Source organism: Dermochelys coriacea, chromosome 8, assembly GCF_009764565.3.
Source record: "Dermochelys coriacea isolate rDerCor1 chromosome 8, rDerCor1.pri.v4, whole genome shotgun sequence".
Classification (NCBI taxonomy): Eukaryota; Metazoa; Chordata; order Testudines; family Dermochelyidae; genus Dermochelys; species Dermochelys coriacea.
The window spans coordinates 76,144,324-76,262,321 of NC_050075.1; the positions used below are offsets into that span (position 1 = coordinate 76,144,324).

Below are 117,998 nucleotides of genomic sequence, written 5' to 3' on the forward strand. Positions count from 1 at the left end.
GGGTTGCCAACCCTCCAGGATTAATTAAAGATCATGTCATGTGATGAAACCTCCAGGAATTTGTCCAGCCAAAATTGGTAACCCCCGCCCCGACTGCAAGCCTGGGGGAGTGTGGAATTGTGCGTCCCACTGACACCTCAGCCAAACAGGGGCGCCCTTCGCCCGATGCCTCTGGGACTCTACGATGTGCTGAAGCGGGAAAGTTACGCGCATGCGTGTTTCTTCACCACAAGACGGGAGAGGGCGGTGTGGGTTACGCGATGACGTCATGACGCTGAGCGTGGGACGTAACCGCGGTGTGACGCACACCCTGGCGAGCCCGTGAGTTTCTCGATATGGATATTTTTCCCCGGCGCTGACAGTGGGGGGAGGGGAGGGTGGTTCTCTGCAGGAGGGGGCGCGCGGGGAAAGGGTGGACCGCGCGTGCGGGGAGGAGGGGGGGGGGACGACCCGACTGGGGGGCCAACCGACTGCCCTAGCGGCTCGGGGGCGTCCCCTCCATCCTGCCGCATCAGGGAACATGGCCGCCGCCGTCGCCGAGCTGGTGCGGCAAAGGGACTCGGCCCCGGCTGCCCTCGCAGGGTAGGTGGAGAGGCGAAGCGGGGGAGGCGGCGCTGCGGCCGGGCTGAGCGGGCTCCCCCGGAGCCCCGCGCGGGCAAGCGGGTGGCTTCCCCGCTGCCCCGGCCGGGCCGGACACAAAGGGCTGCGCTGAGGAGGGTTTTGTTCGGTCACATGAAGCAGCGCAGCCAGTGAGCGAGGAGCTGGGAGGGGGAGTGGGGCCGCCGCCATTGCCAGGCGCTGAGGAGCTGGGGGAGCCCGGCGTCGCCTCAGGGGCGCGGGATTGCCGGCCGGCAGAGCCGAGAGGAGGCTGGGGCGCGGGGAGGAGAGGTAAAGCCCCCATACAGCGGTGCCCGGGCCCCCGCCGGCCTGCTGCTGCTGCTGCTGCCCGCTGGGGCGCCCACACGGAGACTGGGATAGGAGGATGCAGAAGCTGCAGGGCAGCCGGGGTCACTCTCGGGATGTCTGGCAGGCCCGAGGTCCCTGGGTGTGGAAATCCGTGGGGTGGGTTCTGCCGGGTATGGTGCCCACCTCTCGGCGGAGTAGTGGAGTGGGGCTTGCCACACACGGTGCCCAGCTGGGTGCATGGTCATGGTGACAGAGAATGGCGTCCCCACTTGGGTGTGGTGTTAGTCTGTTCCGACATTTGTCCCGTTCGCATGAAGCTGGGAGGTCAGCAAAACGTATGTCATTGTTACCGAAGCTGGCAAGTCTGTGGCCCATTGTGGAGTCTGAGAAGCCTGTGCTATGAATATGGTGGCGTCGTCACTGTCTTCTGGGCACATGCTTCACAATATGCCGCTGACTTACCACAAGTTAGTAGTTCAGGTGTTTAAAATTATATCTGTGGGCTCAGATTCTGTTTAAAGTTGAAACCCCTTTGCCATTGTGCCACTTGTTCAAAATCCCAAAATAAGTTTTCTTTTTTTGAATGCCTTATATGTATTTTACGTCTTTTGAAAAGGCATGCGTTGTGGCTCTGGACTGTAAGCTGACAAGACATGCCATTAATAAAAACGTGCCCAAATAGGTTCCCATTGGCATGGCACAAAAATAACACTTTCAGCAAAATCTCACTAGAAATATTGAAAAGTAATGCTCTGATTTTCTAGCAGTTAATTTAATTATGAAGGCTGCATCATGGAATTTAGTAGTTAGAAGCATATTAGAAACCATATGCACCCAACCAAGGCAACCATTTTATCTTGGGTAGCTTAATGAGGACCTAAGCTACAAGAGCAACACTTGAATAGTCGTGTTTATCAAACTCCATGATGGGATTATAACTGTATGTAGCTTTATATCAGGAATTCTTCATAATAATTTTTCCATTAAAAGTAGGTTCTAAATTAGTTGTTTTGTTCAAGAGGTGAAATAATTTTAAACAGAAGAATCTTACTACACTAAGATGAGTAAGATGCTTCCAGACTTCCACAATTTAATTTAACCCTTCTGCATAAAATTCTTCACTACCAGGATTACATGATGCAGCTGATTTTGAAGACTGCAGGAGTGGAGTGATTAGACAGAGAAAATAAATCTTGGAAAGCTGCTAACGGATCACTTAGATGCAGAGAGCATGCAGCAATTCCCTTACTGGAGAAGAGTTTAAGCAGAGTGCATGGAGGAGCAGTGCAGTGTGACAATCCTATTACATTGATTTATAATCAGAGCTGTTGTTGCAAACCTGTCAATAAGATAGCCAAGTGATGTGGTGTAGAAATATTCATGAATTATAACCAGAATTTGCAATCAGCTTCAGAATATTAATTTATGTATTATTTCCACAGCCATCCCAGTAAAGCTTTTAAAACTGGATGTTTGTCTTGCGTCAAAAAGTGACACTGTTTCTCAAATAAACATGTATGAGAGAAGGGATGGAAAAAAAAATTGGTCACTAATTTCACAAAAAAATTTTTCTTGTAATGGCAATAACTAAAGGAAAGCCAGAATACTGTGTCTGTGTACTCCTTTCATACATTTTAATATAAAAACTCTGCGTTTCAGTGCTTTTCCTCTGATTTCAGTGCAACACCTTCCCCTCTCCTCCTCCTCTCCGAATTCTCTCCAGAATATGCAAGATCTATAAATCTTTAGATTCTGTAGTGCTAGATGCTATGTACAAAACAATACAAAGTATTGGTACAGTTTTTGAGTTAGCAATGTTTTCTTGCAGTGTTATCTTGAAACCTGTCTCTGCTGTTTCTATTTAGCTGACCTGGGTAGTCAGAAGAGAAGATGATGATGACTTTGAGCATCCTACATGTCTTCTCTAGCAATGTAACAGTTGACTGGAACATGTGTCAGAGTGCTAGCATCAGCAGTTGAATAAACAGGATATTGAACAATGGTAGTAATATTTTCCATTTTGAAATAACTGCATTCTGAATTTATTTATGGATATTTCTTGAATTTAAGGGATGACTGCATTTTATCATCAAGAAGATTTGTGTATATAGCTGTATGTATAAACTGAATGTACTAATGCACATGCATTTTTGCTTCAAGTTCCTCAAAATCACCTCTAGAAAACACACACTTTGAAAAAATACTAAAGTGATGGACAGTATTAATTATACAGTTATTGACCCGTAGGTTTTTAATTTTGAGCACTGATAAACAGCTTTTGCAAGTCTATAAGTAAGCCTAAGTTTAAAATGGGAGGGGGGGGGGAGTATGGGGTGGTTACATAATTCCCATTGCAGTTTCATGAAGAAATCATTTTCACAATTAGTAGGACTCAATGAAAATACTTGGACCTCTGATTCAGTAGCCAGATGGCAGTTGCTATTGATTATAGCACAACAAGAGTATGTGGACTCTTTGGAACTCAAACCTTTCCCCCTCCCCATTGTTAGTTTTTAAAGAAGAAAAGAATTCCTGGTCTTCAACAATAAGCACAATGAGTAGTGCTCTTAGGAGAGGGCATCTTTCTAAGATTTTTGCTGCCTGGTATCTCAAGGTAGCGTATCCAGTATTAACTAACTTTAAAGAGCTAAATGAAATTGAATATAAGGCAGTTTGCTTTGTAGTCTGCGGTAGAAATACAGTACTATTTGTTCTTTTTCAAAGGCATGAAACTTTGAAAATGTTTAGGCTTTGTCTAAGGAAGTTTTGACTGGTTTAGCTTAAATTGATTTTTTTTTTAAAAAACTGATTTAAACTGACGCAAACCTCAGTGTGGATATTTACTTCAGTTTAAGAGCTGCTTATTTTGATTTAGCATAAATAGATTTATCAATTTAAAATCATAATAAGCTAGTTTTATACCAAAATAAGTGTTCCCATCATTTTCCACCTACGTTAACTATAAATTGGTTTTAAATCACATTTTTCATTAAGCCCGTACAATTTTCTCTTATAGGCATGTCCTAGTTATAGAAAAGTTCTTCAGGTTATTGGCCAAGTATGCAAAACTTTGGGTGGATAATTAAAATTGTACAGAAATATGTTTTGCATATAAACTGTTTCTCAGATGGATGCTACTAAGCTAGCTAGTCCCAAAAATGAACTTGAAAGGATGTCAAATCACATGAAGTATCCTTGGAGGAATGCCTTTTCCCTATTTAAAAAAAAAAAAAAAAAAAAAGGCGGGCTGGGGGGAGAGAGCTTCCTTTTTCATGCACTTCTTTGCTTGAACAGGCTGTTCCACTTAAAATTCAAAACTTCTGAATGTTTTCTGTTCCATGTGTGTGTGTACTACTTGTATTATTCATAGGCCATAGAAATATGCCTCCTGTCTTTGCTATGCAAGGACACTGACATAGTTAATATAGTTTTCTTCGCCTCTTTAAAATTCCATGAATTAGACTATAGCTATGGTAATACTTTCTGTGCAAGATTTGATTAGTTTCTGAGATGACAGCTGCCTGCCACTGGTGGACTTAGAATTAGTGGAGCCCTATGCACAGCTTCATTTTCAGAGCCCCCCCTTGTGACCTAGCCAAGAAAAAGAACATCCTCATCTCCCCTGCCCTGTTTTTGATTCTTTTTTTCTTCATCCTCCTCCTATATTATAAGTAATGGAAGTAAATGAAAATAAAGTGAAGTACCTTGATTGGGACAGGGTTGGGGTGCAGGAAGGGCTGCAGGGGACATCCTCTGGGAGGAAGTTTGGGTTCTGGGTGGGGGCTCTGGGCTGGGACAGGGCACACTCTGGAGTGTGGGGGGAGGGGTGCAATTCTGGGAGGAAGTTTGGGTGTGGGGGACAGGCTCTGGGCTGGGGGTTTGGGTGCAGGAGGGGTGCAGCGCTTACCTCTGGTGGCCTGGCTCCCAAAGCGACTGGCACACACACCCCTCTGGCAGCGGCTCTGAGGTGGGGGAAGCAACAGGATCTCTGCGCCATGCTGCCCACAGGTACCACCCCCACAGTTCCCATTGGCCGCAGTTCGTGGACAAAGGGAGCTGCAGATTAAGCACACAGGGCAGGGTCAGCACACAGAGACCTACACCTCCAAGGGGCTACAGGGATATGCCAGCCGCTTCCGGGAGCAAAGCAGTGCGGAGGGAGGGAGGCAGGGAGCCGCCTTAGCCCTGCTGCTGGCATGTCTCTGTGTGCCCCTTGTGGGAAAGGGGGCAGCGGTTCTCTGTGTGCTGCTGGGGGTGAGGGCACTGTGCGGAGTCGCCTCCCTGCTAGGGGCATGCAGAGATGTGCCAGCAGCTGGCCGCTTCTGGGAGGGCTGTGGGGCCACCAGCCACAGCATGCAGGCAGGCAGCCTGCCTGAGCCCTGCTGTGCCACCAGCCGTGACTCGGGAGCAGGTTGACAGATATTTGTCCTGCATTTTGGGGGCCCTCCTGTCGTTGGGGGCCATGTGCCTCTGCACGGTTTGTTTCATGGTAAATCCGCTCCTGCTGCATGCCAAGAAAAGGCATTGATCAATGACTTTGGATAGACTTTAATATAAGATTTCCAGATTGTTGACAGGAGTGTGTATTCTTTAGGAAGAGTAATGTTACTTGTTGTTCAGTTTGTAGCCGTCATCCTAGATCTTGGTATTAGTAGTGTTTTGCTCAGAATTGGACAATACTCAAATTTAAATAGTCGTTCTTTGAATATTTTGATTATTGATTATATTCTGATCCCTTGATTTGTATTATTTGAAGTGTAAGACAAATGAGTAGTTGTGTGCACTTTGACTGGTTAACAATATACAGCAGCTGTTGTGATCAATAAGCACAGTTTATTATTGCCACTTAGGCTCTAGGGGGAAGAAACTGGCTTAACAGTGAGTATGCATTTTTGTTTTCTTCTACACCCAATGTTAATTAGCTTATTTAATGTTTCTTAGTGAACTTGATAATATTTAAAACTCCCTTTTAAACAAACATAAGCATGATGCTAATATTTATGGAATGGGAGTTAGTACTTTAGAAATGACTAAATTCACCAGCTCCATCTGTAAATGGTAGCTCTAAGGATTATTTATACTTTTTGATTTTGAGCAGTTTTAGCAGTTACTTGTATGTAATTGACCAAATAAATGATGATACGATGTTTAGTCTTTCAGCATTTCTTGAAATTCGTCAAGGCAATGTTAATATTAGGTTTAAATCAGTATGAAGTTCAGATTGGTTGGAAAACTGTTCCCAGAGAAAGAAAAGGAGTACTTGTGGCATCTTAGAGACTAACAAATTTGAGCATAAGCTTTCGTGAGCTACAGCTCACTTCATCGGATGCATGCAGTGGAAAATACAGTGGGGAGATTTATATACACAGAGACCATGAAACAACGGGTGTTACCATACACACCGTAATGGTAACACCCATTGTTTCATCTTCTGTGTGTATATAAATCTCCCCACTGTATTTTCTACTGCATGCATCCGATGAAGTGAGCTGTAGCTCACGAAAGCTTATGTTCAAATAAATTTGTTAGTCTCTAAGATGCCACAAGTACTTCTTTTCTTTTTGCAGATACAGACTAACATGGCTGCTACTCTGAAACGTGTTTCCAGAGAGTAGTTATTAGTGGTTCACAGTCATGCTGGAAGGGAATAATGAGTGAGGTCCCGCAGGGATCAGTTCTGGGTCCAGTTCTGTTCAATATCTTCATCAGTGATTTAGATAATGGCATAGAGAGTACACTTAAGTTTGTGGATGATACCAAGCTGGGAGGGGTTGTCAATGCTTTGGAGGACAGGATTATAATTCAAAATGATCTGGGCAAACTGGAGAAATGGTCTGCAGTAAATAGGATGAAATTCAATAAGGACAAATGCAAAGTATCTGCTTAGGAAGGAACAAGCAGTTGCACACATACAAAATGGGAAATGACTCCCTCGGAAGGAGTACTGTGGAAAGGGATCTGGGGGTCATAGTGGACCACAAGCTAAATGTGAGTTAACAGTGTAACACTATTGCAAAAAAAGAAAATATCATTCTGGGATGTATTAACAGGAGTTTTATAAGCAAGACACGAGAATTAATTCTTCCGCTCTACTCTGATTAGGCCTCAACTGGAGTATTGTGTCCAGTTCTGGGCGCCACATTTCAGGAAAGATGTGGACAAATTGGAGAAAGTCCAAAGAAGAGCAACAAAAATGATTAAAGGTTTAGAAAATATGACCTATGAAGGAAGATTGAAAAAATTGGGTTTGTTTAGTCTGGAAAAGAGAAGACTAAGAAGGGCCATAACAGTTTTCAAGTATATAAAAGGTTGTCACAAGGAGGAGGGAGAAAAATTTTCTTTATAACCTCTGAGGAGAGGACAAGAAGTAATGGGCTTAAAATGCAGCAAGGGAGGTTTAGGTTGGACATTAGGAAAAACTTCCTAACTGTCAGGGTGGTTAAGCACTGAATTGCTTGTGGATGTTCTGGAATCTCCATCATTGGAAATTTTTAAGAGCAGGTTAGGCAAACACCTGTCAGGTATGGTCTGATAATACTTAGTCCTGCCATGAGTGCAGGTGACTAGACTAGATCCCTTCCAGTCCTATGATGCTAGAACTTCTAATATAGCGTCAGTGTATGGATGACTACTTCCAAGGTGCCTAAACTAACTAGCAACATGTCTATGACTTCGTAAAAGTTTAAATTTTCTAAAAGTGGAACTGCAATTCTTTAAATGTAGTCTTGCCATTCAAATTTGCATCCTTACTCAGTTTTAATAAGGGAAGTAAAATGATCTAAATTGACTTTATAAACTAATATGTGCTGTCAAATAATTTTGAGGGACACTTATTTTTATAAATCTTTTCAACTACCACTATTTAGTTCATTCATATGAAGCCACTATTGGATAATGTTACGGGACTTCCAAATGCAAAAGAAATCAAGCAAATAGGATATTAATCAGAAAGCCTTGTGGGAGGACAAGTTAGAATTGCTGCTTTTCAGCTGTCGTACAGTCACTGATGACAGTCAGGATTATCCCAGCTTTTCTGTAGGGGCACCCATTTTGTGGATCAGTAATTGGCAGTTCTACATGGCAATACCTCACTTTACAGATCTATGGCTCACTGAACACAAAGGGTAAAATGAGTGTAAATTCTGTAGCTTTCATTGGTTCTGTAGGTGTTTCTTAAGTAATGTTCTCTGCTGTACATGTGGATTATTAAACTTTTATATGTTAAAAATGGAAGAAAAATTAGGTATTCATTAACAAAGCCAATCTGTATAACATTAAAATAATTATTTGTGGTAAACTGAAGAGATGATCCTTATGTTATCCAGTGAAAAGTTGAGCTACTTTGTGTTATCCAGCTCCTGGTAAGGGAGGATGCTGGGATTTCTACCTAGGAACTGTCCAAAGCAGACTGCGCTCCTACCCCACAACTTGAGGTTCCAGGAATGCTGGGCTGACCCTTTTCGGGGCTCCATCTTTTGTGTTAGCTTCTGAATAGAGGGTGTCTCTTAAAATTTAAGTTCTGTCTTCTGTAGCTGTTGGAAGGGAATGGTAACTGACCAGTATTGTTAATTGTACTTTGTGGCATTTTAGAATGCCACAATGGACAGCAGATTTGGAGCTCTCTGCAGACTCAAAAATAAATTGGTGTACGTTCATTTCATATTTGAAAGTTTCTTTGCAAACCTTAAGGGTTAGAAACTTCTTAAAGCAAAATCTTAAAGCTGCAAGAGAGATGACTTGACTCATGTTCACTAGCAAAAGCTTCCTTCTCACCAGTTGCATGTAGTTAACCTTATTCAAACTTTTCAGGACAGTTCCTCACTTAGACTAATTCACTGCTTTTATGCTTTGTATACTTGTAGGAAATTTTACCAAAAATTGAATGTCCGGTGTTACCACTGGCATGAGTGGAACCCTTGTATAGACACAGTTCCTACGGCTGGACCTCTTTATACCACCATATCAATGAAACTTTGTCCTAATGTTACTAAGACCAGTTCTGAGCATAGTGGGAATTTTTAGAAAATTTTCCTAATGTAGATCAGGTTTGTGTCCTCACACAAAAATGCTTCAGGTATTGTATAAACATTGCCAGTACTGGTCTGAGTGCAAAAGCACAACAACAACAAAAGAAATATCATCTCCCCCTCTGTGCTTATGCAGTGCACCGGGGTGCATTCAATCTGTGGATGGCAGCAATGGTTATTGCAGTTTATTTCTTCCCAGTTCTATCCCACATTTGTGTACTTTGTCCTCCTGATCTTTTCTGTACTTGATTAGAGCTCTGAAAAATTGCGGAACCCAATAAGACAGATTTAGTACACTTTATAAGAACATTGCACTGAAGCTGACAAATTCTAAGCTTTGCTTTGAAAACTGTTTTCTGTGAAATGAAAAACAAGTCACCAGATAGATGGCATAGAAAGAGCAGTTGGCAAGAGATTGATATTGTACTCTCACCACTTTCCTGACGTAGAAGAAAGAAAGAAGGCATTGGTGAATTAGCCCAGGTTAGTTTTAAAGAACAGGTGGATTGGAGTTGGAGAATCATAGAAATATAGGGCCTGAGGGGGACCTGATGAAGTCATCTCTAGTCAATCCTGCCTCAGTGTAGGGGAGTATACTTAGGAAGTATACTTAGACCATCCCTGAAAGGTGTTCATCTAACCTGTTCTTACAACTAACCTGTTCCACAACCTCCCTAGGTAACCTGATGTAGTGCTTAACTATCCTTATAGTTAGTAAAAACTTTATGATAACTAATTTGAATCTTCTTGCTGCAAACTAAGCCAATTACTTCTTGTCCTACCCTTGGTGGACCTAGAGAACAGTTTATAACAACTGTTTATCTATTTGAAAGACTTATGTCTTCTCTTGAGTGTTCTCTAAAAATGCCCAGTTCTTTCAACCTTTTCTCATATGCCATATTTTCTAAACCTCTTACCATTTTTGTTGCTTTCCTCTGGATCTCCAAGTTGTTCACATCCTTCCTAAAGTGTGGTGCCCAAAAATAGGTCAGTACTGCAGCTGAGGCATCACCAATGCTGAACAGAACAGAACAGTTATTTCCCATGTCTTACATCTGATACTCCTGTTAATACATTCACCTTTTTTGTCACAGCATCTCAGTGTTGACTTGTTCAAATTGTGATGCACTATAACCTGGATCCTTTTCTGCAGTGCTGCTTCCCAGCTAGTTTACTACTTGTCTCAATTACTATAATTTCAGAGCAATTCTCCAAATTATCAAGATGATCCTGAATTTTAATCCCATTAACTCCAGAGTGCTTGCAACCCCTCCCAGCTAGGTGTCCTCTGAAAATTTTATAATCATATTCTCCATTCCATCATCCAAATCATTAATGAAAATATTGAATTGGTACCAGACCTAAGACAGACCCCTTAAGAAACCCCACTTGATATGTCCTTCTAGTTTGACTGAACTATTGAAAACTACTCAGCACGGTCTTTCAGCGAGTTATGCACCCACTTTACAGAGCTTCATCTAGACCATATTCCATAGGAATGGACATAACAGTAGTTGGGGATATTTTGTGTATTTAAAAATTAAATCAAACTTAAGAACTAACTGTGTCAAAGCAGCAAAATAGTTAGTGATCGTTCCATGTTTTTCTGTGTATAATCAAATAAGACAGTGCCAATCATCATCCTGACAGTTTTGACTGTAGTATCCTTTCCACAACTTTCGTCTGTCTGTTGGTTTTTTTAAATTTATTAGATAGTAAATGCTTTGAGACAGGATTGTCTTCCTATATGTCTGTACAAAGCCTAGGATGTATTGGACACTACAGCAGTGTGAATACTATGGGGTGGGATTGGCAGACTTCTCAGGGAGCTGCCTTAGCAGTAGTTCCTATGAGCCAGATCCCAGCTGGAGAAAAGAAGGAACATGATTTACATCCAAATTGCAACCACCATAAGCAGAGTTAGCCATCCCTTCCTCCATAAAGGCCTTACATCTAAACTTTCCAGGAGGTAATATTTACCAGTTGGTTTTCCTTTGATTGCCTGGTGAATTCACTGTGGGTTCCACTGCTACAGAGATGGCACAGGCAACTTGAGGAAACTTGATGGGCTAGAGAGAACCTTCTGGACTGTGTCCTGGACAAGTGCCAACGTGAATCCTAGGAAGAAAATGCAGTTAAAGAAATAGCGTTCACCTACAAAATAAAAATTTGCCTTTCTTAGCACAGCCACTCAGCTATAGTTTTCTGGAAGGTTATCACTGCTTTCCTCCATTGCACCAGTAACAGTGTGACTCAACATGCACACAGAGATCTGCACAAGGGACAGAATCAATAATGGAAACAACTTGGAAGACACCATCTGAGCTCTAGTAGAACTGAAGTGTCACAATATTTACAAAAATACCATACAGGTACTTAAGTACATTCATAAATTGTTAAGGCCAGAAGAGACCATTACAATCATATAATCTGGCCTCCTGTATAACGTAGGCCACCAAATTTCACCCAGTAATTCCTGCTTAAAGCCCAAATTTTTGGTTTATTTATTGTTATAGATCTGTCACCTGGGCATAGTATCAAGAAGAGGTTTGCAGTCCAAATTCTGCATGGTCAGTCTCTGGAGCTTGAGTAATGGGCCTGGAGGGAGCCTTACTCATCCCTCTGCAGCCAGAAGGAGGGGCCCTGCAGCTTGCTTTCTTTGTTGGCAGTGATCAAATTTAATTGGCCCCTAATGGACTAATAACCTACCAGTCAAAAGGGGTTGTTATCTCAGCCTGATCCTCCTAGAAGGAAAGTGGCTGCAACCTTCCATAATGGGTGTACTGTTGATTCTTTTTAGATCTGACTGATGTGGGGGAGATTGAGAAGGCTGATTCCACTTGTGTGCAGCCTTAGCTCTGCCCTAGAATCAGGAGGTTTTAAAAGTTTGAGGGCCCTGGGAGAAGCAGAGTTGAAGTTACCAACGAATCTTCTTTGAGATTAAGCCACAGTGAACTAATATGCTTTAATTTATGCGTATTAACTTCACACTGTTAGTTAATTTGTCTTAACTCTTGAATATAGATAAAACTGAAATGATTATTCTAGGTATAGTCTAATATGTTCATTTCTGAGCACTTCATATTAGAAAGAAACTAGAGAGAATTTGGACAAGTGCAACAAAGTTGACCAAGAGATTAGAAGGATTGATGTTTGAAGAAGTATTAAGACACTGTATAGCTCAACTGAAGAATTGATAAACTGTTTAAACATTGTTTCAGCTAAATTGGTTTTGACCTGGTTTAGTTGGTAAGTTCAGCTGTTAAAACCTTGTTTTAAAAATAGTTCTGGGCTCTAAAATGGTCTTTAACATTGGATGGCCAAACTGATGGAAAGTTGACCAAGTGGAACATTATTTATACATTGTAAGTTAATTTGGTTTTAAGCCCAGTGCAGATAGACCTGGAAGAATTTTAAAAGTAGTCTGCCAGTGTTGTGGGCACCTCAGGTTGAGCTTTTTCAAAATGACGGTGATGGAACAAGGTTCTAGGCTAATCTAGGAGAAAATTGAAATAGCTTTGAGAGGAGCCGTTTCAAAAATGTTTCCTTGTTGCCTCAGACCAGGCTGTGTTTGAAAATTTGAGCAAACTTTTCTTTATGGTGAGGGTCTTTGCTTCCAGTTTGTTTTTTAGTATTGTTCCAGGTCAGATTTTCAGAGCTGCTTCTTGCAACAAATTCAAGGAACCAGCAAATTAAATTGAAACAACATATGCTCATATCTTCGTTTTTCAATTCATACAGCTTCATTAGCCTTAATTCTTATTCTTAAAGTAGATTGTGTCATCCAAGGAATCTAGTAAAGAAAAATGCTTGATGTTAAGGAACAGCTTAATTGGGAGGGTATTGAGAAATCAAAGTGGTGCTATGAAACACAAGCATTTGTCAGTGACATTCTTTGCTCAAATTTAGCTTCCCTTGAATGTCATCTGGGGACAGCACTACCCATTCAAAGATACTTACCTTTCTTCTTTTTCTGTCTAGAGTCTTGTCCTTTATCCTCTGACACAGACACAAAACCTGGTGTTAAACTTAAGGATGCACACCTGGGAGCAATACTAACTAATAGAGTTGAGAAAGACACTTGGATGTCGGCTTCTTTTCTAAATATTGTCAATCTTCAAGAAATTTTCAGGTGGCATACTAGTACCCTGGCTGTACCTTTGTTTATAATATTCTTAAATCAGAAAAAGATTTAAAGAAGCTGGCCTGTCCTCTTAATGTCACTTCTTTGACTTATTCAAGGAGATTTGGTTTCAGTTGGTTTTATGAATTTAGTGAAGAAGCCAGACTTATCAAGTCCCTAAACATTCCTTAAGCTTTTCTGTATTCTTCCTTCACCAGACTTATAGATAGCAACTGTAGGATTTCATTGGCTCTGCAGAAGGTTTTGTGCTTAAATAAATGGGAAATGTAAAAGTATTCAGACCTATTTCTGGTTTCAGATTGACAAAGTAACCTGCTCTAAAATACATTCCAGATACTGTTGGAATGTTTTTTGGAGTCTTTACATCCCTGAAGTGTTTAAACAGGAAGGATTAATTTGCTGAAGCATTCTCTGAGCATTCTGTATCAGATATGATACTTCTGGGCCCTACCCAGAAACTAATACAGAAAATTCTTTCCTGGGTATCTGGCTGGTGAATCTTGCCCATATGCTCAGAGTTTAGCTGATCGCCATATCTGGGGTCGGGAAGGAATTTTCCTCCAGGGCAGATTGGAAGAGGCCCTGGAGGTTTTTCGCCTTCCTCTGTAGCATGGGGCATGGGTCACTTGCTGGAGGATTCTCTGCTCCTTGAAGTCTTTAAACCATGATTTGAGGACTTCAATAGCTCAGACATAAGTGAGAGGTTTTACGCAGGAATGGGTGGGTGAGGTTCTGTGGCCTGTGTTGTGCAGGAGGTCAGACTAGATGATCATAATGGTCCCTTCTGACCTTGGTGTCTATGAATCTATAATATGGAGTGCTACGTTTACCCTTGAAAATCTTAACTTGTAGTGCTATAACACTAACAAACTAACAGTCAAACTTAGGGCTACAAAATTCCCATGTGAAAATACTGAGGTGGCAACTTCAGGGCCAGCAGATGATCTAAACACATTTTCAGCCATCATGTTCAGCCGTTCTGAGGCTGTTTTCATCATCTTTGCCCTTCAGAACTTTTATTCTTTTGCCTTCTGATCCATCATTGGGCAGTTTGCCTCCTACCCTCTCCACCCTGTACTCCATTCCTCATCTGGATTCTGTCTGGACAAGGAGAGGTGTTTCCTCTCTTGTTGGAAAGGAGCTGTCTGCTGTTCCTATCCCGAAAGAGAAGCCATTCAGATTTTTTTACTAAAAAGATGGGCCCTTTCCCTTCTTTCTGCCAGTCAGTGTGTTTGCTACATTAGTGTTCCCATGAACTCCCCTGTTTTATGGGTCCTGGTATGTCCTGCAAGGATTGGGTTCACTTTAGGGGTACAGGCTGGAGATTTCAGATAATGTCTCTGCATAAATTACTTGGAACTGTCGTCTGATTTGCCTTTTTAGTCAATTTTTAAACCTTAGGTGGTCAAAAGCCTCACTGACAAAGTGAGTGTTGCCCTTTCTCTTAATCTGAGTGCTCATTTTGGTTTGTTTCAAAAGGATTCTTGATTCTGGTCCATTTGGCACAGGTTACATAAGCTATATACTGGTAGGACAAGGTACTCTCAACAGACACTGGAATATTTTCTACCTAAATAATTCTTCATCTGGAATCACTTTCCCTCCAGTTAAAAACCTGGCAATCTGAAGTTAATTGGGTTATTCTGGGAACAGCTAAAATGAAGTGCAAAATATATGATTTTCCCCATCTGTTCTGGATTTTCGTCAATCTTAGCTAAAGCAGATTTGAAACATTCTTCTAGCAGAGTTATTTTGGTGTCTGTTGCTATCTCCCCTTAATCCAATAGGTGACAAGCTTCTCTTCGCTTAGCCACTAATTTCCCCCCAGCCCCCCCCCCCCCCCCCGCGATTGCCTTCTGGTAATATACCTTAGCCAGAAAGATGTGGAAGTTTGTCTCTTGTCTGTCCCATCTCAATCATGTTTTTCTTTGAAACATCCTATGTAAATTTCACATAATGGGATATTATCATGCATAAATTGGAAGAGGGATATCAATTTCCTCACCAAAACCTAGCTAATATATAAATATCTGTAACTTGGAAAAATGCAGCTGTATACACAGGGAAGGAAAAATTATTAGAAACAAATACTTGATAGTGGGAAGAAACCTGGGAAGCAGTAATTCTGAAAGAGACCTATGGGTAGTGGAAAGCAAGCTGGACAGCCTGAGCTTGCAGTGTAAGCTGGCAGCTCGCACAGTCATACCTGGAATATTATGTTAATTTGACATCCAGAACTAAACATAATGATACTGGCAAGGTTGAGAGAGTTAATTTGTTGTTCATCTCTTATCATGTGGCTGGAGGGATTAATTTGAATAAAAATGAAAAGAGCTAAATATTAATAGCTTGTCTAAGTGATGACTAAGCAAAAGGGGATTTGAAGGGAACAGTGCCTACAAATACTTGAAAGGTGTAAACAGTAAAGAGGGAGAAGAATTAATTAGTCTGCGATCTTCCAATGAACTCTCCCCAGAAAGACCTCTTCACCACGTGGAGCACCACTGAAGTCAAAGAGACACTATGGGCAGAGGGATCTGCCTCCGTGAAGCTCATTGGAGGAGTGAGAAACTTTCACTATTATATAGTAGTGTGCAATATAACTATGAATTAGGAGGAAATTCAGAGAATGAGAAAATCTTCCTGATGGTGAAATGTATAGGCAGTAGAATAAATTTCCAAAGGAAGTGGTAAAAGCTCCTTTTTTCAGCACTTCTAAAACTATTCTGGACAAAACACTAGAAAATGTACTATATAAAACAATCCTGTATTTACAAGGAGATGGACAAAATGATCTAGTGTAAGGGTTCCCAAATGTTTACAGAAGGTCAACATTTTAATAGAACAGTTATCTCATGGATCATCTATTTGCAGTCTCACATAGTGAGTACAGCAATGACTTATATAGGAAAGTAGTAGTAGGAAGGTCTTAAATATGTCTTTAGTTTATCTTGATGCAAGTTAATGGATCCAGGATCTTGTGACCAATCACTTTTCTGTGGCTTTCTATGGTCTCTTGTATGTCTAAGTTCTATCATACTTCATCCTGTTTGTTATTCCTTGTTAATGACTAGATCAGAAGCTTGAATCTGAGTTCTTGTCTTTATTTGACATTTCTTTTTAGACGATGAGACAATATAGTCACGTAGGTAGTCTTTACATGGGAAAGTTTCATTGGTTTAACATAAATTGTTTTTTAAACCAATATAGTTAAACTAGTACAAATCTTGTTTAGATGATATTGTACTGGTTTAAATGCAGATTTTGTACAGGTATAATTATTTTGGTTAGGGATTTAATTTTATACCAGTAACAACCCCTAGTGTGGATGTAGTTATATTGATATAAAGTTATATTGGAAAAGCTTATTCCCCTTCCCATATGGAAATAAGCTATAACAACATAAACTTTTTTATTCCGCTGTAAATGCATCTATAATGGCGTGGGATTGTACTGTTTAACTGTATCAGTATACTTAGTGGTATCACTTCTGTGTGCAGACAAGACTTTATTTTAATTTGAGTGGCTTATTTCAGTTTAAGTTAAACTGAAACAAGTGTCCAAACAGGCTTATGGTTTAACTGTACCTTGGGATATACCGGTATAACTTCACTGAGTAGAGGAGGCTTTACAAGTAAATAACATAGTCTTCATTGAGTTGGATTGCTTGGCTGGTAGAATTATTTGCAAGTGAAACAGAGGACACAGTATTATATTGAAAAGTCAGAAAAGCACCTTGAGATGAGCAAGACTGACATGCACAGCACACACTGAAAAAGTGGTAAAGAAAGCTTGTCTTTGAAACTTCACTAGAAACCAAGTTGAACTTTGAAGGTAAGACTAGGGTAAAATATAGACCTTAAATCTAGAATGGTGTGTGTTTTACGTATCTTTGATGAAATAAGACCAACTGATCCTTTTGATTTACTGTTCACCTTTTTTTTTTTTTTAACCTTTGCTGGGGGCTAACATCTTTATTTTAAAAGTTACCTGCAAAAGGGGAAAAAATGGGCTTGTACCTTTTTTACCACTTTGTGATATATAAAAAAGATATGAATGTATTTTTATTCAATATTAACCTCAGGTTTAGAAATTGAGACACCTGGGGGACTTGTGAAATAATATTGCAAGAACCAATGGTGAAAGTTGAGCAGCTGAGAGGAGAGGAAGGGTTTTGACATGTTTAATAACTCAACACCTGTTTCACCTCAGTGACTAATCTTTTGGATAAAAGATGTCTGTTTAAACATTTAACACTTGCACTCTTTCTATTAAGATGATAGAGCTCTCAACATATTCTGACCGTCTCCTCCTGTAAAAACTAGGGAAGACTAGATATAAGTTATAAAGGAGCAGAATTTATACAAGACGAATTTAAAAAAAAAAATTTTTTTGCAGGCTATCTTTAAAACTGTTGCTAGATAGTGATTGAATCCTATACAGAGATCTTTGCAAAATAAGTTGTAATAATACTTCCTCAGTGAAGAATGATCTAATAGTTGATTCTTGAAATTATGCATTATCTGTTGGAATTCTGAAACATTCTTTACAGCAACAAGTAACTATGTAACTACTTTGTAGAGGTAGTAAAACTGAATTTGTACTGGTTTTTGCAGGAGGTAGTTTCTGTAAAGGAAACCAAGTTGAAGTCTTGTCTAGAAGGGGACATTCAGGAAAGTTAATCCAAATTGATTGACAGTGTGAATTATATTAATCTTGTATTCAAGTTTGTTAGGTCACATTTTTCTATTCAATTTGTAAAATATGTAGAATTTTAAAATAACATGGAAAACAACATTTTCACATGTACAGCTAATGCACTTTAAAAATCCTTAAAGGATAAGATGGTAAGAAACTGACAATAGACTTTATCTTTCTAAATCACCATATTGAGAAGTCAAGTCTGCATGAGTTAGATATGGAGTCTTAGGCTATGTCTACACTACAGCCTATGTTGGCAAAACTTAATGTTGCTCAGGGGTGTGAATATCCACCTCCATGAGCGACATACATTACATCAGCATAAGCGCTTGAGTGAGTTTCTCACATCGACAGAGCTTATACTGTTAGTGGAGGTGGTTTTTTTTATGCTGATGGAGAGCTCTCTCCCGTCAGCATAGAGTGTCTTCACCAGATGAGCTGTACCAGTACAGCTGTATCGCTGCAGTTCTGTACATATAGACATGGCCATAGTTGAAGATTTTAATTTCCTGCCCTTATTCAGAAATTTTCTATAAAAGGTAAAATGAGAGACAGAGATTACATGCATTTTTGTAATTAAAACACATTTATCTTGCTGAAGATGCCATTATGTTCTCTTAAGTGAATGGTTACTTAAGCCTTCCTATTTCTTCTTCTCCAGCCTCTGTCTGTTGTCTCCTTTAAAGTAGTGTACATATATACTGGATTACTAAACTGCAATAGCTTCAATTTCAGTCATTTGCAATCTACTATGCCCAGTTCTGTGGACACTACTTTGGATTAGTGTGGATGTATTTTATCTTATAACCACTTCTTACTATAGTGCTGCTGTGATGCACATATATAAATTGGTGGCTAAAAATCTTTCCTAATAAAAACAAGTGCAATAAACATTTAATTAAACATCCTTAGTAACTTTCTTTTCCCTGCCTTTGCTATCCTTCTGATACTCTGATGTTTGGGAAACAGTGGTGCAGTTATATAAGAACCTAAACAGGTGGAAAGATAACACACAGTTTATATTATAGTAGTACTCCGTTCTGTTTATGTTGTAGCAATGCCTTTGACTTGAAATTTCAGCTCTATCTAGTTCACATTTTCAATTGGCTTTTTTTTCCTGTATTTTTGTAGGCCATAGATTTAAAATAACCATCATTCTGCTCTAATTGTCTTGCAGTTTTGACTGGTATGATGCAAACTAGTCCACAAAATGTAGTAATTTTAGACATTTATTGACGCAAATAATTTTTACATGTGAAATACAGATATGCAATATGTGATTAGGAAATACATTAAGAATGTACATTAGGTTTAAGAAGGTAGTGTAGAAGAAGGAATCTGAGTATACATAGCTGAAGAGACCATGCATTAAAGCAATTGCCACCTTTGGGTTTATACAGAGATTGCAGCAAGTAGTGTTGGAATTGGCACATATTAGAACTGAAAAGAAAATGGCCACTAGAAATCGTTGCTGCTACAGCAACAACATGACTTGACTCCTAATGTACTGTTTTCATATATCATTTGAAATGTTTTGTAAGGCCTGCCTTACAATGAGATGCTTAATGGGAATGTACGTTCCCATATAGTTATTTATAAACTTTAATCTTTGTTAGTAGAATTTTATTTTATAATCACATTTCTGTAAGTGGATTGCTCTTTCAGAGTTTGAATTCTTAGAATCTTTTAATAATATTGGACTGTTCTAAATATAATTTTAGTAAATCAGTCATTCATTCTTTGTAGAAAAACAGTTATTTCTAGTTCCACATTGTAAAATGACAAATGAAAACAACATCCCAAAAGAAAAGTCTTCTCTCTCCAGTAGTATTGAAAAAAATCCAATATCCTTCCAGAATGTATTTGGTACCTAGAATATAATTCTACTTTTCAAAGAATGAGCCTTCAGAGGGCTTTAGTCCAACAAAGCCTTCATTGTTAATATTAAAATCTAAAAATGTCTAGTGGATTTTTTTTTAAGCCAGATCCTGTAACTGAAACATGAAGGGTTCTACCTGAATGTATCTTATTGCATAGTTGGGACAGAATGGATTGAAATGTATAGGGTAAGCACCTGGTGAAAGTATAGTCCCTGATGAAGAACTAACTGTTTTAAGATCTCAAACTATTATAAGTAAAATGCATTTTCCCCTTTTGGCGGGGGGGAGGAGTTTATATTTTTAAAGTTGAACTGTGAAGCCTGCAAGTCAGGAAATGGAAAAGTTAAGCTTGAATATATAAGCTTGACTTACGCACTTTTGTTTTTAAAAAACAAAGCGTGAAGTGCAATTTTTTAAATAAAAACTTTTTCACTGGAACACTGGGAAAGAGTGCATGAGAAAAGGCTAATATCCTGTTAAGTGACTGTCTGTAGCCTGTCACCTGCAGCCTGGGGATAATCAACAAGACTGTGCCCCGCCCTAGCCTCTCAGTTATATAAACCAGAGCAGGAAGAAGAACAAGAGTGAGGGGAGTGGAAGCTAGGTGGGCAGCAGTTTGTAGGTACCAGCTTGTCCCTTGGATAGTACTCGTTTCTCATGCACTGTTTTGCAAACATTCAAGCACTTAATTAAGAAAGTTTTTTCAGATTTTAAATATCTAAGATAAGTACTTGCAATGTAATTTTTCTGTAATGGGGAAAATGTCTGTTCCTCAAAAATGGCTGAACTATTCTTGCTAAAACCTTCAGAAATATTCACCTTGGGGCAGAGGTTGAGTCTAAAACTTCTCAGCCTATACGCAGCTGAAAATGGGGCTTTGGAATGGAAACACTTACGGTACCCTAATAATAGCTGTTGCTATGGAATGAAGTCCATGAAATAAAATAGGATCTCTATAGCCCAAGTATTTCTCTATGTTGAGTTTGTATGTTCATGCAGCTTTGTAAATGTGAGATGATGGACAGCTGTAGTTGGTGCATACTGGAGATTACAGAGCTTTGACTTGGAGATACTATAGAAAAAGGAATTTTCTATAATTCAAACAGGAGAGAAAATTTCAGCAGATGACATGTCACACCAGTATCATACTGCTAATGTGTTGGAGAGATTTTGCTGACATACAGACCTAAAAGAAGGTTAGGGCAAAGGATGTTGCCAAGCTTGTATATAGTGGAAGCAACTTGTGGATCGGAGTGAAATGGAGAGAGAGACTTGCCTTATGTTTGAGGTAGCTTTCCTTGTTCAAGAGAAGCTGTTAGTTTTGAGATATATAGATGAAGGAAATTGACAGGTAGTTTACTTGGTCAAGATAACTAAGGTAGAAGGTTTCAGAGTAGCAGCCGTGTTAGTCTGTATTCGCAAAAAGAAAAGGAGTACTTGTGGCACCTTAGAGACTAACAAATTTATTAGAGCATAAGCTTTCGTGAGTTACAGCTCACTAAAGACATACAACCGAGTATCAGCGTGATATCTCTCATTTGTAACTTAGGATGGCAGAGGTAAAGGTAAAGAATTGAATTGAATTGCATTGCTTCTTGTGTCTTTGATGTAATCCTACTACGTGGCAGTTCTTATTGTAAGAGACCCCAAACGCTGACATAGCAAGAGGTGGCAAACAGATTTTTATTTAATAAATACTGTATTAACTCTGTGGAGTTTTACCACCAATCATTGCAGTTTTTCTTTTGCAGAGTAAGTAAATTTTCAAGTAATAAATACACATATGTAATCTGTTAAGGGTTTGAGGCAATAAAATGTTTTCAAAACTTTGCCATTTTCATTTGTACACTTACAGTTGATCATTTACTTGTTCATTGCTTTGACTGTATACTGCCCAAACATTTTTTTAAAAAAATAGTATTTGAATTCTGTTCTCTTTCCTCCCCCACCGTCCCCAACAGAAACTTCTTAAAATTTGAATATTTTTGCTTGTTTAGGAATGTGGAAGGGAAAAAATAACCATTTCTATTTTTAATAGTAAATTCTGTTTGTCCATCCAAGAGTCTATAGCCTACTGGGGATTTCTTTCTTTCCGACATGAGGGAGGGCTCTTTTAGTCATTTTACTAGCATTGTATAAATTGGAAAAAATATCCATATCTGTAAGTATCTTAATTGATGAAGTGCATGTCCTTGTTCTGTATCTTTTCATTCATTCCTCATTTTAGCTCCTTTAATTACTTTTTTCCCCTCTCACTGAGAGACACAATTCTTCACTGCTTTGTTTTTCTTTTTTTGGCATGTGGGGACTTGTAATCTATTTGTCTGGACTGTATAGGCTGTGAAGTTGGGTGGTGGTGTACTTTGTTTTATTTTATTTTTTGTTACCATCAGTTCTATTTGTTTCCTGTGCTCATCAGGCATCTGTTTGAACTGTTTCATCATCTATGATTAGGACTATCAGTAAATAAAAACTTTCTCTAAGACCAGAAAATTGAGAGATTGCAGAGCTCCCCAAAACCGTGGTGAGGCTTGTATGTGTATTATCGGTTCTTCGATTAGGATGATTGGACAAAAGAATAAATGCAACTTCTCTGAGCATCCGATGAAGTGAGCTGTAGCTCACAAAAGCTTATGATCAAATAAATTTGTTAGTCTCTAAGTGCCACAAGTACTTCTTTTCTTTTTACAGATGCAGACTAACACAGCTGCTACTCTGAAACTTCTCTGAGATTAGTTTTTTTCTAGACTCCAAAGCTCATTTGACTGGCCAAATCTAGCAGCAGATTCAGGAAGCTAAGAGCAGATGTACACCTATCTGATGGGAGGGCTTCTCCCATTGACATAGCTGCCATTGTGCCCTCTACACAGGGGAATAGGTCTGGATAACTGTCACTCAGGGGTGTGAATTTTTCACATTCTGAGTGACATTGTTATACCGGTGTAAGATTATAGTGTAGACCTAGTCTAAGTCTGGTTTTCTTCTCCTTAGTATAAGGGAAGGTTTCTTGAGCAAATGTAGAGGCCAAAGGCTTCTAGGAGAAATGTTAAATAAAAATACAGTTTAGCTCCTGATACTGCAAACACTTTTGTGCACATGCTTAACTTTAAGCTCAAGTAGTCCAATTGAAGTCAATGGGTTAATTCATAAAGTTACTTACCCCCTGTAGTGCTTGCAGGATCAGTGTTTTAATTTTCAATATTTTGTTTTGCCTCTAGCAGTTTTGTAAAATTGAAATAAGACAGCTTACTCCTGGCATTTAAATAAAAAAGCTAGGGCGGTCAATTAATCGCAGTTAACTCACGTGATTAACTCAAAACAAACACGATTAAAAAAAATGAATCGTGATTAATTGCAGTTTTAATCGCACTGTTAAACAATAGAATACCAATTGAAATTTATTACATATTTTGGCTGTATTTCTACATTTTCATATATGTTGTATTCTGTGTTGTAATTGAAATCAGACCCCTGATCAATATATTCTTTTATTACAAATATTTGCACTGTAAAAATGATAAACAAAAGAAATAGTATTTTTCAGTTCACCTCATACAAGTATGATAATGCAATCTCTTTGTAGTGAAAGTGCAACTTACAAATGTAGATTTTTTTTTTTGTTACATAACTGCACTCAAAAACAAACCAATGGAAAACTTTAGAGCCTATTCTGTGTTGTAATTGAAATCATTATATTTGAAAATGTAGAAAACATCCAAAAATATTTAAATAAATGGTATTCTATTATTAACAGTGCGATTAAATTTTTTAATCGCTTGACAGCCCTAAAAAAGCATTTATAATTTAGCTCGTTATAACTTTTACATTTCAGTAGCACAGGTTATCACATTAGTTTTACAAAGCCTCAACCTGATTTAAATCAACTTTTAAAAAACCATGTGTTCAAATCATGATGTAAATCAATGATCTAAATTGCTCCACCCTGGGTGCTAGTTTTACTCTTAGGAATTGGATGTGGATAAAGTAATTTCAGACTCCTGAATGGAACCATAAAGATCATCCAGGGTCCCTCCCTATGCAAGCATTTAAAAGGAACAGGAAGCTATGTACCTCATATTGAGCTAGTTAGCCTTGCTGATTGCCTATGTGAGTGATTGCAATCTGATGAGTACACATACTCAGTCCAACTGCCGAGTCAGCTATAGTAATTGACTCAGAAATGACTGGCCTCAGATAAGTGCTATTTTTTTCAATCCATTTCAGAGGCAATTACATAAGTGGGAAGAGGAGTACCTCATGAGGTGGTTATATACTTCATACTTCCCTAGGTGCGGAAGCTGGGATTTAGCTAGTACTCTCCTAGTGTGTACATACTCTGTTCTTTCTCCCAATCCTTCTCACCTTAGTTCTTAAGGTCTTCAGATCTCTTTAAGATCATGATAAGACTCTAATACTTCAGGTCTGCAACAAGTGAAAGCCAGAAAGTGAACATGGTGAAATCTTTTCCTTCTGATAAGTTTTTTAACTTGCATTTCTCTGATTATAATTTTGGAATGGGAACATCCTACTGAGTGTAAATGTCATACCTAACAGATAATGAAATCTTGTAAACTCCAGAAAGTGTCTGAGATCAGGACTACACTTGGAAGGCTTTGCTGGTATAGCAACACTGGTATGCTATGCTGGCAAAGCTCTCCTAGCGTGGATGTAGTTTATACTGATAAAACTGTGCTTTTCCTATTATTACTTACTCTGGGCTACCCCCTCCTTCAAAGTGAAATAAATTATACTGGCAAAAGTGCAGTTTTGCTGGTATAGCTGTGTCTATGCTCAGGGTTTTTGCCAGCTCAGCTGTCAGTCAAAATCACACCTCATCACGCCCCTGATCAATATAATTCAGAAAAAGTTTGTAGTGTATGGCTAGGATCAGCAGTTGCAAATATCACAGGTGGATGCAGCAGTAGATTCCTTAGCAAATGACAAGAATTCATTTGGGAAAGGGCTCCTTCCTGATTGAATAAACAGAAATGAAGATAGATGATTCCCTCAGAAAAAATATAAAGTGTTGACCGGAGCACTGCAGGCTTCTATTTAATCAATGTAGATTCATCGTAGCCTTTACACAGGCCACAATAGCATAGTCCAGTGCTTCTCAAAAATTCATAGCATGAAACAGTTTTTAGTAGAGAGATTTGTGAATTACCATCCCTCCCATTCATGGTTGCAGGGATGACTTCTCTTTCCACTCTCAACTGCCAGCTTATCAAAGAGAAGGTTAAGAGGTGACTTGATCACAGCCTGTAAGTAAGTAGACAGGGAGATATCTGATATCTGATAATAGCAGACAAAGGCATAATAAGAGTCAGTGACTGGAAACTGAAAGAAGATAAATTCAGATTAGAAACAAAATGCACATTTTTTTAAGTTAGGGAAATTAACTTTTGGAACAATTTACCAAGATCTGTGGTGAATTCTCCATCATTTGAAATCTTTACATCAGGATTAGATATCTTTCTATAAAATGACCAGTCACTACTTTGTGGACTGCAGTTTGTGGACAAATAGCATAATGAATGATCTTTTAGCTTTTCTGGTGAGGTACTGATTCTATTTTTGTCTTAAAACATTTGTCTTTGTTGTGAATCCTGGATTTTTTTGTTTTCTCTAGCTTGTAGGTGTGTTTTTTCTGCTTTTATTAGCATTATTTCTCTGCAGACCCCTTGTTTCCTGGTTGAATATTCCTATTGTAGTATTATACCAATACATTACAGATTATAGTACTTCATTTTGTTCCTGAAAGACTTCTAATGTGCTTTTGATTTGGGGACTGCAAAAGCTCTTCTATCTTATAAGGGAAATCAAAATCCCCAAGAGAAATGTATGCATTTTAATTTTACATACCTTTTTTGCTATTTTATACAGGCTAATTTGAGAACTAAACTATATTCTCTTTCTTCAGAGGACTATGTTCTGTCCACATTTAGATCAGAATCCTGCTACTTACAGGTGCATTTTAAGTACAGTTATTGCTAATGTTTTCCTAAGTAGTGTAGTCAAAAGATTTGAAGATTGTGAGAAGGGTAAATCCATGCTGTTGACTACAAGGGGGCAGTATTCTATTGTATGGTTCTTAGCAATAAAAATTCCTGTTTGCACTGGTCAGAGAAACATGGTTGGAGCTACTGTGGTTCTTCGAGGACATGGCCAAAGTGCAAAGTTTTACTTTAGTGTCTACTTATTTTGATGCCAGCTGTTTGGCTTCTGAATGTGTAAGATACATTCATGTTATGAAAGCAAGAGACTTGGACTAAAGCATTTTAAAAATCTGATTATAACCTAGTTTCACTGTCTACACGAGTTTCAGAGTAGCAGCCGTGTTGGTCTTTATTCGCAAAAAGAAAAGGAGTACTTGTGGCACCTTGGAGGCTAACAAATTTATTTGAGCATAAGCTTTCGTGAGCTACAGCTCACTTCATCGGATGCATTCAGTGGAAAATACAGTGGGGAGATTTATATACACACACACACAGAGAACATGAAACAATGGCTTTTATCATACACACTGTAAGGAGAGCGATCACTTAAGATGAGCTATTACCAGCAGGAAGGGGGCGGGGAGGAAGAAAACTTTTTGTGGTGATGATCAAGGTGGACCATTTCCAGCAGTTGAAAAGAACGTCTGAGGAACAGTGGGGGGTGGGGAGGAAATAACATGGGGAAATAACAGGTTTCAGAGTAGCAGCCGTGTTAGTCTATGTTCGCAAAAAAGAAAGGAGTACTTGATGAAGTGAGCTGTAGCTCATGAAAGCTTATGCTCAAATAAATTTGTTAGTCTCTAGTCTTTTTTTCATGGGGAAATAGTTTTACTTTGTGTAATGACCCATCCACTCCCAGTCTCTATTCAAGCCTAAGTTAATTGTATCCACACAAGTGGATCATACTTGCTAATAACATTTTTGGGCCACAGTTGAGCATAAGAGTTATTATAAATAACCTGCAAGGCTAGTGCCCTTTCCTGCTGCTTTATGATGGATAATCAGAGCCTGAAAAGTTTTTAATTTAATAACAACAACAAAAACACCTCCCCATCTCCTCTCCTTTTTTATCATTAGGAATTAAATTCTGTCCAGCCTTGAGGAAAGTATGATGAGATAATTGGGAACTGAAACTGGTGACATCACAAGAACCAAGAGCATGAAGGATCTGAGGGGAAAGGGACTTTCAGTTAAGTTTTCCAAGAGTATGTCTACGCTGCAAGAGCCAACTCAGGCTCGCGGGGCTTGGGCAGTGGGGCTGCTTCATTGTTGTGTAGACATACGAGTTTGGTCTGGAGCCCGGGCTCTAAGACCCTGAGAGGAAAGGAGGGTGTTGGAGTACAGGAGCCTCCACAGCAATGAAACAATCCTGCAGCCTAAGCCCCGTGATCCCAAGTCAGCGAGCACAGGCCAGCCGTGGGTGTCTATTTGCTGTGTAGACATATCCTAAAGGGATGTCTTCACTGCAGTTAGCTGAAGTGATCAGCACCTGTGTATGAGGACCCAGGTAAGCATAGCCTGGTGTGAGGAGCCACACTGCAAAGCCATACCCAAGTTAATGTGTCCTCAATGGTGTGTGTTGCTAGGACTTCTGGGGGCACATCACATGTTTTTTTTATGGTACAATAAATTGAATCAGTCTTTTTGATTCTTTTCCCAGTGAATTGTGGGAGAACTTTTCTGTCCTTCTGGGCATACAGGGGGAACTGGGGTAAGACATTAGATGACTCTCAGCAATTGAGTGATTTAGCCTGTGTTCTCGCTGCAAAGTGACTGGGTTACCAGCCTGAGCGAAAGCAGCACCTGAGCTGTAGCTTATATCCTCACTAGTCAGGCCAGCTAGGCTGGGTTTAAAGCATCACTAAACTCGGGTGAGAGAGTTGTGTGGCTGGGAGGGAGGTTAGGGGCAACACCCAAGTAAGAGCCAAAGTTAACTGTGCTGTAAAGATATATCCTTAAAACTCTGGTTTTGTGTTTTTATTTAATTTCAGTGACTTACTTTATACTTTTGGGTAAGTCTTTGCTAAATATTCCACACCTTTGCTCTCCAGTTAAGATGTGAGAGTTCACACATATGTCCTTGAGTCTTCTCAAAGGCCCACTAGTGAAACCAGAGTATATTATCTAACAAGATATCAGCATTTCAAACAATATAAAGCAGGAAAAAAGGGAGAGAACAGCCTTCTGGACTTTCCATATAGCATAAAAGAAGAAAAAGTTATAAGCTCAATTTTTAAAAATATTGTTTGTCACCTTTAAACTCAGTTGTCTTCATAGTGAAGACAGGCTGTAACAGTGTCAAGCCATAGGATTTGAAGAGAGGGAATGTTTCATATTCATTACTGTCTTAATTTACTCTACGTCTAGGGTTACTATCTTTCAGGTTCCCAAAAAGAGGACGCTGTCGGGGGGCGAGGGGAGGGGGAAGGGAGAGCTGGAGAGGAAGGTACAGTTGGAGGGGTGTCTACTGGGAGCGGGTATTTGGACGATATGGGAAGGGTGTGTGTACTGGGAGGGGCATTTGGGGGGTGCTGGAGGGGTGTGTGTACTGGGAGGGGCATTTGGAGGTGCATGGGGTATTTGGGGGGTGCTGGAGGGGTCTGTATTGGAAGGGGTTTTGGAGGGTATAGGAGGGGGTATTTGGGGTGTGGGTACTGGGAGGGAGTATTGGGAGTGCAGGAGGGGTTGGGTACTGGGAGGGGTACCTGGGGGTGTTGGAGCGGGTACTTGCAGTCTCAGTCTCGAGATGGGGGGCATTGGCACTTCCTGTCGCACAGAGGCAGGGCCACTGGTGCAGGCCTGGGACACATCTCCAGTTGTCCATCAGTGCCTCTTTGGCTTTCCAGGGCTGGGAGCCAGGGCTTGGGTGGGTGGGAGTGGGTGGCTGCAGTGTCTGCTCCACAGAAATCCTGGACATTTCCTCTTATTCGAAAAATCTGCCCAGACAGAGAGCGGAGGATCAAAAAAGAGGAAATGTTCCGGAAAACCCAGATGTATGGTAACCCTGTCTAGAGCTCTTTTGGTAGAATTGTTTAATCTGTGCAGTCCAAAATGAGATTAAAGGGGATATGACCCAGTTTCAAATCACAAGGGTTCATAAAATTATACTTGGGGTTGGAGGGGATGAGCAGGGAAGAGAAGTGACTTATCTGACGCACTTTAATTAGATCAGCCAAGCCAAAGCCCTTTGAAACCACGTCTACTGAGGGGAAGGAGTATTTTTAATGTGTTAGGTAAAACATGTTAACCAACACGTGTTAAGACTACAATTTGCCTGGTCTATACTAGGATTTTAACAGGTTAACTGGTCAAGAATAAAACTCTAAGGGGTGTTAGCCAACACCTTAAAAACACACTTTTCCTAGTGAAGACAAGACTTTAGTGTGACCCAGCTCTGATGTCCTTCAGCACTTGGTCTCAAAAAAGGTTAGTGATTCTTCTAAATGATTTAGAAAAATTGTTCTCACTTTTCCCACTTGCTTCCTTGTCTTCTCTAATAGAGTCAGATTCATAGAGTCCCAGAAGGGACCACCAGATCATCTAGTCTGACCTTCTGTATATTACTAAACCCCACCCAGTTATGCCTATATTGACAACAATAACCTGGATTAGAATAAAATATTGTGTGCCACAGGCAGAGAACAGGAGGGACTGAGATGCACTAAAGCCCCTGCAATGACAGGGAGTTGATTTGTTGAGATATGCTGAGGTGATCCTAGCAAGTACCCAGCTCACCATGCTGCAGAGGAAAGTGAAAAATCCTCCAAGATCCCTGCCAACATGGCCTTATGAAAAATTTATTTCTGATCCCGAATATAGTAATCAGTTTGAGCATCTGAAAGAGAATTCTCTTTTCTGTCTAAGAGCAGAGGCTCACCCTGTCTGGTGTCCCATCTCCAGATGTGACCATCTCTGATGTTTTAAAGTAAAGGGGGGGGGGGAACAAACCGCCTAAGATGCATTTGCGTGGGAGTGGGGTGGGAGGGACAGATTCTTTTCTGACTCTCTTGCAAGTAACTGGCTAAAGCTCTAAACATGAGATTTAGGAATATAAGACCCAGGACTGGAACTCCCTTGACCACTGAGTCCGGTCCCCCACCAGCACAGGCAATCCCACAGATACTCTAGGCCAACCAAATTCTTCTTGTACAATATTGTGATCCTCCTGTATTGACAGTACCTTCTAACTTTGTGTCATCAGCAAGTTTCATTAACAGGCTCCCACTTTTTGTAATAACCTCATTAATAAAACTGTTAAATAAGATCAGTCCCGAAACTGGCCCTTGAGGAACTCCACTCGTAACCACCCTCCAGCCTAATAGTTCTCCTTTAGGCACAACTTGTCTTTTACAATTCTCGTACTAATCCTCATCTGCTCCAGTTTAACTAATTATATCCCATATCCCATATGGGACTGTATCAAAAGCTTTACTGAAGTCCAGATAGATTAGATCTACTGCATTTCTGTCTCAAAAAAGTCAGGTCTTTTCAAAGAAAGATATTAAGTTAGTTTGGCATGATCTACCTTTGGTAAACCCATGTTGCATTTCATCCCATTTTCCATTTACATCCAGGTATTGAATTTATTCTTTCAGTTACTTGCTTGCTGCAGTCAAGGGAAATAGCTTAGCAGATGTTGAAGATGTTGGCAGGGGGTTTTCCCTGACTTTTTTCTATGATTTTCCTGCTCTGCTCACACAGTTTATCCAAGAAATATCTTGTGTACATTTTTGTTACTGTATCAAGAGTGTCAGGTCTGTAGATACTCAGGGTCTCTCCCCACCTTTTTAGTAGTTATCCAGTCATCTTGATATCTGTACATGTGAGAGGGAAAATGACTTTGGATTTTGATCCTTACAACTTGGGGCAAGACAAAATACTTGGTGCTTTGCTGATATGTCGTCAAATGGTTAGGGTCCTAAGCAGGATGATGGCTCTAAGATTCTCATTTGTTTATTTATTTTGCAGGTTTGTTTTAAATCAGATCTCACAGCTTGATACAAATAAAACAGACAAAGGTAAGTAGAAAACCAGCTTATAAAAATGGTATGTAACAAATCTTTTATCTGTTAACACCTATTTTTAAATAACCAGAAACACTGGTTTACAGAATTTGGAATAAATTAATCAGTTAATGTTTACTTGTTTGTAATAGCTTATTTTTCCTCTTCTGAGATCTAAAAAAATGAAATTCTTGTGCTGTTTTGTGTTGACTGTGTATTTAACATTACGATGACAAATCTGTCAAATGATCCTTAGCCGAGAAAGTAACCTGCACTTGTGCTGGCTGTGGTGAACCAAAAACAGTGAAGGCTTCATTCATGTGAATTTCTATCCACAAATTGTCCACATGATTATTAAAGACTGACAATGTAGTTTGCTGTGCTGCAGAAGTATTGTTTAGATTTGTATTTCAGATTTAATTCAGTTCATAGCTCTCTTAACTGGTACATAGAAAATTTGAGTGGCCCCCAGAACATTTAACATTTTACAAAATGAAATACCAGAGGACATCAGATTTACCTATATTCTTTGGTTTTCCTGTCCTCAGGAACTGTATCAGATGGCATGAGACTGACTGACAAGCTAGTAAAGACATTACTATAAAGCATTGATATTCTTCAGAGTATTACATGGGCATTCTCAGGAAACTGCAAAATATATGTTCTCGAGGAGAATTTTTTTTTTCCACTGCAGCATTGCCGAAAAGGAACAATTCACAATAAATATTTTCAGATCAAAGAAATTCTAACTAAAGCTGGATTCTAGGCCTCTCTTTATTGCTTGACATTCTGTTTGTGGAGGATTTCAGACTATTTCTGTAGTCAGACAACCTCTCCTTCTCTTCTATTTCCCATTAAAGTTTGTTAAGCAAATCTAACTTTGAAGAACAAATAATTCACATAGATCTTTTTAAAACCTCTTTTGATTATCAGTGGGCATTCCTTTATACATTTTTAGGTGTGTAGGAGTTTGCAATCAAAGGTGTCCTCACCAGCATTAAGTTCTTGCTAAGGTGTTGCCCTGGCTTCTGAAACTGACCGATGGCCTCATATGAAATCTTGCAGGGCGCGGGAGGGAATTAAGGGGCCAAACAGGCGAGTCTCTAAGGCAGCAGGGTTGAGTACTAGGAGTTTGGCCAAGAATCATGTAAGAGAAGCTTTTTTTTTTTTTTTTTTTTTTTCTAGGGCATGACCAGGGCCATTTGTATTCTGAAACGTGTTGGACTGAAATGCTGCTTCAAAGAGAACCCTTTCTGACTATGCAGCAAGTGGGAAATCCCATGGTAAAATAAAGCAGGCAAACAGGTTGATTTTTTTTTTAACTAAAGATAACTCCCGGGCCAAACAAATCAAGTGTGCTGCATGATTTAGAACAAATTGACGTGGCTTGGAATTGGAGGAGACAGGTGTAGATAACACTGCAGAAGATAGAGTACAAAAAGGTTTGAGGGTCTATCAAGAATAACATTTGTAGATATCTATGCTGTTCAAAAGATATCTGCATATATTGGTGACTTAAGAAACATGGGTCACTGGTCAATAATAACTAGGTTCCATTACCAAAAATTAGCCATGCATTCAACTGTCCCACATTATTAGAGACATCACTCCATTTTAGACCTAAATATACCTACAGTCTATAGAGATCCATTTGTTATAAACACAGATTTATAAAGTCAAGATTATAGAAAATGTTCTCTCTGGTAATGAAATTAAATTTGAGCCTCTAATTTTAAGCTCTCTGTATTACTGCTTTGTCTACTAAAGCATGGCAGCTTTAGTTAAGGACCCCTTTCTCAAGGAACTTTCTGTGCTTGAAACCTGGTCATGATGGCATTGTATGTACAGAAACTTCATCACTTATCTGATTATTTAGGCTCTACATCCCATTTTCTGCCTGCTGTTCAACTAACATGTAATCTTTGAACCAAATAATAGGTAGCTTGCTATTTTGGATGGGATTGATGTACACGTATTGAACTTGCTTTGTTTCTCTGATCTGTGATTAATATGTAGACCTAAAATGAGTTAAAATTGCTTTAAAAATAAATTGAAATGCACATTTTAAAATAGGCTTGAGCTGCTTTGTCTCTTCACCTCTTTTGTCCTAATATTCTGAAAGAGTCACAGGTATGGACCTAACAGCACTGATTGAAGGAGAACGCTTCCTGAGAATTTGAAATGTCAATTTGTCTGCTGGGGTAGGTTTGTGTACTGGAGTAGGTAACTCTGGGCTGAATAGTGTGATCTTCTGTTGTTTGGAGGAAACAGTATAAACAGACGGGTTATTGTATCATGTTGATATTTAGCTAGAGAAGAATGTTTCCAATTATCTTAGTGGCATGTGTATGTTTAACACTGGAACTGATGACAGTTTCAAGCTGGACTTTGAAAAGTAGAGCAGTCAGAACTCTGCAAAACTATGCCCACAAAGTTTTTCATCTTTACCCCCCAGACTGAGTTTATAATAGAAGAACCATGGATGGGGAGACGATTTTTGTTGGGCCATGGATAGTGTCTATTTAAGTCTTTTGGGCCCCTTGTTACCTGTAATTTTCATGCCTGATAATGATTATCTTAACTGCTTTTTCGTGATTTATAGGGTAGATACAGTGTATTCATAGCTTAAATGTGGGAGGCGATTTTTCTTTTATTTTTGGATAGACTGGTGCAGTGATATTTTCAGTACAGAGAGCACAATCAATCAAAGTATTCAGAATCCTCTTTGACTCCTAGCAAATTTGTTGAAAAGTCTGAAGTAGTGAGCTCTGACCTTCACCTGCACTGTACAAAGTTGTGCTTTCTGGATGAAAGCTTCCTGCAGGCCTGTAATCTTAGAGAAGGAAGGCATCTAGATTCCAGTGCCTTTTTTTTTTTTTTTTCTCTCAAGGTGATCTGAGTGAAGATATTTGGCTTCAGAAAGCTCTCTGGTTGAATAATATCAGAATTTTATTTGAACACACTTAACTGCATTAATCAGCTGGGATTATGGGACACCTCACATGGTCCCGGGAGAAGGGATGACATACATTAGAAAATTACATGCGAAATTTCAGCAGCTGGCAAAAAACATCTGGCCCGGTTGCTTGTCTGCTTTGTCTGGCTTATTTTAATTTTACTCTACCTTTTTCACATTACTTCTCAAATCCCCCTCTTTTCCAGAAACACATTTAAGTTTATTAGAATCACTTAGGTATTTAATATTTCCGTGTAAAAAGAAAAGGAGTACTTGTGGCACCTTAGAGACTAACAAATTTATTAGAGCATAAGCTTTCGTGAGCTACAGCTCACTTCATCGGATGCTGTAGCTCACGAAAGCTTATGCTCTAATAAATTTGTTAGTCTCTAAGGTGCCACAAGTACTCCTTTTCTTTTTGCGAATACAGACTAACACGGCTGCTACTCTGAAACCTGTCAATATTTCCGTGTGTATGTGTTTTAATCTGAAATAGGAATGTTGGAGCCTTCTTTTCCTAGTATCCAAAATATTATAGATTGTCTCCAAGCCTTTGATCTCTATACCATTGTGAAGAATGTTCCCTCTCAACTTTACTACTCAGTTTCATGTATTTGAAAATCTACTGGATCACCTCCAAATTTTTTCTTTCTATTGAAAGTAAGTCCAAACGCTTTAATTTTTCTTTAGACTTGTATTCTTGACACCTGATATCAGCTTTGTTTTCTCTATTGTGCTCCCTCTCCAAGGCAACAATACCTTTCCTTTAGTATGGTGACCTACATTGCACATAGTACCTATGTTTCCCAACATCATCAAAACACTCTATAAAGTATTTTCACAACACTCTGTGCGGTAAATATGTCTGTTATTTCATATGTAGGGAAGCTGTGCCCAAGGCTACATAGTTAGTCAAAAGCAGAATTAAGCGGTAGTTCTTTGAGTGATTGTCCACATTAATTCTACTTCTGATGCATGTACATCCCATGTGTAGGAGACTATATTTTTGTTCGACAGCAGTGTCTGTTGGGTCTCTCTGCCTGCACCCTGGATGTCCTTGTGTCCATCCACCTGATGGCATAAAAGGCATAGCAGGTGCAGCCATCCCTTGGCTCTGTCTTACTGCCCGTGGCACCAAGAGAAACCCCTGCAGTGTCCTCTTACTATATATATTGTGTAATTATTTGTTAGGCTAGTTAATTATAATTGATAGGTGTTCCATAAAGACAAAGTGACTCTTAGGCATCATTTAAATCAGTTGTTTCAGTTCCTGGTTTTCTTCCTCAAGCTCCACTCAAAGTAGGGGAAAGCCAACCACATACCCTGGGACTTTGAAATACTCCCTGGACAGGAAAAACCATTCAAGAGCTCTCCCAGATTTGTTTGTAGCCTCTGCAGACAAGGTTACGTGTCAAGCCATATCCAATTAAAGGTTGTCTATATGAGCATCCAACTGAATTAAATCCTGTTACGAGGTAGCTAAATTAAATCCACCCAGGCAGATTAGGACTCCTTCCATCTGGGCTCACGCAGCTTCTGTGATTTCTCCAAGCAGCATCCCTATTTCAGAAATGTGTAAGGTGGCTGTGTGGGGATCAGTCCACACTTTTACTAGCACTACTCCTTAGCTGAGGCTTCAGGATCAGATGCCCACATTGGTAGAGCTATGCTACAGTCCCTTTTGAAGTAGGATGTCTAGTTACCCAACTGTAACTATGAGATCACTGCTTTAACTACCAGAAATGGAATCCATGTGGACAGTCACCTGAAGATGAAAGAATGGTTGTTTGCCTTCAGTAACTGCGGTTCTGTGAGATTATTTATTAATTTGTATTACCATGGTATTTAGGAGCACCAGTCATGGACCAGGACTCCATTGTTCTAGGAGCTGTACAAACACAGAACAAATAGTCACTGCCCCAAAGAGGTTACTATTCAAGCATAAGACAAAAGACAGATGTAGACAGACGGGAGTACAAGGAAACAATGAGACAATATTGGTCAGTGTGATAGCCAGTGATTTCAGCATACTGGTGGCCTAACCATTGTCAAGTATTTTGTAGGCCTTGTGGCAAAAGGAGGGATTTGAAGGAAGATAATGAGGTAGTTTTCTGCATGTTTATGGAGAGCTCTTTCAAAGTGTGACTGGGCAGCATGGGAGAAAACACAAAGGTGCTTGTTTGAAAATGCAATAAGTGGGCTGTGGAGGGTAGCATCAGAGGCGGGGGTTCATGTTGTGATAATGAATAAGATAATAGGCAGTGTAAGAGTGGGCAGTAAAGAGCCTAGAAGGTGAAGACAACCAGCCTATGTTTGACACGATATAAAAGGGAGAGCTAGTGGAGGGATTTAAAGAGGGAGTGACATGGTCAAAGTGATGGGTTTAGAGAATGATCTTTGTAGTAGCATTCTGAATGGATCTGAGCAGGGCTAGACTGTATTTTTCAAGGCCTCAGAAAACGTAGTAATTAAGATGACAAGAGATTGAACAAGAGTTCTAGCTGTTTGGATGGACAGAAAAGGCTGTATCTTTGTGTTGGGAGCCTCGGAGAGGCCAGCAGCCTTGGTATTCCCTCTGATGCTGGAGACTTTGGGGGGTAGGACCCCCAGGCCCAGGAGGAACCAGGGGAACAAGCTCCTGGACCACCAGTGGACATGGAGGTTCCCGCAGCACCAGCATCATCCTCGTCGTCACCAGATGAGGCTTTCACAGGGCCCCCTCGTCCAGTTCCTCAGGATGAGGCCAAGATGCACCAGGAACTTTTGAAGAGGGTCACTTCTAACCCCAGGCTTTAGGCAGAGGAATTGGAAGAGCCCTCGGACTCCCTGTTTGATGTCCTCTGTTCCTTAGCTCCTGCCAAGGTGGCTCTACCCCTTGATGAAGGGGTTTCTAAGATCACTAATGCCCTGTGGCAGACCCCCTCATCCCTGGCCCCTATCTCTAAAAGAACTGAACACAAGTACTGCATGCCAACCAAAGGGCATGAGTACTTATACTCCCACCCAGCCCCTAATTCCCTTGTGATGGAGGTGGTTAACCACAAGGAGAGGCAAAGACAACCCGGTGCCACCCCCCAAAAAAAAAGACTCGAGAAGGCTCGATCTTTTCAGGCGAAAGGTTTATTCGTCTTCCAGCCTTCAGCTGAGAGTGGCCAACCACCAAGTTAGGTCGCCAGCTCCTTACTGGTGAAAAAGTCGCAATCAAAATCATGGACAAATTGGCTTTGGGGGTAAGTTTAAGTAGCATGCTGCTTGAGGTTCAGTTTTGTAATGGGAGACATCCTCCACTTTTTTACTTGTGTGAAATGTTTGTCATGTGTAGAACTGTTAGCCACTCTTCTAAAGTCTCTTTCTAAAACCAGCAGAACTTGCAAGAACGTTATTAACTTCCCCAAACACTCATTTTTGGTGACAGACATTGAGACACTTATTACATTTATTTTAAACTGTGAAAAGTTGCTCCAATTTAGGACCAAACAATTTCTTAACAACTTTTGCAGGGAAAAAGTAAAACTTTGTCTACATAGAGTTCCACCACTTGCCCTTCTTCCCTGCTTCTTTCATATCTCAGAGCTACAGAATTCTGTATCCTCAAAGGAAATGAGAAATAGCTGGGCCAGCTCTGTCCTTTATGCCCTTGAGGGGGTTGAGGGGCGAGTGCGAGGACATCCATAACACAGGTGTGACATCCATAACACAGATGCGCACCAGAGGTAGGATCAATGTGGACAACACATGTTGAAGAACCACTGCTACTGAAGGTAAGTAACTGTTCTTTCTTAGATCTCTCTCTCAGATTTGGCTTACCTGATACAGTGTACAGTAATGACATCAAAAGACTTAGCTTGGTATACTTGTCAAATATAGCAAGATATATTTACTAAAAAGCAGAGAATGGACTTGGTGAACAATTAGTGTTCTGTGCATTTATGTATCCTAAAGTTTTGATTGTTGTAGTCTGAAGTTGTAGAATTCCAAATTTCCAACTTTTCTTTTACTTGAGCAATAAAAAAAAACTTTAAAGTAATACATAGGTTTTTATTTCCTCTGGAAGATTTCAACTAGATTGTGTGTGTGTGAGAACTGAAGTGTCTGGTAAGCTTAAAATGGTTTTAAAATCAAACTGATTTATGCAATTATTTTACCTTAAACTAAATATAGTCCAAATGCCTATTGGACAATGAAGAGACACATTGGGTGCTCTTATGTATCACAATTCCCTTTGTCTTTTATCCTATTCCTCTTTTACAACCTGGTATTCCTCTTTTACTGTAATTTGCACATTGGACATCTGATAGTTCTCAATTTTTTTTCCAAAATAAATTTGGTTCCTTTCCTAATCATTCAGTATGTTGGATCGTACTGTAAGGGAAACCCAACCCCCCCCACCCCCGCAACTGCCAAATTTTTAGCTTCCTACTTTCTTGGCCTTGCCTAGAATTGGCATTTATTTATAAATTAAAAATACATATGATCATTGAAGAGCACAGCTATTGAACCCCTCTCAGAGTTGTTTGACTTGATTAATTCCAGTGAAAGATATAGATTTACTAGAGCATCTTAATTTTATTACTTTTTAAACTTTGACAATATACTTGTTGCTCTGTGCAGATCAGAGGAAGACGGTGTCTGTCCCATGGAGATTAACATCTAAATTCTTACAGAAATCAAAATTCAACAAACTACTAAAATTAAATGTACTGTAAACTCTGAAGGACATAACTGCTCTATCATACATTAGCGACTTTCAGTATGAATATAAGATTTTAAATTATTTTTGTTCATAGCTATGGAAGTACTGGTTAAAGGCTACAGTAAACAGTACTATATGTAAAAGATTACTTTAGTATTAGAAAAAAGCTTTAGTTATTCAGACTGAAAGGAAAGTTCAGTTTTGGAACATCAAGCAAATGTTTAAATCCATTTTGTCCTGAGCTGCTTGCATGGTTTTAATAATTTTTTGTACTCCTTTTGAAAAAATAAGTGTTTTCAATTCTGTTTTTTTGTGTACTCTGTCAAATTGTTGGTTAAAGAATTTGATCACCACTTGGTGGCAGTACTTGGCTTCAAAAGGAAAACGGCCTTAATTCTCTTTACAATTACAGATTAGAGGATACAGGAATTGTATTAATTTTGTTTTAAAATAGGAAAGAATGGCAATGTGTTCAGAAATGCAAGAGGCTTTTATTTCATGTAAATAAAAGCTTTTAATTGTTATGTCCCAAAGACCATTTTATGGAGAAGTTAGTTAGAATGTTTAAAATGTATAATTAAAGGGATGTGATTTTTTTTTTAAGTGTTAACTTTAGGCAATGTTTAACTGTAAAGCTAAAGAACTGGTGTGCCCTTCATTGTGTAATAACCTATTAATTTATTTTTATTGGGGATGGTGTACTTGAAGGAATTCTAACCTACTGTAATTTTGCTACTAACATGATGACATTTCCCTAAATGTACAATATGTTTTCTTCTGTTTATCAGCTAATCACCTAAGGAATCTTTAGTCTTGTATTCACTTGTTCATTTACAGTATTTCTTTTAGTTTTCATTCAGTCACTTCAATTGAAATAGCATAACTTATTTAATATTTTGGAGATGATGGCTCCAGGCAGTGGGACAAGGACTACTTTCACCTGTTCTTTTCCTAATGTTGTCCGGTCATACTGTTGTGATTGCAGCACTTTTTGGCTTGGAGGGAAAACTGATTTCAGAATTGCTTGTTTCATGAAGACTATGTGTTTGCAGGGCCGGGGCGTGCAGGGAATGGAGAACACATCCCATGGAGGCACTCTTATAAAAGCGCCTCCTGTTGGGACAATTCTCATCTCTTGTAACAGGGACTAGAATTGGCTATTGCTGTGTGTGCCCTCCCCCCCCAAAAAAACCCCCAGCAACCCCTAAACACACCAAAAACCAAAACAAATAAGTCTGCTGGAAGGAAGTTCATTCTTTTCTTTCATCACCTCAGAAGTTGATATAGGTGGAGTGCCTGACTCCCATAGGCGCCTTTTAAGCATGATAAATCAAGAAGGCAGTCCAGATAAGCTGTCCTGACCTAGAGGAGGGTATAATCCACAGAACAGTAGTGAAATTTATAGATCTTAAATTGCATGAAATTGAGAAATAATAAATACCTTGAATATTAGAATTATTAATAGAAAATATCAAGTTGCAAGTTGGAAAAATGCAAGTTAATGCAGTGTCAGAGGAGTAATCCCAAATTGAGCAATTTAATGAGACATATCTGGAAAACACTAATGGTGAAAGAGACCTAGAGGGGATGATGGGCAGCATATTGGGCATGATGCTGTTCATAGCAACATTGTGTAACGGGACAGAAAAAAGTTATCTTCTAAATGCACCTATAATATTGTGTTCAGTGAAGAGGGTTTAACCTGCTCAGGGGGTTTAGCTGAGGCTGCATCTGGTGGTAGCATCAGTGGACATTTTTTTTGGTAAAATTCTTAATTTGTATATTGCCAGGTTTGAGAATGGGTAAAAGTTGTAGACAAAATCTGAGCCTGCAGGACACATCCACTGAAGTAGAGTTATAATGGAGATCAGAATCAGGCCCCTGTATATCTACATATGTACGTTAAAACCTAGAATTTTTCTAGCGACTGATAAAATGTGGAGTTTTAATTTGGGGGGGGGAAGGAAGAAAGAAAAGGCTGAGAATTTTACTGGAAGAGAAGAATGTACACCAAAAAAAAAAAAAAGTCTATACCAAACATTTTTGTTTGAAATGCAAATACTTAATAAAATGGAATTTTAATGATAAAAAGTCACTTGTGGCCAAAATACTGATCTGTCTGTCAGTTACTCTACACATAAGTGAAATAAAAAATATTTGAAGGCTGAATGAAAGGAGCCAGGTGATAATGAGGAAAGGAAAACCTAGGTGATATGGTATCAAGGTTTTAGATTTTTAAATAAAGAGGATGCTTCAGCATTTGAAATTAGCATGAAGGAAAGGAATTGATCTAGGCAGAGGGGAGCATAAGAGAAAGGTTTGGAGGAGAAATTAAGTGTACAAATAAGAGTTATGAAGGATGGAAGTCAAAATTGACCAGAATGATTCATGGTCTGGAAAACCTTACAGTGGGAGACTTAAGGAGCTTGGTCTATTTAGAGTATTGAAGAGATATTTGAGACAACTTGATCCTGCTAAGTACTTCAAAAGAGGGAAGAAGTCTGATATGAGAGAGCTCAAGCAGTCAGACATAACAAGATCCAGTGGCACAAAGTTGAAGTCGGATAAATTCCAACTGGAAAGAAGATATAAATTTTAAATAAGGATTATTAGCCAACAGTTTAAGGATCGTGATAAATTCTCCTTCCCTTGGAATATTTAAATAAAGACAGAATAAGACATTCTAGGAGATATGCTCTAGTTCAACCACAAGTTATTGGGCTCAATACAGGAATAATTGGGTGAAATTCTACTGTCTGTGTTTAGATGCGGGGTGGGATCAGACTAAATTGTGATTGTCCCTTTTGGCCTGAAAAATCTATATGTCTATGAAATAATAACAGGTTTCAGAGTAGCAGCCGTGTTAGTCTGTATTTGCAAAAAGAAAAGGAGTACTTGTGGCACCTTAGAGACTAACAATTTGTTAGTCTCTAAGGTGCCACAAGTACTCATTTTCTTTATGAAATAATAGTGAAGAGAACAAGAGTTTATCTTGAGAAAGTGTTACAGTTGATGAAGGTGAGAACTAAACATAAACACAAACAAGCCCCAAACCATTTGAGAATTATCAGCTTTTGGTTGGGCATGGGTTGAGGTGGAAAATAAATTTTTGAATAGACTAAACATTTTTGCTACATAGAAGATAATTCTCCTTTATTCTCTGTGTGCCATTGATATAGAACATTTGAAGCTGCTTCATAATTAAATAATTACAGTATTTTTTAAAAATCCACCTGCTGTATAAAAAGTGTCTGGATTTTCAAAAGCACTCCACCTCACCAGTTTGAACCAGTATTTCAGGAGAAGGGTTAGGCCAGATTTTTCAGAAGTGTTCAATTCCTATTTTTTTCAGTAGGCACTGCTGGGTGCTGAAAATGCTTGAAAATCTGGCCCTTATTGCAAATACCGAAGAAATAAAGTTTCTGTTCTGCCAGTCAGATGTCATTTTTGTTAAAAGTAGTGCTACTTAACATTTGAATGCACGTGAAAGCAGGAAGCGGCTTTCACAATTCTCTAATATTCTTAGTGTCAACAGTACTTAGATGTATTTTGTTCACATCTTTGTATTTTAATATTAGACTATAGCTGTCAAAACCTTCAGCCTCTCTGTTAACCATTTGATAACTTCATTTGTTTGTGGGACACATCATCCTCTACACAAGAAAGTTCATGAGTTTCCATGTAATTTCAGCAGGGATCATTGGGAAACTAGACATTTTGGCAGCTGGATAGAGAAGATTTGGGGCTTTTAGCACTCAGGATCGTTTGAGTTGCTGGGATAAACATATTAACTGGATGTTTCTGCTGAAATGTTCAGCAGTGACAGTTAAAAATGTTGATCTTTTGATTCTGAAATCGAATGAGGAGGTTGAATCATTGGAGGTTTTTAAGAATAGGTTAGAGAAGCATTTCAAGGATGTCTAGGTGTACTTGGCCCTGCCTCAACACAGGAGAATGAACTTGATGGCTCCTTGAGGTCCCTTCCAGCCCTACACTTCTATGATTATTATATAATACCCCATAATGCTGAATGGGGGCAGTTCTTATCTATCTTAAAGACGTTGCTTCAGACTGCCTGAAAACTGAGGAAGGCAACAACATTACATAATTTATATTCATTTCACTTTTGGAAGGTTTCCTTTGCTATCATGAAGGCTAGGAACAAAACTCCTTTTAGATGAAAACTTAAATTTTGAAGCATAGTTTGTCAAGGAGTGAGTTCTGCAGCGTATTCAGTGGCAATGAAATACACAAGAAAATGCTCTAAAAAGCTTGTTTTCACCTTAGTTAGTGTTGCTCCATAATAATGGGGCCCTTTTTTTTCTAACTTTTAAAATGATATCCTGGGCTGTGCAGCTGTCAACCCAAATATGTTATTTTTAGATTAAGGAATTTTAAAAAAAATATCCAAACAAACACAAAACTGAATGGGAGGACTGAAGTAAGAGATACATAAATCAGCCACCCTGACACTTTGATATCCATATTGTTTGGTTCTGCACTGCAGCATGCTCTCATTTAAGTGTAAGACCTGGAAGAATCAGAAGTATGAGATGGTAGAAGACTGCAGTGGGTAGGTTTCCAGTGTAGTGTCAACTGAGGTAGTAAGTCAATGATATAATAGAAGATGCAGAGTAAGAAAGATTAGGATAGGTACTTAACTTTTCTTGGTGACTGAGATTTCCACTGAGGCTTTCTGTCGTGCTTGGCCTGCCATCTGACAAGAGCACATGGACCAGAACACAGTACCAGGCTGGCTAACAGGTCTACACTAGCCAGCTTACAAAGATCGTTCATGTAGCTACTCTATGCTGACTGGAGAGAACTCTCTCGTTGTATATAATAAAACCACCTCCACGAGCAGCTGTAGCTATAGTCTGCGGGGAGAAATTCTCCCACCAGCATAGCACTGTGCACACTACCACTTACGCTGGTGAAACTTACATTACTCAGGAGAGAGGGGTTTTTTTCACACCCCTGAGCAACATAAGTTTTGCCAACATAAGTGGTAGTGTAGACATTAGGGAGAGAGCATTGACACACAGCAGCTGGAAGAATGGCTGGAATATACTGTGTCCTGGAAAACCGCACTTTATTTTAGGACCAAAAAAATCAAACTAAAATATGTGTATCCCCTCTCCACCAGTTTTTCCCCAAATGCATACAACCTCTCTGACTTTAGATAGTCTGTATGGTCTTGAACACTGTATTATACTTGTTCGGAGTATATTGTTTTCTTGAGAGAACTTGAGTTCTTAATTTCTTTTGCTATTGTGTGGTGTTTATCAGTTGCTGACAAATACCACAAAACTCCATCTCTCATTGGTAATTTAAAAAAATAATAATCTGAAAAATGGAAGCTTTATATAACATATGGGCTTCGTGTTCTGTAATATATTAATGTGGCTTTTAAATTATTGAAATTTATACTAAACGGATGTCTCTGCAATAGTAAATGAAACTCTAAAACTGAGTATGTAATAAGCAAAAACTTAACAGCTTTAATGAGTGTTGAATCACAGCTAGAGGAAACTGCTGGTTATTTGCCACTGCAAAAATATATTCATTTTAAAGATAGTCATGTGACAAAGGTGCATACGAAACAAGTTTCAGTGCAGACAAGCAAATTTCCTCTTTCTGGAGTTTCACTATTCTAAACTGAATCCATAGTGTTGATTAGCTTGAGGCTCTCTTACCTTTACAAATAATTTGATTTTCTTAATGGGGCATACATAATACATGCTTAAGCTGAAAAGAATTCATTCTTTTTAGAGTAAAACTTTAAAGGCTTTGACTTCGTTGAGAGTATGCTGGAGAAAATTTAAAGCAATTGTACTTATTGTGAAAAAAGCTGCTTTAGCTGTACTTAACTTTAGATTTTCAGGCTTTTAGAAGTAGTTTTCTATGTTACAACTAATTTGGTTACCAATTTATTGTCCCAGCAGGATGGGGATATGTTCTTAAGTATTACCAATCCTAAGCATTCAAATATCAAGATTTTCATGCAGTCCAACTACTGGGATTTTAAGAAAATCACCAAATACTGAGACTTGTGTTATAATCATGAGTTTACAACATTGTCTCTTACTACTTATTTCTGAATAAAGACCAAAAGTCAATTTTTTTTTTTTTTTGGTAAGACAAAATACTCCAAGGTTTCTAAAGAAACAGCTTCTCATATGCTTTAATTAAAAATGCTTTCAAAAATGGTATTTCCAGACCTCTATCTTGCCGTTTATAGATGTACTCATTCCTCTTGCATTGATTGCTTTATGCATGGGCTGCTTAGAAAATTCAGTGATTCAAATATGGTCTTCCAGTCCTTAGTGAGAATTAGACTATGTCTACACTGTAGTTTATCAGCATAACTTATGTCGCTCAAGGGTGTGAATAAATCACCCCCGTGAGTGACATAAGTTACACAATGCTAATTTGGCTGGAGGGCTTCTCCTGCCGACATAGCTACCGCTGCTCACGGGGGCTGGAATAGTTAAGCTTCCAGGAGCTCTCTCCCGTCGGCTTAGAGTGGCTACATTAGAGAGCTTAAAGCAGCACAGCTGTATTGGTATAGCTACGCAGCTGTAAACTCTAGTGCAGTATCTAACTCTCTAGTGCAGGAGTTTTAGTGAAATTCCACTGCAATTGATACACTCGTTGGCAATCTCAGTAGAGTCATCAAGCACCGAATACATGTGGACACCTGATGGTCCCTCCATAGAACAGAATTGAACACTCTGGGAGCTTGGGGCAGCTTGCACTGTTGCCATCCAAACTGTAGTAAAATAGGAATTCAGATTACAGTGTTGTCAATCAGGCATCTTTCATAGGTACTAAACTCGCTATAAAAGTCTTACCGTTCATAATGAAATCATATGATCTTTTTAATATCCCAATGGGTTCCTGATCCGTGACTACTGCTCCTACATGCTATGGTAGTACAAATAATGATACATGAAACAGTATTTTATAATTTTATAAATTTCTCATGTGTATTCTCACTGAAAGGTGAATTTCTTTTATTGTTTGATTGGTTAGTAAAAAGCCATTTTGGCATTCCTGAAAGATCTGAGCCTGAGGATATGGTGTATATTACCAGTTCAGAAACTTGGAGGGGGCGGAGGTGTTGGCATTCTATCACTTTTTCTGTGTTTCTTAAACTGTCTGACTTTTAATGCTTTCTGTCTTGTTCAAAGGATTTTGGTTACCAAATCACAGTTGGTTGCAGTCTCCTCTCCTTCCCCAACCCCCTTCTTTGGCCAAGGCAAAATCTGTTCCTTTTCCGTAAGATGGGGATGATATTTGTACCTCACAAGAGTGTTGTCTTAATGCATTGTTTATCTGAAAAGTGCTTTGAGATTATAATTTTCTATTAACTTAATACATTAAGATGTGATGCTTTTGTTGCAGAATTAGATACGAAGATGACATACTTCAGAAATAGTTTCGGTAGAAATTTGAATCATCATGCAGTCAAATATGGTGTAAAGTAATTTGCCTGATTGGTCATCTTTAACCTTAATTACTCCGAAGACTCTGTTGTACTTAAATGTAATGTGATAGTTTGTATGTCACCAGGTATGAAAGAGTGCATATTCAAGTAAATGCATTTGGTATGCTTATCTGAATCTGAGATCACGCATCCAGAAGTGGGCTGGATATATTCTGATGGATGAATGGAGGTGTAAATTGCACTTCTCCACACTAGCAAGGCCCACTGCACTTCAGTGAGAATTAACACCTAGTGAGGATAAACATTATTTCCACCTTGGACCTTGGGAGGAGTCCAGTGGTCAGGAGCAGTTTGAATTTTGGTCATGGTTTGACCAGGGCCAGCTTTATTTTGTGCTTGGTGTCTAATCTCACAAATTCTGCTAATTGAGGCAGTCATGGTAGTGTACTGAATTGACACATTTCCTGGCTGCCATGCCAAAACCCCTGCAATGACTGTACTACCCACTTTGTGGGCTGTGATCACCCCCAGTATATCTCCAACAGAAGGAATACTGTGAACACTTTGCGTCTCTACAGCCTCCTCTCTGGCAGACATTTTGCCTCCAGAAAGCCAGAATATGTCTTAAGGACTCAAGTTACAACCACTGTACTACAAGATTTCAGAGTCAATGGTGTTAACAGATCAATTGTCCCAGTTGAATGACTTGAACAATTATCCATTTTCCTTCTTTCTGTGGCTATGTTGCTTCTAGAGCACTTTCAACCCTTGCTGACTCAAGGAGCCAGATGCAAGGACTTGGATTCTGCTCTCTGACTAGAGTAGTGCCACACCAGACACCAGGAAAACTTATTGTTAGCACTTCATTATAGTGATAGTTAAGTTGGAGTTGTTTCCAAACCAGTAATCATAATTGGTTCAAAACTCTACCCATGTGAATTTATAAAAACAAATGAAAAACACGTAGAGAAGGTCTGAATGATTTTTAGGAACACTCCTTTGTGTCAGATGATGCATTTTAGTAAGTATACTCAAAACAGTCAATCCATGTAAATATCAGGAAGAACCATTGGCACACCGTTTTTTTCTTTCCTTTTAAAAAGAGAGCTTTGTTAAGGGCTTACAGGAGCCTTCCTCCATTACTCTTTTATTAAATGTTGTAGAATGTTCTCTGTGTGTTTGTTTAAATTCAACATGAGTAGCCAAGGGAGAAGAGGGCCAGACCATGTGCTAAACAAAGTCACGTCTGCATTTACTGGAATTCTGTAAATTGTGGGTTTCTAAACAAAGCAAGCCCATAAACAGTGGAGATGATATGATCCATCGTGCTATGCCATGAGTATGAGAGCACACTCTCAACAATCTGCTTTGCAAGTACAAGCAGAAAAGGGGGAGAAGCACTGTGAAGCCTTACATAAGGTACAGTAAATTTCTGTCTCGGGGAGCGGTCAGAATTGCTCTAAAAGGCAGAGAACCAGAACTGCTAAACTGTTCCTTCAAAAGCACAAGTTAAAACTTATAATCAGTTATATATCCAACAATATGAATATCCAGAATTGCTAGCATCCAAAAAATCCACTTAAAGTCAAGTGATTTTGTTCTTGCTTTACATCATTTGGATGCTTTGCTGAGTGACTGGCTGGCTTCTGCTAACATTGTTGGTGACTGGTGGAGCAGGCTGTCTCCCTCCAGGCTGACTGTTGGCGGCAAGTTAATACCAATTTCTCATCATCTCTGTTTCTTTCTGTGCCCTTTCATTTTTTAAAAGGTCTTAAACTTTCAGTCTTGTTTCAAACCAGTGCTTGAATGTGTGGTATGGCAATTAGCTTCATTGAAACAACCCCCCTCAAACAATATGAGTTCTTACATGCTCAGCTTTAACAGTATGAAGTAATGACTCTTGTTTGCATAAGTTTAACATTCTTTTTCCCGTCGTCTCAAATTTTACTTTGATTGAGATGGTACATTGGCCAGAGAGAAAATATAAAACCCAAAAAATCAACCCCAAAATTGTGCATCTTTTCTTCCTCTCTTTCCTGTATTTTTTCGTTTTTCCTATCCTATCTTTTTAATTTCATTCTCTGAGTAATGAGTTCTTGCCTGCTGTGACTCTTCCCTCTTCCCCAGTTCTCCTATATGCTTTTTTCTTTAGGAAAAAATAGCTTCCAGCCTAGAACAGCGTCTCTTGGTCATTCTTTCTCTTCTTTCACCTATCATCTTTACTTTTCTGTCTTCATTGATAGTCTTCAGGCTTATAGAAAAGGAGTACTTTTGGCACCTTAGAGACTAACAAATTTATTTGAGCATAAGCTTTCGTGAGCTACAGCTCACTTCAGGCTTATGCTTTCTGGCTGCATATGGCCCCTCTTCTGCCTGGCTACTGGACCATCCACTAGCCTGATTGCGGTCCTGTCTGATCCCAGAACCAAAGAGCCAGCAGACTACATTTTCTGTTTCTGCCCTTCCTTTCTTGAAAAGCTGTTCTTTGGCTCTTCCATCTTGTCTCCCAGTCATATAGGGGTTGTGTGTGAGAGAGAGACTGTTTCTACATGTAAAATTATGCATTTTAGTAAGTACATTCAAAATAGACAGTTACAAATATATATATATAAATATTAGGCAGCAGTCTTTTCTCTTCAAGGCTTCACTCTTGGGTGACAACAGAGGCACAAGCGAAAACTTGGTGCAGAATTTTAAATGCCTTTCCTGTTGCTAAATGTTGGATCCATATTTCTTGTGAAAAGATTGTGCATGTGTCTGTTTAAAAAAACAGTGTGCTGGGTTTATATAGGATTAAAACTGTGCTGAAAAGCTTGTTTTCTCTCTTTGATTTTGAATAACCAGGATGAAGAAAATTAGCTCACCTTTAAATTGGCTCAATTTTGGGGGCCACCTACTTTCCAGTGTCCCTTTTAATCAGGGTTTCAGAAAATAACAAACAAACCCAATGGCCTTATTAAAAATGTATAATGTTAATGTCACTTTAAGATACATGGTTTTATCTCATTTAAGTTTGTACTTGTAGCTTTTGCATGAAAATTTTATATTAGCTGTGGGAAAGCATTTTATGCTCTTTACAAATTCAGTTAAATCCTGTTGTTCTGACTTTCAGCTCCAGTGTTTTTTTGAGTATATTGCAAATGCCTGTAAAATAGAGGGGTTATAACTGAAATTGACAAGCCTCTAACTATAATGGTGCTAGCAGGCAACAGTATAATATATTTAGCTCTGTAGTGAGCTAGCCTTGAATGAGAGCAATATTATAATTTGGTGTGTGACAGTATTACATGGCAAAGGTTGTCATTATGAAATAAGTACTCAAGAAATATTAACCTGCTTGTAATAAATACAATTAATAATGTACATAAAAGAATGGAATTAAGTTCATTTTCTATCAAAACGAATTATTAATGAACAGAAAGTGGACAGCATAGATTTGATGACAGGAAGGTTGCATCTAATCTGAATTACTGAGTGACCTAGGAAGCTTGCTCAGAGGGATTACAGAATAATTATGTTAATATGCAATTATCACCTCATTTCTTCTGTAGTAACCTCAAGATGTAGTGTAGTAAGGGTGTTATAGCAAGTGCTGATAGTTTGCAAAAATACTGATGTTTGAGATTTCTGAGACAATAAGATTAGCTTGAGGCATTTAAGTGATGATCTGTCATCTTGAAGACAGATCTGACCTTTGCACTTTTTTTTAAAAAGGCTTATAGTATCTAGCTACAGGCAGTTATAGCTGCAGAACTCATTAGGATTTTTCAGAAAATGAGATGTTTTATGTTAAATATTGCAAACAAGATATTTAAGAAGAGTTAGTGGTTTTATTTTTTTTAAATGTCCATTTATAAATAAAGTAGGGGGGACAAATTGTTTTGGTTAGCTAAGCAATGGATCATATTCTACTCTTGGCTACACTGGTGCAAATCTTGAGTAACTCAATATAATAAATAGTTGTGCTGGTGTAAATCTGGAGTAACATTGCTGCTAGCAGCGGAGTTATTCCAGACTTCTGCTGATGTATCTGAATTTGGCCCTGTACTTATATACAGTTGGATGATAGCACTACTGTAGTAATTTATCAATATTTATTAGCCAGATATTGTAGGTATATATTGTGTAAGCTCTTCAAGGCAGGGACTGTGTCATTCTGTGTTTGTAAAATACTACTATATTTTAGGCATTGCTGCAATCTAAATGACTTGTTATACAAGATTTTACTTAGAAGTTGTACCTTTTTTTTAAAAAAAATTGAAATTAGCTCAGCTCTCTAACTTAGCTTAACATGAGGGAGAGGGGGCAAAATACTGTATACATTCAGCATTTGCAAAGAAATAGGTGACTTAAATCCTGACACATTAAAGTGGCTAGTACTGTGGAAGTACAGTAAGTATATTTAAAGATTACTACTGTGCATTTGGATCAGTTTGTATTGTGTATATGCTTTCATGGTACAGTGTACAGCATGAAGTTTTTAAAGGTGTGTGCTATGAATGCATGTTAAGAATAATATACAATCTTGGCTAAATCATAATTGCTCTATTGATTCATCTAATTTTGAAAGTGCCTTGGGTCAGATTATACTTCAGTAGGTCGCTATTCTTCTTGAGGTTCAAACATAAACATTTTCTTAAAAATAAGGACATTCCAAGCCCGGTATAAAACACTCTTAAAACCATCTAGCCCTGTGTATTGTTTTATTGCATCCATTTCAGGATATCATAGTGGGTGATTGTATGTTGTCGTATTCAAGTACAATCCAATAGGTTTAAGTATTGAATTTCGGCCTCAAATCTCCACCTCCCAATACACTCACAAAAAGACATTTAAAATCATTGCAAATATAGTTACTTCATCCTTTGGTGCCAGCTAATTGGCACCAACACTTTTTTCATAGGTGGGAGAATGCTACAACTAGCTTAAAATGATCTGATACATCTTAGTGTTGGAGTAGTATGCATTGGGGGCCTGATCCAAAGCCTGCTGAAGTCTGTGGAAAGACTCTTATCAGTTTTGATAGTCTTGATCGAGCCCTCTCTGACTCATTATCAATCTTCATAAACCTATAACACCTGAAGTAATTTATGAAAAATAAAAATATCTGATATAATTAAAGTGTTGTTCAGCATGGCATTACAGTAAATTTCTAGCTGGAGGTGGTTGGATTGTAATATTTCCATATTCCATAATTTTAATAAAATTAAATACTCCTTATAGATTACTAAAATCTTTATGCATTTACAATTTCACTTGTGCAACAGTATGGTTTTGTGTCTTCATATGAACTTGTGGAAAGTTTTCATGAAGCCATTTTGATAATGAGAATTGCAATCTCCAAGCAGACATGATATTCTCAGTTTGCCACCCTGCTGTTCAGGGGGTACCAATGAAGTTGCTTTAAATGGGAAGCGTCTGTTCTTTCTCTGAGCCCCTAACACCAGAACAGATGGATGGAACATGGAACATGGAAGGTTTTACTTCAAGAGGTGGTAACAGTGAAGCCACTCATTAACACTGAATTTACCACTTCGTTAGCAACATTGCTTCCTGTTGAGAAAAACTAATATAGGCTCTCAAATTGACTGAGCATACGTTTGTCTACCTCTGTGAATATAATAAGATGAGAAAAATACAAATCTTTTCAGCATAAATAACTTAAAAAGATGAAATCTCTAAACTCTATTTCAGGATAGTTGAATAACCTGATACGATTGAGAGTTCAATATTTTATACTTATTCCGTCAGAAAATGGACAGGGAAACTGTTGTGCATCCTTAGAGTTTGCTTTTCTTTTAACTGACATTTGCACTACTGCTTTTTAGTACATGTTTGTGCTACCCATTTTTAACTTGTATATGTGATGTAAAGACTCCTGCTGGGTGCTGCATTATCACCATTTTAGGGTGATAACATTGAATATGATCTTATTATAAGTCTTTTAATTACTGTGGAAATTTGCTAATCTCAACATTTAATAGAATTTTGAAAACTGGAGAAATGGAAGGATTAAAAATTGATGTTTTGTCTCGATAGGTTTACTTAAGGATATGGCATAAATCCATTTAAACTAGATTTGTCTTACATTGTTTAAATGATGTGTCATTAAAGTATACTATATGTATTTGTGACTGCACACTGATATGAGTAATACTATATTACTTAAATTGAATTGTTCTGAATATTGATACAGTGAAGAAAAGCTTTTGATATATATTGCTTGTAATGGAAAGCATTATACAACAGTACTTGTATCATCCTTTCTTCTTCACACTCTTCAGCCCAGTTTAGTTTTTATAAGGTAGTACAGAATAACTACGCCAGGAAAATAAGATAATAAAAAAGCCTTGTTGGGGGGAGAGGGAGAAAATTAAGTGTAACTTGGTAAATCTGTGCTTTTCCTTCTCTGTAAATTGGCTCCAATATAAGTAGTATAGCAGCTCCTTTTCCATGAGGCCTGGCATTTGCTGGCTTTGTGTTAGAAGGAGGAGATTGTCTTTAGAGTGAACTGTAAAGGATTAAAAAAAAAAGAAAAGACAGCATGCATCCATTTTACTACTTTTTGATTTGTTAATAAGATGAAAGTGCGCTTTCTTTAACTTACTGCTTGATTTTTATTTTTAATTTTAATTTTAGGAAAAAGGGATGTCAAGTGTGATCTTCCTTGGTTTTGTTGAAGGACCATTGGGAGGAGCCAGGGATGTTTGTTGTGACGCTTTAATTGAAGGAGACTAGGTGATGACTTTAACAGAGGCTTTCTTTATTCAAAATGTTAATTAGTAATTGAAGTTTAATACGTGTTAACAACAAACAGATAACAAAGATCAAAATTTTCAAAAGTGCTTAATGATTTGGACCCAAGTTTTGGGTGCCCAGTTTGATACACCTTTAAAATTCTCTCTCACTTTGTTGCTTAACTTTCACTGTTTGTACCCTTGAGATGTCATATTACACTTGCTCTCCAGTTGGCATAATGTTCCATTTTAAATGGGGCTGGAAATTCTAATGTTAAACCAAGCAGAAGAAAAAATCTTTTTGGAGTTGAGGAGGGAGGGTGCGGAGGAAGGAGGAAAAAAATCTTTCAGGCCAACTTTACGTAGCATAAGGAAGTAGTGAAAGACAGACACCCAACTTCTCCTCTCTCTTGCAAGACGCATTTAAATTCATTAACTGATTCAAATAACCTAAGGCTGTCTATATATTCAGTGTGCTTTGCCATGTTTACATCAATGCTCATAGACTAGAAATTAGGTTTTTGTTTTCTTCTTTCTAGTACTGGGGAGTTCCTTGACCACCAGAACAAAGGTTTTAATAAGTTGTTCCATAGTAAGTGTCGGGTCTGTTGTGGCAAATACCTTGATACAGAACAAGTTCTCTTGATTAACTCTGCAGATGCTAAAGGAAGCGTTTGACTTTTCTGATGATGCAAGTTCATTGAAATGATTCTAACATAGTGATCTTGGAAGCCTTTATTCTTTTCCAACTGTAGTTTTATGTCTGTAACCATTACTGTGTAGATTACAATATTTATAGTAATCAGCTAAAGATGAACTCTCCGTTGGCTTTATAATCCACATTAATGTACTTATAAATTGTATTTTCAGTATTTTTTGTTAATAATTCTTTCCTGCCCTTTTTACCTGTATGTTAATTTTTTAATTGGGAGATTAAATATTGTATAAATAGATGACTGGCGGACAATTTGGCGGAGAGGGAGATCCTTTTTTCTGTTTTTTAAAAATAATTACTAGCAAATATCCTCATTGAGCACTGTTGCTCTTCCTTTGTTTTAAAGTTGGTTTTGATTTAATTAAGATCTAACCATTGAAAACTACACACTGAATATAATAGAAAATTTCTGTAAATTGACAAGTGCAAATCCAGTGAAAATTTGTAAGGTGTGCAAACCCAGAGATATGGAACAAGGTATTTAGGCCATGATTCTGCAACCACTTTACTACTGTGAGTAGTTCCACTGGAAACTAGTGGAACTACTCCCCATAGTAAAGTTAAGAATGTGTGTTTGCAGGATTGGGGGCCTTAAAAATTCTGCTGGTGTTAAGCTGCACGAGCCAATAAATTCCAGTTTCCACCATATTTTCCCTTTTAAACAAATACAAACTGTAGGACATTAGAAGGGGGAAATGGTGTTAAGGATGTAAGATCAGGTTGTAAGCAGTCTTGGAAATTCCACAAATTAAGGTTACTGTCTGCCCATTGCAAATACATAGGAAATACTGTTTCTTTTCCTTGGAAACTGTTAATGTGTATCAAAAAGTATACAGGCTGTGTAATGTGGCTAAGTTAATATTGTTATCTCAAACTTAACTTTTTGAACTTTCAGTTTGTTTTTAATGCTTTATCTTGCAACCTTAACATTGCACAAATTAGGGGGAGAGGTGCATTGGATTCATTTTATTTTTCAAGTTAATTTAGAAAACAGTCTGCCCTGAATGTCCTAAATGAACTGTTTTTAACACAGTCAAACTGATTGATTTTTCAGCTTTAAACAGCCAATCATAATACAGTACATTGCTGCAGAAATAATATCAATTTAAAACTGCTTTTATCAGCTATTTCTGTGAATGTCTAACTACTGTATTTCTTTTTATTTTTAGTATAAATGTGCTTAATAGACAGACCAGCAATATGGATGATTCAAAGATAAATACTGAGATTACTGGTGCTAGAGAAGGACTTCTAGATGACAGCAATTTCATCTCTGATGGGAAAAGTGGCATTCCTAAACCACAAGAGAGTGAAACATCTTTTCAGAAAAACAATATACTGACTCTGCCGGAAGAGCTGTCAAGGGACAGATCCGAAAAAGCCTTAAGTGGAGGCCAGAAGTCTCTATTTATACATACTGGTGCTCCTACTGTTTCTACCGAAAACTTTATCTTGCCTAAAGGAACTGCTGTTAATGGACCAGTTTCACACTCCACCTTAACTAAAACTTCCATTATGAATAAAGGCAGTGTTTCATTAACCACTGGACAACCTGTGGGTCATACAGATTCCTGCTCAACTTTGCCAGTGGTGCATGATCTCCAGCTGCCTGCAAAGAGTACAACACAGAAATCAAGTCAACACCAAGTGTTATTTTTGTTACCTGATGTAGCACAGGCTAAGAACCTGACTCATTCCATTAAAAATCTACCTACCTCTGCTTCAGTTGGTTGTGATACACAGAAATCTATAGGAAATAGTGTGAAATCAGATAGCACTTTAATAAGCCAAGTAGAAGTATGTGAGGATAGCAGTTTACTAGTAGACGATGATTGTGTCAATACATTAACAGGAATTTCCTCAGGTACAGGTGGTTTCAGATCAGGAAATGATACAAGCTGGGATCCACAAAAAGAGTTCATACAGTTTCTTATGACAAATGAAGAAACAATAGAGAAGTCTCCAGTTCACTGTAAAGTAGGTCTAGAGAAAAAGAGAAAAAGAAAAATGGATGTTAGCAAGATAACACGTTATACAGAGGACTGTTTTAATGATACAGATTATATTCCCAGTAAATCAAAATTACTAAATGTTGACTATTTAGAGCAGAGTGAGGATCTAGAAGTAGTAGAACCACAGAAATATGCATTAACAAAAGTGAAGCCTGAATCCACAGATGAGGAGTTAGAAGCTGTTGATGCTATTCAACAATTGATTTATAGTCCCACTAACAAATGTGCAGAAGATTCTTCTCCAGTTCACACTAGCACTTTTCTTTCTAGTACTTTAAAAAACAAATGTGAACAGAATGATTCAGAATCACCATCTACTTTTAGTACGGATGAGCCATCATTTTATCCTTGTACAAAGTGCAATGTGAATTTTAGGGAGAAGAAACACTTGCATAGGCATATGATGTATCATTTGGATGGGAACAGTCACTTCCGTCATCTCAATGTCCCAAGGCCCTATGCATGTAGGGAATGTGGACGGACATTTCGAGATCGTAATTCACTTCTTAAGCACATGATAATTCACCAGGAAAGAAGGCAGAAACTGATGGAAGAAATCCGGGAGTTGAAAGAACTTCAGGATGAGGGTAGAAGTGCACGATTACAGTGTCCACAATGTGTATTTGGTACCAATTGTCCCAAAACTTTTGTGCAACATGCTAAAACCCATGAAAAGGATAAAAGATATTACTGTTGTGAGGAATGCAATTTCATGGCTGTGACAGAAAATGAACTGGAATGCCATAGAGGGATTGCTCATGGAGCAGTAGTGAAGTGTTCAATTATCAGTAGTGATATGTCCCAGAGAAAAACACAGAAAAAGACTTCAATGAAAGATCCATATATAGGGTCATCAAAAAAATCAACCACATATATGTGCAAGATGTGTCCATTTACTACATCAGCCAGAAGCATTTTAAAAAAACACATGGAATACTTGCATCCAACATCGTGCATTGATCCGTTTGGTAGCCACCTTAGATTAGAAAAAAGAAAAAGCAGCATAATTGAAGAACCTTTAGATTTTGGTAGCAGAACTAAACAATTGATCAAACAATCATCTACATTTCCAAAGAATTCAGTTCTAAAGCAAGATGTAAAAAGATCGTTTGGCTCAGCTTCGCAATCCAGTAACTTTGCGAAACTTCACAAGAGACCCCACAGGATACAGAAGGCTCGGAAAAGCGTTTCACAGTCAGCTGTAAGTGTGTGCAATCAAAACTCTACAAACAAGACTATTTTGATTAAAAATAGCATTGACCAAAAACCTAAATATTTCCATCAAGCAGCAAAACAAAAAGCTAGTGTCAAAACAAGCAATAATTATTTATATAGGCACAAATATGAAAACTACAGGATGATTAAAAAATCTAGTGATCCTTATCCTTTACATTTTAAAAAGGAAGAGTCCAGCTCTGTTAGTTCTTTACATTTATTTTCATCATCAAATAGTCCCCATAATAATTGTTTTATCATGGATTCTCATAATCTTGATTCCAAAAGGCCAGAAGGCTATAAAGACCGTAGGCGTGTAGCTGTAAAAAGAGTGGTTAAAGAGTCTAAGAGGGAAGGCTCTGTTACAGGAGATGATTTGGATTGCTATCCAGATTTTCTACATAAAATGACTGTTGTTGTTTTACAGAAACTTAACTCTGCTGAAAAAAAAGACAGCTATGAAACGGAGGATGAAAGTTCATGGGATAATGTTGAACTATGTGATTACACTGCACAGTCTATGGAGGATGAATCTTACAGTGATATTAATCAGGATCATGTAAACCTATTCCCTTTATTCAAAGGTAAAATGGAGGATCAAGAAGCTGGTGATAAATCCTCTCTTCATTATGAGCAGAACGATGGTTTTTATTTTGAGTATTATGAAGATGCAGAGAGTAGTAACTTTCTGCATGAATTACATGATCCTCAAAATTTAGAAAATGTAGGAACAGCATTGCCAAAGCATAACTCAGTTTTCCATTGGACTGATTTATCACTTGAGAAGAAGTCCTGTCCATACTGTCCAGCAACATTTGAAACAGGAGTTGGATTGTCTAATCATGTCCGTGGGCATCTTCACAGAGCTGGATTAAGCTATGAAGCCCGCCATGTTGTTTCACCGGAGCAGATAGCGACAAGTGACAAAATGCAGCATTTCAAAAGAACTGGAACAGGAACCCCTGTTAAACGAGTTAGAAAAGGTACTATTTTTTAATTTGAGTCTGCAATGGGGGGTAGAGGAGGATATAATGGTCTATTAATCATAAAAGAGGGTGAATCATGTTTTCTTGCCTTTAAAAAAGGTGGCTTCTTGTACTCGTGATTAAAAGTTTATAGCATTAAGTACAGTTAAGGTGTTCAAAAATGTTTAGAAAAATTGATAAATCATTATTTTTTCTTTTTAGCTATTGAGAAATCTGAAACGTCTTCTGAACACACATGCCAACTCTGTGGAGGTTGGTTTGATACGAAAATTGGATTGTCTAATCATGTGCGAGGACACCTGAAAAGGCTTGGCAAAACCAAGTGGGATGCACATAAATCTCCAATCTGCGTTCTAAATGAGATGATGCAAAATGAAGAAAAATATGAAAAAATCCTAAAAGCATTGAACAGTCGCCGTATTATTCCCAGGCCATTTGTCGCTCAGAAACTTGCTTCAAATGATGACTTTTTATCTCAGAATGTTATACCTCTTGAAGCATACCGTAATGGCCTAAAGACTGAAGATATTTCAGTGTCTGCATCGGAGGAAGAAGGTCTGAGTTTCCTAAATGAATGTGATGAAACAAAAACAGTACTACATGATGAAAAAAAAAATCAGTCACTTACACTGATAGAACTTCTGAAAAATAAAAGGTTAGGAGAAGAAAGGAATCCTGATATCTCTCCTCAAAAGATCCATAATCAAACTGCAAGAAAGAGGTTTGTTCAGAAGTGTGTTCTTCCATTAAATGAAGACAATCCATTGATGTATCAGCCGCAAAGGATGGACTTGACTATGCAGTCAGGTAAGAGGCTGTTTATAGCTGTCTAACTATGCTTCCAAAGAATTCTTTCATTTATTAGAAAAGGTATTGCAGTGTAGAATATTTTTCCCAGAACACAGTTAATTTAATTCTTGTTTCCTTTGCAAAGTACTGATTGGGGAAAGAAAGTGTAATAAACTTCTAGTGTAACTTGCCTAGCATTAGTGTTCATCAGCAGTAAATTCTCTTGCACAAAACATAGTTCTTTTTCAAAGAAAAAGTTGGTTGGAGTGTGATTTAAAAGGAGCCAGAAAATAAGCAAAAGGTTAGACCAAAGTGCAACTTTTGATAGCAAAATATGCTGCTCCTTAACAAAAATAGTTGAAGTAGCTGGGTGCAACCCTTAGACTTCCCAGAGAGTAATCTAACTTGTGCAGAAGTAGCATTTACCCAAGCTGACAGAATTATTCTCAGTGTTACAAAGGCATAATATTTCAAAACTATGAACAACTATTGAATAATTTCAACATTTTAGGCAAACATGCTTCTTCAGCATAAATGAATGCATGTTTGTTGTATAATTGTGGCTGATGTGGGAAACTGCTGTTCTCCTTTTAGCCCTGTCTATGCTGGGAGAAGAACTGTGCTAGTTACAGCTCTGTTTGAACACAGTGGTTGCCAGCAGGATTCTAACGCACAATCCCTGACTGTTGCGGGCAAAGATTTTATTTTTTTTTCTTTGAGAATTGTGCTAATAAAACAATTCTGTAATTTTTGACTACTTGCTAGATAGTCTCTAGCCTCGTTCTAGAATGATGTTCTTAACGCAACTCTTGCCAAAAAAAAAAAAAAAAAATCTGTTTCCATTGGTCAGGGAAATTACTAGTATCTTTTGATAACACCTTTGTGTAAACAGAATTATAGCTAGTATGTTTCTGCTCCTAGATTGGACACCGCTTTCTGGTATTGCAATATCCTAGATACTGAAGTACAGGATCATATTTTATTCCCGTAACAGTTTGATTTTGCTGGTTCTCTTGCCAATATTCCAGTGCATTATAGCGTATCTGGCAGTGCTCAGTGCTTGTTCACCTGTATCTTTGCCTTTTTAAAAAATAACTTGCCTGTGCAGTAAAATCTGTCTTAAGTGACCACACAATTGTCTGACAAAAATCAGTTTCTTAACAAAGGTGACTTTCTAATTTGGCCTAACAAAGGTGGAACAGAATTGTATTCAATACATTTGGGTAGTTTGGTGGTCACTTCAAACAGGAAGTTGCCTAATAAGGGAAGTGTCTCTTTGACAGATTTCACTATATTTGGAAAAACATACTGAAGTATAGCTTGCCAAATTTAATACATTTACTTCTGAATGTTAGGTGGTATCTATTTGGCTGTACTGAAAAATCAAGTGAAAATGAACATGTACTTGCATAATACTAATAGTTATAAACAAAGCCCTTAAGCTAGCTGTGGCTAAGATAATAGAATTTGACAAGTAACTCACTATGACTGTTGAGTTAAAAAGAAAATAAAATCTCTGTAACCATAAGTTGTTTATCAAGCAAAAATTAAGTTATTCCAAATATCTTTAATACAATTTCAATTTAAAAAATTGTCTACCAACCAGGTATTCTTCTTCTGTAATTTTCCTGAAAAGCAGTCTTTCTTCTGTGGGCTGCTGGATAATAGGATTCTTTCTATCCTGCATACAGAAGTTTTCCAACATAATAGCTCTAGACATTTTTAAACTAACATATTTTAAGTTTTCTATTATATTAGTTGACATCATTGACCAAGATAATGTATTTTTAACAAAGGGGAAGGGAAGCTCTTTGATGTGGTATCACAGTAAATTTGAGAAGAAACCAATTATAATGGTTTCTTTGGTAAGTGAGGAGTTTAGTATTGTTTCACTATGTTTTCTTTCCTGTGATAAATAAGATGTTAGTTTGTTGATCATTTATTTAGCACAAAGATTTTAGCAAAAAACTTCAAATCATTAACTTTCATTATTGATTGCGCATCCAAAGTAATGAACATAAAATGCACTGAATAAAATGTTTTGTCTAACAGCTGTTCAGTGGTGTGTTTTACCACCTTTTCTCCCAGCCTTCAGCAGCAGCCTAATTTAGTAGTGAGCCTTTTACAGTCTTGTGGGTAAAACACTTTAATTACCACTTCGTCAACTAGACTTTTTAATTCTCTTTATTGGGAATGTTGCAGGCTTTGAAACTTCTCAACAGAATTGTGCTATTCAAATCACAGGATTGTATTTTGGGGTTAGGGAATGATCTGCATACTGTGGAGATCTGCAGGAAAGTGATAATAGGTATCAAATCCAGAGAAGCTTGGGGGTTCAAGGTTTACCCCCCTTTTCTTTTAAAATAATATGGTTTGGCTCTAAACGCTACATGCAAAACTAATAATGGTTAATTTGGATCCTTCTAATATACTGAACGATTGCATCAATGCAGTGAATATATTTTAAACATCTTTATTACAGAAAACTTTTTACAACGCTTTGAGAATTTCATTTTTTGAAGAGAGAACTGGATTATAGTTTTCTTTTGAATGATAGGTATGCCTGTGAAGCTTAGAACGTGTGTGCATTGCAATACGACGTTTACAAGTGCTGTTAGTCTGTCCAACCACTTACGCGCTTATGCACGAAAGAAGAGTGCTGGACTTTTGACTGGGACAGGTATGTTTTGTTACAGATGTAAAAGCAAGTTTGTGTGTGATGCATTTTCCTCATCAGACTGCACAAACTTATATGTTAATCCAAATGAATTTTGACGCTTTCTCTGGTAAACAAGTTGAATTAAGAGATTGAACTTCAGCAACTTGTAAACATATAGGTGTTGCTGTTGTCCATTTTTCATGTTTGTTTTTCATTCTTACTCACTCATTTTGGTCCAGCATTTCAGGTATGTAAACAAAGCTGCAAGCTGAGCAACTTTCATTCTTCACCCCAAAATCAAAATAGCTATTTGTTTTTTATGAAAGGGATATGACAGCTTTAAAAAATCATGCCTGTCCAAACACTTTTTACCTACTTACTGTAACAAATAACCCTTAAGAGTACTACAGTTGAAATAGATGAGCGAAAAATAACTAATTTTTCAGTCTCTGCATCTGACAGCACTTTGTGTGTATAGTCAGTTTCACGGTTTTCTCTGTTCGTGTTGGTGGTTCACAAAGCGAAAATAATTTGGTAGTGGTACTATGGGGTGAGTGTAGTACTGTCCTGACACTACTTTTAACTCATTCATATTAAAGTAAACTAGATTTCAGGTTGGTGTGTCTTACCATTTTATGTTGTGATCTGGAATAATATCAGAGGGCCTGATTCTGCAGCTTGCTATCTGCAGGCAATCCCTTGTGGCCACATGAAGTATCACTGAAGTCAGTGTGATCTGAATCTGTATGGTCTACAGTAGGAGGCAGAATGAGAGTTGGGGAGCAGAAGGGGAAGATGATATGGCAATTGGGAGGTGGAGAGCCTGAAATAGACATACTAGGTAACTGGGGAGGGCAACTGTCTGTCACTACATAAAGAAGAAACAAGCACAGGAAAAAGTAAACTTTGGTAAAAGTAGTGTTCCATTTTCTTAGCCATAGATCTTGCTAGTTATATGAAGTATAAGTCATATGTAAAGCAAGGGTTTCAAACTTTCTGTGAGGAGGGCCAAGATATGTTTTTAATTTTAGTCTGTGGGCAGAGTCTATGAAGGTTGGGTTATGTGTTACCCTTGATTCACAGGTTTCAGAGTAGCAGCCGTGTTAGTCTGTATTCGCAAAAAAAAAAAGATTCTTGATTCACAGTGGATCTCCCACTGGTAACAATGGGAGGTTTGAACAAAGACTGCATGATAGAATCTGCCCTTACATAATAATTAACTTTGTTGTTAAGGTTACTGTTTGCAGTGTCACTCAGTAGGGAAAAGATGATGCACAGGGCTTTGTTACCATCACTGCTGTTTTTGAGGTTTTAGACTTTGTTAGTGCTTTTATTCAGTTTATGCACACAGTTATGATAATTGTGCAAGATAGGTGCACAATTGCATATGTAAGTTATTGGAAATTATTACTTTTAAAATATTTTCATTAGACTTAAAAGATGACAGAGGAGGCACTGTGACTTAGTGTGTAGAGCTCTGGTCTGTGGCTCAGGAGACCTAAAGTTGGTAACACTGAACAGGTCATTCTGTAAAATGGAGTTTTCCAACTGTAAAACGGAGATGATGCTAACTTATTAAAGTCCTTTGAGATTACTTATGAAAAAATCTAGGTGGTATTATTCTTATTATTTATTATATAACACTCCTCTGAGATTGAGGGCAGATCATGTTTTTTAGAGCTGTTTCAGGCTGCCTGCAAATTTAGAATGATAATTCTGTGAGTATTTCTTAATTTACATATGCCCATTTGGAAGTTTTTCTTCTCATCTGGAAGAGCTAGAAACTTAATTTTTAACTTCAGAATTTGAATCTGGTCACAGAGAACAGATAAAATACATTAAACCAGCTAGAGGAAGTCCATGGGTTGGGTGTGTCAAAAATAATGTATAGGAGGATTAAATTATGTTAGAATACATAATCAGTATTTAGTATTTCTTTCATCCCTAGTAACTGATACTAGAACGCTGCTAGTTTTCACTAATGACTGGGAGACCCTTTGCAAATTAGTGAGTTTTGTCAATTGGCAAGTGAATAAATAAGGCAAGGATAATGGATCACAAAATGTACTTTAAAAATTGTGGTTTTAATTATTTGATGATTCATAGTGTAGCAGTAAATCTACTACACTGTAATACATTGTGTAGGATGTGGTCTTGGTGATCTAATATCACACTACAAGCACTGTGCTCTTACTATTTTTCTGAGAAGTGAGAAGATATGGCTCTGTGTGAGTGCAAGTCTTACTGAGCATCTCCCATATTAGGAAGATCCAAGTTCTTCTTATCTTGTTAGATGAAGATGACTATGTTTTAGAAAAATTATTATAATGGGGTCTTCAGCCCTGAAATTTATTGACCTCAGCTTCTAAACTGTGTAGAGGCCTTGAGTATCTAGTAATTTTTCCTATTTTAAAAAAGCCCTGAACTTACTCTTTTACTTCCTTACATCTTTGTAAAGAAATATTAGTCAGAGAAATTCTTTTAGTTCAGTACTTGTCCCAGCTCCTTGCTCTAATTACATAATTGTATGCATACATGATTGCTGTAATTCTTATGTGATGTGACAGTTATTATGGGAACTGTTTATACTTTGCTATTCAATAAAAGAAATAGAATCATCTATGCAAGTCAGTGAAGCGGAAATGAAAGCTTTCCCAGGGCTGCGTTAGCTTAAGTATCCTTCTTTTAGGCAATTAATGTTTTTCCCACTACTTTGACTATGCGTATTTTCAGTATTAACTATTACAACATTACTTTTCTAGTAGATTCCATGCTGTTTCACAACCAGTAACTTACGGGGTATGTAACCAAATTTTGCATGCTGAGAAAATACAGGAGTATTATGCCGCCATGTGTTATGATTTAACAAGAAAAAAATGAAATGTAGCTGCCAATATTCGAAAAATAGTTCAAGGAACAAATCTTCAAGCAAGGCCAAGATTTGCTAGGCCATTGGCTATGATAAGTGTAGTGTGTAATTGCAAACTTTATTTATGCAATATGGATCCACTGTTCACTGTAATTATATGCATAAATGACCATTTGCGTGCACAGTTAACCAATTTGCTTGTGAAATTCCACATCTAACTTTGCAAGTCTGGTTCCAGAAGTTAGTGCAAGTTTTCGGGCGGTACAACACAGATTTGCATGATTGTTTTACTCCCCCATGCCCAAAAGACACCAGTTGTCTTCCTTCTTCCTATTTTGGTGAAAGGGTTAGTGGACTGCTGTACGCTTCTGGTGTTTTGCAGAGCAGATGAGAGGTTTTCTCTTTCACCGTGTAACTTTAAGGACAGACCTCTCCACCATCTTCAAAATGTATCTTTCCCCACTTGGTTTTTCCCTATTAAGGTCTTGTATTCCAGAGTCCCCAATTTCTCTCTCCTTGACCTCCCCAACTTTCTCTTTGTCCCCTAAGATTCTTTGATCTCTCTCGCACCCTGGCATTTCCCCCCTTTTTTTTGTCTTTACCATCCTACCTTTCCTTTTGCGCCCCTGTAAATAACATGCTTTCTCTGTTACTGCATCCTGCTGCAGTGAGGCACATAACAAGGGAATTGGTCTTGGAGCTAAAAGGAGGAGCAAGAAATAGAGCCTGGAAGTCTTTATTCTGCAGTCTTACATCCATAACTGATCAAGCAGTACTTAAGAAAATGAATTAATATCTTCAGGAATACACAATAAAGTGCCCTGGCATAAAAATTACTGTAGATAAAATTTTGATGTATAGTTAAACTCTACAAATTTGCACTAATGACTGGGAGAGACATTGCAAATGATTGAGTGTGGCCAATTAGCAAGTAAGCAAACAAATACAATTAAAGGATAACATATATCATTTAATTGTAATATTGCCTGAGTTTAGTGTACTAGTAAATGTTCTGTAGCAAAAATAATGAAGTCCTAGTAAGAATACTTGCTTCAGCACTTGAAGTAGAGACCGCTCCCGTTTTGGGGACTGTGGATTAGCAGAAAGCACAAATTTAAGTCATTGTGTAGTTGCACACTTATTTCACAGCTTGGGAATTTCACTGGATCTAAAGATGTGCAACAAAGAACCACTAGTTACAATTTCCAACATTAATCCATGCTGCTGCCCACTCATTTTGGGCATACATTTTAATCTGCCACCTCCATGCTGACACTGCTGTGAAATTGTGTCTATGCAGCCTGTTTACCTAATGTGTGTATGCTTTTTTAAATACTGTGTTCTCAACGGAACTTGAGCTCCTCCAAGTGATCTTTCCAAAGATTTTCAATTATCTTCTATTTTAAATTGGTTGTTCCTCTACTCTGCCATGCTGAATCAGAGCTTTTGATGAGCAGTGAATCCAGTCAGTCACACACAGCTTTCAGAAGCAGCAGCTAAGCAGACAGTGGGTAATCAAGGTTGAGGGGAAAAGTCTTCTATCAGAGAGACTTTTGTACTGAATATAGTGCTCATGAAAGGTGGTAATTGACAGCTGTGGAGACTGATACCCGCTATCCACAACATGGGCATAGGTAGGCAGTCTAAGCTTCCCTACACTTTAACAATGTGCCTCACCCTAATCTTAAGGAATTTCCATGAGGCTGGATGGGGTTCAGTTTTCTTGATCTCTTTGCTGAGTGTTAGTGAGCCTGCTGTTTGTGGGAGTTTTACTTTGTCATTTGGAAACTGTCCACTAGGAACTGGATTGAAACCACCAGACAGATGTTAAATAACCGGTTTTGGTCATAACATGGGCTGGGTTGGAACAGGGGTGAGACTGTGTTGTTCTTAAGATGGTGCTGCTTGTTTTAGTATCCTGTCACTACAGGATGTGAGCATCAGAAGTGTTTGTGCACACATAGCTTTAATTTAAGTGAGCTTACTACTCCTGAGTTTTAGCAATTTGATGACAGTTTTGCAGTTACTCGTATACCAATCTGTTTGGAGAATGAATCATCTGAATGTTGAACAGAAGCATCAGTCAAATTTTACCAAAAGTTTTGGTCTTACCTTCTCTCCTACAGTGACCTGAAAGCACATTCATGCTGGTTTGTGCCTTTAAAAGTAAATAAATGTACTCAAAGTCAAAAACCACAAGAAAAGGGGACAAACGTGTTGTGTGGAATGCTACTTCAACTTACGGCCAGTTTTAACATTTGAATCTCTTGCAAATTTGTTTTCTAAGTCTATTGTTAATATCGCTTCATGTGGACTGGTCCTTGTGTTCCAGTCTTAGTCCTGTTACCCTGTGTGAGAGGGGCTGCATTCACTGGAAGTCTTGCGCTGAGTTCTTCAGTCCTGTTTTTTACAGTTGTTCTATCTAGAGCCTCTATACTAAACACATCAGAAAAATCCTTGTCCATTCTCTCCTTCCTTCCCTCTACACTCCATAAAACCCCTGTCTGACTATTGCAAAGTCACCTCTCTTGGTACATTATGCCAGACTCCATTTTCCTGTGTTAGGGTCCAGTTGTGTGTGGGATGATCAAGGAGGTTTTTTTTTCCTCAGAAGATTGCACATTAGTTAGTGTCCTAGAATTGCTAGCCTTCAGGAACCCTGTATTAGAAAAGCTAGGATTAGGACACAAGTGGTGGTATAGCCTCCCTGAAACACTGGAGTATTTGCCTGAGTGAGAAGAGTCCAATTTTTTGATGGGGATGAGGGGAATCTAGCTTTGAAGTCTGTCTGAATACAGAGAAAAACTGATCTAAGAGACTCTGAGCCACAAAGCATTTATTTCACAAGAATGACATCCTTCTGGTTTTTGGAGCCAGCTGTACATACAGGGCTACCATTGTGTAGACGTTTTTCACATTCTTTAATGTCATTGATTTTGTAACTACTAACTGATCTCAGAAGGACCTCAAATGGATGCCTTGGCAATCTAATGGAGGTGTGGTCTCTGTTTCCTCCAATTTTCCTCAATGGGGTGTTCTGCAAAATCCACAGAAGCAAAGCCATTGTTGTAGAATAATTTCCACCTGGCCACATGGATCTCCTTTTATGCTAATAGTTCTCTACAGGCACACTGATATCCAGGCTCAGGTACCCTGTCTCCTCTCTCAGAGAGAAGGATGGCCATAAATTTCAGTACCTCCAGGCAAAATGCAAACCCCACTTTTTTGACCAAGATGTCCATCAATAATACTAGATTTAAAATGGGAAAAAATACAAAATGAATTAAGCCCAGTTCCTCCTGACTGGGAGGAGAGATTATATCTCTGTGCAGGTGATTGTATCTCTTGTGGAAGGTGCTCAGATGCTGCGTTTATGATGGTTACATTAAAAACGTATATAGATAGATGAGGTTGAAAAGGATCTTTGGTACCTATGAGCAGCCACAAAGTGATGATAATTCGTACCTTGTACTGAGAGCACCTTTCACTTGAGGATCTCAAAGCTCCTTAGCGGAGCGGTGAGGATGAACATCCCAACTAGTTTTTTAAATTTGTGAATGGGATTATATAATGGGGTTGCCTGCAATAGCCATGGGCTGTACATAATGACCCAGGAGGTCCCTTACAGTCTCATGTCCTATGATCCTCCCCAAAGATAAGGTGCCAGTGGTGTGGGAAAGGCCAAGCCACCAATTTAATGGTTTCTACTCCTGTGTAATCCATACTTTCCTAAAGCTTGGAAGATATGGTCTTCTCCCCATTATAGAAAATGGAACATGCTCTTTGTATGTTGGCATAAAGCATTAGGGCCAATTCCTGTTCCCTTGATCACATCCTTCACTTTCTCCAAGAGGGTCTTGACAAAATCCTTGCTATCAGCACCTGTTGTGTCCAGATCCCTTCACTCGCTGCTGTCAAAGAGAACATCATTCAGCCTCATCTGCTAATAGAAGGCTTCCTTCAACTTTTTGTAAATAAGCCTATCTGGGGATACCTGTTCTGTACCCATTTTGGAGTCTGAATTTAGTTCTCTCCTACCTTCAAGACGCGGAAGTGTCAGTGAGTTTTCTATTGGCTTTTTAGTCATTTTTCTAGATAATATTGTTTCCAGAAAAGGGATCAGCAAGTTGGCAGCTGTCTCTTTATCTCCTCTCCCTTACTCTCTTTCCACAACAATAAGATGATGGAGGGAGAGGGAACATTTTGGTACTTAGTCAGGAGCTATTTTCTGTGGCAGCCTCTGAACACTATGGCCTTGAGGTTCTATCTGGAAAGAATGAGAGGAACAGAAATCTTTAAATAGTTATTCTGTTGAAGAGAATCAGGGATGGAGACAAGGCCTCTGAAAATAAATTTGGCCCACTGGATTAAAACCTATAGATCAAGTGTTAATCTAAAGGGATCCCCTGCTCCCCAGAATATTCATCCACGGTAGAAGAAAAATGCAAAGGTGCAGTATGATGCTCTGTCCTTTCTCTTAATTGGTATAAATGCCTAAGCAGAGGAGGGTTTGAGTGCTGAGAGCTGTTGTCTTTGTGTCATTATTCTTGCGTTAGAGGAGACAGATCCTTGACTGGTATATCAGAGAATGCAAACATTAGCTAAGATTTTACATCTTAATGTTTCTGCACCTCAGAAACAGCAGTGTAGAACAGGGATTCTCAAACTTTGTCACAGTGAGCCTCCCTAAGCTCAGAGAGAGAAAAAATTGAACCTCCCCAGCCCCCATCGTTTATAGTGACAACACAAACCTGAAAATCCTATACTTTGCAAGAACACAAAGAATAATGTAGAAGAGTATGCTCAATATAGTTAAAATAAGTATGAGTATCAAAAGTACTAATTTTATTGCATAAATTATCTTTTGTGCTATCTCACAGTTGTGTTCCAAAAAAATACAAACTGTAGCAACTAAAATAAAACTTCCCAAACATTTTAGGAACTCATAACACCATTGACTCACGCCTCAGCTGTCTTGGGCTTACAGGCAGGGAATAGGGCCCCCCATTTAGTGCAGGTGGCCCAACAGGTGGGGGTGACAGGTCAGAGCATGGCAGTCAGAGGTTCACCAGCACTAAGAGTTCCGCATAGGTCTGGTGCAGCAGGAAGTCTATCAGGATACTAAGCTGGTAGCCGGGACTGAGCTGGGCTGCTGCTGGGTAGGACCAGCTGGTTACTGTCTAGCTGAACTGGTGCAATAGGGGAGGTGGTGTGTCACGCTGAGCAGGAACCATGCAAGGTCCTGGCTCCCCTCTGCCACAAGGAACTCCATGGTGGCTTCTCCCTGTCACAAGCAGCCAAGCTCCAGCACCAGGGATGGAGAGGAAGGCAGTGCCAATAGCCTCTGCAGAGCTAAGAGCCCACTTTGCATAAGGGGTGCTGCCATGATAGGGGCACCAGCTGGAAATGAACAGCTGCAGCAGCTGGGGAAAGAGAGCCCTTCTGCTAAGCCCAATTCATCCAGCCCTGCCGCCCAGGGATAACAGTAGCTCAGTAGCAAATGGAGGGGATATTTTAGGGCAGGGCTGAGACGGGTCGAGGGGAGCCCCGGATATGCTGGAGGGCTGGCTAGGTGGAAGGGGATGGAAGGGAGCCCCTGGGATATTGTGGGGGTGCTTCAGCCAAAGAGGAGAGCCCCGGGAGATGGAGGAGCCCCAGCTGAGCTGGTGAGCCAAGCACAGAGGGAAAATGGCAGGGATGGGAGGCCTTGTCTTACTGGAGAATCAGGAGAATCTCTGTGTTGCTGCAGGCAGAGATAAGTTGGGGGATGGAGCAGGGGAGCTCCTGCAAGCTGCTTCCCCCACAGATCCCTGGCTGGCCCCTGTCCCAGCACTGTCCTCTGGACAGAGCTCTGGCTCCTTCTGCCCTGCCCCCAGGCAGAACAGAGCTCTGGGTCTGCTCCAGGAGCACTTAACTGCTGGCCAAAAAACCACTGGCACCTATGCCTCATGATTTGAGAACCTGTGGTCTAGAGTGACCCTCCCTGGTGCTGCTGATGCCCTTTCCATTATTGTTACTTTGATAGTTTTATGTCGTTAGTGTTTCATGTTCATGTTTAGGAATGGGTAAAGTTTCCACCTGCCTCCAGACTCTCCCTCGGGTTTAGCTTCATGGTAAGCATAAATCAGTACACAATGTAAAGTATGGTTTGAAGTTATTTCCCAACCATGGCTGATGTAGAGTTTTTCCCTGCGAAGCCTCTATTGCAAACTTCAATTTCCTCTGCCCCTAGAGGGCTCAGCCCCTCCCAATCCTAAATCCACACGCTAGTATGCTTCAGCAGTAATTACGCTATACCTTCATGCATAGTTCAAATACCTGATAAGACACTGATTCAGCAAGTGGCTCTGCATCTCTATGCATTGTCATAAAGTCTGTCAACCTATTACAAGAAGTTCATAATCACTGTTTTCTTATTACTCCTTTTAACCATCAAATACACAAATGGTAAGAAAGCTTCAGCTAAGAGTCCCAGAGATAGGACAGGACCAAAACTTTTGCTTCTGTTTGGCACTTGTATGATGTGAGCAGATGATGGTGCATTCCTCATTGGTGTAGCAGATGTAAACAAGACTTCCTTGAAGATAGAAGTTCTCATTCACGTTTTGGATTTAAATCAAATTAGCTTGAATGCGTCAACATTTTGAAACTGTAACTGTATTTTTATGACATAATTTGAACTATAGTTATCAACAGATCTTCCAAGACCGAAAAAGTTTTAAGAATGAAAGAGAATTTCAAACTGTCATTGGGTAATTCCAGGTAATTCCACAATAACAGTTATTAGAGCTTGCTGGAACTAAAATGTATCTAGCTTAATGATTGTCCTATGGTTTTTAGAGGAGAACAAACACTATAATAACCAAACATAGGAAAAGGCTATCTTTGCTTCTTTGTGAATCATTTTTTAGAGTTTGATAGGTAATTGAAAGTTTTGGAATTTAGATTGCAATTTAACATGGCACAGTAAGAGAAAATAAATGGGTTTTTCACCATGGTTATAAATGAAGGTTTGTTGAATATTTCTGTTTTGGTTTAGGACTAACTTTTAATTGTTCACTTTTATATATGGAAAATGTTCTTCCTTCCTTCTTAGCCTTAGATTGTAAGCAAAAAAAGTCAAGATCAAGATCTGGAAGCAAGAAAAAAATGCTGCCATTACCTCATAGTGCTGATGAAGTTTACATACTCCGATGCAGGTATATGCAGGCTTTTTATAACTGGTTAATTGAAATTACAGTGTCTGGTTTCTTTTTTTAAAAGAGGTTATAAATTGTTGCCTTTACATAAGAATATTCAGAAGTATATATTGTAATTACATTTGATTTAAAAAGTCAGTATTGAGCAAAACAAATAACTAAGTTTAATATTACAGTAAGCTAAACAAAAAAGAACCTGAAACAGTCTTACATTTTAGAATAGATTTTTTTCCCCCTCCCCTGGCTGAAAATGTGTTTTCCATATTTCATATTTGGGCAGTGTTCTTCCCCTGCACAAAACAAACAAAAGCCTATTAATGGAAATGGGCCATTAACTATAGCATTACAATTGTGAAGGTATAATGTATAGTATAAACTTTAATCTTGTGTTTGAAACAGTTATCAAGTATTGTTGAATTAAATGAAAACCCTAATGGTTTCATGGTTAAAAAATATATTAAAATGAATATTAGGAGAAAAGTTTACTTTCAGTATAATTCTTAACCCTTAGCAATGTCTGCTGACTTGTACTGTGTTTAATGCTAATATATCTTGATGGAATGATTTTAAAATTTGCACAGGTTTTGTGGTCTGGTCTTTCGAGGACCATTGTCTGTTCAGGAAGATTGGATAAAGCACTTGCAGAGACACATCGTCAATGCAAATCTTCCACGGACTGGCGCTGGCATGGTTGAGGTCACATCGCTATTTAAAAAGCCTGCTTCAATTACTGAAACTTCATTTTCTTTACTGATGGCAGAAGCAGCATCATAGAACAAGGAAATGTTTTAAATTTGAATTGGATGTAAATTTGAAATACTTTGTCATTTTTTAAAAAATATTGCTACACTAAATTATGTTTATAAATCCTAAAGCCAGAGAAGTAGGGAAAGTGAATTACAGTAACATCAAAACAAATTGAGTACTTAACAGTTACAGTAAGTAGTCTTTATATTTTATATAGGGTGGCAGATGTGTTTTTAAGGTTTACTATGTTTTTGTCAGTTACTGTGTTCACTATCAATACAAGATCATTACATGTAAGCAGCCATTTTTAAATTGTTGCACATGGGTACTTATAGACAGATTTTATTAAAAACAAACCATGCCCTCTGCAGTGTTACCAGAATCAAGGCTCTGTTTATTCAAAAAAACCCACAAAAAAACAAAAAAAAACAAAAAAAAACCCACACAAAAAAAACACTTGCATAGTAAAATAAGATATTATATTTTGTTTGTATGTATGTAGTGTTTTGTATAATTCCAAGAACCGCTAATACAACTTACTCAACTTAGGGCATTAAATATCATGTACTTCATAGTTCAAGAGACTGTTTCATTCAAATAGGGCAATTAGTACTATTCTATCTAGGTGTGTAAGTGTTTTTTTTTAAATCATATGAGGCTTTTTTGTACTAAAAAGTGGAGGGAAACTTGTTTAAACAAATATTTCTAAGAGAAATATGTACATAGTACTGGAAATTATTTGTGGTAAGGAAGTATTCTTTACTTCAGTTGCATTTCTCACTGACAATAAAGTGGTGCATCCATGCTACCTCCTACTTTGTCAACAAAGATGTTATTTACCCTTTACATTTTTGTATCATAGTAGATTCAAATCTAACTTTCTTTATTGCAAAGCATTTTTTTTGTTAAAGTTTGTTTCCTTATGATGTTTTACTTAAAGTCTGACTTGCTTACAGAACAGTTTGCCTCTCTACTACTTTATTTAACACTGTAGAAATGTACTAAGAACTGCTCACTACACGGTTTAGAACTAGACTTTTCATTTATAATTCTGTTTAAATTTTTTTGATCATTTTAAAAAATTTGAACACATTGAAATGTTTCTACATATGAAGAGAATGTTTACAATTTAAATTTTAGAACTTGTTTTGGATGTGATTCTATGTATGAAAACTGTGTAACACTATGCTCATGCTAAGGACCTACGTACGGAATTACTGAAATAAATGTGCTGTGAGGATGGACAATATGGTGCAGGTGTCTTGGTCATGATAAATTGTGTTTGTTCATTTAAATTGTCATCAAAACGTGATTTAATTTTTTAATCAGTAAATGAGATTCCTCTACAAATCAGTTTTGTATGCAAGTAACATTTCATTTTATTCATGTAGGGTAACTAAAACTGTAGTTAAATCAAGAATATGCATTGATATTTTCTTTATATGTAAATAAAGTTAAAAGCAGTTAAAACAAGGAGTATTTTGGTAGAGTATATACATACCTCACTGCCAGTGAAATTGCTTTCCTATGGTATATCTCCTTACCAGAAAAATCTCTAAATAAAAAGGTTTAAACAAAATCTAAATGTCTATAATGTGAAGCATTTCTTATTTGCGTTATGTATGAAATAACAGTTCATGAGAAGTTGATTTGTCTTGCTTGAGATTAGAATCTCCTCATTAGTGATCCAGAGTAGAATACATTTGTTCACAACATAATATGATCTGTTCACAGATGCATTACATTTCATTGGTGTAAATGTCAGGATGATTTTTTTTTGTATAAAGTTGAAATAATCCCCATACTAGGGCTTACTAATATCTTGCAAAAGTAGCTCTCTAGATGTCTAGGCTAATGTCATTAGAGAGGTATTGTAATGTATTCTTAGTGTAACTCCCTGTGGATAACTTGAAGCTTTAACATGTCCATTATTGTTACCTGTCTGAATCAAAAATACACCTCAAAATATTCAAAGGATTTTTGGCTGTGGGAAAAATTTTAAAAATAGGATAACTGAAATATGTCTATGTATAGTACAAAAACATCCTACTATAATGTTGTAGGGCTTCTCTTGTTATTTAAAAAGAGTCTGCCTCCTGATATTTTTAGGATGAGAGGAAAATCTCACAACAATACTCTTGAGCATTTCCTTACATGTTTTTGGTTTGATATACTAAAATTGCATTTAATCTTGATTTTTTTTTATATCTGATCGAAAAATTGAGTGTCTGTCATCATTTAGGAAATGATCCTACATTGTGTAGCATACGGTGGACTGCTGTGCCCATGCAAAGCTCCATCTACATTAGTTGGGCTTTGCTCAAGTGCAGCAGTACACCCACACATGAGACAATGTGGGATCAGAGCCTTATTTTCTGTCTGCACAGGAGCTGGTTTAGTTGTGGATACTGAAAAATAAGTAGATGTTTGCAAGCAACCTGTGGGATTTTGAGCTCTTGTGGTGGAAAACTTGCTTTGTGAGTGAAAGTGGAGGATTAGAAACAACATTCATAATGTTTTTATTAGAATATTTGTTTATTCTTTTCACAAAAAGATGTTAGACATATTCTGTGGCTGGTTAACTTATGAAAAATTTGGTGAAGATACACTTGATAATTAAACATTGCTAAATATGCTGATAGAGTAAAACCATATCATGCAGAATTTAGCAGTAGTAGAAAATCTAACTAGTTTTTCAACAAGATAAATAACTTCAATTTTATTTAGTTCATTCAAACCAGGCAGTGTGTAATATTGCTGAGTGAATCACTTTATATAACATCTTCACTTGTAAAGTTAAGTTTGAAGAGCATATGGGTCTAGTCCTATAATCCTTGAAGGAGGAGCTCTGCAACTTCCAGGATCAGGCCCTTAAATTTTGAGAAAATGGACTGTTTGTAATGGCTAGAATTCTGCATAGTGTGAGCCAGAGCTGCACAATTCTTCAGATATACCCTCACTGCTAATCCCTATCTGTCTCAAAATGCGGCATCCTGCTATTGACCCTATTGACCCAAGATGTTCGGATTTCTCTACTCTCCTAGTGTAAGTGTTGCTGGGAGTCTTGATCCCCATCAGTATTTGCTGTCAGATTCCATAAATCCCTATGTCCAGTTCTATGGAGGTAATGAAAAATCTGATAGAACAGGCTTAGTTAAATTGCGTATCCTTTTTCATTTCACAGAGATCTACAATTTTCAAACTTGTGCACCTAATTCTATATTTAAGCATCTGAATAAGTGGCCTGACTTTCAGAAGTGCTTAGCATTCAGAGCCCATTCAGCTCCCACTGACTTTAGTGCTTCCATTGATTCAGTAAGGTGCTCAGTACATCTCAGCCAATGTTATGTAGGTTCCAAAATCTGGATTTTCACACTTGGTGCTGGGCATCCAATTTGAAAAATTTGGTCTTTTGTTTGGTCTTTTCTTTTGTTTATAGCCATTACTGGTTACTATACTTTAATATATTTATTGGTAACCAGCTGGGTTCCCCATGCCTTGGCCTCTCCGATGAGATTGCCAAAAAGGGTGCCAATTGTGATGGATTGTTTTTGTGTTGCACATACTTTTTCCACTAGGAACTGAATGGAGATGATGACTGACTTAACATAAATCATTGAAAGAAAAGGAGTACTCGTGGCACCTTAGAGACTAAGGTGCCACGAGTACTCCTTTTCTTTTTGCGAATACAGACTAACACGGCTGCATCTCTTAAATAAATCATTGACTAGTTTTTACATGTTGTTTTGTGGCCAATTCAAATGGTCCATGTTCAGCCTGAACTGATAAGGCTGATTTTTTTTTCGATTAAAAGAGTTTGTTGGATTTTTTTTAGGTAAAATACATAATTTGTAGAAGAGGGATTACAGCTTTTACAGTCCTGTAAAGAACTGACAGGAAAAACAAACAAAAAAAAGGGATGGATGGTACATAGGGTGTTGGGTGAAGTGCAAGACAGTTTTACAGTGGATCATTTATCATGGATGTAAAGCAATGAGGCTGATTGGTCTGATTTCTCAGAGGTGCCATCTTTTAGATTTTATGGACTCCCATGGGAGTTACAGGTACTCAAAACCTCTGAAAATCAGGCCACACACATTTTCCAAAATGTTTGTCTTTTGTTAGCCACCCTTCCTGAGGCTGCAAATGACAAAATTTCTAAGTCCAGTCTTTAAGCATAGAGATGTTGACTCTGTACATGTTTGCTGTGCTTCGGAGGCTTTAGGCAGAGTCTTCACTAGGGAGTTGAACCATTCGAATTGCACTCATGTAAATACCAGTGGTACTGTGTGTCCATACTAGCCATGTTTCAGGCTAAAGACTGTTGCAGTTCTGCTCTGTCTCATTATATTATGCTCTTCTACAGCAATGTAGTTGCACTGACCTCCCAATAACTATCCTAGTTTCTGGTACAGCTCTCGCAAGCAGTTGCTTCTGGAAGATTGTGGAAGGACTTCTAGAATGTCCTTGGAAGCACAGGAGAATTATGGAGAAAAAGTTCAAATTTTTGACAAGCCGTTAGGAGGCATCTGAGTGAGCTGCTGCAGAGTGGTGAAATGGTTCAGACAATACCTGCAGAGAGCTAGAGAGACAAACACACATCAGGCACTTATTGCTGCTTGTCACATGTATAGCTGTGTTTTAACTCTTGGATGAATTGCACCCAGTGAACCACGACTACAAGCTTGTGGGACAGAGTTATTCTGGTGACTTGGGATGGTCAGCTACCTACAGAACCCTGGGATGAAAAAATAAATTGTTCTGGAACTCTTATACTGACTGGGCCCCAATACTGCAGTGCTAGACTTCTGTGGAAAAGAGTAGTCGTCACCCTTGGAATCTGGCCACCCCAGATTCATTACCAGTCATCTGGAGAGAGTCAGTCTGGGATCAGGAAGTCCATGGTAGTTGCTGTTCTGGTGAAAGTGTGCAAGACAAAACCTAATGTATTGCAGGAGTGTGTGATCAAGTTGCTAATGTGCCTAAGTTTATCAAGGTATTTAAACAGTTGAGTTTAATGAGTTGTTGGTGGAAGAATCCATGTATTCTTTCTGTGTTCCACCATCTTCCCAAACAAGCTCAGGAATACACTTAACTGGAAGGGCTACTTCTCCATGGTGGTGTAGGCCTTCTTGGATTTTTATGCAAGTTTATTTTTAAGTTCATGAAGTCTTTGAAGCTTTGAAACATGGATAATTCCAGGATTTTCAAAATGTAGAACTTCAGAAGAGTGAGCAGTGCGGAATCCACCAAACTATTTTGATATTAATGGTGTTATCTTCCAAGGCTTGTTCAGAGATTAAGCCTTTTCCTGAGTATGCAAACATATATAGAAGAAAATTCAGGTGTACGTTGGGCAGAAAGGTGATTGCTCTTATAAATAGTTTTTGGAAACAGTAATTAGGGATTGGGATGAAATAAGGGCTATAGTTAACAGATCTCTCCACTAGACTCTAGTTTGTACCCCACTAATCAGTGGACTGTTACTTGCACATTGGTTACATTTCAGAATTGTGCTTTATACAGTTTTAAAGGTATTACCTAAACAGCGAGACAGAATCTGCTTAGGATAGTGTTTCTTAGAAAGTCGGACTAATTTCGTGTGATTTCAGGTGTATAAGCTCAGCATGCAATGTAGATGCCATTGCCTGGCATGTGGGCTAGCAGAGTCAATGTAATAGAAACATTTTGGCCATAGTGCCCAATATGTAACTTCTTGCAATAAAACGTTCCTATGTTTTGCCTTTTAACACTGCTGTTTGTGTGACTTCTTGAAACTTTTTTCCAACTGGTCCTCCTTTCCAATTTCAGCCACCTGGCTTGGTTCAGTGAGCTGCCATATATGCCAAACCAGGCCCTTCTGCTTCCACCTGGAACACTGCCCTATGCAGCTAAAATCAGGGCCAAGAGAATTACAAGACCTAGGAAATTCTGAGGGGCCTGAATTGGGGGAGCTAGGGAGGGTCCAGCCAGGTGTTACTTGTGCTACAGTGGTGCAGGTGGAGAATGGAGACTGGTGGAGCAGGGAGAGAGTGTGGACACTTCTGCCCTGATATGAGGCTATATCCATCCTTTCAAAAATAATAATGGCACTCTTCATAAGAATCCGGAGAACTTTTCCCCTAAGCCTGCCAAATCCACCCTCCTTTGTACCTTTATCATAAGGAGCTACCTATCTCCCATAGAGGGTCCCAGATCCCCCAACTCCTCGATCACAGAACTAGCTTGCCCATTGGGTCACCAGTCACGTTTGGATACTGAATCCACCTGAAAAAGATCCTATGATCCTAGCAGTATATCATGCATCTCCTTAGCCTCTTGATCCTCCCTGCTGGCAGTCCTGAGCCCTCACAACCACACCATAAAGTGATTCATTGCGGACTTATAACACTTAAGGCTCACTGGGGGAGCAAATGCCCAGAAGCCAATTAAGTTCATCATAAAAAGAGCGTGTTTTCCACTAACTGCTATTTTCTCTTGGCCTTGCTATATTGTAGTTTAAGGCCCTCCCCTGGCATTGGTTGCTAGTCTTGGTTATCCTAAACTCTGCCACCACCTGGCCATAAAACAGGGTATTTCTAATTGTGTTGCCTAGTTTACCTTGCATCTCCACCTGTCCCCAGACTGAGACCAGGCCTGAACATTGGCCTCAGGCCAGCTGGCAGCCCATTTATGAGAAGGCTTCATCTGTGACATGCAGGTAATATTCAAGTGCTTGAAGCAGATGATAATTCAGTCTAAGTAGTTTGCATCTGCAGTACATGTGTGTGCAACTTTGTACAGGTAAGTGGTGTCTGACCGTCTTGACTTCTAATCAGTGGAGCACAGAACCTAGACCAGACAGGCCACCAGGATGCTCTGGGATGGAAGAGGACTCTTTGCAGCATTTGTGGTGTTACAGCAGCAGATTATGTCCACAGTGGCAGTGGAGACTGACCTAGCTGGAAACGTGGAGGTTAACCTAGCTGGAAACATATCTAATTCAAAAGATGTTTGGCACGGATACGCATCACTGGGAACGCTAGAATGGAGGCAAGGTTACAGGTGTGCTAGGGAGACCTACACACAGGGTCATGGTAAATTTCCCTAATATATACAAGGTCACAGAAAGAAGTATTCCTGGTAGCTGTGAGATTGACTCACCTTGGAATTGCCCCTATATGAACAGCTTTGTTGTGAGTGAGACTTGAAGGGATAGCAAAATGCTAGACCCCTCCCTTCCAAAAACATTTGAACCAATCCCATAGCATATGTAGCATTGTGTATTTCAGCATCCTGTATCCAAGTAAAAAGCTAAGTTTTTAACCTCTCAAAACTGGGTCTTTTAACAAAAGTGAACTGACACTTAATTGTACCTTTGAATGAATGTAGCATTTTGTTTTGGAGAGACCTGCAGCATTGCTCTCCCTCCTCCTGCACCCGCATGACCTTTTAGGGAAAGTGCTGTATACTGATCTTTGTACTTGTTTATTTTTGTAATGATCTGTGCTCTTTGGAATTTAATTACCAGTGTGCTTGTTCTTCAGATATTTGGGGATCTACATAAGGTAGTATTGGTGATGGATCCTTTAGACAGCTACAAATACAAATCATGTTCATGTATGTCTTTGTGAAACGTATTTAAATTCAACTTAATAACTTAAGTCACTGCAATAATGAATGCCGAAGTCATGATTTCTTGCACTTGTTCAGTGTAAGAGATATGACTGACAAAGAGAGTGTGAGTTAACAAGATTAAGCTACATTTTAACTGAATGAGGAAATGCATGTCAACCAGGTATAAACCCTGCTCACTAGAAATAAGACTTTCATCTACCTCTTTTCTGAAAAAGCCAATTATAGGATGTAAAATAACAATGTCCTAAGTTGGACATAGACAGTTTTTGTTAGGTTTTCCCCAGCTTCTGAGAGAGAAACAGCAGAAAATAAAGTTAGCCTAAAGTTGCTGCTTATTTTGTTATGTTCCATGAAATCTGATTGCTGAATTTCCCACACTCCTCAAATCTTCTCCAAATGCCTTTATAGGGCAAGGATCACTAATGTGGCCCCTAATTGTCCAAATAAAATATATAAAAGAAATAGGCTTGTGCCAGGAACGAATACAACCTTTGAATCCAAATTACCATAGATAAAAAGCTACTGTTCCACTTTGCCACCTGAATTAATTTTACTGTCAATTTTTAAAATGATGGTTCAATCTGCAGACATGAATGATTAGTCACATAATGAATAAATATGAGCTCTTCATCATATTTAGCCTCAATCACAAGCCTGTTACTGATAACTTTCCAACTCCTCTTCCTATTGGATCTACTGTTTTCCTTATTAAAGGTCTCTCTCTTACACATCTGCCATTTTGTGTCCTTTTTTCCAACAAACAGTCGGAAGCAGCCCCCTCGACAAAAGACAAGGTGGCATAGGCAGTGAGTTATATGGGCCCAGGTACCCGTGCACCTCCAATATTTAGCAACGTGTGCCCAGATCCACCAATGTTTCAGCTTACTGTGCTTTCGGGGTCCCCATGCTTCAGGGAGATGCAGAGTCTGGGAGATTAGAGGGGGGCCTGGCGCCAGCAGCAGCAAGCGATCCAGACCCATCCCACCCCTGCTCCGCCCGCTCCCATTCCACTCCTTTCCCAAAGTCCCCGCCCCACCTCTTTCCAGCTTCCACCCCCTTTCCCAAGCAATGCTGGGAGCCAGCGGGGCAGCCTGGGTCCAGGTTGCTTTCTGCTGCCGGCGCCAGCCCCCCACTAATCCTCCATGCCACCCTGGACCCCATGTCCCCCCCAAAATGTGGGGCCTGGGGTGGCTGCTTCCACCCAACCTATGGACAGGATGGCTCTGCCTGGACTCCATGTCCCCCAGAAGCGCAGGGCCCCACAAAATGCAGGGCCCAGGGTGGTTGCCCCAGTCTGTCCTACGGACAGGATGGCTCTGCTTGGACCCATTCTGGGCACCACCAAAAATTATACAAACCTGGTGCCCATGCAAGGTGGCTCTAGATTTAGGCAGCAGAGGACTTTAAGACTATGTGCTAAATTCCTCCAGAGCTATATTTCCCCTTAAGCTCCTTTCCAGAAACGAAGACTCCCTTAATTCTCAAGTCCACGACACACACACGACTGAGATATGCTTTCACCAGGCCAATAACATGGCTATCACTTTTATTTCCTGTTCTTCTTTCTTCCCTTCCTCTGTCTTTCTGTTGTTTTTCTTCTTCCCTCATCCTTTGTTCACTTCTCTCATATTCTTTTTCCAGTCCTATCATCTGCTTTTTCCTCCTCCTTTCTTGTCTTTTCCTCATGTATCGTTTCTTACTCTTCTTGCTCTTGCTTATATCCCTCTCCTACCACTTGGCCTTCGGGCCACTTCTGGTCATTTTCCTTTTTCTGCAGTGTTTGATCTTTCTTATCTTCCTGTCCTATTGGGTCTTGTTTTACCTCTGCCACCTCAGAGCTAAAGGTTTGCTTCCTAATTGTATTGAAAAAGGCTGACAGGATATATGTAGTGTGAATACCTGTAAATTAATAGTAAGTACCTGTTTTCACTATCACATGGTCTGTGTTTTGTTGCTAAAAGCCAAAGTTGGTGGTGTCTCCCCTATAAATAGACCCCAGGTGTCTTTATTAATGTTTAAATATGTTTTTGACCAGATGAGAGAAACTAGGAGCAGTACCAATTCCTCCCAAATCTTGATGGTCAAAATGCACTTGTGTTTCTATTTGGTTTCGTGATTGAAATATCTTTTCTGCTGAATTATTTTACATAGAATGAACTGAGTCCACATGAATGGAATACTCTCTTTTCCCTGTGTCATGTTTCTGGTTTCCTAATGTAACTGCAAAGTGCTTTGCTGGCAAGTTGAATTTAAAATGGGGAAAACTGGGAAATGAAGTATTCGACTTGAATGATTTTTTGTGAGCAAGTACAAACTGATACTTCACAGGGAGATTTAAATGAAAATAGGTTGTGTAAAAATATATTGAAGAGCCTGAATCATGGCATGTAAATCTGTTAAAAATGAATGCAATAGATGTAATGAAAATCTCCAAACAAAATTAAACTGTGATTTCAGATTTTATCTGGAAATGTGCCAGAAGTGTCTGAACCCCACTTTGCTAGCAGCAAACAAAATCAGCAACCTGCAGTTTAACATAATTTCTTTGCAGTACATAACAGGTGGCACATAATTTAATAAGATGTGGGGTGGGGGCAATGGCTTGAAGTCTACATTTGCTGTAACGTGTTGGGCATTGGATTGGTTTATGAATGGTGAGATAAGATGTGAAGGAAATGCAGTGTGTATTGCCTTAGAAATGTAAAGTAGTTAGCATATTGTAAAGGCAGGGTATTTATATCTCTAGATAGATGTATAGAGTATCTACTGCCACAGCAGCTATGCCTACAACAGGCAGATTCTTTACTTGTTTCAGTTTGAAGCAGTAAGTTTTCTTACATTGCTGTCTCAGAATTCACAAGTTTATCTATAACTTATTTCACTTCTACACAAGTTCTTGGACAAAAATGTTCAAACTTGGATGTCTAATGTTAGCGACCTCAAAAGGGTCCTGATTTTTCAGAGACCCGTTCATGTCCCGTGAGGGCTCAGCATCTCTGAAAATCAGGCAACTTACTTAGGTCTCTCATTTCAGACTCCCAATATCTGAAAAATTTGGCCTAATTTTACAAACCTCCAGTGATGTTACTGTTATTACTATGCATAGGTAGAATAGTTTGAGCTTCCCAGAATCAAAATGAAATTGTGTACTTAGTGAACACTAAAGCAGGTATATTCAGAGCTTCAACTGTTCCATGTGGCAACTGCCTGTGACCATTGGCATTTGCTGTCTATATACAGTCAATGCTTTGTATTGATTACTATCCCACAAAGATCTCAATTTGCCACCACTATGAAACTGTCACCATGTAGCTAGGATTTTCTTCTTTAGCACCTTGCTCTCAAGAGAGGTGTTAGTTGTGTGGATTGTAATGAAGATGGTTCTCTGGAAAGGTCTAGGCTTGGTGCAGATATAACTGTGTAGCTGAGATCTTTACTCTTGTTCCTCTTTTTCTCTAAGTAGGTCTGAAATTTTCACTTTCTAGACTGAAATTGCCCTATGCTGTGGTTCATTCTCATTGTCCATCTCAATTTTATTCTTAGGGGGAAAACCCGGGAAAATGTAAGTACACACTTGACCTTTCACCACACTGGAGTTTTGCTTTGGTTACCAGTCCAAATGAGATTGGGTATCTCATTCAAATAGGCAACTATGGAATGGTCAACAGATTATGGAACTGCCACACAGTTTAGTATGGTTGACATATTACTCAAGAGAGATCTGAGACTGGAAGGGCAAGGATTGTTCCAGGCTACGATTGAAGAGCAATGGCAGAGATGTATGAGGGACTGGACTACTGATTCACATCCTTTGCCTTCATAATCATTACATTCTCCACTTTCCTTTTAAACTCCAGTGAGCCCTTCTGTATCCAGACTGTGCAGGAGAGTGGGTAATAGATGGAATAGCGCTACACTACTTATCACCTTTAACTTTTGCTGGACTTTTTTTCTTATAAAATCAGTCATCAGAAGTCGTGAAACACATCTTATTTTCAACAATTCTTCTAGACATATTTTCCATTGCTGAGGGGGAATAGATCATTTAAAACTTAATAGAAATGTGCATATGTTTTTGAAAGCAATAGAAACTGACTTCCTTGATTGACTTCTCTACAGAACCTCAGTTACTGATTGATGTTATCTGTCAATAAATTTGAAACACAACAAAGTAATAAAATAGTACTTTGTGAAACCTGCCCCAACATTAGCAGGTCTATCTACAGCACCTAAAAAATGAAGAGTAAATATCAAGGCAGCTCTCATAATAAAACTTGTGCTGTGGAATGGACAATGTAAAATAAGGAAAGACTAAGTTACTTCATCACAGGATCGTGAACAATCTATGCAGGAGATGGAGGTCATAGAATAAAAACCGAGCTAGTTGTAGCAGATCAGTGCACTGCAGTGAAGCTAGCAATTAGAATGTAGCCAGGCAAAATCACAAAGGGGTACATAAATAAAAGAAAGCTTTAAATGTGATTTAAATACCGTGACGGAGTTGCATTCAGTAACAGCCTGGCCACCACGTACAGTGCAACATCATCCTCTGTAGAGATGTGTTCTTCCAAAAGACTTCTGCATCAGCCATCTGGCTCAGACTGTAAGTGCAGTTCAGTGAATGACACATAACCCAAGGGGATGTACCAAATTTGCTTAAACATAGGCACATCATCTTCTCAAAACAAAAGCTTGAATATGGCCCTAATGTTATATTATGTGGGAGTACATCATGAAAAAAATAAAAACAAAAGACAAAATATCTTGGATACATGCTTTTTAAAAATTCTGTTCACTGCGCTCACTTGTTTACATGTATAATTGAGAACATTACATTTACTAGATTATGTAGATTGCATAGAAGGGTTTCATCCTATGAGGAAGTGGATAAAAGTATGTTATGAATTCAGGCTTCATAGGGCTTAAACACAAAGAGAGTGCAGAGATCAAACATTATGTTTCTGCATAGATTTAATTTACAAAGGTAACTTCCAGTCTAGGTTTTTGAAAATAGCTTCATAAACTCAAGATTTCCCTGAACTCCACATCTTGAATAAAATCAAATTAAGGGTAATTCCTCAGGTTCTGATCATCCCCACTACCCAAACTATTAATTCATGAATGGATTGCACCATTCATCTGAATGCCTTTCAAATGTGGAGTGTGTGTGTGTGTGTGTGTGTGTGTACACAATGGGTTTATTTACATTCTGTACACCAGTCCTTGAACAGAGATGGTCCCAAACAGCGATCTCCTCTGTCAGAAATCTCACCCCAACTACCAATGCTTAATTCCAAGAAAGTGAATGTGCCACAGTTGTCTGGATCGATCCTGTAGTTGACACATTCTTTTCTTGGTATCTTTCTAAGATAATGATCTGGCCCCATTGCTGTAGTAACTGAGTGCTTCACAATCTTTAATGTATTTATCCTCACATCACCCCTGTGAGGTAAAGAAACATCCCCATTTTACAGATGGGGAACTAAGGCATAGAGAGACTAAATGACTTACTCAGGATAACATAGGACAGTGACTCAACCTTTCCAGACTACTGTAACCCTTTCAGTAGTCTGATTTGTCTTGCATACCTCCAAGTTTCACTTCATTTAAAAACTACTTGCTTACAAAATCAGATATAAAAATATAGACGTGTCGCAGCACACTAGTACTGAAAAATTGCTTACTTTCTCATTACCATATAATTATAAAATAAATCAATTGGAATATAAATATTGTACTTATAGTAATTTATATTTTTAATTTTAAAAATTAAAAATATTTCAGTGTATAGTATATAGAGCAGTCTAAACAAGTCATTGTATGAAATTTTAGTTTGCACTGATTTTGCTAGTGCATTTTATGTAGCCTGTTGTAAAACTAGGCAAATATTTAAATGACTTGATATACCCTCTGGAAGACCTCCAGGGGTACGCGTACTGGTTGAGAATCATTGATGTACGATGTCTGAGGCAAAGCTGGGACTTGAACTCCAATCTCCCAGGATCAGGACTTCTTTTTTATACTCATTTTGTCATACTGTTTGTAGTAGATGCAAAATGCCTTTAACAAAGCCATTCTGTGAATAATTGGACCCTTTACCCTACATATTTTTTGAAAATTATTAAATAGCTAGATTCTGGCGACCTTGTCTTCAATAAGTAAGATCACACTGATTGTGAAGGAGCTAGGAGTGAAGTGAAAGGAGAATTTAAGAAGAGTAAAACAAGTGAGTTATAGAAAATTAACATTTCAGAAATAATTAAGCAGAAAGGTAAATGCCAAAACACGAGAACAGAATAGACTTAAAGGATCCTTCCCCCCTGTATACTAGCTAATATTCAGAGTGCTTGTGCAAGCCAGGTATTTTTTAACATCTGAGTTTTCCTTCACTCACTCCTAGCACAAAGAGATGTTTCTGATCCCAGTTGGGCAAAGGATTTACTATATGAATTTCCTGATGACAATGGTGAGTGTTGTTTACAAGTGATGGCCAGAGCAAGATACTCAGAGTAAATTAATAATTTAAAGGAACAACAAAAAAATCTCTGGCAGAAAGGTTGAGACAGAGAAACAGAGTATTGGCTAGATCTTCTGCTGTGCAAATGAATTAGTGGGGGAAGAGAGCACTGGGGGATCCTCTTCCTTACCGTGCTGTAACAGGAAGGGTATTCCAACTTAGCACTCAAAGAGCGGCCTAGTCTTCAGAGACTGGCAATGTTTGTCGAGTAGAAGGCAAACGAGCTTATTCTTCCTTTTATTTGCCCAAATCCAGTTTATAAAATGTTTTGTTCAGGGTAGGAGTCTGCGTTTATGGTGGTTAGGGAATGGCTGGAAGTGCTGACTCCATTCTGAAACTTGAGTTAGCTCCCTGGACTTTAGGTTATACTTTCACTGTTCTCCCAGCGTATTTCATTGTTTTTCATATGCCTTCCCCTGCATAGTGAACACTATACAATGGGCAGGACCAAGAAAGACATTAGGTTGGCAAGCTAAGCTCTTAGTCCACATGATATGGGACAACAGCCGCACTTCTTGGAACTAGGGCTAGCACTTTTCTTCCCCATGCTAAAATCATTTATTCCTTTACATGCCTAAAAAAACACATTCCAACATTTGCAATGGTTGTGAGAAAACTGCACTTCTCAGATGCTGAAAGCACATGGCATTGAGTCTTACACTTCAGCACACACCTCAGATGTGTGCTTATCTTACAACAGCCATGCACCCTGTTGTCTGCTATTCCTGATAGCACTTAAGCCAAATCCTTATTTAAGACTAACTTTCAAAAGTTGCTCGCATGCCTTCAGAGGGTGTAGAAGAGAATAGAAAAGGAACATCTTTCAATCATGAAAACAAAAGAAGGGCAACTTCACGAAGCGATGAAAACTCTGGCTAAGAATGCAATGATCATTCTACACTACTTGTGATTTTTAAATTTGCTATACTGTATTGGAGTCCTCTGATTTGGGGAAAACTTCACTTTCATATAATGTTCTAGGAAAATAACATGTAAAGGCTTCATGGGTCCTTTCCCGGAAGCTGTTAATATTACTAAAATAAATGAATAATTAAGAGATGATACAGATACAGAAATTCAGATGCCCCATCTAACCATTTAATTTAGATTTAAATGAAATCAAACAGGCTGATGCAGAAATGGGCTCTATCTGCAACATATTAAGTGACTGCAACAAAAATGGAAAGCAACAGCTGACCAAGTATAACTCATTTACCGTGTTCTGCAAATAAGCCTTACAGAAAAATTTATGGAGCAGATGGGCAAGATATATTCATGGCCTTATGTGCCTGAATCTTTTCAAAACAGATACAGGCGTGTGCATCCTAAGAATTCCTCACTAACACTCCTGGGTAGTGTTAAAACATAAAATAGTCCCGCTGAAGAGGATTCTTGAGCTGTGATATAAAAAATGTTGCTGATCTGATTAAAAAATATTTGTCAATGTTAAATTTAAAATGTTCCCATTTGTTGTCTAATAGTACTTTTAAAAGACAAGGATGATATAATTAGAGCATCTGGTGCTCCCAGTGAGACTAAATTAAGAGGGCTCCATATGGGGTCAGAAATAGGAGAGTTCTTAGCAGAGATCTGAACTAACCAATGAAAGCTTTTATATTTTATACTTCAAAGAAGGATGCCAGTCAGATCACACTAACTCATTATGGAATGGTTTGAAGTTAGACTCCTAGACCCTGATCCTGAGCCATGCCAGAGCTGCATTCAGAACGACTCTGGGTGGGAAAAATAAGTCAGCTTTACACCCTTCTTTTCTTTCCTTCCCATCCAGACTTGTTCTCTGGTACAACTTAAATCAGCCTCGAGGTTATTTTAAATTAGGTCCAGAGCCCAGCAGCACCAAAGGGCTGTGAAATTGGAAATTACCAAAGGGCAGGGGCACACCAGCCGTGCTACCTATGCCAGGGACTGAGAAGGGTGTTGGTACAGAGCTGCTCAGTGATTGTTCATCATGTGGGTTTTCTCCTTGCTCAAGCAGAATCTTTAAGGGGCTGATTTTGCCAGCTTTATGGGGCTTTGCACAGCCTGAGTGGTGCAAAAAAAGATATAGTGGGGGGAGGTTTTGGTCTCTTGGTTTGGTTCTTGCTGTTCTTCTTCGAGTGCTTGTTCACATCCATTCCACATTAGGTGTGCGTGCGCCACGTGCATGAGCATGGGAAACCTTTTCCCTTAGCGGCTCCCATCAGGCCAGCAGGGCCCCCCAAGTGGCGCCACTGTGCAGTGCATATATACCGCTGCCGGCCCGACCCCTTCCAGCTCCTTCTTACCGTCCATGGCGGTGTTGGAACAACCTCTCTCTCTCTCTCTCATAGAAGAGCATTCCCTTAACCTTTAGAGTAGCTGTTATCAGTTTGTTAACATACCTATTGTGGACACTTAAGTCATTAGGTGCTTGGAGGCTTCCAGCACCCACCCCGGGCTGTGGGGCATGCCGCAGGCCCACAGCTTAAAGGCCTGTACCACGTGCCGCAAACCTATGCCAGTTAGTGACCCCCACGACTCGTGTCTACGTTGCCTGGGGGACGGACATCAAACTGAATGGTGTAGGATTTGCAAGGTATTTAAGCCAAGGACAAGGAAAGAAAGAGACTTTCGTCTAAAGCAGCTGTTGATGGAGGCTGCATTGCAGCCGCCGGGCCCGGAGTGCCCGACGCCAGCTCAGGCTTCCTCTGTGCAGAGAGACCCGGCACCGGCTAAGCACCGTAAACTGTCGGCCCCAGAGCACCAGGCTAGGCCCCGGCACCACTTGTCCTCCCCGGTGCGGCTCCCGGCGCAGCCGAAAGAAAGGCGCGGTCGTTCCCTGCACAGGAGGCCGGCGCCTCCCAAGGCCCCAAGTGCCGATAAGAGCGGGAAGGCCACAGTACCGGCGCTGACACCGGCGGTCCCGGCAGCAAAGCCCCACCAAGCCCAGACCTAAGTGAGCTCAGTGCGGATGATGGGCTCGAGAGCATAATGGATCAGCTCTCTATGCCTGGCACCTTTGAGGCTGCAAAGGACCTCATCGAGCTGTCAGTGGCGAGCTCCTTCCCATATGGGGAGAACCCTCTAGCACCCATGCCTCGGGTGCCATCGAGGGGTAATGCTGCTCCCAGAGTTGGTCCCGGTCGAGCTCTGACTCCATGGAATCACAGTTGCCAGCGGCCCAGAAGGAGGTTGTGGCACTGGTAGTGGGTTGGCATGAGGAAGCACCGCAAAGGGCACGCCACTCTCCGGCACCACTCAGAGACCAGCACCGGGAGAAGTTGAGACGGCCCTCGCCAGAGGTCTCCCGCAGACGGTCCCAGTCCAGGGAACGCTGGCACCGGTCCTGGGGATACCGGTACTGCTCCCACTCCCGCTCAGCCAGGAGCCACTCGTTCTCCCACCGGCGCGGATCATTGGCACTGCCGTGGCCTTCACAATTGGCATTGCCGCAGTCCAGCGCCGACTCCAGCCGCTATAGCTACCCGCACTGGGCCTAGGACAGCAGGGACCCTCAGGGAGTTGGCAACCCCAATGGGGGCCGCCAGGCCATTGGCCCTTCTGGACCCCCTGGGCCTATCAGGAGCACCAAGGGGCAAGTTACTCGGTGCAGCGGTCCCGGTCCCTGCACCAATGCCAGACAGTGCCAAAGGCTACAGTTTCCAGGCCTCCAGCATCCCCCCAGGATAAATGGGAGAAATTGGCACCAAGTCCGGTGCCATCCCATGGACTCCCACCCCGGCCTGAACCAGAGGCCCCTCCCACAGGAGAAGGGGAGCAGGAGGACCAACCGGAGGGGGTCGAGCAGCAGCTAACCTCCTAGTCTTCCCTGGATGAGGTGGTGGCAGGCACAGAGGTGTCCGGCCCTCCACTTATAGACCATAGAGCCCACCAGGAATTGGTGTGAAGGGTCACCCAGAAATTGGGGTTGCAGGCCGAGGAGATGGTTGAGCAGGAAGACCCCATGGTGGACATTTTGAGCCCCGAAGATCCATCCAGAATAGAACTCCCGCTCATTAAGACCACTCAGTCCAACTATAAGACCATATGGTAGACACCGGCCTCCAGCGCTCCAACGGCCAAGGGAGTCGAGCATAAATACTTTGCCCCTTCTAAGGGCTATGAGTTCCTGTTCTGCCACCCGAGTCCTTGCTCCCTAGTGGTTTTGGCGGTGAACGAAAGGGAGCGCCATGGACAGCAGGCCCCAGCCCCTAAGGCCAAGGAGACGAAATGCCTGGACCTTTTTGGCAGAAAGGTGTACTCATCTGGGGGCCTTCAGTTGAGGATTGCGAACCAGCAAGCCAACCTCAACAGGCACAATTTCAACTCCTGGGTTGCAATGGGGAAGTTTAAGGACAACCTCACGCAAGGTTCCCAATAGGAGTTCACGGCCTGGTGGACGAGGGCAAGGCAGTAGCCAAGACCTGTCTCCAGGCCTCCCTGGATTCGACAGATGTGGCGGCTAGAACAATCACATCAGGGATGGTCATGAGGCGCTCGGTGAGGCTCCAGAAGTCAGGCCTGCAGCCCAAGTTCAAGAATACACTCCAGGACCTCACCTTCGAAGGGTCCGGGCTCTTCTCAGACCAGACAGACACGAAGCTGCACAGCCTCAAGGACTCGCAAGCTACGCTTAAGTCGCGGGTTCTGCACACCCTGGTGACCCAGAGGAAGCCCTTTAAGCTGCAGCCTCCCCCTCAATGCCAGTACCAGCCTCGCCATAGGCATGAGCTTTACTGTAGGCGGGGCAAGGATAACAGGCGACGGCACAACAACAATAGTAACAATAACGCGCCAGGCCAGAACCAAGGCCAGCACAAACCCCAGCCGGGTACCAAGCCAGGCTTTTGAAGGTGCACTCGAGGACGTCTACCAGACCAGCCACTGGTTTCCTTTGTTTCCTGAACCGCCTGTCCTGTTTCTCCTGTGCGTGGTCCACCATTACATCAGACCGCTGGGTCTTACGCACAGTACGAAACGGGTACTCGCTGCAGTTCGCCTCCCTCCCCCCTCCCATCCCCCTTCCCCGTCCCTCTTCAGGGACCCCTCTCACGAGCATCTCCTAGAGAAGGAAGTCCGCTCGCTGCTAGAGGCGGGGGCAGTAGAGGCGGTGCCGCACGGCCTAAAGGGGAAGGGGTTCTACTCCCGGTACTTCCTCATCCTCAAGGCCAAGGGAGCCTTCGCCCCATCCTAGACCTACACGGACTCAACAAGTTCCTGGTCAAGGCCCAGTTCCGCATGGTCTCTCTGGGCACTATCATCCCTTCTCTGGATCCGGGGGACTGGTACGCCGCCCTTGACATGAAGGACGCGTACTTTCATATTGCTATCCACCCAGCACATCGGCAGTTCCTACGCTTCACCGTGGGCCAAGAGCATTACCAGTTTGCGGTTCTCCCGTTCGGTCTACCCGCAGCCCCAAGGGTGTTCACAAAGTGCATGGTGGTGGTGGCAGTCTTCTTATGGAGGCAGAGAATCCGGGTGTACCCGTACCTCGACAACTGGCTTCTGGTGGGCTGATCTGAAGTGAAAGTGCAGGGCCATGTGGAGGTGGCCCTGAGATTGTTCCGCGAGCTAAGGCTCCTGGTCAATGTCCTCAAATCCACGCTGGTACCCACGCAGAGAGTGGAATTCATAGGGACGGTCCTGGATGCGGTGCAGGCCAGGGCAAGCCTTCTGGTATCCCAATTCCAGGCTATCCAGCAAGCGGTGACCTCCCTGCGCCAGTTTCCAACAACAACAGCCAGGTGCTGCCTCCGACTGCTGGGCCACATGGCAGCATGCACACACGTGGTCAGGCATGCCAGACTGAGGCTCAGGACTCTGCAGGCATGGCTCGCTCAGGTGTACCACCCAGGCAGGAACCCCCTGGACTTGGTAGTGACAGCCCCAAGGGACGTGCTGGACTCCCTGCTGTGGTGGCAGTCCCAACCTGTGGTTTGCGAAGGCATCCCCTTTGCTGCCCACAACTGGACCTCACACTGGTGACGGACAGACCAGGGATGGGGGGCTCACCTGGGGGCCCTCATGACGCGGGGTTGTGGTCTGGAGCAGAGCGGTCACTCCATATCAACGTGAAGGAGCTCAGGGCGGTTCGTCTCGCCTGCCAGACCTTTCATGCCACTCTAAGTGGTCACAGCGTGACAGTTCTGACAGACATCACTACTGCCATGTTTTGTATAAACAAACAGGGCAGGGCTCGTTCCTCGCCACTCTGTCGCAAGTCTCTCCTCCTCTGGGACCTTTGCATACCCCATGCAATTCATGTCGAGGCATCCTATCTCCCGGGTGTACGAAACGAGCTGATGGACTCCCTCAGCTGGTCATACCGCATGCACGAGTGGACGCTCAGGGCGGACGTCATGCTTTCGCTCTTCCGCAGGTGGGGGTTTCCCTGGGTAGATCTGTTTGCCACCAGGGCCAATGCCCAGTGCCCGCGGTTCTGCTCATTCCAGGGCTGCAGCCCGGGCTCATTTGCGGGTGCGTTTGTGATCCCGTAGGGAGGGGGCTTGATGTATGCCTTCCCTCCGCTCCCCTTGGTGCACAAGTTCCTGCTCAAGATGTGCAGGGACAGGGCGGCGATTATCCTCATCGCCCCAGCCTGGGCCCACCAGCATTGGTACACATCGCTCCTAGAGCTGTCGGTGGAGGCCCCAGTAGTCCTTCCCCTACACTGGGACCTCATTACCCAGGACGGTGGGCGGCTTCTCCTCCCCGACCTGCAGTCACTGCACCTGACGGCGTGGAGGCTCTGTGGCTAAACGCCTTGGAGAGCCAGTGCTCCCTTCCCGTGCAGCAGATTCTGCTTGGCAGTAGAAAGCCAAGGGCGGCCTATATGGCCAAGTGGAAAAGGTTCTCGTGTTGGTGTGAACCCCGACAGGTGTGGCCTGGAGTACCTCCTGCAGCTCAAGCAGTAAGGGCTAGCCCCATCCTCACTTAGAGTACATCTCCATCTTCCATCCAGGGTTCTCGGGGGGGATTGGTGTTTTCCCACCCAATGGTGGGATGGTTCTTTAAAGAGTTGGAGAGGGTGTTCCCGTACTCCCGCCACCCAGTCCATCCATAGAACCTTAACCTGGTCCTCTCTAAACTCATGGACCCCCTTCCGAGCTCCTCGCTACCTGTTCTCTCCTCCACCTTTCCTGGAAGGTGGCATTTCTGGTTGCCATTGCCTCGGCCAGAAGGGTGTCCGAACTGAGGGCCCTCACCTCTGAGCCACCAATTACAGTATTTCAGAAGGACAAGGTGCAGCTCCGGCCGCACCCCAAGTTCCTTCCTAAGATGGTCTCCCAATTCCATTTGGGCCAGGACATTTGTCTGCCAGTGTTCTTCCCAAAACCCCATACGGACCAGAGTCACCGCAGCTTGCACACTCTAGATGTGCATCGAGTGTTGGCATTCTATTTGGAGCGCACCAAGCCCTTTTGCAAATCCGCACAGCTGTTTGTGGCTGTGGCTGAGAGGATGAAAGGCCTCCCAGTGTCAGTGCAGCAGATTTCATCTTGGATTACAAGCTGCATCTGGGCATGCTATGAGCTCGCAGGTGTTCTAGCCCCGGCTGTCACGACCCACTCGATCAGGGCGCAGGCGACTTCCATGGCATTCCTGTCACAGGTCCTGATCCAGGAGATCTGCAGAGCAGCCATCTGGTCCTCGGTGCACACCTTCACAACCCACTATGTGGTCAACTAGCAGGCCAGAGAGGATGCAGCAGTTGGCAGAGTAGTCCTCTGAGCAGTTGTTCAGTGACTCCTACCTTTCTCAGAGATAAGCTTGTGATTCACCTAATGTGGAATGGACGTGAACAAGCATTCGAAGAAGAAAAAATGGTTACTTACTTTCTTGTAACTGTTGTTCTTCGAGATGTGTTGTTCACGTCCATTCCACCATCCACCCTCCTACCCCTCTGTCGGAGTCGCCAGCAAGAAGGAACCGGAAGGGGTTGGGACGGCAGGGGCATATATGCACGGTGCAGTGGTGCTACTCGGGGGGCCCTGCCGGCCCGATGGGAGCTGCTAAGGGAAAAAGTTTCCGATGCTCGTGCACGCAGCACGCGCACACCTAATGTGGAATGGACGTGAACAACACATCTCAAAGAACAACAGTTATGAGAAAAAGTAACGTTTTTTTCCACTGAGTTGCGATGACTGTGTATAAATCACGTAAGCTCTCTGAGCCACTGTGTGTTTGTGTAAACTAAACCTGTGCATTTGGATTCACAGGAACCTGAATAAACCTGATTTTGTTACATTTGTGTTTACACTTATGAGCTTTCATAGGCATAGAGAGCCATTTTTGAAGTCAAAATAACATGAGCTGGCATTCATGTGGATCTTTTACTATTCAGGAATGAAAACCATGTTTACCTTCCACTGAAAAAGAAACTATAGAATTGGCAGTTTGATCATATAAATTTAATATTTAACACTGTATGATTTAAGATTAAGAAGCTATTCCCAAATCTAACATAAATTGGTCATGAAATAAATTAGTCTTTTGAAGTGTATCACAGTTAAAAGTTATAGAAAAGATAAAGTAATTATTAAGCATTAGAAAATTCTACTAAAAGTTCTGGGAAGTTTAGATAGACCACAACTGGCCAGAGGAGTAATTGAGATTAACAGCAAAATGTGCTTATAAAGATAGGGTGGGATTTGGGTTTGTAGTATTCGTAGCCACTTGCAAGCAAAATTCTAGGCTTTGTAAGATTCCCTACAAAAATCACAGCGCAAATTAGGCCTCAGTCCTGCAACTGCATCCAATGGAAGGATCCCCATTGACTTTAGTAGGGCTCTCCATGGGTGCAGGAGTCTTCCTGTGTAGGAGAAGTTGCAGGATGGGGACCTGTGTCTATTAAATTTGTAGGTCATGTTGGATTTGGCAAGCCACTGCCCAAGACATTGGATTCTGTATGGTATCTATTTAAACTCATTTAAAACCAAATGAATGGCTGTATTCTATTAATTTCTTTCCTATGGAAAAGATGGAGGTGACTGATTTCATACTGAGAACTTTTGCAGAGAGGGATTTAGTTGCAAGTCAGATTTGCTTTTAGAAGTTCTGGTGAATTGCAGCAAATCTTTTAATGGTTAATTTTAGCAGGTGTTTTCAGAGGGACTGCTACATCCAGTTTCTGAACTGAGCCATTTTAAATTCCCTCTCTCTATCTCTGCAGTGTGTGAGGTGACTAGAAAAGAGATTACTGTTTGAGTTAAGATTTGCTTCATCATGGAAAAGTCAAATGCTACAAGAACATACAAGGGACACAAAATACACAATGTTTTCCTTCTTATAATTACTGTGCTTAGTTGCTTTCATTGTTGTTGGATTTGTCACATGGCAGTAAAACTACTGCCTAAATTAAACTTAATTGTTTGAATGAGGAAAAGGTGCATTGAGGGGCAAGCTGATCAAAAGCTAGGGGACAAAGAACTACTGAAGACCATAATGAATGCACCATTTAAGTGAAGGTGAATCATGGACTGGGCTCCTTTTAGTTTTCTGTATTTTAAAAAGTTCAGAAATGTAGTTCATTTCTTTTTCAGATCTGGTGGTTGGCAACATGTCATTAGAGCCATCATAGTTTTAGATAACAAACCTAGATGGTTGCACCACTTCTATTTTTCTCTTCTGCTACCATGTGTGTTCCAACATGTCTTTATTATATTTTTATGAGGTGCCATAATTGTACATTAAACATTACAGCAGGGAAAATATGACAACAGTAATCATGAGCAATGTCCATGGCCCACAAGCTTACTATCTAAAGGCCTGTGTGGGTACACTGCAGTCAAACAGAGCAGTGAATAGATGTGATCCCTGGTTGGCTTAACAGAAGTGAAGAGAAGGAAGAGGCATTGAGTATTTAATTGGGAGGTTGTTGCAAGATTAGTGTTACAGAATTCATAGTAACAGACTACAACAAACGGTGTGGTCCTGAGCACCCTTTATGTGAGGGGCTGGATGCTCTCTACTCTATGACTTTATTGGGAGTTGATGGTACTTGGTAGTTCTCAGGTGCTGCATATCTAACCTCAAAGTATCAGGCCCAAAAGAGAACACTAAGGAGAGAGGGTTAGAGAAATGTAGGGAGAGGATGGAGATGAAGGGGGAAGTCAGGGCTCAGGGGTTGGCAGAACTAGTGTTATGGAGTTGTCTGAAGGTGAGAAGATGTTTTAATAATATATAAAGAAGATAAGAAAGAATTCAAAAAGTGGGGCAAGACAGTCATGATCTTGTAAGGGTCTGAGTGCTTCCTGTAAGGTGCTGAATTACTCTCCTTGACTGATGGTCCTCAGCAGATTGCTGGGTTAGGCCCGTTGTTTCAAAGAGGAGAGATAAAGGTGATATTGGGAGCAGCCTTTGCATGGATGGAAAAAAGGCAGGAGAATGAGAGGCCAGCAAGGAGAAATTACAGTAGATGAGTGAGAAATTATTGCAGAATGGATTTGTGTTTTGGTGATAGGGACTGGTCAATGGTTAAGGTGTAAAACAAACTTCCTTCCTGCAAAGATACTTTAACTTTTTACCAGGATTACAAAGCTATTCAAGTCTCAACTGTTATTGGGTGTTGAATTAAGTTTATCATGTCATCTGCAAGATAAATATTTGTTTCCTTCTCTTTCTCTCTCTTTAAAGGTTTCAGAGTAGCAGCCGTGTTAGTCTGTATTCGCAAAAAGAAAAGGAGTACTTGTGGGACCTTAGAGACTAACAAATTTATTAGAGCATTAATAATAAATAAATTTGTTAGTCTCTAAGGTGCCACAAGTACTCCTTTTCTTTTCTCTCTTTAAAGAAAGCTTCATTTAGCAGAAACAATTAAAGTTCTGGCTATCTCCATGGCCCTTTCAGAGGCCTTTTAAGCACTTTCTTCAAAAATGTACTTAATAGCCCCCAGCCAGAACCTGCCCGATTCTGATCTCCCATATGTATTACGCTGCTGTAACTCCACTTACTCCTGATTTTTGCAAGTATATGCAAGATCTGCCAATTGCCTACAAGAAACTAAAGGTGATTCATTATAGTCTATGTTCCTTCATAAAAGGAATGATTTACTCAACGTTTATAAAGGAATAGATTATGATTTCTGTGATTTTAAAATAAGGTAATCTTAAACCAGATAACTGTTAAACTGTCAGGTTTTCCCAAAGTAATGATTTCTTAGGAAAGATGCTAGATGGAAAATACTGATGAATGAAATTTTGTTATTAATAGCTATATATGACACTATTCCCTTAAGCAAACACTTAATTTACTCAATAGGGCTATTCACATGAGTAAAGTTACACCTGTTCTTAAGTGCTTGCAGGAGTGGGACATTGCTCCTCCCTCAGAGGCAGGGACTTTCACATAAGTAAGGGTTTGCAGGATCAGATCCTAATGGCTTAATTCCGCAAGCTGCTGAGTGCCCTGAACTGTCATTTAGTCAATGCCTTACAGGATGGAACCTCACAGTCAAAGCAAAGCTCCCGTCCCACAGCAGTGTGAGCTTCCCTATTGGTGTCTCTCCTGTCACCTGGAAGAGGGATGGACCCCTGAACAGGTGAGCGAATAGCTCAGTTGCCATGCCCAGTCAATCCTTGACTTCTCTGCTTAGACTGACTACAAGCAGGGATGCCATTTGTTATGGGATGAGGGTGCAGTTGCCTCCCCCCCCCCCCCCAGACTTTTCATAAATCTATGTCTTCCACTTCTGCAGGATATAATGTAATCACACATTCTATGTGCTGTCACAATTTTGCCAGATTCCCCCCCACGCTATTTGTTCCTGACTGCTCACTTCTGTCAGCTCTGCTCCTGGGTTTTGTATTGTCTGTATTTGTCCAGTATGGAGTAAGAACAACAATTCATTAAAGAGCAGTTGGACAGCGAGGGCTTGATTGTCAGAAGCCACTCCCAAGGCAAGCCCCAGCCAGCTAACTCCAACCAGCGGCTGTGCTAGGGTCTTTCATCCCTGTGTAGACGTATCCTATTGACTTCAGGTGGACTTGTGGGTGCTCATCTCTTTTGAAAACCAAGCCTTACCTGGATGGGAGCTACTGAGATGGGTCACATTTGAACCAATTCCCTACTTAGTAAAAGTTTAACATTGCCTTACCAGACTCCTTAGCTAGGAGATGTGGTCTGCACAGCTGGGTCTAGTTATTTTAGCTTTCTGCTTGATTACAACTATAAGTTAATAGTACTGGCTACAGAGGTGGTACTGTGATACTGTGCCGTCTTTGTTCGTTCCCCTGGCATTGCTTGGTCTCTGTTCTAGAGTGGGTTGGTGTATTTTTATTATCATTCCTTTGCAAGTGTTAACAGCAGAAGAAACAGTCGCAGATCTCTTCAGTTAAAAGGTAGCTGGAATCCCCACCACAGCTGGCCTACAGGCCCATGTACTAGTGCAGCCTTAAAGAGGGATTGATTGATCGTTGTTTATTTGGGAAACTGATAAAAGTCCACTTTGTTGTATTCACTGATTTTTACAAGCAAATTGTCAGCAGATCTTTGGAACTCTGTCTCTTTACCAGGGTCCAAGGCAATGGATGACTTTACAGGGCGAGTTCGTTTTAGATTCCCGGAGCCCACAAAAATCAATAGCTTTCCATTATCGGGTGCGGCTGGGTCACTGGTCTGTCAATGAGCTGTGACAATTGCTGTGCCAGGGTGAACCTGACCAGTCAGTTGCTGCTGACAAGAGGCAAACATGCTGACAGCTTTGCACTTCGGCTTGCCGTCCAGAGAGGCTCAGAGGAAGGCCTGTTCCCAGATGTAGGGCACGCGCCGTGGCAGGGCAGGGCTGGGCCCTGCCCCCGCTCTCTCAGCAGGGCGTTGGGGGCCCTGTGCGCACAGACACAGCCTGGAGACGACGGCCACCTTCCAGGAGCAGAGCGTGCCTCGCTGGGGCAGGGCCTTCCGCCGCCCCTGGCTCCTTGGGGCGCAGCCGCGCTCCCCACCTGGCCACGCGGATTCCCTGCCAGAGCGCGGCCGCGGTGTCGCGCCAGCGGAGCGAGGCCCTGGCCTGCCGCTGGGCTGAGCCCCGCTCTTGCGGGTCTCGGGCTTCCGGCGGAACTCCGGTCAGACACCGACCTGGGAAGCGGAACGAAAAGCAACAGTTAGCAATTAACCCCCTATTAGGGGTTTTAATTTGCACTGACTACTTTCAAGTCTTAAACGCTGGCCTCTTCCTTTGTGCCTCCAGCCCTCCGTTTGATTCGCGCAGAAGGCCGGAGTCACTTGCGTCCCCCCTCATGAAACAGAAAAACTGGCGATCAACTTTATCACTGGGAGCCAACTCGCTGGGTTTTAAAAAATACACTGTGCCCCAGACCGATCACTTTCTTTAAACGAGAGCAGAAGGGAGGGGTTTGGAAGGGAGAAGAATAAACCCTCCTTGGCTGGTAATTAGAAGCACCGGGCTTATGACTTGCAGCACTTGGTAGCTGGAAACGCGTCCGTTCTCTTGTAGCATTAATTAAAAAGAATGGGTGTGTTTTTAATAAAATGCTTCATGTTTCAGCCTCCTTTCTTCCTCTTACCAACTGTGATGGGGGGGCTGAAGGGAATTCAGGTTAATAGGTTGACACACTTAACAATGCGGGGTCATGTTGCACAATACGCTTGACTGGTTTGGTTCAGTACAGCCTCTGACAGGTCCTAATCAGCCACTGCCCTAAAGGCAGAGGCAAAGAGCGGCTTTTAATTACTGCTCCTTACCCGAGTTTGCCAGCATTAAATTGAGACATAATGAGGCCTCCGAATTTTGATAATTGTCCTAGCTAATTGGGCAGACAAGTGCGTTCTGCCGCGTGACGTGATCAGATAATTAGTATTTCCGAACGACACAATTGGGCTCTTGATTACGAATTCCGGATGCAAGGGGAAAGGTAGCGCGCGGATCTTTACGAGTCTATTAGGGAGAGTTTAGCGCTGCTGGTAATTTGAAGTCCATTAAGAAGCTAAATTCCACCTCCGGTGAGCCACTCCGGCCTGAGACGGCCTCTGCCTCCGTGTCTGCGCCGCCGCCTGGTTTGGACATGGCAGCCCCCTGCCCCAAGCAGCGCGGCTGGGGTCCCACTGAGCACGGGAAGCTGCTTTCCCGGTGCCTGCCGTTGCTGAGGGCGGCCGCCTCCCGTGTACGCTGCGTCTGCCCTCCAGGGGTCCCGGCGGCCGGCGCTGCTGTGGCTGCAGCCCAGGCCCCTGGCTGAAGTGCTACTTGGAAGTATACGTATGCTAATGAGGTGCAGCTCCCCAGTCGGAGAGCCCTGGCTGAGGCTGCTCGCGGCTCCTCGGCCTAGGCCGTTATTCCCCACTGATTACTCGCTTAAGAACGTCTTCAGAAAAAAAGCTCTAGGTGTGACAGAGAGCTGGTCACCCAGCAGCTGCCCCTCAGCCCTCCAGGCGCAACCTGACCTCCTTTCTCAGGCCCCCCCTGCACCGCGGGGCTGCCAGCAGCACCACGAAAGGTGCATTATGGGGAATGGGGGGGGGGGGGACCCGGCCTGCAGCTCTCAGGCGCGAAGGAGACGCTGGCGCCAGGCTCTAGCCCAGATTCGAACGACTGACTCCTGCTGCGCTGAACCCGTCACGCCGGCGTATGGACTTCGCAACGCGACGCCCAGCCCAGAGAGCCCCCTGCGCGGAGGCCTGCGTCCATCTCCTGGGAGGGTCGCTCCAAAGGACACCCCGCGCCTGGTTCAGAGCGCTCCCTTGGGTTTCTATGGGGCTTATTTCAGATTTAAAAAACTGTCCCTAAAAGGCAGTGTTTCAGAGTAGCAGCCGTGTTAGTCTGTATTCGCAAAAAGAAAAGGAGGACTGAAGTGAGCTGTAGCTCACGAAAGCTTATGCTCTAATAAATTTGTTAGTCTCTAAGGTGCCACAAGTCCTCCTTTTCTAAAAGGCAGTGGTGGCTCATTCACTCCTGCCCCTGGCTTTCACGGTGTGGGATGCCAGCTCCAGTTCAAAGCGTATTTATTTTCAAATGAAACTATCATGCTACTGGGAAACAAACAATAGCAGCAAAATCTGTGGCCTAATTCATTAAAAGCACAAATTACCAAGGAGTTGCTTGGAAAGCGGAGCCAGTGGAGAAGGCGAGCACAGAACGTGTCATGGGAGCGAGAGAGAGAGCTGCCACACCCGGTTTGGGCGAGCTAGAGGCACGTCAGCAGATTAAACTCTCCATTTCGGTGTTCCTTTGCGTGAACCGAGAGAAGACAGCAGATCTCCCTGACAAGCGGCCAGAGCAGACTGCCCTTTAAATACATATATAGAAATCTCTCCCTATTTAGCCATAGCACGATTCCCATTTTTTTAGTGCATTGTTGCATTCCCAGATAAAATCTAACACCCCTGGAGGAAAGGTGTAATATCTGTCACAAAGATTTCTCTTTTCAGTACACAATACTTTTTCTTTTCTTTTTCTGAAGAATTACGTTTATGACTGATCACTCAACACCTTGTTGGCTCTGATTGCAGAAAACCCACCTTATAAATATATGATAACCACCCTGTAATAGGGAGTGTGACAATTTACTTCACAGTGCATTTCAGGCTGCTAATTGATCGTTTCAGTCCAGGGACTATGCGGAATAAATTATAGCCATCAAAAGGATATCGCAGTTCATTTTGGTAGAATGGTTTCTATGTCACTTCTTGTTCGTCTTTTGCCCAATAGCTGCATTAGCCCCATGTGGTGGTGTTTTGTTATTACGAGCTGTTTCCATGTCAGAGATGCAAATCTGAGAATGAACACTAGAGGCCGCTCTATTTGCATACTTCTACCACGATTAGCCGCTGGGTCTGCCTACACCAGCCACAGAGTAAGAAGGTTTGAATCAGAAACCTCACAACTAAAAGGCTTTGAATCCTTTGGAGAAGGCCAGTTGGATTTACAAGAGAGTAAGTACTGAATATCCTTCACTACCATCCAGGTTAGCGACAGTTACAAGGGACGCATAAATTTACCATAGACTTTTGAGAATGATCATGATTTTCCCCTCCCATTATGAAATTACAGCCTTATTGTCTGATCAAAAGAGTGGGTGTGTGGATCTTATCATTGGGCTACCGTAAATTATTCGATAAAAACTGTTTTTATTTCTTCCCTTCCAGTCTTTTTTCTCCCTCCCCGCTGTAAGTTAATTAAAGATATACTAATCAGCTTATGACCTACGATCAAAGATTCAAGTTACCACAAATGCAGGGAAAGGAATAAGGAAAAAAAGAAGGAACTAAAGTGTTGAAACTCACGATCACATAGCCAGAGGAAATGCTTACATATGCTTTTTGTATGATTACATGTATATGTATCCTTTATTCTCTATAGTTTTTGCCCTTTTATAAATGATGGGTTGCAAAAAACATGTTATAAACTAACTCGTAATATACAAAAAACTTCACTAAAATCCGTGAATAATCTGAGTTAAACCCATAGTGGCCAGAAATTCAAGATCTCTTAATTCTCTTCGCAAATCACTATCTGCATGTTGCAGTATCTGTGGTACTGGAATTCACCTACTTTTTTCAATCCTCTCTAGTGCCCCTACATCTATCGGTGAGGTAGACTATAGCAGGTCAGGGCTGATCAAGAGCGAAATTGAGCGGTTCTGGCAGGCTCGTGAGTGAAGTAGGAACTCTTGTCAGTAAGAGAGGCTGAAGTCGGTCCATTTGTATTTTGTACATCATTTCTTTATTACCTTACATTCGTTGTTCCGTGCTTGACCACGTTTTAGAACGAGACTGTTTCATACACAGTGAGGAGGCAGGGGAATTTCTCTCCCCGGTTTGCTCTGGCCTAATGAAATGGTTTGACTAAAAAAAAAAATAAGAAAAAGGGCGCTCTGAAAGACTCTTCTCTCCTCCGTCTTCCCTCAAAATTGCTTCTAAATAAAGCTCTTTCAAAGATCAAAGGGCCTGATCCTGCCGTCTTTGCACCAATGGGAGTTTGCATCCCATCGTGAGAATTTTGCCTGAGTGAGAACTGCAGGATTGAGTTCGCAGTATGCTCAGAATCTCCCTTCATCCTCAGCACATAAATGGAAGCACAAATAGGAGGATCTCTGACATGGCACACAGAAGCAATCCATAGTATGGTCCAGTCTTGACTTTCTTAGTCAGACAAAACCTGCACTGACTTCATTATTTGTATTAACACCTGGGAGATAGTTGATGCAAAGATTATAAGGCCAGAAGGGACCCCTGTGATCATCTAGTCTGACAAACGTGACCACATAGCAAGTCTGAAGAATAGGGACTCTTTTGGGGGGAGGGATATAGTTGCCCTATATTGGGATGGTCCCGATAATATCAGGATGTCTGATAATCCTAAATCTGACCTCAGTTAGTGAGGATTTTGATGCTGATGTGCTTCCAATAAGTAGGTTACACCCAGCTCTGTGTCTCCAGGTAATAAGCCCGTGTGCTGGAGTTGAACAATCAGCCAGTGCAGTGTTTGGCAATCCTTTGGATGAGGGTTATCTGGCTAAAATTAAATCCTTATCAGATTTAGGTAAAGCTTATAGGCTGTGGAAAAAACAGAAGAAATGGTTTATCCCCGTGAACCTACAATAGGCTCTATGCAGGCAGTCAATGACATTAATGGGGCTCCATGCAGGCACAAGGACCAGCCCATGCACAGTCCACTGCAGGATTGGGGCCTATGTCTAACCCCTCATGTGTGGGCACTTGCCTGCCATTTGTCAACCAAGCATGTAACTTGACCTCCAGCAGCTTCTAGCTATCCAGGTAGCTGCGCTGCCAAGACTCACCATGTTTTTCATCTCTGCTTGGAAAAAATGTCGGGACTTTCTCTTTTGGACGAGGGCCTTGTTAGTTACCCAACCCTGTCACCTAACGACTGGGTTACTGATATGTGAGACAGTAGCCGAAGGCCATTCAGACATTTCAGCTGGTGCAGAATGTAGCCATCTGTATGTTTTATAAAAAGAAAAGGAGGACTTGTGGCACCTTAGAGACTAACAAATGTATTTGAGCATAAGCTTTCATGAGCTACAGCTCACTTCATCGGATGCATGGTACTTCTCACATAAAGCAAACTATACTCATGCTCTGTGATCTGCAGTGGCTTCCATTTAGTTTCCCGGTCCAGTGTAAGGTGTTTTTTTTACTTCCAGCACCCATAGCACCCGTGTTCTGGATATTTTAGAAACTACCTCTATCCTCATATGATAATGCAGGTTATGATTGGCTAAAGCACTGGAGTTTACAGCTCCTGATTTAAATCGGAGATTGTCAGTGGCTTCAATAGATGAGTTTTCAGCTATGGTACCCACCGTTTCCCCAGGGTCCAGTACAGTCTGCATTTGTTGCCATTCCGCTCACCTGGCAAGGCCTATCGGTTTACCCAGGCTTTCCCTGGGGCGGGATTGTTGATCAAACAGACTGGGGATTAGAGAGGGTCTGAAGGAAAGGAATTGGCTTTTGGATGGTAGGATTTTTTTCTGGATAGTGACCTGCCCCAAAAAAGTGTTCTTCTAATGACTGTAATGGTGCCCTAGAGCTGCGTTTTTATAAATTAAAAAATAAGGCCTTTTTACACAAGGTTGTACCACTTAAGCTGTACCAGTATAGTTAATGCAGTACCGTCACCCTACTGTAGACAGTTATACGGGTATAAAGGTTGGGCACGGCTGTTCCTGTCCGGGACAATTTACTTCTCTCTGCATGACACATATTTTGCTTTTCTTGTTGGCTCTTAATACTATTTTGAAACAGTTGCTTGCCCCTGTACCACCAGTGTGGTTCATCTTCACTCTCATGAAGGACATACTGGGTAGTACAAATATCTAAGTAGCCCCCCAGCGATAGACGATTCTAAATAAATGCAAACAGCAGAGATGCCGGATTGTCAGATGCCCCAGAATTGTTCCTTTCCCCAGCAATGACTCTGCAGAGCCTGGGGGACGCTATATGTCCTCTCAGGGCAAAGGCCTGAGCAGGGTTTGAGCTGGCTGGCAGGACATCCTTAGGAGGTATAATTTAACCAGTGCAGAACACCAGCACCAGGCCAGTGCATCGCTCAGTCCCACCTAAGCCTTGTTTATAGAGGTGCATTGGCTTCCTAGGGGCCCTCTGCACAGGACTCTGTTTCTCCTGTTCTCGTCATTTCCCATGGGGCATTTCTTTTGAAATAGTAGTTGACAGGCGCTCACAACCGCATCTTTAATTTGGTAAACTCCGGGTGTGTTCACAGCTCATCTTGAAAATAGCCAGAGGCTTTTCTGCTGCATTGCTGGTGCCTGGTTACAACCTAGGGAAGGGGTGGTCAAAGTGTAAAGAATAGCCCACGTGGCAGGAGCTCCCCCGTGGCACCCTAGTTTTTGACATGGAGTTGAGGGGAGACCACGGGTCCCACCATGCAGTGGCCCATCGTGCGGCCCCGGGGCCCACCTGCTAAGTTCAGCGCGGCTCATGAAAGGCTGGGGCCGGTAGCGCCACCTGGTCTCCCCGTTGCGGATGAAGGTGGCTTCGCTCTGCTCCCTTTTACACCTAGGTGAGGGGCCACGCCTGGCCCGCTGGCGCCCCTGGCCGGGGAAGGGGAACGCCCACCCACGCCTGCGGGGAACCCCGTGAAACGCCTCCCGTCCACCGTGGGGGTGTGGGGGGAGCCCCCCGGGAGGAGTTTTCTGAGCGTTTCCCGCGGAACAGAGGAGGGGGGGGGGAGCTAATTGCTTTAATTGGCCGCCACGCCGTTAACATTTCTTTTGGGAAGTGCGGTGCTTACTGTGAGAACACCAGTCCCCCCCACCCCACCCCCCGCGAAAGGGCGCTCGGGAGGCGCGCGCGCGCGGGCCCCGCCACATCAATTATTCAGTCCTCGCTCCCGCGTAACCAAATCCCTCGGCCAGCCCGGCGCGCAGCGGCTTGCGGGAGCTCGGCCTGCTCCTCCCTCGCGCCCGCAGCCGGCCGAGAGCGGCCTCCCTCGGGGCGGGGGCCTTCCCTTTCTCCGAGGGCCGGCGGGGGAGCGGCAGGCTCGGGCTCCGGCCGCCCGGGCGGCTCGCCAGCTGCGGGGAGGGGAGGAGCTGAGCTGCCGCAGGTCGCAGCCCTGCCGCCGTCCCGCCATGGCACCTGCCTCGCGCGGGGGCGGTCTGTATTTTCCCCCTCCTGCCAGCCCGTAGCTACGGGCCCCGGGCCCCACAGCTGTGCTAGCTCGGCAGCGGGGGCTGACGTTTTCCAAGGGCCGGGGCAAGGAGACGGGCCGGGCCGGCTGGAGCGATGGAGTCGGGTTTCCCTGTGCAGAGGCTCCCCCGCCCGCGGTCCCGCAGGGGGCGGTGGCAGGGGAGGGGTAAGATCAGGCTAGCGCGGGTTGCTCTCAGACACTGTGCTATGAATGTTTCCCAGGCACAACAGAAGCACGTCGGCCGACCCCCTCCACCGCGTGTAAAGACAAGCGATAATAATATCCAGGGGGAGAGTATCCCGAGAACTGAGCATCAAACCCATCTGACTCCACTGTTTCGTCTCGAAATAGTGAGGAGGAGAAAATGGTGAAGAAGCGAATGGGTAAGAGCAGCTGGTAGACAATCTCTTTGGGGACCCACTTTTTTTTTTTTTTTTTAACATTTACGAGTTTAAAACCCCAAAAGCAGCAGTTTAAGGCAATACTTCAAAGATTTTCGGGAGCGAAAGGGACACTGACAAAAGAAAGGGTCTGAATAACAAACACATCGCTCTGCCGGCGAGTTTTAAGACATTTTAAGTATAAAGAATAAGTGACGTGGCAATCATCCGCCCCCTCCCCCCAACTTTGCTGCTTTCTGATTCGGATGTGAGGGTGAAATCTTGCTAACAGCTCGTGTATCTGTATATTTAATTGCGACCTGGCTGCATGTTCCTGTTGAGGAAGGATGCAGATGACAAGTGATTATATAAAAAACAGTTGACAAAAACAGGAAAGAAATAACAGACAGATGAAAAGACAGTCAATGCGGAGCTAACAGGCAAAAGCATCAGTACAAAGTCGCATACCTTCTGAGAGGAGCAGTAGTTTGTTTTATTCCAGATCTCCAGAGTTTTATCTACTGTCGGTGTGATGGGGGAGAAAGGAGCTAATGTGCCCTGTTTAGGATACAAACATGCAGATTAGATCAGACTTCTGACACCATGTTTCACTCAAGATTTCAAACAGAGGAATAAAACAGACTTCCCCCACTGAGGAAAAGGAAAATAAAACATAAAAAAAATCCAAGACTTTATAAGGTTGTTTTTTTTTTTACTTGTTTAAACATAACCGTTTTACATATACCTATACTTAGATACCTAGAGTTCATCTGGATCAGTGGCTCTCTGTTATATTCGCACAAGCTTAGTGTGTTGCTCTCGAATTGAGATGAAGTTCAAATGGAGGCCTTAAACTTTCCGTTTCTATTGTTTAAAGGTTGGGACATTGGGAGCATATCAGCCCAGCTCCCATTTTTTATCACTTTTGTATTACTTTAGGTTTTCAATGAGACAAGTGTAATTACTAAGCATTTAACTTTTTGCCAGGCTCTTTCATTATGGCTTTGCATTTGCACCTCGCTTTTAGAGAAGTAATAACATTCACAGTCAGGGGCAAATCCTGTTAATGAACAAATTAAAGTTCAAACAGTTATTCAAGTTCACAGCCCTGCTCGCTGCTCCTTGAATAAGAGTTATACATGTTACTTTCTCTAGGAATCTGTCCCCCCTTTTATTACTTTTTAAGCTTTTAATAAACACAGCCGGGCTATATCTGCCGTTCCCAGCCTCTAATGCTCCCTCCAATGCTGTAGGGAGCCCTAATCCGACCTTAATTTGGTAACTTTTGTAAAACACACAAAAGCTGAGATACAACCTTTATGCGCTCAAATGACTATATAATAGTGAAACAAGCCCAAGGGAAGTTCCCCCTCTTTGCCTGGACTCCCCATACCCTTCTGCTAGTTGCTTTATCCCCTCCCCCCATTTGCAGTGAAATTCTAATTACTCCCTCAAATTCCTAGGAAGAAACTGGGAGTTCAGAAACTGGACTTGGAGTTTTCTGGGCAGATGGGGAGCAGGTGCCCCTGGGCAAGGGCCGGTCTTTCTCTCCAGGCATCTGTCTGTCTGTGTCGTGCAGTCTGATCGATTTGGGTTGCCTGGCTCCTGTCTGGTCGGTGTGCCTGCCTAGCCAATCTTATGCAGCCGATCTGTCCTCCCTGGTCTGTTTTCTCTCTCCAGTGTCTCACCTATGTGGCCAGTGACTACTCTGGACCTGCGGGTCAGGACTCCTCCCCGAGGGGGGGGGTCTGTATCAGGCCTACAAGACGCAGGAGTTGCAAAGGCGTAGCTTGCCCCTCTGTCACGGCCTGGGCCCTTCCACGAGCCCCTGCCCGGCGATCGGAGGGAAGAGGCGAGCTCGCTGTTTGCCAACAAACTACGCGGAGCTTCCTGCGGCTGTCCCGAGCAGCCTCTCTGCAAATGGGAACCAAGCGCCGTTCACCGAGCTCCCTTTTCTGCTCGCACCGCTTCTTCCTCCCCCTGCCTTCCAATCTTTCTCAATTAAAGTGTCTGCCGGCCCCTAGGCATTAGCATATATGAATCCTAATTCCCCTCGTCAAGGGCTGCCCGGCCTAGGGAGCCCGGAGCCTGCGTCCCTCCAGGTGGTGCGCAGGGAGCTGCTCCATGCAAAGGAGAGACCCTGCAGCCCCGCTGGTCCGGGCGCTCAGCGCTTTCCCCCGCTTTCAACCGCAATTGTCAAATTCCACTCCTTTGTTTTACTCTCCCTCCCAAAAGTTCAAGGCAGAGCCGATGTAAAGCGCTAGCTATGTACAAATCGAGGAGATCACACTTCCCATTATCTACCTCCTGGCGAGTGTTTGATTTGTGACATCAAAAGCTTATCAAGACAAGCCTACAAAAAGCACCTCGCGTAGTCTGGGCTGAGCGTGGAGGAGAGCGGTCTCGCTGGTTTGGATGGTCTCCCTTCTTCAGGGGTGCTTAAAACTGTATTGACTGCCGCAGCAAATTAAATTGCTGCACTGAAGAGAGCTAGTGGCCAGACCCTGGCTGACTGCTAGCTCTCTGGCTGGTAGCGTAAAGATTTTCTTGACCTGCACCCGCAGGGCAATATTGGGGGTCTGGCCGGCAGGACAGAAGGGGCTTAATTGCCATGCCTTGTTTTTGTGTGTGTGGTTGGGGGTTATATGGAGGCCCTGAGTCGTCGCAGTCATCCGCTCCCGGTGGTTTGATATAATCACCATGACAACTGCAATCTATGAGCATACAAATAATAGAGATGAAATAGACAAAAGATTAGCATGCCATGAAAAGTACAATAAGTTTCTTATTTAGCATTTAGATAACTGTCTTTCCTTCGGAGCAGGCTTCAAAGTTGAACCCAGTTTAGACCAAGAGGATTAATTCTTTCTCCGGCATGCTTCATTGAATCTCTCATTACCAAACTTTGTCTGTATTGATGTTAGATTTGATTGAAGATTAGAGCATTTAGCAAATCTTGCTTTTCTGCATGTATCAGGCCTTTTCAAGCACAGCCCGCCCTGCCCAGTGGTCAATACCCTTACTTTTATCCAGTGTCTGCTTCATTTAAACTTAATCAACTCCATCAATGAACTGGAACAGGGAAACGTCCCTGCGGTGAGAATGTTGTGCTTTTCTTAGATAATTCTTTGCTCCCTTTCCCAATCCGTTGGCGTTAAACCTAAAATTGCACTCTGATGAACTTAATCAATATGATAATGACAATTGAGGCTGAATGGCTCTGCTAGGGCTCAAAGTGGAAAAGGTAGATGGCTGGACCCATTACCCAAAACAACTTCTCTTGTCTCGCCTTTTCTTTTGTGTGAGCTACTCCTATCGTTCTTTCTTTCTGTCCGTTTCCCTCCCCCTCCCTGACGCTGAATACTGCTCATGCTGGAAAATGATGCATCTTGGTGAGGAAAAGTGAAGCAGACCGATTGGCTCTGTGAATTATCTGGCTTGTTGCAGTGAATTATTTGCACTGTTTCCTTTACCAGTCAACAAGTTTCTGAGGTATAGTACAGATCAATCAAAGCTGACAGAGCGCATGTGAAGCTTTTACTGTGTAAATCTGGGCCTCTTGTCCTGGCTTCGTTGGCACTGGCATCTGTATATCATTTTTATACTACTACCAGTAGAGCAATTTCAAAAGTATTTGCAAGGAAAATGTATGTCCCCATCTGTTCCTGGAATCATAAATGTGCCACTTTCGGAGGGTTTTCACTGGTAATCATATCTTTAATGATGAACAAACTTGTGATATATACCTTTCCATAAAATGGGGTTTTCTTCACTTTATTGTGATTGGCTAGGATAAATAGCTTTTCCATATGTTAGGGAGATAAAATATAAGATTAGCAGGGCTCGTTTGTTTGATCATAAACAACAGAAAAAAACCATTCCAAATACTCTTTAAACAGAAACAACTACAGAATTAAGTTGCATTAATTGGCTATCTATGGCCCACCACTAAGGGGTAAACAATTGCCTCCCTGGAAATGACATATTTTAAAATAAGATTATAGTGTTTTGTTCATTATTCTGAATTATAATGCATTCACTGATTTTAAATATTTGATTATTATTTTAATTTTTGATGCATTTTTGTGTTTTCAGATTTTTTATTTTGCAGGTTTACTTTTGATAGCAATCACTATAGCACAAAGGGTGCTATTTAGTAAGTTGCCCCGTGTATATTTAGAAAGCAGATGGGGGGGGCAGTCTTTGCATGCTATTGTTATAAAGAGTAAGAGTGCTTGAAATGTAAATATTAAATTTTTAAACCAGCCAACCTTTTGCACTTGTTGGGAGTGTTGAATAAAGAATAGTGAAGGGAGTCTTTTTAATTTTGTAGCACTTCATGCTTAAGGTAATGTTATACATGTCATTTGAAAATTACAGGTTCAATTACAGGTTCAACTGGGAAACTTACCCAGAGTCCATGATGGTGTCTTTGTCTAATGAACTACTCTGGCTGTTGTGTGAGAACCATTTTGGTTTTATTACTAGTAGTGATATTGCTTTTCAACCTTGGTATGTATGTGTATTTTAATATATGCATTTCTGTGTATAAAGAGCAGTATTCTCTTCAGTATTACATAGAATGTTAACTATTTGAAGACCTAAATAGAAACACTATCATAAATTCCAAACAGCAGTGAAAAGGACCATGAGATATGTGTTTCTCTCTCTAACTGTGTCTTTTTGTTTATATCTGTACTTGATCACAGACATACACAGAGCATATGCATACATTTTCTGTTGTGATGTGTACTGATTGATACATAAACATATGCACAAACTGTAGGGGAAACATTCATTGTTTACAGTGTTGCTTGGAATTTCTTACAGGAAGCTGTCCTCTGTCTCGGAAGATTTAGCAGAAAGACTGGTAGCTGTAGAGTATGTGTGATGGTAGACTGTAATATACTAGGAATCATCATACAATTCTTAAATTATGCTAAACCAGAAATGGTATGTGCATGGTCATCACTAATATATATAATGTTAAAAGTGTACTGCGTTTCCCACCATTGAATAGTATCTTTACACTACGAGATAGCTATTGAGCAACTATGGGATCTACTGATCTCCTAATAAGTGGAGATTTTCACTCCTAACTACCATCAATACGGAAAGAAGTTAAACACTTAAATCCATCATATAGAGAACACCCAAGGCTAGATAAACATCTTTACACCTTTATGTAGACAAGCTTTAAACACTCTCTTTTCTTTATTGCTGTAAGCATTGCAGAACCACAAAACACACTGCATTTATTTAACACCTTTGATCATCTCACCTGCATTCTGCCCTCTTATCTACCTTAGCCAACACCACTTCTAATGCTCTATACCTCTGAGCAGCTTTGAGATAACAGCCATTTTTGCCAAAAGAACCTGACATAAACATTCATTTATCCTTCCTCCCTCTCCCCACCCCCCAAAAAACAGTGGAATTCAGAATCATACTGATGCAAAGTCCAGGACTGGCATTATTCGGTTCTGAATCAGGATCAGATTTGATGAATTAAACCATCAGGGAAAAAAAAACCACTTGCTAAATCTCATTGGAGGGTAGGATTCTGGGCCTTCTAGTGATATAGATGCTGCAACTTGTCTTGTCTTGGCAGGTAACATGATACTGGACCCCAGAACTATGACTATCACTGTTTACAGAGAAGTTGCTTTAAATCACTTTTAGAGCCTTTAAAACAGTTTTAAAACTAATTAAAATGTTTCTTTCCACCAGTAATTGTAACTGTCTAGCACAACCTGCCCTCCGAGATAGGAGGATAGGGATATTTGTATCAACATAGATTTTAAATTTTAAGAGATTTCCTAAAAGAGTTTTAATCTAGTATTTGGCATGAAGGAAGCACCTGTGCTATGAAAGGGTATCAACACACTTGGGATAGTCCCCTTACCTCAGTGGTGAAGCCAGAAAGGCCAATTCTGCCCCCACTGAAGTCAAGGGGAGCAGGAGCTATGTTGGTGTGATTGCCATTTTCAGTACACATTATTCAGGCAAAACCATTTAGTGAAAATGTGAAAGGGAGAAGTGAGGAAGAAAAACCCCATAGAAATAAGTGAAGTGTGGGCCTAATCTCCCTTCCAGCGAACTCAATGAGAGGAGGAAGATTGGAGGAATCACGTTGGACCCCTCAGTTATTTTTGTTGTTCAGTCGTACGATGTAAGATTAAAATGAACCAATTTATGGCCAAATTCTGTCCTGAGGTGTATGTGCATTGGCTTTCATTTGGTGCGTCTCTGGGGCCAGAATTGGGCCTTACATTTGTTTGTTTAGCTGCTGTTTGAATTTGCAACTTAATGCATTTATTAGACTGTTTTCATAGTGGACAACACTGTTGCAGTACGTGTCATGCTTGTCATGTGTCTATCTAAAGCTTTCCAATGTGATGTGTTTTAAACATTTAGGGCCAGATCCTTCATTCTCTTTAAGTTGACTTCAATGGAATTTTAACAGGAAATGCAGGACAATCGCATGCTAATTCTCTATTCGTTATATTCACACACTTGTAACTTGATTATTTCTAAACCAAATTTTATTGGACCAGCCAAAGGCTTATTACTTAGGCACAACTCAGCTGGGCATTTGCTTGAATAAAGAGTGCAGGATCAGGCCAAAGTCACTGGCAAATCTGACATGTTAAAAATAAACCTGTTATTTGAATTGCCAAATAATAATAATAATCAGAAAGTGTTAAAATGTGAAAACACCTTTTTTTCACATTCCCGGGGCCAACCCTACAAGTACTTTACATCCAGAGCTCCCATTCATTTCAAGCCAAGAGCTCTCATTCAAACCATGTCACTAAGTCAATTTTTAAAGAGCAAAATAGAATTTGTATTGATGTCTACACACACACACACACACACACACACAGAGTCTTTGGGCTGGGAATAAGCATGTCATTTTTTCCAGAAATGTCTGTAAATAGATTTTCATAATGAAAGTGCTTAACCTACTTAGCTCCGAGCCCTCAATACTTTGTGGACCCTAATTGACTTAAAGAGGAGGTTGGGTTGCACAGTGAATGTAGAATTGGGCCCCACAACTAATGCATAGCTTCGGTACACATATCAAGATTTTACCTCACTTCCCAGATGTTCCGGGTATGTAGGTTTGATTTTTTTTTTTTCTTTCAGCAGTACCCTGGCAAATAGCTTATATTTGACACTATTTAGTGCTTAGTGGCTTATTGAACTGAATGTTTATTGGCACAACAGTGGCTCCAATTAACTCAACTGGCATTAAAATTGAAGTTATGAACATTTCTATTGTTTCCTTTGTAATTCAATCCAAATTAATTAATGTGCCCTAAATTATTGTTGTATAAAGAACTAATTGCACTTTGACATTGTGCAAAAAGCATTTCTGTTCTCTAAGTAAACAACATTGATTTAGAGGCAGTGAATCTATTTTGGCATATTTAATATCCTAATGGTCTCGTTTTATTTTTGACTTTAATTTTACAGCGGCTATCCCTCCTATATTGTGGAAAGAATATAAGATGAGCTTCACAATTTCATTATGGGTGCTTTCATATGCAGGAAGCTTTTCAGTTTAAGAGAAAATCTGAATCTGACTTTCATATAACATGAATATTGTAAAAGCAGTATCTATGTGTCAGCATTTCAGTGCATATTTTAAAGGGTAAGTAAAAACCTCTTAAGAAATAAATTTATATTTTTGTTTTAAGATTATTGTCGAACCTCTCTTTTTTGTATGCTAAGAAAACCAAATTGGGATTAATAAAATTCAGGGGCTGTAGATAATGCTGTTAAAAGCAGAGGGCAGACATTTACACTGCAATGCATTACTTATTAGATAAATCCTAAATAGTTTTAAAAAAAGTCTTGTACAAAAGTGATCTTAAGGAATTCAAGAAACACTGCCACAAGCTTTGATCCTGCACTTCCCAGGCAGCCAAACCTCCCTCTAAAATCAACTAAAGCCCAGTGAAGTCAATGGGAATTTTGGCTGTGTAAAGACAGCAGGATCTCCAGCCCAGAGCCTCTACAGTTAAGAGAACACTTTGAACTAGATGATTTTGTACAGTTGATATATGAGTAGAATTATTTGGTATTTTTATGGGGGTTGGAGGAATATTACAAAGAAGAGGAGGGGGAAATGTTACATTTCCCATTCATCATTTAAACAGTCATACCAAAACTGTGACTTCACTTTTTCTTCAAAAGACATTGTACAAAAAACTAGTTGGCCAATGGCCCATCTCTGATGAAGCAATGCATATTGTTATATTGTCCTTAGATTTGATTCCATGGCGAAGGACCGATACACTGCTGATATAGAATTCCATTAGAAGATTTCTCTTTTTGGCTGTCAATTACTGCTCCATCCCCAAAACTAAGGGGGCCTGGATTTAGCATAATCACCTGCCACAATCTGAATTGTTTAGGAGATTTTAGGGATCATTTCCTCAGAGTTAATTCAGAAACAAAGCATAGAGATTAAAAAGTCCTTGTAGCATCTGAAAATACCCGTGTGATGGAGAAGAAAAAGGGAGGGAAATGGGTGGGTCTTCTTTATGGTCAAATAGAAGACATAGGGTGAAATCCTCACCCTGTTGAATGAGAACTTTGCCATTGACTTATCTGGGTCAAGATTTCACCTATGTTGTTTATAAAACTGGTACTATTACATCTAGAAGCCCTGATCCTACTCCCAATGAAACCAGTGGGAAAACTCTCATTAGGAGTAGGGTCTAGCTTCAATTTTCAAACTCCATGTGATTCTGCTTTGAGTCAGTTTGTATGCTTGGCTAAGATCTGCAGCTCAGGGTTTCTTCTTCCTTCAAGAAGAGAACATGAACGTTTAAAAAATCATTTATTTAGAAACCATGGTCAATTCTCAAAAGAATGTTTGAAGGGCATTTACCCAGAGGAGGCGCCAGTCTCAGCTTAGACACCTGGCTGATCTTTAGGCCCACTACTTAAAACCCAAATTGTTAGGGGAGTAGTTTGCTACATTTTTGTCTTGCAGGGGAGTGGCCTGGCAGACACTCAGCCAAAAGATCAGAGAGAATACTTCAGCAGGATTATCAGCATTTTCCTTAAGAACGGCATTTAAAACTTTACAAAGGGGTGATACTAATAAAAACACCCCAGAGATGTTATTGGTGTTTCTAGCTTGTTAATATTCTTGCTTCAGTCCATGCCTTTAAACAAATCTTCCTTCTTCACGGTGTGTGTATGTGAGGAACTTCCATCTTGGTTTAGTCTCTGAGGTTTCATGTCTTCAATTTAACAGTAGGGAGTGTAGTCCTCTCCTAAGGCTGGGAATTGCAGCGCTAATGCCTCTGAAGGTCACATACTTAGCGTGAAAAAAACATGCAAACTGACAGCTAAGGGAAGGAATGCAAAATAGCTTCCTTTCAGAAATATTCTCCTCTCAAACCACTGCTGGCTTCTTAGCGGCCATGGGGCTCTGGAAGGCTTGCCCAGATCCCCTAGAGTTTGTATTTCTCTCCCTGGAAATGCTTTAGAACCCTTTGCAGACTTTGATGAAACTGTGATAATGGGACAAGAGGCCGGTTGTGGCCCCTATCCCTTCTGAGGCCTGCCAGAACTTTATCTACACAGCTGTCAAGGAAAGACTCTAGGCAGCAGTTTCCAACTACAGATATGCCACCAGTGCTGCTGCTTTGGGTTGCCATCACAGCCAATGGTCGGCCTTTGTTCTGGGCCTCAGTGCCCCATCACCTGTATGCCTCCCATTCAGTGATGCCATCTAGCTACCCAACCTTCAGTGGAGCTTGGTTTCTGTGGTGATGCAGGGAGGAGGCCAAATTTAGAGTTGGGATAGGGAGAGGTTGGCTGGAAGGGAAGCACTGTCATCTTCAGATTAGGGACTGGAACCTTGACTGTCCCTTTGTCTGCTCCTCCAATAACTGTAGCATGATTTCTTTCATGCCTCTCTAAGTATGGAGCACCCTTTCTGAATGGGTTCATAAGGTCATGGTCCTCTCCTCCTTCAAATCCCTCCTCAGGTGCCACATCTTCTGACTGCAAGCAATCGGCCACTTGGTGATCAGTAGGAACAAAAACCAACACAGAGAGAGACAGAAAGGGATTTCATAGATTTTTAAAGCCAGAAGGGACCATTAGATCATCTAGCCTGAAACCTCCTGTATATCATAGAATTGCTTCCACTTTCTCTTATAGTGAGCCCAGTAGGTTGTGTTTGACTAAAGCTTATTTTCCAGAAAGGCATTCTGTCATGAAGACTTTAAGAAATGGAGAATCCACCATTTGCCTTGGTAGTTTGTTCCAATGGTTAATCATCCGCACTGTTAAAAGTTTGTATTTACTTCATGTCATTTTAACCTTATTTAAATGATTCAGAACCATCAAACTGTACATACTTTGAGTCTATGTAATCTAAAATCATATTGTTAACCTACTTTCCCCACCTCCTTTTCTCCTATGGTCTCTCACACCAATTTGTTTTGCCTGGTCTGTAATTAGACTGTAAACTATTTTGGAGTAAGGACTGGCACAATCAGGCTCTGATACTGGCTGGGGCCTTTAGATGCTAATACAGTATAAATGTAGACTAATAATTCCCAGAGTTAGTGAAGGTCTTCAACACCTTTGGGTTTCAGTGGGAGCTGAGGGCACTGGTGACCTCTCAAGGATAAGGCTAGTAGGCCCAAATTTTTTAAAGTGGCCTCTAAGCTGTGATGCCTTATTTTTTGATGTCTTTGAGACACCAAAGACCTCATGTTCAGAGGTGCTAAGCATCTGCAGCCCCCCCCCCCCAACTCCAGCATCTCTGAAAAATCAGGCCCCAGCTGCCTCAAACTGGACATCCAACATTTAGAGAGAAAACTGTGGTCTGCTAGCAAAAGGCCTAATCCTGCTGCCCCTTGAGCCCAATGGGAGCAGGCTACAGCCCCACAGCTGAAAGGGCCTGGTTTATGGCCCTCTAAAGGGAAGGCTCAAAGAGACTCCTCAAGGTGGTTGGGTTTTGATGAGCAGTAGAAATCAGGCTCTGTTCTGTAGCAGCCCTTCCCAAGAGTTAGAAAAATTCAAAGTAAATGGTTTCCCTTGGCCACTATGTGTTACATGTGACTCCTGATCTTTGGGCCCCTGCTATTTCAGGTAGCCAGGGCATCACCAGCTACACAGGATAAAATGCAGCCTCCACAAAGGAGCCATTCTTTACTTGCCATTCCAGCTGCCCTGCACCCAGTCTTGGGGCCCTAGGGTAAATGAACCCATGCTAGCTGGTGAGGCACTTTTTGTATGGCCTATATGATGTGGGGTGGGGGGTTCCAGTGAGCATGTGTTCAGCTGGAGGACCAATCCTCTCTGACCAGTGCTTCTCCCTAGCCTGCTGCAGGGTCTTTTACAAATTCTCCAGGGAAGGGGTCTCCCAAGGTGGTGCTGGGGCATATTTCCTCCCACTCTGTCTAAAGGGTCGGTACCTGGGATCTGATCCTGGGAGGGGCAGCTCCCACTGAAGCCAACGGCAGTGCAGGTGCTCATCACCTCAGGGGATCAGGCAGGCCGCTGCCCCAGTCTCTGCCCTGCCGGGCTCAGGGGAGCGCAAGGGTGCTTAGCCCCACGCCTTCCTTCCCCACGACAGACGGGGGTGGGGGGGCTGATCAATGGAATTACTGGCATGTCTTGGGCGGGGGCTGAGCCCTGGCGTTCCCTGTCCCTGCTCG

The 117,998-nt window shown here is 40.8% G+C and overlaps 1 protein-coding gene and 2 long non-coding RNA genes across 15 annotated transcripts in view; all 3 read left to right on the forward strand.

Annotated features, from left to right (window-relative positions):
• Positions 1-253: 253 nt before the first annotated feature.
• Positions 254-73,263, forward strand: ZNF644 (zinc finger protein 644). 12 transcript variants are annotated; one of them, XM_043520061.1, is made up of 9 exons: positions 447-582; positions 30,623-30,672; positions 31,843-31,940; positions 52,396-52,487; positions 54,375-57,418; positions 57,623-58,228; positions 60,768-60,890; positions 70,835-70,937; positions 71,519-73,263. In XM_043520061.1, the coding sequence occupies exons 1-9, from the start codon at positions 521-523 to the stop codon at positions 71,709-71,711; spliced, it is 4,371 nt and encodes a 1,456-aa protein (XP_043375996.1). In that variant the 5' UTR covers positions 447-520; the 3' UTR covers positions 71,712-73,263. The 12 variants fall into 12 exon arrangements, with proteins under 12 accessions (XP_043375994.1, XP_043375996.1, XP_038268406.1 ...); XM_043520054.1 differs by lacking the exon at positions 52,396-52,487 and having other exon boundaries at positions 499-582; positions 31,843-31,962; positions 54,378-57,418; XM_043520055.1 differs by lacking the exons at positions 447-582; positions 52,396-52,487 and adding an exon at positions 657-888 and having other exon boundaries at positions 31,843-31,962; positions 54,378-57,418.
• Positions 73,264-95,813: 22,550 nt separating this feature from the next.
• LOC119860435 lies at positions 95,814-100,526 on the forward strand. Its single transcript, XR_005294538.2, has 3 exons — positions 95,814-95,959; positions 97,237-97,339; positions 98,313-100,526. It is a non-coding gene; the product is annotated as an uncharacterized LOC119860435 (long non-coding RNA).
• A 160-nt stretch (positions 100,527-100,686) lies between these two features.
• Positions 100,687-117,998, forward strand: part of LOC122461229 — a 21,107-nt gene continuing 3,795 nt past the window's right edge. Inside the window, exons 1-4 of one of the 2 annotated variants that reach the window (XR_006283062.1) lie at positions 100,687-101,682; positions 106,144-106,305; positions 110,695-110,814; positions 113,782-113,959. This is a non-coding gene — a long non-coding RNA (uncharacterized LOC122461229). Of the gene's footprint in view, positions 101,683-105,907; positions 106,306-110,694; positions 110,815-113,781; positions 113,960-117,998 lie in introns of those variants that run through there. The other variant, XR_006283061.1, reaches the window with a different exon arrangement.

Coding starts and splice junctions, on each gene's coding strand:
- ZNF644 (XM_043520061.1), top strand. CDS start 521: ATGGCCGCCGCCGTCGCCGAGCTGGTGCGGCAAAGGGACTCGGCCCCG. Junction 31,941..52,395: donor AGCAAGTGGGAAATCCCATG/GTAAAATAAAGC, acceptor TTTTAATTTTAG/GAAAAAGGGATGTCAAGTGT. Junction 52,488..54,374: donor TGTGACGCTTTAATTGAAGG/AGACTAGGTGAT, acceptor TCTTTTTATTTT/TAGTATAAATGTGCTTAATA.